At 39.9% G+C, this 139,044-nt stretch overlaps 3 protein-coding genes across 4 annotated transcripts; all 3 read right to left on the bottom strand.

The window, feature by feature from the left end:
- Positions 1 to 27,513: 27,513 nt before the first annotated feature.
- HSPA4L (heat shock protein family A (Hsp70) member 4 like) lies at positions 27,514 to 63,748 on the bottom strand. Its single transcript, XM_044429126.1, has 19 exons — positions 63,437 to 63,748; positions 52,101 to 52,158; positions 51,519 to 51,659; positions 50,584 to 50,706; positions 48,648 to 48,747; positions 47,846 to 47,979; positions 46,383 to 46,627; positions 46,221 to 46,297; positions 43,171 to 43,322; positions 42,759 to 42,865; positions 41,950 to 42,083; positions 40,700 to 40,899; positions 38,226 to 38,324; positions 37,554 to 37,691; positions 37,128 to 37,253; positions 34,960 to 35,067; positions 33,433 to 33,552; positions 32,362 to 32,523; positions 27,514 to 30,198 (listed from the first exon to the last, which is right to left on the bottom strand). The coding sequence occupies exons 1-19, from the start codon at positions 63,541 to 63,543 to the stop codon at positions 30,013 to 30,015; spliced, it is 2,517 nt and encodes an 838-aa protein (XP_044285061.1). The 5' UTR covers positions 63,544 to 63,748; the 3' UTR covers positions 27,514 to 30,012.
- A 5,904-nt stretch (positions 63,749 to 69,652) lies between these two features.
- Positions 69,653 to 80,162, bottom strand: SLC25A31 (solute carrier family 25 member 31). The gene is made up of 6 exons (XM_044429353.1): positions 79,946 to 80,162; positions 76,061 to 76,188; positions 73,995 to 74,112; positions 72,348 to 72,502; positions 71,123 to 71,248; positions 69,653 to 69,853 (listed from the first exon to the last, which is right to left on the bottom strand). The coding sequence occupies exons 1-6, from the start codon at positions 80,160 to 80,162 to the stop codon at positions 69,653 to 69,655; spliced, it is 945 nt and encodes a 314-aa protein (XP_044285288.1).
- Positions 80,163 to 83,391: 3,229 nt separating this feature from the next.
- On the bottom strand, positions 83,392 to 117,244 carry INTU (inturned planar cell polarity protein). 2 transcript variants are annotated; one of them, XM_044429350.1, is made up of 16 exons: positions 117,096 to 117,244; positions 112,526 to 113,112; positions 108,447 to 108,532; positions 104,969 to 105,172; positions 102,960 to 103,078; positions 102,433 to 102,522; positions 101,883 to 101,960; positions 100,609 to 100,798; positions 97,771 to 97,824; positions 96,312 to 96,374; positions 89,989 to 90,207; positions 89,173 to 89,637; positions 87,290 to 87,384; positions 86,312 to 86,498; positions 84,583 to 84,728; positions 83,392 to 84,183 (listed from the first exon to the last, which is right to left on the bottom strand). In XM_044429350.1, the coding sequence occupies exons 1-16, from the start codon at positions 117,224 to 117,226 to the stop codon at positions 84,072 to 84,074; spliced, it is 2,826 nt and encodes a 941-aa protein (XP_044285285.1). In that variant the 5' UTR covers positions 117,227 to 117,244; the 3' UTR covers positions 83,392 to 84,071. The 2 variants fall into 2 exon arrangements, with proteins under 2 accessions (XP_044285285.1, XP_044285286.1); XM_044429351.1 differs by having other exon boundaries at positions 89,545 to 89,637.
- Between the last annotated feature and the right edge of the window lie 21,800 nt (positions 117,245 to 139,044).

Below are 139,044 nucleotides of genomic sequence, written 5' to 3'. Positions count from 1 at the left end.
CCTGTAAAATAGCCATTAAGTTTGGAAGAAGTTATACACATATTCACATTTTCTAGTCAGACAAAGGCATGAGACTGTTCCTGGTTTCTTGGCATGACCAGACTAAGGTCCAAAAAAGACTTTTTATTTTATTTATTTATTAAAACATTTTTATGCCGCCCCATTCGCCGAAGCCTCGGGGCGGCTTACAACATAGATAAAACTTGGGGTTTTTGCTCATGTAAGTGTTGCATATGTGCCCATTGCACATGTCAAAGAGTTTTCTCTTTGCCTGTATACTTAGCTTGCCAATGGAGCAGTTGCTCTTTCTGATCCATAGGACTATATGGGACTGGGCATGTGTGGAATGTTTCTGCTATCTCATGCATTACCTTTTACTGACATGACAACTATTTCAGTCCTGACTCGTGTATATGTAAATAGCATTGACATTTATTCCTGGCAATTACCTGTGAACATTCCTGTGGGTTAAAGCTGTAACATGAACATGGGCCTCAAAGTAAGAATGGATCTCATATTTATTATATCGTTCAGTACTCATACAGCAGCTGTTATTCACGTAATTATTCATTGTTCAAACACTTGTTATTTATATCTGTTTAGCCTCTTTTCATATCCAGTGAGCTGGATCAGGGTTGCAAATCTTTTTTTCAGCCTGAGGGCCAACTCTTTTTTAGAGACACTTATGAGGACATATGGGGAATGCTTAGAGACACATTCCAGTTAAGGCAAAGAAGACAGCAACAAAAATACCAAAAACGTTGCTTAAAGCTCTTACTGCCTTAGGAGAGGTATTTCAACCGTTTCATATGGGAAAAATGACACAAAAGCTAGGGAACCATGAAATCTTCCATGGTTGGGGGAAACGCATGGGCCATCTGGAGAACCTTGAGGTCTAGATTGGGTTCCTGGATCTGCAGTTCTGCACCCTCGTCTTGGATCCTAAGGACTGTGAGCAGTATTTTCTTGTGGAATGAGGGTTCCTGCACCTTTATTCTGGCAGCTGCCTTGAATAGCCATTCCAGAGAGATGGGAGACTCTTCATGGTGGCTGTGACTGGAGTCAATAAAATAGCCCCCTATGCAAGCAGAAGTGCCTTGAAGGAGTGGAAGAGTTTTATTGGATCCAAGTACATGTATTTCAGTTTATATAACGCTTCTGATAATGTACTCTTTGGAGCCTAGGATGAAAATAAAAGCAAACTACAAAATAGGAGGATGAAGTGGGTTGCTGACTCCATTTTAATGCCTCATTACAACAAGTTAATTATTGGAACTTGGTAAGTATAACATTTCAGGGCTTGTTAGTATGATATGCATGCTACCATTGGAGAAGGTGTTGCAGAATACAAAATTATCACTTTATAACTCTTTTTTGTCTTTGCATAGCAAATACAGATGAGAAAATCTTGCTCATTTTTACTTGTACATTTTGCTTTCCAGTGGTTCTTACAAGGAAAATAATCTGACTCAAATCCAGCTGTAAATTACTACTGCAGAGTAGCTACACTAACTGCCCATGTAAACATATGTATTTGGAATATGTGGGCTGTGGATTTCCTTCTTAAACTTGAACTCCACAGTTATTTCACTACAAGAACTGCAAGTCATATTTTGGGGCTTCCATTTTGAATTTTCTTATTCATATAGTAGATTCTGAGGTGGCACAGGCCTTCTTATACTCTCTGGAGGCTGACCAATAATCTGTGCTATTTGTTTGTCAGCTGAAATCTTCCTTTTTCCAATGTGCTCCTTGCCCTGTGGACATTTATTATAGTACAGCTGATCTGTGTTTGCTTTCTGCTTTCGATCTGGACTGCATACAGTGCCTGTAAAATAGGTGAATGTGCAGTAACATGGTGCAAGACAGTACAACCCTAAAAGCCCTGGCTTGTAAAAAGATAAAATGTTGATGGTTTTCACTGTATTTACTGAGAAGAATAAGCCTTATATCAATACTACACCTTTAAGCATATTTATAATCAATTATTTTTTTCCACAGGGAACATTAGAATTGTAGTTCTGTGAGAATTTTGTGTTGAAGTATGTCTAACAGATGACTTTATTAATTTCCCTGAATGAGATTTCCCAGTTTTCTTTGAACAAAGCCATGACATTCCAACTGGTATAAAAATGGCCCATGCTTATAATTTGGATATGCTCCAAGCTGTATCCGATGTGTGGACATCTGTTTTCCACCCTCATTTTTAAAGATTCCCCATGAGCCCTGCCTTTGTCTTCCCTGACCATGAAATTGATATGAAATTGTCACTAGAACCCCTGGAATTCCTATATATATGGAGTTAGCAAAGATTGGTGTGTTACACATCAGAAATGGTTGACATGTCAAAAGGAAAAATAGCCATTGTGATTTTACCATCTTGGATGTTAATCTGAATTCATCTTAAATACAGGATGAATCTCAATGATTTAACTTGGTCTTCTGCAAGAATAATTACATTTTGTTTGTTTTTGGAAAAATGAATCAATGAAGAAGAACATTATGACAGATTAACATGTGAATGGTAATGGATTAATATGACTGGATGATTTGACCAAATTTCTAAAATTTATTTTTTCATTTCAGCATCTTCAAGGTTTCTAAGGGGTTTAATTAACATTGTGTTTACAGTGACAGAGAGATGCGTCTCTATGAGCTCTCCAACTTGGAACCATATTGCCAAATTATTGGCCTTGAAACAATGCCTCTTCATTTGGATTATAGGTAAAGTATGGACAAATTCCCAAAACCAAAGTAAACTTTGTTGCTGCTGATTTAACTTCCAGTGAAAGGAAACTCCTGTAGGGATAGGTAAGGAACTAGAAGGGACTAAAATTACAATTGAGAACAAGAGTATAGAACTTGAAGTATTTGATTATCTACAGTTTTTCAGACAAATTTTTGCATGGCAACTCTTCGTTGTTGTCATCAGCATATTGTTTCTTTTGTTTTCCCCCTGGTAAATGTGGCTGCTCTTAATCCTGTAATAGAGAAAGACGGTGCCCAAGCACAGAGGTAGCAGATTCTTTGTAAGCAGGAATCCCTGTTGCTTTTGCTCTTTCATTAAACAGCTCTCTACTTTGGTGGAATTATAAAGAATTATGAATTATTTTAGCTGTCCTGCAGGAAGAATCATAGTGGTTAGAAAAGCTACTGGAGTCATCTTTGCAACAAATATTGCTAAGAATTGTTTTGTTCACCAAGGACCTATTGAGCCGACTAACTATGGCTTATCTTGTTACGTGTACCAGCTGCACTAACAAGCCATGGCTTGTTAACCAGAAAAAATTCATGGAAGAATTTTTCCATGGTTTGTTTGGTTTGTTTTTGAGTTGAGAACTGTGGATTGGTAACCATGATTTGTTATCTTGACTGACTGCACAGAACATGATAACCTTTACTTCAACAAGAGTCCATGGTTCAACAAAACTCACACTCATCATGTTGTTTGAATCCAGACATAGAGGATTGTTTATAATTTTACTTATTTTTATGTATATAGTATTTTAATTTTGTGGAAATGACTGGTCAATGCACTACCAGTTTATATAATTATTTTTGTCCTTGTTTAAAGTGTTCGGGGAGAAGGTGAATGTGCAATATCATATGGTGATGAACAGGTATGTTACTGCCATTGTCCAGTATATTTTTATTCGGATACAAATTAAGACAGTGAGTGGGTGGGTTCACATGTAATAACAAGCCATTCTTTGCAATAGCAGAATACTGAAGTAGGATTGATTTTTCCCTGGACTGACCTGAAATATAGGGGGTTTTTTGTTTTGTTTTGTTTTGTTTTTTGCTCTTGGGCATTCAGTGGAGGAAATAAACCTTCCTCCTCTTTTTCCAACCAATAATTGAAGCCATGGAAGGAGTATTGTAATGTTATGCTTGTTCTGACTCTTAGGTTTGGAGGCTGATACACTGGCATTTTGTTTGATAGGGCTGTATTAATATCCTGTTGATCAATTCTGTGGCAGAAACTTTAAGGTATGTGACTATTTTGACAGCCCCAAGTGAATTATGGAGGTTGGTACCTATGATCCTATGTTCCAACATGTTTAGACATACTCACTTTGTAGTCCAGAATGAAGCTAAAGGGTTAAGAAGAAGCTCAAGCATTCATATGCACCCAGAATGTTGATGTTGTTTAGACCGACCAAGATGGGTCACTTAACCATCCTGTCCCTGCCTATGAGCCTGTCTCAGTTGACAACATGTTATCCTGAGTACATTTGATGAAACACTTTCATAAAGGTTCCTTAAAGCAAATATTTATGTTACATAACAATATATGCTTTTCAAAGTATGTCATAGATGTTGCTTAGAGAATACTGAATATATTCCTGGGAAACATCTTAGAGAATCTGGTGTTCTCTGGCCATGTTTTCATCCTAATAAGATTTCATGTTGATAGGAACTGGTCAAAATACCCATCTGTGGAAGAAATCCCGACAATCTCCATAAATACTATTAATGATAGTGGAAATATTAACTTCATTCGCTGGAAGGTGCACAATGACTGGGTGACAAAAGTAAGCACAGTCTAGACATTTCTGTCTTCTGCATGTTCACCATAACTATTCTTTTGCTTGCAGAGAAGGACTCAGGCAATCATGTTCCATTGGCAGATGCATGAAATGATAAACCCCATGATTGCTTGCATCAGGCTTGTGAGAAACACTGCCATATTGCTTGTTATAGTCCTGTCTGCACTACAATTTACCTCACTTCCTTTTGATTACAGTTCTACGGATCAGTATAAGGGTTATGCTATGCTATCCTGAGGATACTTTGAACTTCATGGGATTTTTCTTTTTTCATTTGCCATTGCAGATCAAATATATCCATTCCATGGAATCCATCATCTCTAGTTCAAATGATGACGCTAGTGCACTGGTTATAGGTAAGTGGGAATTCTCTAGCATAGCCTTCACTACCTCTGATTGCTGGACTGCAACTCCCATCATTCCTAGACAGTGTGTCTACTGCAGCATATCAGAGGGCACCCATTGTACCCACATCTGGAGGGCCCAACACATCTGGAGGGCATAGTCTGCATTCCCATGATATCTAGGAAAGATGGGTGCTGCAGTACCCCATACTGAAGTAGCACAGCACAAGCAGAACAAGCATGGCAGGATTAGAAGCTGAAGTAAGGCTGAAGTTTCTTACTTTTGAAAGAAAGGTCTTTATGTTTATGTATTACTTTGTTATCCAGCCTTTCCTTCAAGGAGTTTGGGGCAGCATGCACAATTTATTCTCTGCCATGCTCCTCTTTTATTTTTGCAAAGATCCTGTAATGTAGACTAGAATAAGATTCTTCCTCTGGTCTGCTCCAAGGCCTGTACCCGAGCAACTGGCTGACACTGCTTGTTGGCGCTAGGAACCTGGATATGGGCCCAGGTTCAGTGAATTGGTGGACAGAGCAGCTAAGGCCCCTGCCTAGCCAGGCAGAAAGAAAAGGCCTTCCCACTCCCCTCCTTTCCAACCAGTTTAATGAAACCACTGCCACTCAACCATCTCGGTAAGTGAGAAACATTGTTTAGATAGAATTGAGCTAAAATAGTTGGGCCAAAGGCAGGTTTATTTTTCCTTGTGTTCCAACCATGAAGGATCTGATAGGCAGCAGCTTCTGAAAAGGAGCTGCTCCTACTAGATGGCATCCCTGTCAGCAAAAGGATTTGGAGCAGGGTCTCTTGAGCTAAAATTAATAGAGGGGTGCTAGTGGTCCATCATCAGTGAACACCTTGCATTATTACTGCTTAACAGATATTTAGAAGAGTTTGCCAGGAACATGGGAACAACTCAGTCTTTACCACAAGGACTTTCAGTTTTTCTTCTTCCCTTATCATGCACCTCTTCCATTGTCCTATGACACAGGTTGTGTTAGTGGAACAAAAAATTTGAAGCATCGCTTGAAAACTCTAATGGGTCTAAGCACTGTCAACCAGAATAACTTCCCCATACAAACTGCTGCTTCTCCACCAAGACGCTTTCCCTGCGATGAATCCATTTTCAAAATACACAAAGGAGTCAAGACCTTTGACTTCTGCCCAGAAAGTAATATTCTTGTGACTGGTGGTTTGGACCGGAATGTTCGTCTATGGAATCCTTATGTCCCTGGGTAAAAACTAAAATAGGATAAAATCAACCTATTTCTTTTAATTTTCTGATGAATGGTTGGGGTTTTGCTGCTATGCACATGTCTTAAAACTAGCATTAAGATGCTTTAGTGCATACTTTATCTTCTCAGAAAAGTAAGATTATGAAGATGGTATTGTATATGAGTTCAAATATTTGTTGCCACACTCTGAAACTATTCTTGTCTGAAACAAATGTAAAATGAAAAATTGTCTTTCAGGTTTTTGTTTGTTTAGTACCATCTATGTGTGTGGTGCTTTGCATTGTACATGACGGCAAGTCTCTATTTGTAGGAACTTTCAATCTAAATATCAACACAGGTCAAATAATAGAAGAATGGAGTAAATGAAGGCAGGCAAACAGGAGGAAATCAACAGAAGGCAGGACTGAGTATGGGTTGTTGTTGAAGCACTGCTTATCTGCCTGTCTGAACTTGGTCAAACTACCAAACCATAGTTTGTTAGCTACAAACAACACATTAAGAAAACCCATGGTTTGTTGTTGGGATGTGAACTGTGTGTTGTTCATGGTTTGCAATGACAACCCACATTCAGTCCTTGAACAGTATTGTCAGAACCCTGACTATGTGATTGTTTCAGTTGTAGTTAAAAACTTCCTTGTGAATTCTGTGGCCAAGAGTTTTTAGTTTTCATTTAAATTTTTCTCCTCTTCAAATTCATGTGTGGCCAGCAGAAATGCAGTTTTAAATGAAATTGTGTCAGGTTTTAAATGGATAGATAGCTATGCATGAAGAGGCAATTACAACTGTATTTCACCCTTAGTGTTAACAGAAATGTTCTATTATGCTGAAGGAACTGGCAGCTGAAAAAAAATTTCTAATCCTAGATATTTTTGTCACTTCACTAGATGGGCACTTGGCATACTGCAAGGACATGTCTCTCCAGTTGGCTTTGTATGCATTGCTTTCAGAAGTACAAAGATTTTTTCAGTATCTCTGGATAGCTCTATCAAGGCAAGGATGTTAACTTTCTGAATTGCTGTGACCTGTACAATATTTGAAGTTCAAATATAGTCATCTGGTACATATAACCATATAGGCCAGTTGTAAGGTTTGTCCATGAAGTGATAAATTTGTTCTTAAGCACACAACATTTTCGTTTTTGGGACTACCAACTTTCAGGGTTTAAAAACCAGTTTTGTGTAGTGGTTAAGAGCATGGGAATGGGACTCAGGCGATCTAGGTTCTAGTCCCCGCTTGGCCATGGAGCCAACTGGGTGACTTTGGGCCTGTCACAGACTCTCAGCCCAACCTACCTCACAGGGTTGATGTTGTGGGGATAAGATGGAGGAGGAGAATGATGTAAGCTGTCTTGAGCCCTTTGTAGGAAAAAGGTAGGATATAAATCAGAAAAAATGTATTTATTAAATATCTTTTTAGCAAGTCTGATCTTTCAAGGTGTGATACTTTATAAAACATTACAATTCAGCATTAAGTTATATAAACACCTAACATTCAAGCCATTTAAAATAAAATATGAGGGGTGAGCAATAGTCATAGCTTGAAACCCCTGCACTGGTGGTACCTCTTTTTGGAGATTCAGTCACCTCCTTCCAGTGTGGCAATGTGATCCCCATTCCAATTGTTTGGAGGAAAACAAGAAATGGAAGCAGCCTAAAGTGTTTGGTGACTCCAAACACCCATAATTATCTTCACATATGTGGCTGAAAAACAACGGATTATTAGTTCTGAAGGAGAGCCAACATTTCCACTTTTCCTTGAAGTCTCACCTCCTCACAGAATTCAACATCTTGATGTCCAGTGTTGGATAAGAAGCAACAGAGGAAAATGGTGATAATCTTGAGACAAACTGTGGTATTGCAAATGTTGCAATGGAATATTTGTCATGTTTTCTTACTTATCAAAATAATGGATATATGAGTAATGACTTTTCTGAATCTCTTTCTCTCTCTCATCCATAGGTTTGGAATATTGAAGACCACTCCTGCCTCCTAACATTCATACCCAAAGTAAGTCAAATTAGAGGGGAAATGGAAACTTGCTACTTTTCACCAGACTTGCAGGCCCTCTACATTGCAGCTGAGAACTTTGGTCTCCTGAAGTTCCAGCACAGGTAGGCAAACATTCTGTTCATCTTCTGTTGGTACTGAATAAAGTACAGTAAATGCAGAGCCTCTTCTATGGGCAATCTCAAAACTCAAATGGGTGAACAATATGTTATATCTGGAAGAGGCATCAAATACACATGCCATAGTCAAGTGACAATTCAAATAATTATTTAAATCAAAGTTTATTTAACATTTGTTTAAATCAAAGTTTACCCCCGAACAAAAGATTTATGTAGCACTCAAAACTATCATTCATAAGAAAATAAGACGTTCTGATTAATATACGCTTCATTTGCATTTTGATGAAAGAAAGAGAAAGAGGGATCTTTACATGTAGTTATCTTAGCCATTGTCCCGGGTCAAACTCAGCTTTATGACCTGCTGTGGGAGTTGCAAGTCTGACAGCAAGTCAGCTTTTTGCAAGTCAGGCAAAAGATCAAGCACAGTTGTCCTGCAAGAGTACAGTTCAAAGCAGAAGTTGTATATAGGGAAAATTCAACAGCACAGCATTACCAGCTAAGAAGGAAAGTTCCAAGGGAAGTGAGCTTGGTCAGCAGCATAAGGGATCAGACACAAAGCAAGGGCAGGGAAACAGAGTTCAAAGCTCTTGAGCTGACAGATCTATGTTGTTCCAGCAGCCACTTGGTCTCAACTGAAAGCTGTTATAGCTTGAGTTCCCAGGGACCCACAGAGGGTTCATCTGCAACAGGACCTCTGGCAGAAGAGAGGAAAACCTTGCTTTTGAGAAGGCCTTTACTCTGAAGGAATCTTTTCTGCAACTGGGCACTCCTTCACCTGGCCATAGTGGTGGCTGGCAGCTGGCGGCACAGCAATTCCCTCCAACTCAGAAGTACAGTCAGGGGGGTAGCTGTGCAGCCATCTCTCCTGAGGGATCAGGATCTCCTTGAGCAGCCCCAGCAGCACCTGACAGAACTTGTTCTCTGAGAACCTCCGGTGCAGGTGGCTGTGAATCATTTGCTGATGAGGATTATTCTGGGGGTGAGCATGATAGCCAGAGCACTGAAAGGATGGTAAATGCATATCCTGCAACTATACTGAAACTATGACGTATTCGTACGTACAAGCCACATTTGGATGGTCGTGATGCCATAGGCATGTACCATAGCCATGCATTCTCCTCTTCTCCATTATGTTTGTACTCTGGCTTAAGGTGACTCTACAAACCAGGAAAATAAACCAGGTTGTGATCCTACCTTATTTTCTTGGTTTGTTAACCATAATTAATCCAAAGTTCTCCAGTTTGGATATAATTGGGAACCCTGATTTATTGTAAACCAGCTTCTTTCAACCAACGTGAAGAGTGCAGGGAAGGGGCAAGGAATGAGCACATGGGCAGAATTATTTTTTATGATCCCATGGACAATTTTCCATACTTGACTGTGGTCTGCTTCTCTTCCCAAGGTCTTCTTTTATTTTTCAGGGAGGGTCAGATACATGTTTCAGGCATGTCCCATAATGGGCCTGTCTTTTGCTGCCAGTATAACAAGCAATTACAGCATGTGGTTAGCTGCTCAGAAGACTCTGTAAGTAATACCAGGCCATAGTCTCAGTAAAGCATCCTTTATCACTCTCTGTTCCCTCTTCCCCTTGCTTCTGTTGTGTGCCAGCTTTAGAGCTTTGAGCCATGTCTGTTTAAACTGCTGCTCCCGTGTTTCTCCAAATGGGGAGCTGTGGTTTAATATCAGTTTGCTAATTAGCATTTTAAAGCAGGATCAGACTATGATATGAGATTCTGGTTAAAAAATGACTTTAAACTACAGCTCCCCATTTCAGGGGTAAAAGGGAGGTGCAGTTTCTAAACATACAGTTTCTAAACTAGAGTGATCTGGTTCACATGTAATAAGAAGCCTACATGAGTGAACTGTTTAATGGGACTTTTGTTGCAGTGGTCATTTTGAATATTTGAGCTGGGCATTATGTGTGGACCAGTAAAGTTGGGTTGTTGGGATGGTTGGCAAGCCATGGGCAGTTTAGCTTATCGGCCACTCCAGCAACCCGCCCTAGCCACATTTGCATGCAATAAGAAGCTGTGGTACACACAGCTGTAACACACAGCCTTGGGTCAAATATTTGAATTGGTGGTTGCCACCACAACAAGAAGCTCTGCTGGGAAATTCACCCATTGTGACTTCTTATTACCTGCAAACCAGGCCAATGATAAACATATGCAAATTTCAAGGCTCACTGGGGAGTGGGTAAAGGTAGACAAGTGCAGTCGACTGGGGACATTATACAGATTTCTTAGTAGCAAAGTGACCAGTGTGTCACTTCTTCACACTGGTTCTGGATGGAAAAATATAATTTAAAAATTGCAGACAGGTTTGGGATATTGTCTGCTGTCCTTTCTTCAAATTTTCTATGAAAAGCAATATTAGAAGTCCATTCTGAGAAGGGATGAGGAAAATGACCACAGCATTAGTAAGATTCTGAGGGTATCCACCATTCATGCCTTTCTCAGCAATTCATAACAAAATCATCCTGCCAGGCTTAGAAATCACAACAAACCGCCCTAAACAACTCTACTAGAAGACATGGATTGTCAGGGTGCCTTACTTACAAAAATAAATCTTCAACAATAAAAGCTGTTCTGGGTTTGGATGGCACCCTGAGTCACCTTGCCTCCACCTATGGTAACAACCCATTGTGGCGTAGTGTGATATGCAAACTAGGTCAGAAGCCAGTTCTCATGAACTCAGCATGATTAATGACTTGTTCCCCACCCTGCAGATGCTGGTGCATCCCAGCCTGATTTACATAATTACCCTGAAGCAGGCACAACCTATTGTAACACTGGAACTCAGTTGTTCTGGTTATGAAAGCATCTTAGAACCCAACAAAAACCCAACTAACCACCCTTGTCAGGTTTGGACATCATGACAAGCCATGCCTGACAAGAGTAATAATGATAGAAATTGAATGGTACATAACTAGCATCACAGTGGCTTATTAAGCAACCTGCAATTATTTGAACCAGATCAGAGAAAGAGATGTATCATGCACTGTAACACAATACTAGTTCAAGATATTACACATATGAAATGCTTGTGGCAATCACCTTCTGGGAATTCCTAGGACACCCAGGTGCAGCAGAAGAGATCATCTTGATGTGTTCCTAATAGCAGCTTCCCCAGTTAAGGAGGGGCTTTTGGATCCTTAATATTGAAGCTAATTTCAATCTGATTTTCTTCCTACCAGATAGTTAATAGGCATTTTTCCTTTTTGGTTTTCAGCTTCATCCTCTCTACCATACAATTTTATAAGCAAAACAGAAGGGAAAAGAGATCAGTTCTTGTTTTTCCTCTTTTCCTTCTAGGTTATAAAAGTATGGAATCTTAAAAATGGGCAGCTTGTTATTAAAGTACATGAAACTCATGGAGGAACTGCTATAACATGCATGGCCTTGGATGCAAATGGAAAGAGGTAGCCAATGCTGTTATAATTAGAACCCTCCCCCTCACACACACACGTCATATGATTAGAGATATACACCACATACATCCATTTCTATTTTTATTCTTTGTACATAACGATAGACCAATGTCATCTCCATCTAGAACTAATGTCTACATTTTGGACTACATATTTTTCCTTTAGTTATAATTTCTATAACAGTAGTACAAGTTCCATTTTGTAACTGAGAGAATAGTTTATCACAAGTGAATAGCCTCTTTATAGAGTGACATTAAATTTGTCAGTCAGGTTCATCAACCTCGCTCACTTATTTGGCATGCATATCCCTAGCTATTTGAGAGAACACATGTGAGAGCAGACGCCATACGAATGACTGCATGTGTCAGGATCCAGGGCTGGGACATGGGCGGACAGAGACTAGACAGAGGTGCCAGGACCAGGGCAATAGACTTTGAGGCAAGACAGAGTCCAAAGACCAAATGCAAGGTTTAACAGCAAGTCCAAGTCATTGTCATGGTACAGGGTGAGGTCAGGAAACAGGGCAACAAACAGAGGTGCAGGCACCCTGAGGCAGAATACATAGCAAGGGTCAGGCAAGAGGCAGGGTTGTTTGTGGTTAACAACCATGGTTATCTCAGCTGGATCCAGGCAACATAACAACCCATGATTCAAGAACAGTCCACAATCAACCCATACTTAACCTTTGAGTGGGGATTTCCTTGGCATCAGAACACTTGAATGAGTAACAGATAGCAAAGAAACATCAAGTGAAAGCAATTTGTCCAAAGTTACCTAATGCTTGGATCATATCCTTGATGTAAATTAAATAAACAGATCCAGTAAAGGGATCCAGCACCTCAAATCTATGGGCCAGGTCAGGCTCACCAGGGCTCCTCCAAGAACCCTGTATCCTTTCCCCTGACTGCAACTGTTTGGTAATTACTTGACTTTTAAGTATTTTTTTTTCTCATTCTAAATGTTTGAGTGGCCTCTCTTCAGACTTAATTACAGGTAGTAAGAACTGTAAGGTTGAATATGCTGTTATTTGAAATCTCTTGTTGGGTGGGAATCCATCAGTTTCCCAGACTGTGGTCTACTTTGTTGTGGCCATGAGGCCTAGTTCAAAGATGGGCCCAAATTCCTTGCTCTTTTGGGACCTTCCTTAGGGTGAGGCATTGGCAAGGAGCTGGCCCTAAAGACTGCCTGTGTCACTGTGGCAGAAGTGATCTCCAGGATCACTTCTTGCCAGTGTCTCTCTCTGTGGAAGGTTCCCCTCCCAGGGAGACATTGAGGGAGAGGCCTGGGGCATGCTCTGCCACCACTGCTGAGGTTGAAGTAAAGAGAAGGTGTGGTCACCTCTCCTGCCATCATCAGCAACAGGAAGGGAGGGGGCTGTCTGCCTGTCACTACTGGTACAGGGGTGAAGGGAGAGAGGGTGGCTGCAGGAGGTCTTGCATCAGCCCTGCTGGGTAGTCATTAGTTCCACCCCTTCCAGGACATCTGTCTGCTTACTTCTGAAGACAAAAATCTAGACCAGGTGACTTTTGCCTGAAACAGCAAGGCAAATCTTAGTTTCTTACAGAGCATTTCTCCATGTACCAATTCTGAAGGAAGATCTCTGCTGCTGGGCACTCTGGCTGGGTGGACGGACTGCAGAGAAGTACAGTACAGTGTGAGAAGTACAAAGTCGAAAGGTTGTCCAGGGAAATTGTTCACAATGGCTGATCTGATTTAAAGTGTTGTCTATTTTCCTTCTAACATAGTTTTTTCCCCCTTCTAGGCTGATCACTGGTGGCAGAGATGGCAATTTGAAAAGATGGGACTGCTGCACCCTTTCTTACTTGGATACTATTAAGCAGGGTAGGCATCTAAAGAGTAGCTTCTTAGGGCAAAATCCTATACATGTTTATACAGAAATCAGTCCTACAATTCCCACCTTGTGCAGGCTGGGACATTCTGGGAGTCATAGGATTTATTTTGTCTAAACATGCATAGAACGGTGTCCCTAAGTTTCTCCAATTCTTTTCCCAGAATAGCAACAAGATAATCATTTGCACTCTCTTTCAGCTACCAGTTCAGCTGATGAAGTCATTGCTTGCACATACACCAATATTTACAACAACAGGTACAAAGGATGGCAGGAAAATATACGTATAAATACTTATGAAACACGTAAATAGGGAAATGTCTTTATAGAGTGGCCTATGCGAGGTTCAACATTGATTGCAAAACCATACGTTATGTAAAGGTTGTTTAACTCTCACACAAGTCATTATTATGTGACACAGCAAGTTCATGGGGCACAATAAGTCAAGTAATTTCCTATCATACTTCGGATATTCAAAATGGCTTTTGGCACAATCCTCAGCTCCTGTGGCTGTAGTGATGGTGTGAACTTGATAAGAGAGTCATCATATTTCAGCCTTAACATTTTTTTAAATAGTATGTAGTCCTTATGCTTGTTGAAAAGATATTGTACGTTTGTGAAACTGGGCACCAGTAGATTCTGAATGACCGATCATGCTAGTGAGTGAGGAATGTGAACTGTGGATTCTGTGGGTGGACTCCTGTTTGGAAATAAGGGATGCTACACTGCTCATGTAGCTATTTGTTTTGGGGATTTAACACAACAAAAGTTGTGCTTGAATTGGACTTCTGTTTCCATTTTGAAAAGCTACATCATATCTGTTGGATGGGACAGGAAGATCCATGCTTTTCTGGTAAGTAGAAGTGAGCTCAGCCTTTCATTTGAGTTATCTTGGGCATCAGATTTCCTAGTGGCATAAGTTCTCAGAGCAGTAATGATCAACCAAGGTAGCTGAGAATTATGGGTGTTGCAGCCCAATGCCATGTTGAGGAAGGCTCTATCATACATGTGGCTTAGAGGAGGGCAGGACGTGCTCCAACAGAGCAAAGTTCAGGGAACCAAGGTTCAATTTAGATGCCAGGAAGTACTTCCTGACAGTTAGGACCCCAAGGGTATGGAATGGGCTTCCACGGGAGGTGGTTGAGGCCCCATCGTTGAGGGTGTTCAAGGATAGGCTAGACATGCACATGGTGGACATGTTGTGAGTGGAGCTGGCTGGAACCCGGGGTCAGACTAGATGGCCCGGGCGGCCCTTTCTGACTCGCTCTGTTTCCATGTTTTCTAGTATGCACTCACTGAAACGCACTTCTGATCCTGCAAGTGATTTGCTCACAAACATGGAAATCCAGTTGTCAGAACTTGGTGTTTTGTTTTCATTTGTTTTTAGTGTGCTTTTCAGATCCATTCCTGAGAAGGTGTAAACAATTATGCTTAGGGAATGGGGCATCCACGGTAAATGCATTGTGTAAAAAAGCCTTGTGTGGTCTTCCTAGATGTTTGTGCCTGACCATTGTGAGAAGCTTTAGGAAAAACTATAGTTCAGTGACAAAGCCTACCAAAAGCCATGGCATTTCAGGTAGGGTTGGGAAAGCCTCTGGTCTGAAACCCCAGAAAGCTACTGCCAGTCAGTAAACACCAGGGCTGGCCAACCTTTTCACCCCTGAAGCCCACATGTGGTGATGGATTGGGCACATCTTGGGCACATGTACTCTCAGTCAGGATCACTGGATTGAGGTTCTCCATACAGCCCTCCTCCCCAGTGATCCTCATCAAGGGCATGGTGATGAGGAGGATCTCTGGGGAACGAGTGGAGAGGCTGCCCAAGGGAGACTGATAACTCTAGAAGGAGCAAAGGCCTAGCATAGTAAAAACAACCATGGAGAGGGTTGTTAGACTAGATGGAACTTTGGTCATCTCCACTGGGCTCATCTTATGCCTGTATACTCTTAGCATGGCACACTACCAAATCTTGTCTCTACAGCTGATCTTGCCTGGGTCACTATTTGGAAAGAAAGATGCATGAGAAGCAAAGTTGCCCTTCACCATTTCCTATAGTTTCCTGTTTCAATGGAGATCTGGTTTTAGCACTGCTTTTCTCTACAGATATGAATGGTGCCAGACACTAATACATGCTTACATAAAAAAGCACCTTATTGCTCTATTTTAGAAGTATCTTGTTTCATGATTTCCTGGAGCCAGAAAAGCTGCTGACCTATTTTTGATTTCAGGATATTAATGATGAAGTGACTAAAGAATCAGGCTCACAAATGGACTGGATTGAAAATGTGGTAAGACATTGGACAAATGGTATGGTCAAGCACACATAAAATGTCAACAAATATGTACTCCCTGGGTGGTGGATGCAGCAGTGACTGCACAATAATGACCACTTTTGTCATCAATCATGCAGCAACATGGTCACAAGGAAGACATTTTATGTGTAGCTGCCTGTCCTCCACATTTCCTGGCTACTTCTAGCTTTGATGGGGAAATTCTCATATGGAACCTGGTATCAGGACATCTTTGCAGCCGTCTACATGCTACAAGCAATGCAGCAATGAAAGGGGAAGTGGGTAAGTAGAATTAGGCTAGATAAAATGGGTGGTTCTCTCTGTGTTGCATGGAACATACTTAATGGCTGGAAAAGATTGCATGGTGTTGAACCACTGTGTGAAAACAACTTACCATGCAGCAATCCCCAGATGGGAGCCGACTGAACTTCTCCTGTGCAGCAGTCACAGAGTAAAGCCCACATTAGCTCATGGAAGCATGGATATACTTTCCCCCCATTGCTGTTTCTGCACATTTTAGAAAGAAAAGAAAGTATCTATTATATTTCTATCCTGCCCTTTTCCTTTCAAGGAACTCAAGGCAGCTTACGTAATTCTCCTCTCAATCTTAACCTCACAAAAACAGCCCTGGGAGGTAGGTTGGGCTGTGACTGGCCCAAAGCCACCCTGTGAGCTTCATGGCCAAGTGGGGACTAGAACCTGGATCTCCCAGGCTCTCAGTCCAACACTAACCACTACACCACACTGGAAATATGGCTCTTTATATATGCAAGCTTTCTCCTTGATTGTGACAGGATGCATTTTGTACTTGGGTGACAATACCCAAATATAAAATGTTCAGTGAAGAGCTAACTCAGCCTTCTCCAGGTGTTTTGGACTTTAACCCTCATCTGTCTCAGCCAACATAGGCAATGCTCAGGAATGTTGAGAGTTGTAGTTCAGATATACAAGGGGCAGTAATTTGGAGAAGGCTGATCCAAAATCTACAACCCTTTGAGTTCTGCATTTGAAATCAAAGATACACTGCAATGATTGAGAAGCTGTATGAAAATCTTACACGCACCTTATATTTGAACAGAGCAGACACCTGAGCAAATAAATGTATTGTCCTACGATGTCTAGTTTGGCCTTGGAGCAGGATGGGGAACCTCAGGCCAAGGCCAAATCTGGCTCACCTGGTTCCCTGTCCAGCCCTCCATGGTCTGCCAGCTGGCTATTCCTGCTTGTGTGGTCACTCCTTTTTTTCCCCAGCCACTGATTGTTTGGCAGCTTCCCAGCTGTATGCCGTTTTTTCCCATTCTAAAAGTTCGAAATGCTTTCCTAATGCTTCAGCTACTGTGTGCTCCCATCTGCTGCAGATTTGGCACCTCCTGTTTTATCTTTGGCCTTGCCCGCCATTGGAATGTGGATGCTGGCAGCAGGGCCAGCCCAAGGCATTTTGTTGCGTGAGGCGGAAACAAAACAGCGCCATGTGCAAAAGCCTTTCTTCAAGACTGAGTGCCCTTCTCCAAGGACAAGGGGGCACCGCAGTGGAAGGCAGCAGACCGGCTTAGAGGGTGCAGAGGCCACGTGGCCCATACCTCTCTCCTCCAACTCCTTGTTGCTCCCTCTCCTCATTTGTCACCAGAAGCAATCACCGCACTTTGACTAATGGCAGAGCCGGCCAGAATGTAACTAGGCCTTCAGACCTTGGAGGTTCCCCACTACTGCACCAGATACATTCTGGGCTCTCCTTGAGTGCCTGGGCAAGCCGGATTTCATTCGGGAGGTCATGACTGTCAGCTGCACTGTGAAGCGATATCGGTGATGGCATGGGTTCGTTCGTGTAAGCTCTTGGAAATACTCACCTGTTTACTAGTTTATTTTTCTTTCCAGAGGACTTAGCCATCAATAAAATAATTTTCCTGGTATCAAGGCTAGAAAAGAAAAGAACAGCAGCAATACTGGTGGCCAGTGGACCCAGAGGTAAAGAAAGAGAAAGAAACTTCTCTTGCTTTCTAAGAGTCTTCCTCCTTCCCACATTTTTCATTCTCTGAAAAGCTGCTGTTGGAGGCTGAGTGGCTGAAATATTCCAGTTCAAATGGGCTGGAGCCAAAAGGGGAAATCTGGACCAAGCTAAGCACGGCACTGTTCAAATAATTTGTAATTGTGTGCATGATATTTAGGAAATAACGGGGATGTGCTGAGCCAAGCAAGCACATTTCCAAATGTTTTAAGAGCAGGGAAAATGGGGTATTATTTCTGAAAGTTGAAGAAAAGATAGTTTCCTATTTGTGTATTTGTGCTATTTCACTATAACATGGTGTCACCTAAAGGTTATGTAGCAAAAAACCAAACCAAAAGGACAGCTTGAATCTCAGTTCTGCAACAAAACCAACCTTTGATACAGTGGGCAGCAGCTGCATGTAAAAAGCTCTCAGTTTAAACAAGGCTTGATAGTTAGCAGCTACATGATAGTTCAGGAATGTCTACCATCTACAACGTTTTCTTTAACAAAATTCATATCAGTTGCTAAGGAGAAAACATTATGATTGGATCTCCTCAGCCCCACTCTACTTCCAAGACTGCAGAACTGTCCTGGAGATATGGCCGTGCCTTGATGCGGATTGATCCTAATGGACGAATGCTGGGTAGTGGAAAAACCCTTCATCTTTCAAGTTAGGGCTTCTCTACATGAGGCATTTATTGTGTGCCCATGATCCCTCCTGCCTGGACATTTGCTGAGTTTTTCCTGATGTCATTATCTCCCAGGGCTACTACCAAGTTCTCCAGTCATTTTCACAACTTCTTTTAAAGCAAGGGGAACCTAGTATTTTCTTGGTCAATGCCCTTGTTTGCTACGGAAGCCTAGTGCATTTTCATAGTTCCATTCTTAACCCCTGGGGCAGGGTGGCAGCAGCGAGGAAATGGGTGTAAAGGATGCTTTACTCCAAGTGCTGTAAAAGTTTCAGTCCATTGGTGATGATGCAGAATTTTCCTTCCAAGCTCGGACTCAGCAGTGGTAAGCATTCTCAGTGTCCATGGCTGTTTTCCATCTGTTAACCCCCATATCACCTTTAACCAGCTGCCAAGAGAAGTTGTGTGCTGTTCCACAGTAGATGCTGTGGAAGAAGCAACTGGACAATTATCTGTTTGGGATGGTGTAACTGGTGTCCTGCACTAGCAGGGGTTGGACTCAATGATCTTCTTGGCCCCTTCTGACCCAGCTTTTCTGTCAATCTGCGAATCTGTAATTTAAACATGGGCAGACATCCATTATTGTCTCACATTTTTCAAGAACAACATTTACATGAGCAACGACTTCCAACTAAATGGAAGCTGCGCCATGACATGCCCACATCAAATGCTTCAGCAAGGCACTGCTATCATTGCATTTCACTGCATTGCATCAGTCCCCCTTCTTCCCCACCCCAGTCTGCAGCATACAGGATGGTTATGGGGTGACCAATAGGTAATGTGAGTAAACAATGGAAAGCACTAAATGAATGGTTTAAGTACAGTATTTCATTATAATTAAGAGCAGGAACCTTCTGCACACTGGTCATTTATCCAAATCTGGCAATGCCTACTGAAATTAGTGCTGTGCTGTTGTAGCTGGCAACCAACTCCAATCAGTTCTCCCTCCTGAATTGTTTCCTCAGAACTTCCAACAGTGTCTGAAAACTTCTTACTCAAGCCTACAAAGTACAGATGGGTGGAGGGCTTTAGATGCCGCAAATCTATGTAGTTTGACAGTGCTAATTGAAAGACTTTTCTACACATGTCTTATTGTAAAGGCAAAATAAGCAAAAATATTAGCATGCCAAACTTCTTCATGGATGTCTGGGCAAGACTTGACTGTGTGGTCATTTCAGGTTGGAAAATGGACTTGTGAGACAGCCAAAATATTGTATGGTTTCAGTTTCTAACACATTATAGAATAGTACCTTCCCACACAAATTCAGGTATGGAGTATATATTGCTTGTATTAGCATTTTTTAAAAAAGAGGAAGTGTATTTTTCATTTGTGTTCTATATTTGATACTGTCACACTGATGCTATTTCCTAGGTTATATTACATTCTGGAATATATATGGCCGTGGGAAACAATTTGCTAATTTCTGTAGTGTAAGTATGAATCATTTGTTACATAAAAATATGCATTTCATATTGCTAATTTCTAGTAGATGTTCCTCTCTGTGGTTTTATTACTGTTGTAAGGCTGCTTAATACTTCAGTTTAAAACAATCAAACAAACAATGCACAGATTAAAGGATGTTTCCATCACAACTTTTATACTTGCAATCAGAAGTGGGTACTTTGCCACACAGTCCTTTTTTCCTCATTTTCAGTGCGAGGAGAGATCTACCATCAGTGACTTGGCAGTCAGTGATAATGACTCCCTCTTGTGCACAGGAGACCAGCAGGGCTGTCTTTGTATCTGGAACATGGTGGACTATGCCATGAATGGGCCAGAGGTCGATCCACCAGCTTGTAAGAAAAAGCATTTGTTATTCAAAAACAGAATGTTCCCCTTTGTTCCAGAGTATACATTCTTACTCCACTGTCTCCTCCTTAATTGTTTATAGTACTTCAGACCTGGAAAGCTCACAGCTGTTGTGTCACAAGGTAAGCCATACTACTGAATGCAAGGGCTAATCCGTCACTTTCAATTTTATGATTAGAGCAGCTTCTCTCAACTTGGGGAGCAAGTTGTTTCAGATGCTTCAAATGCTGTCTCTTAGCATTCCTGAACACTGACCCCGCTGGCTGGGGTGATGGGATTTGCCATCTGAGTGGGATGGTGTAAACTGGTGTCCTGCAACAGCAGAGGTTGGACCTGATGGCCTTCATGGCTCCTTCCAACTTGCTATGATTATATGATCCAAAATATCTGAAGGGCACCTGTTTGAGAAAGGCTAAAATATAAGGTATTTCTGTCGTGTCAGAGCCCTGTTGAATGTTGGAGGAAACTAGAGGGGATTGCAATACAGAATCAAGGGGTTTAACACTGGCTTTAGATTTGAATTGAAGGTGGCTAGCCTTGCCCAGGAACCCCTGGAAAGAAAGGCAAGGTTTTTTTGTTTTTGCCCCTCTCCCCACGCCATGATTTATGCCAAGGGAATCTGTAACAGATTCCTTGCACCCATGCTAGAGTTGCTCTCCTCTATTTGGAGTAAGTGATAATGCTTCATGGCAATAGTACCCCTGCAATGACCCATACATTATTGAAATGCTTTGTTGTCCATAAATAAACTACTTTGGGGGAATTGGTCTGGGTTTGCATGGTACAACCACCCAGTTTTGGTAGCAGCCATGATGGGCTGGCAGGACATATGGTGTCCGTTAGTGTGTATGAAATGGATCTTAATGTTCCAGTCTATTTCCTTTTAAGTAAATGCTACAGAAATTTTGGATAAGAACATAAAGTTGCATCAGACCATGGGTCCATCTCTTAAAGCATTCTCCTTCATATAAAGGCCCGTCAGCTCTCCTCTGGAACCCACAAGCAGGACATGAGTGCAGTAACACACTTTTGGCCATTTTTCCAGCTTCTGATGTACACAGGTGTACTGCCTGTGATACTGGAGGCAGTATATAGGTATCAGGACTAGTAGCCATTGAGTAGAATTCCCACTCTAAAGCCCAGGTTCTGCATATAGTATGAGGAAACAAATCCAAAATGATCAAGGAACAAGGTATAATTTCATTATCATTACAATGCTGGAAAGAATGCAAGAAACAAGATCTTTGAAAAAAAATAAGGACAGAAATTGAAAGGTATCTATTTTCAGACCAACTGTCATTATAATGGACCAACACCTTTGTCTTTCTTCAATGGGGTAGTGTAACCCTTGTGAGCGAAGATCAGCTTCTTCTAACATCATCTTTGGACAATAGTGTCAAGCTGTGGAGTCTAGAAGGGGAATACATAGGTAAGATTATGGCAAAGCAGATCTGTTATGCAGCCACCAAAACAGCAAATGCTACTTTGGGATGCATTAATAGAAGTATTACTTCCAAAACATGAGAAGTACTAATTCCCCTTTATTCCTCACTAATCAGACCCCATCTGGCATTATGTGTCCAGTTCTGGGCACCAAGATTTAAGAAAGATGCAGAAAAATTAGAAAGGGTCCAGAGGAGGGCAACAAGAATGATCCAGGGTTTGGAAACACTATGAGGAGAAACGGAGAGAACTGGGTATGTTCAGCCTTGAGAAGAGAAGGCTGAGGGAGGACATGATATTCCCCTGTAAGTACTACGAAGGCTATCACAAAGAGGAAGGTCAAGATTTCTTCTTGTTGATACCAGAGTGTAGGACATAGAATAATCAAGTCAAGTTGCAACAACCAAGGTTCAGGCCAGATATCAGGAAAAGTTTCCTCACTGTCAGAGCAATATGACAGTGGAACCAGTTGCCTAGATTGGCTGTGGCCTCTCCCACACTAGTGACATTCAAAAAGAAACTGGACAGCCATCTGAGTGGGATGGTGTAAATTGGTGTCCAGGGGGTTGGACCCAATGGCCTTCCTGGCCCCTTCCAACTCTATATTCTATTCTATGATACGTTTATTTACATTAACTAGTGGAAACTACCAGGTCTTTCTCCAACCTATTCCCTGAAGCATGTTTTTTGGCACATTGTGAATTGACTTTGGGCCCAATCCTGTGCATGTAGACAGGAAACAGTACAAACCATAAAGCAGTCAAAAATAGGTCATTTAGATAGCTTTGCTTTTATTTTTAAAGGTATGTTTGGTCAAAGAGAACCATGGAATATCAAGGAAAAGTCCTCTTGGAAACAATCAAAGTGTAATGTGAACTCAGAAAATGCATCCGAGTCTGATGTAAAGGGGACTACGGAAAACATTGCTGCACAGAGGGAATATTACTCTATGTTAAATGCTGAGGTAGGAACATATTTTATTACTATTGCTTCCTAGGAAAGAAATCTTCAGTTGAAAGTGGCTGGTAATAGGATTTGGGTGTTTGGGGTTCCCTGAAGCATAGAAATTGGCTTATTAAGGAATGTGGACTCACTGGCTCTACAGACAGCACTTTTTAGGCTGTCTGCTTGTTGTTTGGTGGACTGCACTGTGCAGGTTGATGCGAAAGGCTTCTGGGTGGCTAGTCCTCAACAGCAATAATACTCTTTTGGCCTCTTTCTATAGATCTTTTTTCCAAGAATTCTGGGTTGGTTTAATACTTGCTTGCAGTACTGATGAAATACCAAGCATCCATGGTATGGTTTCTAGAACTCTAATGAGGATATAAACATGGTGTTTTTTGGAATAGGGTTAGCTATATAAATGGCTATAGAAGACATAGGTAGTGCACAAATTCAGCAATGAGTTCAACAAATGGCCCTTTTCAATGCCTTAGTAAACACAATTCCCTAACAGGGCCATTTTGTAAAACTCTCAACTACTAAATTTGGAAGTCAGATCCTCATGCTTTCACTACAACTTGCTTCCAAACTAGTCATCTGCCTTTACAACCCAACAGCATAATCTCATTCATGTTCTTGAAAATTAGACCACTGAAGTTTGCTTAGGAATGCAGTCTAAGAATAAATTTGTAAGACATTAGGGATTCTTGGAATTTCCATCCTTTGTCAACTAATACAACTTTCTCGATGCATAAAAAAAACCTTTTTAAAAAGGGAGGCAGGATAGGCCCCAATTAGTATTCCACCTTAGAAAGTGCAAATTGGTCAATAAATCCAGCTTAGTATGAGTGGCACTGTAACTGGCTCATAGTGTCCAAAGCTGTGGATTACCTACAATAAGAACTATCAAGATTTAAAAACTACAGGATTGAATTTGTCCCCCTTTCCTGGTAGTATTTCTGATCTTAAAGGAAATCTGAGGAAATACATAATGCATTTCTACAAACACGGACTGGTCAACATCAGTGTTATAATAAATTACTAGAGTGGTTCCAAGGAAATGCATTGCTGTGATTATAGCAGCAATCTTCCTCTGAAAACACCTATCCCCTAATATTAGTTGGCAGATGCAGTATCTCATTTTGAATCAAGTATATATACACTAAGCAAGCAATTCTAATAATGCATTTGGTTGACTCTAGATGGTACAGGATACCAGCGCTTTGAAGATAGATGATGAAATTACTGAAGAATTGAAGCAAAGGCAGACAAGGAGATTGAAACACAGGTGTGTACAACTTACCTTAAAAGTGCTTGAATAAACTGTAGCACTTTATTAAAAGCATAGTAAAGGAACATTTTTTCTTGAGCAATGGGCTACACTCAAGCTTGAATTTTGCCACAGAGTTGAGTAACTGTTATGCATCCCAAACAAGAGTATGGGGTGGAACTTGAGTCATTTTTCCATGTGCTGTACTTTAGGAGCTTCCCAGATCATATTGGGAGTGGTCAGCACATTATCATAGAGATGACAATCCATCCTCCTGCCATACAGCTAAATGTCCTGAAGAGGCGTAGGGGACAGGAATGTACTTTCTTTCTGGACATGAAAAGTATGCTTTGTATTACTGATGAGAAAGAAAGCCAGTAGCTTCTCATTAAAAAAAGGATCCCCTTTTATGTTTCAGATCAAAGCAGTACCAAGTCACACCTTTTCAAGAACATGCAAGCAAAGTAATGAACTCATATCACTCTCTTCCATTGTGTGAGCTGGTCTGTGTGTCAACTGCCTTCCACAAACCAGATTTAGCAGCACAACTTGATGACCTGTTTTCAGATGGCAATTTAATAGTTTCTTGGTCAGATTGTGGCAGAACACCCAATATCAAATAACTTAAGGCACAATCCTATACACGTTTACACAATAAAAACTAGCCTTCTGTCATGAGCAGCTTTCTCTCTCTCTCCTGCTCTTTTCTTCTCCAGCACTCATAAGAAACTTTAGAAGCCGAGTCCTTTTGCTAAATCCTAACACCAACAATGCCCCAGTGAGCAGAGGTTCTAACAGTTTTAGGCCTTTTCACTGGGTAAATGTCCTCAGGCTTGTGCCCTTAAGACTGACTTTTAAACATGTATAATGTGTGGAGTTTCATAAGCCTTTGCATGGACACATTTTGACCATCTGAAGCACTCCAATGGCTTTTACAGGTCTGTCCAAATTTAATTGACATCAAAGCCCACCAGCAGCTAATCCTGTGAAGCAGTAGAAGCATTAAATCACAGTTGCAGACTGAGCTGAAGCCCAAGGGCAATAAAGAAGTCTCATGTGGCCATTCCTTATGGTCCAGGAAGTAGATTTCAATATTTATTACAAAGAGTTACACACACACTTTGCAGCATGTTGCCACTTAGAAATCAATTGACATATTCGTCAATCTGTCCATGTTACTGTGAAGGAATAGATCCATTTATATATACAGTAAGCATTTTGTATACTTTAAACACCACTGTAATGTGTTCAAGTTGTACACACATTTTCCTCTGCTCCACAAAGACAACAGAATACACTTGCTAAATATAAAATGTCCGTTGAACTGACCTCTTTGGCAATGGCAGCTGAGAGATTTGGCTTCAGCTCTGTGCTGATGCTGAATGCTTTTTCAGGTGCATTTTCATTCTGTATCTTGGGTTGTGTGTGTGTACGTGTACAACACAATCATCAGTGATTATCATGTTTAGGAACATTTTGTGAACTCTACTTTAGGCAGGCTGCAAACTTGATATAAGCATTGTTAGTTGCAGCAGTAATGCAATTAAGCTGTTCGCTGTACAAGTTTCTATTTAGCTACCCTGACCTAAAAATGAAAGCAGCACATGGTGTTTTGTTTGCTAACCATTGTACTTTAAGCAAGCTTCTTTCCTCCAATTTCCTACAATTTTATGTCCACAGTTATCCCTTCATTAAAGCAAACTGAGAAAATGTTTTCATTAAGAATGATCTTTGTGATTTCAGATTCCATATCCACCCACCTTTCACAGCATGATTTTATGTTAATCTGGCAGCTGGCAGGCTGGTGTAATCTTGCTGCTGTATAGAAAGATTTACTTAGCAAGCCTGGAAGTAAAACTCTCATGTTCTAAAGTGTGTATCCATGCAGAAGAAAGAAAAGAGCAAACTTTTGGTGAAAGCTTACTGAATAGTAAAATACAATACTAAGTTCACACAGAGGGCAATAAAACTTTTTTCAGGCACTTGTACTCTCATGAATTCAGATTTTGGGTTACAGTTCATTAATCAAATTATTTTTGTCAAGGACCTAGTTCCATTAAGGTAAAGAAGATGGTCAGAAGTCTCGTAAAAGTGCGAGGGCAAATGATAAAAGATTAGTGTTCAAATGTACAGTCCAACTCAAGTAAATGTGTGAGATAAGAGCCATGGAAGCAATAACCAAGCATTTAACAGGAATACACTCTACTAACGTGGAAGCTCTATTATAGGTAGACAATGGCATTCTGAAAACTAGTCTGCCAAACTCTTAGTGAATGTGAAGCAAACAATTTCTAAGAAAGAATAAAATTATAATCCAATCACAGTGAACTGCATGAGTGATCCAAAGTGGTGAAGATGTACAGGCAACCATTTTGTAGACTAAATCTCAATGTGAACAAGAAATCCATAAAATTAATACATCTTGAGATAGTCAATGAGTCATATGGTTTTACGAAAAAGTGCTGAAAAAAGCAGGCAGTACATTTTTTAACATATCCAGACATTGTCAAATATGTAAAAATCATTAGGGAGTGAGTTCAGGTAGCATAAATTACAGTTCTTCCTTTCACTCAGGTTCAACTAGATTAGGGGTGGTCCTGACTTAGATTACACACTTTTGTCTTAGTAGTTCTTCAGTTTTAAAAGCATGCTGGTATCTCCTTTCTCTTAGTAGCCATTACTGTTGTGATCACCCTAATTTTGCTTCAACTGACTTACCAGTTGGGATAAGAAATCATATGGGAATTACCTTTTGCATTTCTTTCCCCACTAGCCCCTTTTTCCCATTTTCACCTCTGTGTGCATATATACCTGCCAGCTAAGGATAACACTTGCTGCATTTCCTGAAGAGGACCATAATAAATCTGTAGTCTTTTGAAGTGCAACAAGACTGTTCATTTTTTTTCCTTGCAAGGTATCTCTTAATACTTGAGCAACTCTTCCTTACTTTTATGGGTATCATACTCATCATTAGATGGATGAGCTGTGTATTTCCAAATCTGTAATAAAACTTTCTTGGCTGTCATGTTTTTTATACATGTTAACATTCCAACTTGAGATTTTGTATACATATCTATTTAACCATTTTTCAATTTAGTGACCAGTTAATATTTAGAACAGAGGCAAAGAAACCTTTATCTGTGAAGGGTCACGCAAAAAGTCAGTTGGGAGCTGCACCCAATGGTGGGGACAGACAGAGCCCTAAGCTTATGGAATATGCCACAAAGCAGAACACATGAAATTAATTCAAGAGCTACAGGTTGCCCAACCCAGGTTTGGAATTAAATGGATTTATCACAGTGTACTGAATTCAGTATATGGTATGTTATTCATTCAGGCTGAAGTAGCTGGAAGACTGCATGGAATGGGCTCTTACCATAAAACACAGAAGTCAAAGGAATGTTGTAGCAATGCATAAATGTTTTACCCAACAGGTGCTTACCTTTGAATTATTCTCCTATGAACTATTTAGGATATACTTCTAAATATACCCCACAGCAACAAGATCATGCTTTCTTAGTGCACAGGCAGACACAGGAGTGGGTAAAATGGTTTATAGAGTTTTAATGTTGGCACTTTATTAAATTTTAATATTGTAGTTGATTTCATTTCATTCTTACCGTTTATGTATTGCTATTAGTATTGTAATTGTTCTAGTCTTTTACTGCTGTAAGCCACTTTGAGCACCAAGAATAGATGGAATATAAATAAATACGTTAACAACAATGTAACTAGAAATCCTCTCCAATGTTTCCAAATGTATGAAGATGAATACTAGCTTTATGCTACTCCTTTCATAAAATAACTGAAAATTATTCCATCCAAATAGGTGTCCCCTACTCACAAATCAACAAGTTGCAGCATTATATTTCCAATTGAGGGCCTAAGCCCAACCCCCACCCTACTCCCAAAGCGAATAGTAAGAACTCTGGCTATTGGGCAATATAGAAATGTAATACATTAAAATAGTGTGTCCCTCCTTCTTTGTCATCTTTAGAGGCAAATATGTATGTCTGTTGGTGCCTGGGATTTACAGTACCTTTGAAGATTTCTTAGCTGAAGCTCTATTTGCTCTTTTATTTTTCATCTTGACCATGGCTTGTTGTACTCTCTGGGTTCAGACAACACAACAGACCAGCTAGGGTTTTCTAAACCATAAAGAAGCTATGGCTTCTTAGTGCATCTTACAGCCCCCCCCCCCAAAACAGGAAGCACAGGGGATTCAGACAACACACTAAGCTACGCACGCAGTGGCTTAGCACGCAATGTGAACCCATGCACTATGTAGCTGCATGTCCTCCATTCTGCCCTGAAGAAAACTGGTTAAAAGACTGCAGGGTTAGAGTGCTATCGTCAGCCAGTGTGAAGGCACTTACTGAAGAAATGCCTGCCACTTATTGTTAAAAGCAGAGAAATGGGAGACTGCATGAGGGGGCCAAGCATATCAAAACATCTGCTTACCACATCATGTAGTGGAAGATAACACAATTGTTTCAGAGATCCCACCCCGCAGGCAACCTTATAGAAATATTACTATACATTGCACAATGAAGAAAAATTCTGCCCACTAAAGTCAATAACCTGTAAAACTGGAAATTCAGAGAACATACAAAATAGGCCAGAAAATCCCTTTGCATGCAGCTTGGTCTAGAATCACCAACAGTATACATACAGTTTGAAACAAGCTAAGTAAATTTGCATAGTTAGCAGTCAAGAAAATAGATAACCGAATCGCTTGTAGAGTTTTTCAAAGAGCAACATTCTGCTAACATAACAGTAACATTTCTCCCTAAGATTAGGTGATCTCAGTGAAAGTCACTGTTTCTTCCTAATGAGTGCTTTGCCATCTTTCAAGACAGCTGAGTTAGTACTTACTCAGGCTGGGACTCAGACTTAACAACTGTGTCTGTAGTACTCAATGCATTTGGAACATCAATAGCTTATTCATGTCTTTTGGCTTAGTATTTTATGCATGCCAAATAAAGTCAGCAAAGTATACTTGGAACCAGTAATAACAGATTTTGCTGCTACTTGTGCTTTTTTCCCCCAAGCACAGACTATAAAATGGAAAATCTTTTGCCAGAAAGAATGGCAGAAGTTTTTCAGTAAAGAATACTGACATAGACACGATCAATACCAATTTATGACCATTTTATGCCTGTATTTTCTGCTTTTAATTGTGAGGATGTATTTAAAAAACATGCACATGCAGCATTCAGAATGAAGCCAAACCAGTAAGGTTAGAAGCAGTTAAGAGAAATGAAAAATGTCTCCTAGTTATGGCCTTTAAAATTCCACTAGCATTTCATACTATTACAACTTTAACAGTGTCTCAGCATCAACAGAGAATATGATATACAGGACTGTGTGTACATGGAGACCATGAGCTTTATTTTGAGTCATGTTGCTAATTTTATGACAAAGAATGCTGCTGGTATGAGCTCCTTTCAAGCGTTAAGATGTTTTGTCTACAAAGTTCTTACATGTTTTCATGGTACATCAACAAGATGAACTAGTTTGCCAGCTAACCTCTATTTTAATATTTAAATTAGAACAGTACAACAACTAGAAAAAGGTCAGTGCTTCAAGTGGCAATGTTTAAGCCACATCAGATCCAATATCTTCCAAAATAAAGATGCAAAAATCTACACTTCAGCATCAATAGTGCAATACAGTGGCCTTTCCTGAATAAAGGAGCAGAGGCTTACCCACAATAAAAGCTTTAAATAAGGTAGATTGTTGTCATTTATATATATATATATGTATATATATGTATATATCAAATCTGCCTATTTGATATAAAATATATCAGGAAAGCTTAAATTGACTTTTACAATCTACATTCAACTAAAGCTCCACACAAGCGACATCAATGGAATGAACAATGGGAATGCACTCAATAGAAAAACACTTTCAAACCTACTGCAAAGAACAAAGGACAGAAAGTTGACTAAGTAACTGAACATTTGCAGTGTGAATCAGACATAAAAGAAAGATGGACCCTTAGATTACTTGCACTATTTTTAATGGACTGAAAGAAATGTAAAACCTAGTCCACATCCATTTCTTCAGATGAATTAGCCTGCTGGCAACTGTCCTCTGATTTTGCGTCAGCACCGCTTTGTCCGTTCACTGGTCCATTGTGTTCGTTATTAGATTTTGCTTGACCTTCAGACAGGGGCTCTGCCTTGGGCTTAGGTTTGTAAATAATAGGATTGCATATATTGTCCAGTTCCTGTAAGAATTAACAGAAAATAAGGAAGTTACGATGCATCACTGACAAATTAGAACACAACAGCACATGAAATTGGTTCTGGTGTAATTTTAGAAAATAAATTTGGGAACAATTTCAGCTGCCTACAATTTGCAAATTTGGTATTAAGCAGCTATTTACATATCAGCTTGAAGAGTCTTCTATGAAAACTAACTCAAATATTTTTGGCTAAATTATTGACAAAGCCTTGCAGTGAAGTATACAAAACAGTTTCTACTGTATTTAAAGATGCATAGGAAACTGTTCCTTGGTTATCTACAAAGGTAATGCCTATCCATTGTTTGGCTGGAATTTGTTTACTGTTTCTGACATTTTTCATTCAATTCTCCTATGTTCTCTGTGGAAGATTCTTGCAAATATGACATCCAACCAAGAGGTGTCCCTAAATTTCAGAAGGTTAGGTACAGTCTAAAAGGCAGCCTTTTGGGGCAATTTGTCTGAAAATGGCACACATGATAGAGGTGTTTCCAGGAAAGCCTGCAAAGTTGCAAAAGGCTAGATGCTGGGACTAAGGTGTTATGACAGAAATGTATGTTGTCTCCATTATTATCCACAATACTAGTTAATTCCCTGGTCTATTTATGCTTACTTTTCTATTAACACTAGTCTAGTAATACTGTTTCTCCTCCTCCTGGATGCAAACCTTAACGATGTAAGAGTGTTTAAGAGTGTCAAGAGAAGCCAAGAGCAATGCCACAAGGAAGCCAGACTTTCACACTAGGCTGGTCTCACCTATTCTAGGTGACTAGAACACAAAAGGAAGAAACAAATCAAAAACCAAACTTGTGGAAGAATTTGACTTATGGGTCAGAAATGAAGCAGAAAACTAATAGAATTCTGTGAAAACAACCATAGGTTTATTGTGAATAAACTGGTCAGATGAGTGTACTGGTCATCAAATGGCCAATAAGGGAATCAAATAGCCTATGCAGGAAATAGAGAACCTGTATTCTCACTGCTAAAGCAAGGCCAGATGCAAATTATAACCATGGTCTTTTAATATCACAAATTAGAGTAAAGCTGCAAAAGATTACTAACAGAAGCACAGCATTAAAACACAACTGAAATAACATTCCTGAGGAATGTTTAAATTCCACATAAAGAACAGATTTGCATTACTGAAATCAACTGAAGAACTGAGAAGTGAAACCAGAAACATTATTAGGGAAGAAGGAACTTTTCAGCAACTATCATGGAAAGACAAAAAGAACTATTACAACTGCCAGTGCCCAGGAATAGAGAAAAGGAAAAGACTTAATTGTCCTGATATATAACTTGTACCATGGACAAGAAATTACTGTTAAGACAGAATACAAAGAGACAGAGTGGTTTCCATTTTCATTCAATCGCATCAGACAAGAGTGCATTTTATCTATTTGTCCAATCTGTAAGTGGAAAATATAAAGAAATTTGGCTTAGGATCAGAGGAATTGAACAACTTGACTGTTAACAATGAATGTTAACAATGAAGAAACTGAAATTGTGAAATATTTTGTGTACCTTGGCACAGTCATCAATCACAATGGAGACTACAAGGATGACATCAGAAGACTGAGACTTGGAAGGATTGCAATGAAAGCACTAGAAAAGATCATCAAGTGTAGGGAGGTTTCACTAAAGATTAGCGACGAAGATCATTCACTCTATTGTGTTCCTGATCAAGATGGATGAATGGAAGTTGGGCACTGAAGAATGCCAACAAGAAAAAAATGATGCATTCAAAACATGGTGCTAGAGCAGAACTTTGTTCTCCTGGAATAAGAGAAAGATGGTCCATGAAATTTTTTAATCACAACAGCAGGTCCTAGGTCAAATCAAGGAAGAACTTTTCCTGCAAGCATAAATGTCAAAGCTGAAGCTGTCATACTTTGGATATGAGAAGGCAAAACTATCTGGAGAAGAAAATAAGGCCAGGCAATGTCAAGGCAGAAGACAAAATTTGACATGGACCAGTTCTAGAAAGGAAGTCACAGCCTTTTGTTTACTAGAGCTGAGCAGGGCTGTCAAGGACAGGACATTTTGGAAGGCATTCATATATAGGGTCACCTTTGGTCAGAAGTGTCTTGATGGCACATAAAAACAAATTAATGCAGTTTTACTCACAAAGTGCTTCAGATTATTTACCTTAGATTTTGCAATTATTTCTGCAACTTTCACCACAGGATCCTGTGTCAGACTCAGCCTGTTCTGTGCATTCATTTTTGAATTCAACCAATTCATAGCCTCAGTGGTACACTTTTCAACTTTTTCCATGTCAACAGGATCAATGTGACTGTATTTTTCATCCTGGAGAAAAAAAACTAAATTCAGAATTCAATAACATAATAAACACAATTACGACAATTACTAAGGAAGCCTAACTATGGTTTAGTGTGATGTCTGTACTGACAAACCATCGCTATTTGAAAACAAACTAGAAAATGAGAAAATCATAATTTGAAGTTCCTGAGGATAACTTCCTCCACTGAGGCAAATTCTGCATTCACAAGGTAAAGTTTCTGAAGTCATCTGCAACATCCCTGTTTATTTGCAACTCTTTCAAAATAGTCATATGCCTGATAATAATACAGATGAATTCACCTGTGAGAGGATGGAAACCAATACAAAAAACGAGCTCAAAGTAAAAGACACAAATTTGACTTCAAGTACTGCTCCACTTACTTAAGGAAAAAATCACATTCTTAAATCTGATCAGAAATGGTACATAAAGGTGTGCTTGCAGGAATGACAGATCAACAGACCTTGCAACAGAGGTGAATGTGTAGTGGAACTGGACAGTTTAAGATGTTCTATTGTGCTCCTGGTATAATTGGTTCACACACACAGACATCCATTTGATGACTAATGTCTAAGTGTACAAGCTATAGCCACTGAAAAAACATTCTTTGCACACTTGAAGTAACAACAACAACAACAACAAAATGCTGTTATCAAAACTACATCACACAAACAGAGAGTTATTAGCAGACCCAGGGTAACACTAAGGTTTCCAGGATGCAATTACTTTCAGAAAAGTTAAGTAATCCAACCTAAGCAGGGCAGTTAAAATGATCCTGTAAGTTACGGGCTTATGTTCCAGTAAATTAGCCTGAAAACCTATACACCTAGGAAAATCTAGGAAGAAGTCTACAGAAATCAATGGAGTTTACTTCTGAACAAGCATATATAGGATTGGCATGCAGTCTTGGGTTCTACCTTATTTTTGTATCCTTCTATGGCTTTCATAAGCAGCTGGAGTTTCTTTCCCAAATCATTTAATGCCTTTGGCCTTTCTTCATGTTCCATGTACCTATCCTGGATAGGAACACCAAATTTCTACAAACAAAAAACAGATATTGGCATATTATATGATTATTTGATATAAAATGGGAGAAAACCTGGATAAAGTTTCTATAAGCTGGATCAAGACTCATCAAACAACTGAAGTCTCATTGATTTCAGTAAGTCTACTCCATGTCAGACTAGTATTTCTATTATTTATTCAGTTTCTGAGATTTATTATTTAGTAATTATTTTATTTATTTATTTATTTATTTTATTTTATTTTGGCTTTATATCCTGCCTTTTTCCTACAAAGGGCTCAAGGCAGCTTACATCATTCTCCTCCTCCATCTTATCCCCACAACAACAATCCTGTGAGGTAGGTTGGGCTGAGAGTCTGTGACTGGCCCAAAGTCACCCAGTTGGCTCCATGGCTGAGCAAGGACTAGAACCCAGATCGCCTGAGTCCCAGTCCTATGCTCTTAACCACTACACCACACTGACTCTAATTAAACAGAACTGTTTTAAAACCTACTGACATAGAAGTACAACCACAGCAAATGAGAGAAGCAAAAGCACTAGTTACTGAGAAAGCCAGACAAGTAGATCACAACACTAGCAAGACTATATTTCATGTGTATTTAGAGTCACTGTCTGCAAGCCGCCCTGCAACTCTATCTAGTTAAACACCCCTTGACCAATGCAGGAAACCCAGAGCTAGAGTATCCCCAAGAAATGGCTGTTGGCTTCCACTAGCCTCAGTGTTGTTCTGATCTCCCCAGCAGAAAGATGGAATACAATTGTTATGAAAATAGCAAAGGACCGAATGATCAGATGTATTCATTTATAGGAGTAACTGGGGTAAAACAGAGTTAAGGGGAATAACAGGAAGGGTGGTGGTAAGAAATGCCTGTGATGCTCCAAGAGGACATGTCACAAACTGAAGGGCACTGAGTGTGAGTATGATTTACGGATTATTCTCCAGGCATGTCATTCTTATGGATATTCTAGGATCCATCCCTAGATCCCTGCTAATACTGGCTACTGGGGAACATGAACAGGAGGGTGCTATGGTATTAACGTCCTGCTTTTGTGTTTTCCATAGTCATACTAGAATACCCGTAAGGGTTGTAATGCATCAGGCTTATGCTTATGAGAAGCCAGATGAACATATGTATGGAGTGGGGGCTTAGCTTTATACTGGAAGAGGAACAACTTTATTGAAGGTTCTGATGTTTGTACTCAAGGCAGTGTAAAGTCCCAGTGTTTGTAGCTACTCCATTTAATCAACTTTAAGAACTAGTAAATTTATTTATGACATCTTGAACTTGCCATTTCTTGGCAGTTTTCATTGACTTTTGTTTAAGGACTGCAGTACCATGCCTCCAGGGAAAGGAGTTTACAATTAAGGACAATGGAGAGTCTATTCAATCATAACATTTCAAAGAGTCCAGGTCTTACTTTCATTTCCTGAAGTTTTTCCACGTATACATGTTTTGGTTGATCTTCTCCATCTTCATAAAGCCAGTTTTCTGTATCCTCCAACATTAAAGTTATCTTTCTTGAATCCTAGAAAATATAGTAGAAAATACTGTAGTACATCAAGTCTTGGCATGTTGAGTTACTGAAAACAGCAATATGTCTTCATCTATCTAACTTACAAATAACATGAAGAAATTACATGAATACACAAATATGTGTATTACAAGGAATCCTGAATTCTACAGTGGATCATAAGAAAGGAAAAACAAACAGCACAGGTAGGGATTGAACTGTCAGAAACGGCAGCAAGCTACCACCCATATGAAACTGTGAACTGGGGATTGCCAACTGTCTTGTGCACAAACAGATAGCAGGAATTGAGTTTTGTTTGTTACAAGAACTTCAAAAACACCTTTCTTATTTTAGTTACCTCCTACACTTTTTGAATCAAGGCTGGCATACTGTCTAACCCTGCTAGAACGAGGACAACAGAGCAAGGTATAAAGCTAAGTAAATTAAGTCTAATGGTTAATTAGTCAAGTAATGTAGGAAGCCCATAATTCCATGTAAGCTTCTGCCTCAGAAATACCTTGCTAATTCAGTTTAGTCTGTACTCAAGTGCTCTAATACAGTTAAAATTTAGTACACTTAAAGCTATACTTATGTAGATACAAACCAGTATTTTTTCTTTGCAAATACACATATGACATTACTGTGATACTGAAACTTACAGAAATTACTAAACTGACAGGGTCTTTGGCAAGGGGCAGCATAGAAATGTTTTAATAAATAAACAAAAATAATAAAATGGACATGATTGAGAGTTAAAGGTGCACAAATTTATGAGATTTGCAGTTCTGGTGTGGTTATGAAATGAAAAAGAAACTATTGAGGATGACCTTTCCTTCTAAAATGAATGACAATTTACTAATATCATGTTAATAGATGCCTTTTAGTATTTCAAAAAGCCAACTTTAAATTTTATTTATTAAAAGTATTTTAAACCCATCTTTCATGTAAATATCAGGGCAGTAAAAATGTAGCAACTAAATAAATATAATGAAAGGGCATACATAAAACAACATTACAATAAAAAAAATCACAGGCATAAAAGGTAACCCAAGTAAAGTTAAGAACATTATGCTTTAAAATGCCCAAGTAAATTAGTAAATTTTGATCTGACACTAAAATGATGGTAATGTCAGCAAAAGGGAAGCTTCAATGGAGAGAGCATTCCAGATAATGGGAGCCATTAAAAAACCTCCCTCTGCCTAGTTTCTACACATGATTTCCCTGGTACAGGAATTCATCATCAGAAGATTTGAAGAAACAGGTAAGTTGATCTGGCGGCTTATTTTATAATGTGTGTTTTAATTAAGATTATTTTATATGGATTTTAACTTATTGTTTTATCTATGTTGTAAGCCGCCCCGAGGCTTCGGCGAATGGGGCGGCATAAAAATGTTTTAATAAATAAATAAAAATAAAATCTGGGGAGATACACTCCTTCAGGTATGTAGGACCTGAGTCACAGAAGGCTTTAAAGGCAAGTATGAACACCTTGAATTGGGCTTGGAAGCAAACAGTAAGATATATTTGCTAACACACACACACAGCACTTCTATCCCACTCTTGACTCGCAAAGTGACTCATATCAATATGAAAAAAAGACAGAATATTAACTTATTTCACTGATTTCAGTGGCTTCATTTCAGCAGCTTCGGATCCCTTTCAGTCAGGATTTTGGATAAGCTCTTTAATGCCACATTCTAGTGCAGGGCAGAACAAAAGGTTAAAGCCAAAATACCAAGCTATTTTAGCTCAAAGCTCTTAATGTCAGTAACGAAGACACAGAAGAGTCGTTTTGAGCTTTCAGACCAGGAAAAAGCTGGCAAACCACTAAATGATTGTTCACTGAACAAAGGGGGAGGAATCAGGAGAAGGGTGGGGCAGTCTGAGAAATCCTGGAGTGTCAGATTGGGCCACCAGGTGGGCCAATTTTGGCCTGTAGGCCTGAGAGTCAATGCCCTTATGACAAAATCTGGAGCCAATCTACTGTACTGGTCTTATTCCAGCAGTGTTTTTTTAAATTTAACTATTCTTGCTAACTGAGCAGATTCCCCCTGTTATAAATGTACAGTTCTTACATCTTCAGTGATGAATTTGTCATAGACCCCACATAGCTTGTCCCTCAGATCATACACATATTCTTCAACAGCATTTTTGGCATCATTTTTTTCCTTCTCCAACTTATCTTGCATCATCATCTTCCCCTGTAAGAACACCAAATTAATAGGATGAGTTTAAACCTTGTATGTAGAATGAGGTTAAGTTTTCTGTTCGTGTTTTTGGAAATTTTCCAGTTTTTTGACCTGAACCCACAGCACTGTCATTTCCCCTAAACCTGACAGATAAACTTGCATTATATACATAAAACAGAACAATGTATTATATTCATTTGTAAGAAGATACATGATTCACAATGACAACTCTATTTCTTATCATTCCTTTATTTAACCCAGGATTGAGGCAACTAGAATCACAAACATGAAAACAAAAAAATTCTGTGTTACCTCATTTTCAATGTAGCAATTAATAAGGTCCTGCCCCACTTGTCGGTATAGGTTGACCTGGATAGGTAGATCAATACTCTTGATCTTCGCTTTAACTTTGCCAGATTGATTTGTATCAAGCTTGTCACCTGAAGCAGTCTGCAGAGTGAGAAATTGAAATACCTATTAACAATTTAGAATACTTGAGCCCAGTACCCTTAAATGTAGTGTCAACTCATGCAACACTATAATTTCTGCACATTCTATATCATTAATACTATCTGCAGTCACCATCTGTTCTTGGCTTCTTGTTAATTTTGAAATGAAAGAATGGAAAAAGAATAAAACTAATGGCTGCAGATGCTACAGGTCAAGCAAGGAAGCTACTTTCAAGCATTGCTTGCAAAGAAAATCCGCTCAGAGGTGCTTTAGATTAGCAGCCAAAGAATAGCCAGGACAACATTTTCTATAGGGGCTGTGCAAGAAAATCCTAATTCCTCATGTCATAGGATCAACAGGAAGCCTATTAGCCTTTGAATGCACATTTAATAAAAATTCCACAATATCAAAACACCTCCCTATATTTAAGTAAGTCATGGCAGAACACAACAAGAGTATTTTTCTAACATTTCTTAGCAATACCAGAAGACAGTGAACCATGTTCTATAATGTCTTTAGTTATTTCATACTGACCTTTCCTTCAGCTCCTATATGATCAACTTCTTCATCTGTTTGATTCTGTTCAGTTTGGTTCTTATGATTACCATCATCTTGATCAACCTGCATTTTAGCCTGTAAAAAACAACTCTCTCCATTAAACTTGACAGAAGGATTTCTTATTCTCGTCAACTATGCAGCAGCTTTCACAAACATCATTACTAAAAAATAAAAATAAAAAATCGAAACACTGTATCTAAATCAGGCCTGCAGAATCTCTGGACCAGGGTCTCTCAAAAGGCCATGGCCCTTCCATCTGTCTACATCTCTTTTGTCCCAGTCACAGATCATTTGCTGGCTTCCTAGCTTTTCAAAACCCTGACCCTCCCACCCTTTCTAGAAGGCTGAAATGCCTCTCCCAAGGCTCAGGCACCAGCATGAAGAGATTTATTCCAGAATGTACCAAGTGAGCTTTGGTCCGCTCATTTTGTATTGACCCTCCTGACCATTGGAATGTGGTTCCTGAAATTTCTAAAATGGAATCTGGCTCTATGAGTTTCTGCATTCCTGATCTAACTAGTGTTTGGACCTTAAGGCACACCAAACATTTTCCTTGTCTAGTCTATTTTAATTATGACAAGAATATGTGATAATATTTTTGAAGCATTCTTTCAACAAGGTAAGTAAAAAAAGAATATTCTTGATCACTAATTATCTAATGGAGGGAAAATAACACTGGAAATGAAATACTGAAATATTGGAAGATCGTATGGAAGAACTGGAAGACAGTATGCAACAGGATAAGGGGATTCAACCAAATAACCCAAATGAAGACAGACATTGGGTCAAGCATTCTTTTATATTATACCAGATTTAAATTTATAAATCTACAATTGTTATGACAGTTTAGAAATAACCTGATCACATCAACATAAAATGTTGCAACAATATTGAAGAACTACAAATACAATCCAGATAAACATAATATAAAAGTGAGAAAGATCTCCTCTATCATAGTTAAAAGAAAACATCGTGTTAAATAATGGCAATTTAAGATTATTTCCAGTGATAGGCAGGAGAAAGGCAGTAGAACAAATACCAGAAATAATCCATAGCATAGTTGAAACTAGATTCAGAAGCCAATCACCTTACAGTATAAAGATTCACACAGGAGTACAGAATTAGCACTCAGGATAGTGCAGCATTTATCCTGCACATAGAATTCTAGTACTCAATAATAAATTTAGACAAATATTTTTGAATGTTTTTAGTAGTTTTGCATGTGCACACTGGCACCAACAACATGCTTAGTGTAATACCTGGTTATAAACATTCAGCCAGCAACTGAATTAGAAGCAAGTTTTCTGGTAAAAATGTGCAGTATCAAATATATTTCAATACTCAACATGTCATAGCATGTTTGGATTCAACTTCATATTCCTAACCGGGATATTAAAAGATGAAAACACGTAAGAGTATTCTACTTCTAAAATGCTTAACTACTGCCAAGTTCTTAAAAATCTTCCTTTTCTGAAATTGTTACTTAGTTCTATCTTTTTTTGTTTACTCAGAAAAGGAACTGGGGTGAGGGGGGAAGCTTTGCTATCTTAAGCCTACTTAATACTATGCGTATAACAAACCTCATCCTCATTGTCGAGGGATTCATCCTCAATTATGAAAGGTAATTGCTAACAAGCACCATAGTAAAAATAGAAGATAATTAGTAGGTGTTCCATGGGAAACAGGTCTTAGGCATTAAAAAGCATCACTTTTGTACTGAATAAAGTATTCTTTATTCTTTGGTGTATTCTAGCCAGGACCATATCTTAAGTAACTTTTATAACTGCAGTAGCCTAAAAAACAAAATTCAGTCTCAGCTACTCAAGGTACTTCCATGCCTCAAAGAGAAACATGTCGGCATGAGTTGCTGAGCTTCATTATAATATGTTAAAATATATTCTATAAAACCTAACATTTATAGAAGGTCAAACATGCACTCAAGATGCACTCTACAAATGGAAATCTATTTGGGAAAATAAGTTAAATCCAAATAAAGTATAAATGTATATGACTTGAGGGTTTGTTTTTGAATCAGGGCATTTCTGCTTTACCAAGACAGTATTTCTTTGGGTAATGGAGTGAAAGAAACAGAAAAATGTTAGCACCCATGTAACAGTTACAAGCCATAGATTGAAGAGAAAGAAAAATCAAAAGAAGGATCACAGCAGAAATTCACTGACTAGCCAAAAAAGCTGAAGGGAGCAAAATGATGAAATTATACAACTCTGGAATAACAGTAAGGCTAAAAGGCTTATCAGAGTTTAAGTTCTATAACTGACCCATGTAGAATTGTCAGTACATCATAAAATAGTATTTTTAAAGACTATCTACCCCCACTAATGAAATTATTAAATAGCTGGACAGTGAGTTTCCATAGATAAATACTTAGCACTAACTGCAGGATAATATTTTTAATTGCAGTTTCAAAAGGAGCTTGGGGTTTTACATACCAGTTCATCTCTGCTTTGATTCTTACATGGCAGTTCTGTATCCATAGCTACATCGTTGGAATCACCATCTATACTTTGCTTCTCTATTACAGATGCATTAGCCACACTGAAGATTCCGTGGACATTAACACGTACTTTAACCTTCACTTTTGAATTGTCCCCATCATGTTGAGGCCCAACATTTTGAATAACAAAATGACCTATACAATATAAAAACACACAGAGGGCAGTGGTTTGTTTCCTTGTGCTAAGCATATCAGGAAAGGATTCATAGCTTCATTCCCAGTTACTGCATGACTGGCCATTTTTATAAACACATTAAAAGACACACATGGATGAACACTGGCATCTTTCAGATTAAATATGACTTGGAGAGATGTTGTGCGGCTGCTGACTTTTTATTTATATATTTAGTTTTGAATTTACATATCGGCAACTTTTAGCCCAATGTAGGGCTCTCTGGGCAGTGTACTTTTCTATTGCTGGTCAGCAATACCGGTTGTCTGTTTGCTTTCCTGTCAAAAAGCTACAGCTGGAAAGGAGGTGACATAGCAGCAATAGTGGCCGTGCCAGCAGGCCATTATCCTAAATTAGGTATTTTGACAAAAATTCCTTACCACAATTTATCTATCATGTATGTAAGAGTCATCATCCAATTAACTTAAAGCAGGATTATAAACATATATAGTTTCTAAATGAGACCAGTGGGTTCGGTTTTGTTTTTAAAAGTGTCAGGGAAATCACATGCAAAATCAATTGCTCATTTGTAACTGTAGTTCTTTTCACTGGAGATCTTGATAGTCTCCTATATGGTCTCTGAGCAATTGAATCAATTATCAGCTGAAAAACTAATGAAGCTGGAATCCAAGCGAAATGTCTGACTTTCTCTTGGATGGCAGACACCCTATACCGTATTACAAACTGGTTTTGAAAACTTCCCTAACTTTCTGAGTTTGAGATGATATTCTAGAACCTCTGTTCAAAAATATGCATACTTGCATAGGAAATAGCTTATCCAAGAATTTTTCAATGAATTCCCTATTGTTCCTCATGGGGAATTATTTCAGTTGCATATTATCTTATAATACTTTTAAATATTTAATCAAGACCATACTTCTGTCCCTGAATCCAGACCTACATATTTCAAGAGCTAAGTAACAAGTTCATCACTCTCAGAAAAACTTTGAACTTGTGTTTCTCTTTCAGACTTAGAACAGACTGTATTGTCATGCTCAAAGAAAATATTTTACCTATTCTTGTATCTGGATAAGGAACATCATGTGGATGAGTATAAAATGCTTCCAGCTCAAAGGGCTCCTTCTTGTGGAAAGTAATAACTTTTGAGAATGGAGCAGCATGATTTTTGCTGAAGACTTCACATTCACTACAGAAAATAAAAGGGACACAATTAAAACTGGAAGGGATTGCCAGGTAAATTGCTTTAAGTGTGAAAGCTTCCAGAGATGAGCCAAAAAAATCTTTATCAATTTTAGTTCTTCAGAGTGTTCTCTTCCTGGTTATGCCAAGTTTCAAAAAATACCCCAAGTAATGCTGATATCTAGCATGGTATTCTGCTTTCCCACTCCAAGGCTGGCCTACAAGCTCACAAGTAAAATGATGGGGTGACTTTTGTCTATGTCACAGGGTTTCAGCACTGTTTCTCTAGAGGAGAAAAGGAATGCTTCCTATGGTGATTATGGCAAATATATTTGTGACTCTGTTCTTGTCCTAATTTTCCTCCCTAAAAATGGGTAGAGTAAAACAATCCCTAGCTGTTTGGGTGAGAGTTTACATAATGTTTTCTGGAACACTGCAATATTACTCTTACTGTGAGAAGGAATTTTCACATGACTATGTCATTACACAAAATGGGAAGCGGAATTAAAGAAAATTTGTATATTAAAAACCTGCTGACTCACCCATTTATAAGTTATCCAATTAACATGCCTAGAAATGTGTTGCACTATAAATTACAAATCTAACCCACCAATTTACTGATATTTAGACACACTAACTGTCTACTTGGTGCTTTTATGCCCTTTACTCTGAAAACACTTACCCTGTTCCTTCCTCATAAGATGACTGCCACCTCAGAGTAACTGAGTAAGGAACAACATCTGTGATGGAAAATTCACGGACTTTAAATGCTGGAGAAAGAATTGCACACTGGAAAAGAGATCACGGGACACTGTTATATACCTGGTTCCCATTTATATGAAGTATTAACTACATTTCAATCTCTCATATGATGACACAGCTTACAAAAAGATCCTACTTGTTCAAAGAGAGCCTAGTTGTTCCACCTTAGAAATAATGCATGCCCTTTCCAGTAACAAAACACAAGCTTTATTTTTTACTATGAAGGCCTTGACCTCCGATGTGATTCTAGCATTCTTCTTTTTGTCAAACCATGACTCATATAACTCAAACTCTAATACTGCTGACTAATTAACACTGTTAAGTAAATTTACCTGTAATGCACAGCCCCTTGCAACAGCTTCATCTGCATTGAGTGTGGTACTTATCTCTTTACAGAAGAATTTACAGATATGCTCCTTCACAGCTGGGATTCGAGTTGCTCCACCTACTATTTCTATACTGTATATATCTTCACGCTGCAGTTCTAGGAAACAACAGGCACACAATTTACTTTCATAAGTGAAGGGAAAAATCCTGCAGATTACAGTATTGTGTGTGTGTGTGTGAGAGAGAGAGAGAGAGAGAGGGAGGAAAGAGGGATTCTCTCTTTCTCTTTGCAGAGGGGCTGGAAAGAATTGAAACAAAAACTGCCAAGATCATTATTTCCCTTATACAACTCTATAGTGCAACCATACTTAGAATACTGTGTACATTTCTGGTCACCATACACCAAAAATGGTATCATTGTGTTAGGAAAAGTGCAGAAATTATGAAAGGTGCAGAAAATGTGGAAGACATTATCCCCCTCTCTCATAATACTAGAACAAGAGTCATCCTATGAAGCTGTCTGGCAGGAGATCTGTGAGAAATAAAAGGAAATGCTGGGAAAGAAGATGAATAGTAGGGATATTTAATGAATGCACTCTACAATGTTCTGTCCTTTACACTCTTGTATACACAAGGATGTAGATTTCTTCATGGAGTCAATCCATCTCATATTTGTCCGTCTTCTTCTTCTGCCTTTGGCCTTCCCTAGCATTGTCTTCCACAGTGAGCCTTGCCTTTTTGTGATGTGCCCAAAGTACAAAGGAAAGCAAAATTTGATCCAGGGTCCTCTTACTCATCTTTCTGTCAGTTCAGGTATTCATAAAGCTTGCCCCCAACACCATCTGACTGTATAAAGTTATTGGGAAAACCTACCAGTAATAAAGCATACATCTCAGTGTTTACAAAGAAGGTCCAACATTTTCTAGGAGTTTATCCAGTCACCACAAGAGCTTTGTTCCAGCTCTACAATATCTCCTTTAGGGTGTAGTGAGCGGACTGTTCACAGTATTCCAAGAGTGATCACACCATGGATTGGTATAGGGACATTATGGGTTCAGGACTTGTCAGAACAACACTGCTGGCTGGTTGCACTGGCTTCCCAGTTTAATTCTGATCCAATTAAAGGTGATGACCCTTATATAAATGAGTACCTGTTCCTATACCAAACTGCCCCAGCACTGAGGTCATTAACAGACAACCATATTGTAACTAAAACGCCTCAACCACAGACCAGGTTTCTTCTATTTCTGATATTGACTGTAAGTTTTATTGCTTACTTAATCAAAACTAGACTTCTGAGGCACAAGAAGGCATGATGTGTGAAGGAAACCTGAAGGTCTGTGGAAATACAACAAGATGTTTAGAACATCTTTCAGATACCTCCTTAACTATGGAAGTACTTGAAAAACTGCCCAATGAGGACTTTGTGTACTCAGTAGCTATGGAACGCTGACTGATGTTGGGACGAGAGAACAGACTGGAGTGGCCAGAATCCTGAATTGCAGCATTTCACACTGTACACTTTGTTGCAGGTCTCACTTGTTTTGCTATATTCTTTTACAATAATGAACCATGATTAGGAAAAGCAATACAAGTCTTTCTAAACAAAAAAAGTTCTTATTAGATGCTAGCCAACATCCAGGTTATGCTTTAACTGCAGACAATGTCTAAAGAAGATTAATCGACAGCCACTGCTGAGCACTGTGGCTATTGGGAGACTAGGCAAAGAAGTATTTTATCCACATAGCATATAAATACCATAAACAAAAATTAATTTAAAGCAGTCTGCTGCACAAGTTGAAGGTGCTGTAAAAACTTAAAGGTGGCCCCATAATAGCTAGGGAAACGTCTTCATACTGGTTTGACATATTTGCCCTGCTCTCACAATGAACTAATGATCACTCTCATCCCAGCCCTGTTTTATTACTCCATTCCTCATCTCCATTCATATTCTCACTGAGCTGAAACACCTCTGGAATAAAACAAAATGTTGTGAGACTGTGGTCACTGTAAATTCACACTGCACTCCCTTTTCTTTTACTACTGAACTGAACTGCTTAAACACTACTTCACCTCCCCGATTCATACCAAATCCATACGTAGGAAGAGCCTCTTCTCTACCTTTAATACTTTTTTCTTTATAACCTGCAATCCCCCACTTTCCCTTTCTCACTCTCTGCTCATGATTTTGCCTCCATCAATGTTAAGAACAAATCTACCTGCCAATATTTATGGCTCTTCCTCCCTCTTCTTTTACCTCTCCTTCTAGCATCTCTTTCCTCGCATCTTTTCTTTTTCTCCTTTCACATAGAATGGGTTCACTTCCCTATTCTGATTAGCAGTATTTACCACTTCACATAGAAAAATCCCAAAGCAGTTTATGAAGGTTTGAAACACAGCTATACAATACCGAAGTTAGCAGATGTCAACACCTTAAACATGTCAGCAGGGAGGCCTGAGAGTTCATTCCACAGGGCATGAACTCTTGCCTCTCTGCCTTATTGGAACTAAGGCAATTCAGATGTATGTGATGGACTCCTTAAGTCTCTTGGTAAAGTGACGTATATAGATGGTGCATATAAAAGCATAGATATAAGGCTACTACAGGTGTTAATTTGCACAATAATACATATTTGAAATAAAATGTTATGGAACAGCCAGTTGCGCTGTCTTCCAAGATACTACATTCCAGTTTCTCTCCAACTTTTCCATTCACACTCTCATCCTCTCCAACAGTCAGCCAACATTCTATTACTGCTGGGCATACTATCCTCACTGGGCTGTTTCACTCTTTGTTTCTTCACTTAAGAATTTTTCCACTAAAGATATTATTCTACAGCTGCACATTTTGCAGATACTTTCCCTCTTGCATATGAATGCTGCTATTTTAGCTACGTAAGGATCTAAACAGCTACGAAACTCGTTCTTTGTATACACAAACCCCATAAAGGGCTATATAGGGAGGTACCAATGTGAGAATATTTAATTAGTTGCTTATGAACCCTAGATTGCAAACAGGCATCTAAGATGTTAAAATATAGGGATCCAAACTTACTAGCTTGTTCCATCACTGCTCTCAAAGGAGGTTCTACTCTGGCCAGAAGAGATGCACACAACTGTTCAAACTGAGCCCTATTTAAAGGAGGAAACTCTGTTAAATATCACAAGTAGAAATGGCTACCACTTGACTTAAGCTTTATATCACTGAATACAATACCTATTCATCTTGCTAGAGACATCAATGTCATTCATGAAACATTCTATGTTCATGGGAAGATCTGAAGCATTGGCACTCATGAGTTTCTTCAGTTTTTCACACTCCTGGTACAAACGCAGCAGTGCTCGAGGATTGTCCTTTACATTCAGTTTATACTTAGTCCTGAACTCTTCACAGAAGTGATCTACCAAAACCTCATCAAAGGTTCTACCACCCAAGAATGGGTCAAATGTAGTAGCCAGTACCTGAGAAAATGAAGATGCAGTACAACCATTATAAAGAAGGTCATACTATTAGAGATGTTCTTGTTGGTAGATATTTCAAGCACTCAGTCTATTGCAATTGTTTTACTATAAATATATTCTCCTATCAGCCCTCACACTGATAACTGCTTACGAGATGCCTGAATTTAAGGCTTTGTTATGTAACTTCTTAAACCAAGTATTTTATATACGTAAATAAAAACTCTCCAGCTATTATTAAATGTTGTTCCAAATTCAGTTGTATCCTTAAAAGCAGTCTTTAAAAAAATAGTCATCTCTATGAATATAAGACCTGTGACAAACAAAATCTCTGATGGCTTTTATGAGCTATAGGCTCTTCTCCTTTCTCTGGCCAAAAAGCTGCACTAATATAATTATTTTTAATAATCTTGCCCTCACTCTCCATGATCCTGATGCAAAGATCTCAAAAAGTAGGGTTAACTTCCCCACAGCTGACCTGCATCAAGAAATAACTCTTAATCTTCCCATTAAGTGGTTTCAAAACTAAAACTTGGTAGCCCCTGTTACAAATGGTGTTAAACAGCCCATTTGTATGTTGTGTGCTAGGTGCAAGCTGTTTCTGATCTGAATATGCAACCTATAATCAGCCCAACTGTAGGTAGTTTTCCAACATGCAAATCTGGATTCTACGGGTTACTTGTAGGTTAAATAATCCAATGTTAAACTTTGGTCTCTTAACCCATAATCAATCCATAGTGTCCAGGTTTGTATGTGATGAAGCTACTTATAATGGAGCCAATCAGAAATTGCCCATTCAAAATGTATTATTTTATTTGATTTGTATGGCACCCCATAGCCAGAGGCTCCCTGGACAGCTCACAGCATAATAAATATTTAACAATGATTAAAAGAATAACAGTGGCATTTAACTTGGCAAACTGTGAGTTAATTACATACAATTTGCTACTACTACTTACAAACTCTTACTTTATATCGTATCAAAAAATCCAGAAATGGTGACAGCATGAACTACCAGACAAAACTGCAAGTGTTAATACGTATTTTAGAGAAGAATACCTGAAGAGCTCTAAAGTAATGGTCACAAATAGCAAGCATTGCTGAGCAGCTAGAAATTACAGGTGTTCTGTCTAAACTGCAATAGCACATACTTTTTCTTGATAGTTCTGACAATTCCATATTCCATTATCTTTGTGAATTAGATGCTATTTAAGAACTTACCTTCAATTTCCCTTTGTTAAAAGCACAAACAGAAATTTGGTATGAAGAGTGTCCCATGTCTACAAAAACCACATTCCTTGGTCTCTCTTCCAGGGATGGAAGATCTTGTTTATAAATCCCATAGGCAAGTGCAACTGTAAGAGTGTAAATAGTATGTTTTATAAACATAAACTGCTTTAAGTAATAATATCACAAATCAGGAAAATTACAGTATGCTGTCTTCAGGTTCTTCCAAGGTGTTCTCTCATGCTGCTTTTGGCTCCCCACTCTCATATGTACTTGAACCAGATCTACATGTTAAAATCTCTTTGGTTGCATTCTGTCATTTAAAAGTGTGTGGGGTGGGGGAGTATCTAAGGCTTACAATTCAGCTAAAAGCTGTATGTTTAAACTATACAACTTGTGATGCTGCAGTGAACACATATCTCAAATTATGTACTAAGAATTACATTTGTTTTCCATTTCTTTAATGAAAGCATCCCAATGCAATAATAATTAAGTTTTAAATCAAAAAGACCTAGGCCTTAATATAAGTCTTGTCCATAAGATGCAATCCGATATGGATTTTCCTGGAGCTAAGCCCTAATGAAATTAAGGGCAATTTATTTCTGAGTAACCATGTGTAAGATTGTTCTAAGACTACAGAAACTCTATTATAGTTGTTGAGTAACCTACTCTATAACTAAGTCATGGCATAGGATATACTTTTAGAAGCTGTTCTGGTTACACCTTACTTCCATCTGTAAATATGATGCTAAATCAAGCTATATTTTATATAGTAATTATCAAGCCAAAAGTTTACCTGCTGTAGTTTCATTCATTAACCTCAGGCAGTTTAAACCTGCTACTTGGGCAGCTGCCATTACTGATCTTCTCTCAGCGTCCGTAAAAAAACTGGGGATCTGTTGAAAAGATATTATGCTGTTATGTAAGCTTTGCTGCATTCCTTTACTACATTCCTTTTGCTAATACATTTTATATGCAACAGGAAAATTCCATACACCTTATTATAAGAAGTTTAAGCAATTTACATAACTTACTATACTCCAATGTAATAGTCTTATTCACATTCTGATTAGGTAGCAATCTTCAAAGCACTATGATTAACTGCACTGATTTAATGTGCACTATTTCCATACTGCCTTCAGAATATATGGAATGTTACAAAGTTAAAAAAGTATCATTCAACACAAAGAAGACTAAGAACAGGGTGGAAATGGAGGTAAGGACAAACAGAAGAAGCATATGGATTTATTTCAGTTGCATGTATTTAGAATTAGGGTAGAGGGGCTAGTAATATGCACCAAATGCTTATGGAAAGATTAGTTTTGAGGGGACATTTGAAGAAAGGTAGCCTCATAGAGTGTTCTGGAAGGCTGTTTCATGGATAAGACGCAGAGGAGTATAGAAAAAGTTGTCTGAGCAATAACGAGCCCTTGGATAGCTGAGGCTGGAAGAAAGAGCACAGACAAGAAGTGCAAGAGTGGAGGAATTTGGTGGAAAGGGCAAGGTCAAGCCAGGCTGTGAAAGGTTTATTGTACAAACAGCAAGGTTTTAAGGAAGAATGTCACACAATCAGAAAGATAAGGGAACAACAGCACGGATATATAAATGCTTAAATATTTTTAATGTCAATTGTGCATTGTCATTGTTATTATTATATTGTAGTTTGGTTTTGTTATTTTGTTCTTAGTTATGCTTAGTTTCATTATTGTAAATCATCTTGAAGGCATTTGCCAGTTGGTTAACCTACAAATGCAACGAACAAATAAACAGACAAATGATCTTAGCAGAGTACTAGATAGAACCTCTTCAGTCATTTTGATGAAACCCAGAGCAGGGTTATGTCTTAAGGAGAAGACTCTGTTTAAGTTTCTTAAAAGGAACAACCATCTACTTTTATCCGTTTTCAGTTTTGACAGAGTAAAAACATCAAAAGACCAAAATAACTAGTTAAACTAAAGTATCTGTACTTTAAAAGTCTAGTAAAAATAAAATACAAGGTTACAAAAATGTTATCTGTCACTATTTGCAATGGACTATAATACCAGCAGTTCAAAAATACATATACAAAAACTGACTTTAAAGATTTTAACTCCCTATTTCTTCCTTTTTATTATTTTCTGCTTTGTAAGGTTATTGAATGCAAAATTAATTTAGTAAATAACCAGAAAATAGATACTATAGAATATTTTCTTCTTACCATTACCAATTTACAAACTAAATAAATGGTATTGCTTCCAGCAATGTGTCACACTGAAGAATTAACTGCTTTTGGATTATGTATTTTGCACACTATCTCCTTAAATATACAAGGAGACATTCCAACAAAGCTACAGAAGAGGGAAAAGAAGGAAAATGGAGCCAGTTCTTTAGTGCAGCTGAAAGCCATAAACTTTTGACTCTCCTTCTCTGCAACGATTTTCATCCAGGCTGATCACTGGAAGAACTGGTACCTAAGAACTAGTACCCAAGTCTGTTCATTTTCTCTGCCTTCCTCATCTTGCCAGTCACTGTTGGGAGTAATGGGCTAAATGAACTAATGTCCTGACTTTGTATAAAGTAGACCAAGATTGTTTGGGAAACCTCCTTTGCCACAGAAACCAAGGAAACTGTTATATCAAGTTGCACAATTTGTCTATGCAGTGCAGTGGGTTCAGAAACAGATGTAATTTTATCCTGCTCAGTAGTGTATAATACTGTTACCTCATAAGCAGATATAAATCCTGGCAACTTACTGAAATGACGCAGTCTGTTACAGGTTTTTTAAGTGCACTTTCTGATGTCTCCTTAAGCTTAACCAATAGCATTCCTGTAACCTGTTCAATTGCAAATGGTCTCTCTTCATCCAAGTACCGAACCTGTAAGATAAAAAATTAATGTAAACATGCACAATTGAAGCAACACAGCCTGATATATGGTGTGTTTCCAATATTTATGGCATGGTTTGGCAACTTGTGGGCCAAAACACTTGGAAGACCACCCAGATTTAAGGCAACCTCATAAAGTATTGTTAGAAAATGCCCCTTGAGTGCTATAACCTGGTAAGAGTGATCCATGGTCCTTACAGCCTCTTTTTCAACTGTACACCCAAAACATTTTCCACGCATACTTAATTCGTGTAGTATGAATTTGGCAAACATACACCATACACATATACTCATTAGAAAGATAGGATTGGTCATAGATTCCTGTTCAGTGTACATTCAATCACAAGCTAAGTTTTTCTGGGTCCCTCCCTCCCTCTCTCTTGTGTGTGTAATGTTAGCGTTATATACTTTGAGGCTCACATACAGTTAAAATATTATAAAAGCAGTGAAATATTATCATCAATAGAATACAAAACAAAACAACAAGTAAATTAGTAGTGTTAAATAGTCAGACAGGTGATTTTAAAACTTGGGAAAATAAAACCTGTTTGCCTGGTGCCAAAAGGAAACTAAAGTAGCCAGGGTAACACTCCATATCTGCCATTCTCCTCTTCCCTTTGGGGGGAGCCTCTACAGAGAATCTCATGGCACATGAACAGGGTCAATCCTGCCATTTTACCTTTCAGAAGTATGCAAAGTTTAATCAAAGCCTTGTTTTGAACCTTCTCATTTGCCAAGACAAACTGCTTTGTGCATCTGAACAGGTTAAGTGTAGATGTGAAAGCAGAGGTTGAAACACTCACCTTTACTCCTACACTCCCATTAGGCATCTTCTGAAGCTCATATGGCAGTTTAATTCGTTCCGCTTTTATAAAAGGATCATCAAATGCTCTCCCATGCAGTTTTTTAAATCCATGTAATGTATTCTTAATATTTGTGATAATCTGTTAAAGCAAAATATCACTATTAATTTCCAGCAATTGTTTTAAAGCTGTCTTAATTCAATGGGATTTACTTCTGAGCAGGCATATACAAATATGTGAAGCATCTTGGAAGTGGACTACAACTTCAATGGATAAAATCAAGAATACCAGCTACATTTTCAATTGAAAACTCTAGTTTCTGAGGCTAGCCATAAAATGTTACTATCACCACCACCACAGTGATTCAATTGTCAAACATACACTGTTTAAGCACTGAAGTTCATAGTAACCACTGGCAGTAGACCCTCTCAGCCAAAGTAGTGTGATGCCTGACAGGAGGAATTGGTATGCTGTAGTATGCTGTGTTTTTTTTAATTAACTGAAACATTCTGAGGAGAAATTAAGAACAGCTGCTTGATAATAAGGCATTATTCACTAAAGTAATTTTAAATTAATGCTTACCTGACTCTTTGCTGCATTTCCAATAGAACGGGCTTTAGATCCTAGTGATATACAAGCTCTGAAATACAAAAGAGATATTCAGTTTGAATATGAGTCAGAAAAAGATCAAACATATATGAATATGTCTACCTGGAACAAATGTTATTGTTACATCACAAACATGATAGGACCACAGTCCTGGCCTTGTGTTAATGGGGAGTAAGAGGAATCTCATCCACTATTAGAACAAGAACTTGGGGTAGGCAGCAAGGTAGTAGTTTCTGTGGCTGATTCTCAGAAATGGACTTGGAGGGTTATCTGAACACAGTGTAGGAGAGGTCTGTTTGAAGATGGTCTGCACCAACAGAGATACGAAGAACAAGAAATTATTTAAGACTGCCAAGTGACCACAGCAATTTCACAAGCATTGTCTGTTTTCTTTTCACAGACTTTGCGAATAGCTCATCAGTTTGGCCCTAGCATCAGGAAGCCATTTGGTGTGCCAGGCAGAGTGATGACCTAGTATGTGTTAGGCATCACAAGTAGCACAACATGTTTATAATGCTTTCTTTAAAATGAAATTTTCAGCGCCCTTTGCATGTTTTGAAAAGTCTGTGTCCAAGCATGTCCAGAGTAGTCCTGCAGAAGAGTGTCTAATATGAGAAAACGTCCCTGATTACTAGAGAAATAGAATAGTTTATAATGCTATCAGAGATCTGTTGTAATACAATTGTTCAGAATTTGATGGGAAAAGGGGTAATATTCTGTAGGGTTTCACATTATAAAAGTAATTTAGTAAAGTCCAAAATATTACTCAGCAATATGGATGACTGATACAAGAGGGTGGCTGAGATGTTAACAGGCTCAAAATATAAGCAATGAGGAGGTGCATGATTTAGGAGTTCATCTTTCTGACAATACTGCAAATATATATGGAAATAATCTTAAGCATATATTAGAAAGTCAGGCTGGATATGACCAAGTGGGCTAAATTTCCAGTTTCATCACCAATATGAGCTGACTGGTATAAAAATGAAATGGCTTCCAAAACTAATTTTGAGCCACTGTGATCATTTATATTTATTCAACTTATTTTCTGCTAAATTGGCCAGAGGGCCCTCTTAAGAGTGTCTGCCTGGGGACCTGGAAAAAACAAATACTGCTAGCAATATATAAAATAATATTTTAGGTAACTAAAGTGAACAATTCAGTACAACAAAATTGTGGAAGATAATTTAACATTAAGTTAGGAGTCCTAGTCTGGAGTATTATTTTGGGGATAGCTGTATCAAGGCAAATATTTTATAAGGTATAACTTATACATATGGTATAACTTATCAGTAGCTAAAATGTAAGCAAATGGAGCAGATCTATGCTGGAGATGTATTTGGTTTGTTCTGGGGTAAGAAGGAAATTTTGCTGACATTTAGTGGAAATGTGCTGTGATTGAAAAACACTGAATGGATACTGAGACTTCTGTTACCATCCCAAGACTTCTGTGAGAGGACGGGATAAAAGCTTTGAATAAATGAATGGATGAATGAATGAATGAAGTCTAGGGTATCAAAGACATTTGGGATTTGAGTAACCAATACATTCCAAAGTTGTGTTCTTGAAAACTACAGACGGACATGCTAGGGAATATCACATGGTATTGTTGTATGTAGGATAATGGAGATACAGACATTGTCAGCAAAAATGTAAAAAAAAAAGTTAATATACTGTTATTCTACTACTGGTCACCAGAAGGGGAAAATCGGAAATACTGATGAACATGATCACTGCATATAGACTGCTTTGGGAAGGAAGGGTGAACACAATGAAAACTTTTAGAGAAATTGGTTAGTTATCAACTTCTGGCATCAATAGAGAATGATCTAACAGTCACTGATATTTTAATAATGTTATGGAACTGAATGATCTGATATAACGGAAAGATTATATCTTTTTGTTTATATTTTGCTCTTATAATTTTTATTTATTAAGAAACTATATTTATAGTTACTGTGTACTGAAAGACAAATAAACTATATACATTAGGGCAAAAAAGAAAAGTTAAATTTCATCCTAAATGAATTACCAAAACACTATATGGAACAGATTTTCAGATCAGAGAGGGTACCTACTGGTAAAGTTTTAAGCCTCAGAAAGGAATGGTTTTGTTTTGCTTTTTAGGAAAGCTACACCATTTAAGAACAAAAAGCCTATCCTGTATTGTTTCTTGTACCTTCTCATTGCCCTTTATTAATTTATTAGTTTTATATCCCAACTCTTTTCTTTTTAAAGAACTCAAAGCAGCTTACATCATTCTTTGCCTCCTGCTCTCAGTCTTATCCACACAACAACAACCCTTTGAGATAGGCTGGACTGAGAGTCTTGTGACTGGCCCAAGTCATCCAGCTGGCTCCATGGTTAAGTGGAGACTCGAACCCAGATTGCCAGACCAACACTTTTAACCTTCCACAAGATGTGTTTCTTCCCCTATTAAGCCTGATTTTATGAAGAAGCTCAGGATTATAGAGGGAGTTGAGGAAGCTAAATAGTTACAACTTCCAACTGCATCAGTTCAGAATCTCTTCTATACACTGCCTTGCCTAATTGCTTAAAAGGCAAGATTGTTTATTTTGAGGTCAGTGATATGAAAGCTGCAGTATTATGGAAAGCAACTCTGCCCTAACACAATCCTTACATAAGGTTTACATTTAAGTCTAAATTTAATTGCATTTATAAGTTCTGTAACCTATGAAATTCGAATGTTGAATATTTCATGTGCTATGAAAAAATCCAGAAAACTCATAAAAGTAAAACCATTTTTTCTTTCTTTTATCGCTTTTATTCTTTTTGTATTATGGAGGTTAATAACTTAAAAGGATTTTTGTTTCCGTATTACAAAACTAACCAAAAATCCTCATGGAAGACATAAGGAGTAAGGAGGACTGCTTTATCTGTGGCTTACTTACAGTGAGCAGGGCTTTCAAGGTCCCTTCCAACTTTTATAACTTTTTGTGGCCAACTGGGTATTTGTAATATGGAGTGGTACCTTCAGTTGTGTAAGAACTTCAGTTACAAAGATTTTTGTGTGTATTCCATTGTGTGTCTATGACTCATGTCACCATTCTGTGACTAATAGTACCCAGATCCAATATCCATGTAGAGTGCATGTCCCAGCCTTTTGCTGCTTGAATGAACATGGAAAATCCTTAGTACAACTTGGTAAATCTAAAGATTTTTGTTAGTGGATTAAAGTTATGCTGCTAGCTAACAAAGTAACAACACCATGCATAAACAAGTGCATTTCTATAACAGTAATTATGCAGGCTGAATCTGCATCCATGTTTTTCATGCAAAAACAGCATGATCTGTATAGCACCTTGAGCAATGGTCCTGACACCTTCCACATGTCTACCAATTCAGCCAGCTTGCTTTATTTTATTTATTTAAAGTTTTTATATGCCGTCCCCATTGCTACACAGCTTCGGGACGGCTCACAAACAAATTCATTTATTCATTCACCCTTGAATTGCAGCCTTAGGATCCTCTCTCAGAAATTGATGTTCCAGTACATGAAGAAACCCATGCAATAAATTTGTTTAACAGGACAGTTACATTTAGATTTTTCACATATTTCCTTTTTATTTATTTGGGATATTTCTAACCCGTCCAATCACTATGCATCTCTGGACAGCTTACAAACAAATTCAATGACTACATCAGTATAAAAGATCATAAATACCCCAAACAATAATAAGACTAATAACCCACAACTGAAGTAAAACATAATTAAAATCTTTTAAACATTAAAATACTGGGTGAATAAAAAGGTCTTGACCTGGCACCGAAAAGCATACAATGTCGGCACTAGGCAGACCTCTCTAGGGAACATATTCCATAGCTGGTGCTCCACTGCAAAGAATGCCCTCCTCCAAGTATATTCTCCCCTAACCTCCTTCAAGGGGAGTTCCTGGAGCAGGGCCTCTGCTGCAGATCTTAAGGGGAGGAAGGGCAAGTAGGGAAAAAGATGTTCCTTTAGGTATCCTGGTCCCAAGCCATTTAGGATTTTATAGGTCATAAACAGCACCCTAAATTGGGCCCAATGGGAAGCCAGTGAAGCTGACAGAGGACCGGAGTTATATGAGAGTAACAACCAGTCCCTGACAGCAACCTGGCAGCTCTGTTTTGCACCATTTGAACCCTTTTTCCACCAGCCTCACTGATAAGTAGCACAAGACAAGGGAAATGTGGTTATATAGCCATCCTTTTTCAAAAGCAGTTTCCCAAATCCAAATCTTTTGTCGTGGGCACTCTCCAACAAACACAATTGCCCCACAATGTAGATTAACTCTATTGCAACATTTCTGGTCTTACATTAGATCCATTTTACCATAGTAGGGCACAGAAACAAATGTCTCTGATTATTATGAACTGCCTACAGATCTTTGTTTGAATAAATGGGGTTCTAATGTTATTATTCAAGTCCTATGCTCAAGCTGCCAGCATCATCAAGAAAGTAAAACAGCAGCTTTGGATGGCAGATTCCAGAAGTGATACTTATTTCAAGAGCAAAAGCCATAAGCCTAGTCATATCAACAATATATAGCAATCTAAAGTTCTTCAGAATTTTACCAACAAGCCTCTCTTTATATACTCTAAATTTAGTACATGAGAGATACTCTAAGTCTCTGGAGACTTGAATGTGAAAGCTTGTTTACAGTACAAATGTTTGATTCACTGGATGTACTATGTCTCTTACTAACAATTTCATTTTAGTAATCCCTGATTATTTATCCAAGTAATCATTCCATTTTATACTTTTCACATCCCCAAATGACAGTTAAGTTCTTTGGAGCAGATTTTTACAGGGCTACTTTTACAGAGCCACATTATGAGATTTGTGTGCCTTTTTTCTTTTGTGCAATTCCTGCTTGTTTATAAATACACATGGAGCACAGCAGGAACAGGGAGAAAAACAGACAGCAGAATCAGCAATATCCAGCCTGGGCTGCGTCATGTCAGCCAAATGTTCATATCCTACTTCTCAATGTGTATAAAGTCATAACTACCAACATCCAAAATCAACAATTTATTAAAAGGTCTGACATCACTTGGGATTTTCGGAAAACCATTTCAGAGCAGTTTGTGTACTAACTAGGCTAGTAATTAAAGCTAACATCCTGCTAGTATGGCGGGTCTGTCTCCTCTCCACTGTATCCCTCCATGTCACCAAAAAGTCTCCTTATAGGATTTTTTCACCTTGCAGAGCTGATTTTCATGGCATGAAAGAGAGGGGGAATATAAGGTTCATGTGTCGCATGAAGGTCACAAAATTATGCCGGTTAGATTAGCTTCTGAAACCCGTAGTTTGAAAGGATCAAACTATCAGAAGCTATCAATCTATCTATTGTCAATCTATCAGAATGAAAAGAAATCAAGATAATTCTGAAGTTCTGGATAATTCAGGTGGAGGGATAAGGACACTAACAACTAAGGGATACTAAAAACTAAGCTATATCCTTTAATTTTGTAAAGATTAAAACATTTTGGGCTACTCTGACTTCATAAAACTTGAAAAGGTTCAGAATAGAAGCCTTAACAGAATTTTCTGTAACTCTTAATGCATACTTCTCTAGCTCTCTTTCAAACAAATATGCTTCCCATAGCTATAGGATTCCATTTTTATATTATATATTTATTGAAATAGGATTTTAAGATGGAGACAGCCTATCAGGCAAGTAAAGTTTGCCTAACTTTATTTCCAGAAACAAGAAAGGTATAGGTAGGCAGAAGGTAGATCCAGAACTACCGGTACATCGTTGGGTGTTTCCCAGTATAACAGCAAGGATTGCTAATTACTTCACATTTATACCCAACCTTTCTGCCACTTGCAAAGAACCAAAGGCAAGTCACAAGGTTCTCCTCCTCTCCATTTTAACCTCACAACAATAACTAAGTATGTCCTCAGAAGACAAATGATCGATCTATCTATCTATCTATCTATCTATCTATCAGGTCAAGTTTGATCATGTTTTTATGAGAACTGTTTAAGAGATATACAAAAAAATCATAAGACTGCTCTACTTCTTAATGTTTCCAACAAATGCCCTTCCAGTTTTAGAAGTTGTTATGGGGATATTCAGTTTAAAGTCTGCATTTGAGGGGAGGAAATAGATGAGTTACCCTGGTATTTGTTGAGTTAAATTATTCTTATTGCATTTATACTCCAACCTTCTTCCACTTGAAATAACCCAACGTGGCTTACAAGCTTCTCCTTTTCTCAATTTTAACCTCACAACAACCATGGAGTCAGCGACAGGCCCAAAGTTAACCTATGAGCTTAACAGCAAGTGGGAACTAGAACCCTGCTCTCCTGAGACCCAGGCAAGCACTCTAACCACTATGCACACTGACTCTCTGTATACTGTTACTCAGTCTTTATAAGGAAGGACACCTACTTATTAGTCAAAACAATATTCCTGCTAGCCAACAACAATATCTGTGTAACTGAAAAGATAGCATTATAAGTCTTTACAGCAAAGAATGCCTGCCAAAAGTGACTACTCCATCTGTGCAAGTTGTGGATTATTTTAGTGATCAATAACTGCATATAGATTTTGGTATACTATAGTTGAAAATATGGCCTTTGTTATGACCGCATCAATACAGTGACTGTATTCATACATAATGACAAGCCATGGTAGGAATTGCTTGTTATGTGTGAACACAGCAAGTATGGTGAAATGTGGCACGGTTACTGTGAATCACCATGGAGAACCAATGGTTTGTTTTTGGGCTGCCATATTTCCACGCTGCTTCTTGTTAGGTATGATGCCAGTTACAGTGTTTTTCTGCAGTTTCTCCATTTCAGTTTGGCAGCAAGAGAGAGGCATCTCTCTCTTGCATGCACCTTGCAAGACTGGCATCTTGGTGAGAGGCAAAATGGGCATGATGGTTGAGAACATGCCCAGGGAAGCATACAGGTCAACAGAGGAGAGGTAGGTGGGGCAGGCAAAAGCAGTGCATGCTGGGACTGATTCCCACTCACAGGGGCTGATGGGATACATGCTGCCAACTGGAGGGATAATGGAGGTGTGCAGGAACTACTCATGAGTAGTTATTTCATGAAATGTGTGAGTACAGGACACAAGGTAAGATTGGTAACTTCATCATATGTGTGAACACAGCCATTATATTTTGATTTAGAGAAGCATTTAGAATCTTGTGTCAAAGAAACAAGTTCTAATTGGTTGCCTGCATTTTTAAAGATACTCTTTTCTGGAGGATTAATTAGAAATCAAGCTTGATGCTGTCAAAGCTATTTCAGTATTAAGGGAGAGGGGAAGGGTTGCTTAAATATAAACACAATAAAACTCACCTCTGTAGATTAGTTCTCATAGAGTTTGCTAATATGTACTGTACATTTTCACACTGAAATCTTTCTAGTAATTGTTTAACAAATTGATTGAAAACTGAAGTTAAGACTTAATCTTTATTATTATTATTTATTACTTTAGTCTACCTCATCTGTAATTAAGTCTAAGAATGCCTCAGTATGGCCGGATTACTGAATCACAGTTTGGCACTATGGAAATGAATCTTGGCAAGCTCTGGACTAACATACTTCCTCCTGCAATAAAAGTGGAGGGAGGAGAACAGAATCATTCACTTCCATTTTAAAACTTAAATAATTTGTTATTCCATCCAACAAGGAAAACTGTTCAAATTTGTGAAACTGTTATGTGGCCACAGCACCATCTTAAAATTCTACACCATGCCTGTGGCTGGTTGTGTGGCCTGAACCTGGTAGGGATGACTTGTGTGAGGGTTAAACAACTCTCTTAAAATTCTGAAGAAGAAGATGAATTCTGTAACTGTAATTTCTCCCTTGCACCACTTGCTCCTGTTGGTTTTAGACAAGTCAAGACGCAGTTTACATTTTATGGACACATCTGTTGCAGCTCACCATGCCTTAAATAAACTATAGTGGGCTGTTTGATCATCAGAAGAGCTCACTATGGCTAGTTCAAACTATGTTTTATTGAGACTGGCTTAACAAACCAGCTTAACAAACCAGTGGTGGGAAACTGCGTTCAGCTTGAGAGTTGAATTCTATTTAGAAAACACTCTCAGGGGCCACATTTCAGTGGTAGGCAAGGCCAAAGGAAAAAAGAGGGGGCCAAAATACTAGTATACTGGAGTTTACAGTTTTTACTGGTACTAACTAAGGCTTAAGAGAGCAATTTCAATGGGGGAAACTGCACAAAAGCCAGGAGACCACCAAATACTTTTGTGCTTGAGGAAAAAGGAGTGGGGTCAGGGACAAGGCCATCTGGGGAATCCAGGCTGGGACCCCAAGGGCAAAATTTGGCTCCCAGGCCTGAGTTTTCCCAACCCGATTTCAGCTGACCTGAGTTCCAATCTTAGACTGAAGAAGAAACTCCTGCTAGTTTAAACTAGGAAGTGGATGCTTCCAATCTCATTCTCATGACAGCACCGAAGATGAAGAGGGAAAGGTTCATCAAAGCTTGTTAACATAGCACTGAACTATAGTTTAGCATTATCTCCTAATCAGGCCACAGTATAACTGCATTTGGTCTTATCCAACCCTTACAACTTTGCTTTCCCATGACTCAAATTTCATCCTAGCTTATATATGTGGAGGCACTGAGAAAAGGGTTGCCCACTTCATTCTTATCTAGGTCCCTTCTCTGGGTTTTCTGGGGGGGTTAAGGTTGTTCAGCTCTAGCCTTTTTCCTTATAGAGAATGCTGTGTACAGAAAAACATGCAGGCCCTACTCTACTTAATTGCTCCTTCAGAGGGTACTGAGTCCCTATGTTTCTGTGATTAGGCCAACCAGTACCAGATGATGGTTTTTTTGAGTGGTGACCAACCATTTTTGTGCTGTCAGGTGTTACCCATGTACACATTTTTAAAAAATTGAAACTGAATAACAAACTCACTGAATGACAAAATCAAGGATGTGGAAGGAGAAAAGGAGATTTGACTAGCATTATTAAGGCTTTCTAAGGAAGAATAGGCATGGCTTCTGCAAAGGTAAGGTTCAGCTCACCAATGTTTTAAAGTTGTAGGGATGAAGGTAGGATTAGCAGGGTTCCCCATGGGGTTTTGTATTCAGTCTAGTCTATGTAACATATTCATAAATGGTCTCTGTGATAATGAGTTAGCAAAATCTGCAGATGATCATTTGAGGTGATGAAATCCAGAGCAATAGGTTCACCTCTTACTAAGGAATATTTCTCACACATAAAGCATGATTAATGGCATGGTTCTGGGCATGTCCACAAAGAGTTCAGTCCCACTTTGTGCAATTATAAATTATTTAACACTGAAGCCTAACTTATGGAATTCACTATTACTAGATGTTACTAGTTTAGAACAGATAGTAAATGCTATTAACCACAATACATAATAAACAAAACCTTCAGGTTAAAAAGGCAACATGTTAAGAACAAATAGGGAAAGCCTTCATTTTCAAGACCTGGTTCAAGGCAACCAAATACCCTGATTGAGTAAAAATGTTCATGTATATGCACACTGACCTTTCTAAACCAATGTATGTTTTCATATTCCCATTGTATCACCATTTTGGGAGCAAGAAACTTGTTTTCAAAGTGAACAAAGAGTCAATTACAGTATGTGTTTTTCATTACTTGGATCCCTAATTTCTTCTAGACCTACAAAGATAGTGCTCACTTACAACTCCTGACTGTAACCCATGGAAACAAGGAAGAATGAGGAATATCCACCTACTCCTGTGTACTCTGTTATTATCCATGCAGCTTGCCAAATCTTCCCTTACATCAGCCTCATGCCTGACAGTCAGGTGAGACAGCGGAACAAGCACTAACAGGTTAGAAAGAAGTAGGAGCAAGAAGATAGATCAGAAGATGCAAAGCTGTGCCAACTTTTAAAATCCCTTTTCCTTTCCATCCATACCAATTCCAGCATGATGATTTCAGACCATGGGCCTGTAAAAGCATTACACATCACTGTGACCTGAATTGCTCTCAACTGAAATATTTTTTTTTGAAGAGAAGCATTATAGTTACCTTGAACTTCTAGAAATGCTTCAATAGCCAAATCTTCAGGCTATTTTCTTTCACCCCAGCAAACCTGTGCACCTGGTATTATTGTGAAGGGCTGGATGTCTGGAGGAAAGTTCAGTGTGCTAAGTAAAGGAGGAAATAATTGCCTCCGGATTAATAGGTGGCACAACCAGCACAACAGGGGTTTCCAACTAATGGGTTCTGACCTACAAATGGGTTGCACCCCAACCAGAAGGACTCAAATCTTTGGGGGGATTGAACACAATTTCTAATAAGGAGCTACCTAAAGAAGGGAAAACACACTAAGGGGGGGGGAGAAGAAAATCATCAGTAGTATCAGAACAGTTGCATATGAGTAAAAAGAGAAAAAGAAGTGGGTCTCTCCCACTGCAGGTCATGGTTAATGGTGAGTTTGAAGGGTGGAAAGGCTGACTACCATTGCTAATAGAGATGGAGGCCTTTAATTATCTAGGCCATTAAGAGAAAGATTGTCAACTCTGGAGGAAAAAGATCAAGTTGTAGAGAGGGACTGGAAAGGCCACCACAACTGAGTGGCAGCACACTTGCCATTAATACAGGATCCAGGCTGTTTTCCAAGCATCTCCAAGCAGGGCTGGGAAAGGGTCCTACCTGAAAGCCTAGCAAGCCATTGCCAGACAGAACATACATAACTAAGCTGGATGGACCAATGGTCTGAAACAGTATAAAGTACCATCCTATGTTGTGGGGGGAAAAAACAGGTTGTGAGAAATGGGGGAAGGGTCAATTCAAGAGAGGTAAGAGAAGTTCATCACTATGTGGGGTGGGCGGAGAATGCGTGCTTCGAAGGAGCCTTCGAGAAAATTGAGTAAAAAGGAAGAACGAGAAATGTACGTGCCGGCGGATGCGAGGAGGGAGGCCCCTCTGCGCTAGCAGACCACCCGAGGGATGGAGGACTGAAAGGGGGAAAGGGGGGGGGGGGGTCCGGGCACCTGCGCTCAGCAGAGGCAACCATTTCGAGGTGCTGTCATGTCTTCCCCATCCTGGCGCCCTCCAGACACCTTGGACGAAAGGCTCTCATCAATCCGAAGCACTGATCTGGGGCTGATAGGAATCGTGGTCCAAAACATTTGGGAGTCTGCAGGCGAGGGGAGGCTAGGACAGGGGGCCGATCGTTCTGGGAGGAGGTGGGGAGCGAGACCGCGCGTGAACGCCAGGAAGGGCAGTTGGAGGGGGCGGTTGTCTGCCGGGCGAAAAGGGCCTGCGAACGGCCCGGCAGCGCCTGCCCCAGTGTCGCTTGGGAGGCCAACACTTACGGGGTGCAGCGGTCGCTGTACTCGTTGGCGATGGTCTCGATGCCGCCGCTCCGCGCCACCGCGATGTAGCAGTTCTGGAAGCCCAGATCGATGCCCACCACAGACATGGCTGCGCCGGGTGCGGTCTGCCTTCTTCCTCGCCTTGTCCGCTCGCTCGCCCGCCCGCCCGCTGCTGCTGCTGCTGCTGCGTCGGCGGCGACGACGACGACGACGACGACGACGGTGGTCCCTGCCTCGGGCGAGCGCTCGGGGCTGCGTGCGGTTGCGACGGGGTTCCTTGCGCGGCTCGCTCGTTCTCTCACTGCGGAGCAACAGCCACCAACCGGCACTTGCTCTCCTCTGCGCAGGCGCGTCCGCCGCCAGGCAGAGGCACCGAGAAACTCTGGATGCGCCAATCGGCACTTTCCGCTCTGACTCGGGCGCAGCTTGCCCGAATTCGAGAAAGATCTGGAAAAGCAGGCAAGGTGAGAAGCGTGGGAGGTCTTGGCCGCCCTCTCGTGGCAAGAGGTCGGTACTGCGTTACAAGTTAACGTCCTTGGACAGGATCGCTCCTGGAAAAGTACAGAAGAGGATGGCCTTAAAATAAACAGAGGCTGATCCAGCTGTAGCAACAACAAATACTGCTCTTTTGCAATCGATTAACTTAATTGTGAAGAACTCACAAATACATTTTAAATTATCTGGATGAATAATTATTCCGCTAGTCGCCAAAGTGTCCTTCTAACAAATATTAATATTCCGTTGGAACAAAAGAGAAACGCGAAACAGAGATATGTCAAAACCATTGAGTGGAGGAAGAGAGATGAAAAAGTAAATGGGTAGTTTACTTATCCCAAAATATTTCTATATACAGAATAGTAATAGGACTTTTTTTTCAACTCGAGACATTTTGAGTATCGCTCTATGGGGCAGGGAGCAGAAATGATGCAGCTGGTGCCCCACTATCCAGGAGGGTCCCACAAGCCCAGCCAGTGGGCAGCAAGTGATGGGCGCAGTGGCGAACAAGCTGACATCAGCCTATGGTTCAGCTCTGAGAGCTCTCCCAGGCTGCAGCAGCTTGTCACAGAAGTCTTCCTTCAGATTCCTTCTTCCTGTTCTCCTGCCGAAGGTTGAACTTCTCATCAAGGCTAAGCAACTTTTAGATAAAGGTTTCTCTGAGTAATGCTACTGTATTGGCACTCTCCCATTCTGTAAGGTTTTTCAGTTAAGAACTTTTCCCTACACTTCTTTTCCCATTTATTTGTCCTTGTGTAAGCAGCGGCAACATTTTACATTTCATTTTTCATTATATGACCAAACTAGTTTTCTGGGTCTTATGGTTTTTATAATTTCCTAATTATGCTTAATATTTCTTTGTTGGTCAACCTTTCATCTCATGAGACATTATATCATCTGAAATGCTTCTGTCTTTGGGATGCTCCAAATACCTCTGTATTTTTATGGTAGTCTCTGTTAAAGTCAATAATTTCATACCACAGTGTAGAAGAGAAAATACATAAAACTGTACAATGCATATTTTCAAGGCTGATGTTACATTTTTCTTACATATAAATTTTATTTTTTTTTAAATCCCAATCTTGGGAAGGCTAATCTGGGCATGTTACATGGTTACAGATTTAATTTCCTCCTCCTCCTGCTGCTCATCATCATCATATTTTTAACAACCTTAACAGTATATTGTCCTTTTATACAACAAAATGGTGTTTATTCTGAAGTGAAAGTGGTTAGATACACAGGCAGCAGTATAGCTAGCATCCTGTAGTCGAGATTGTGTTGTGATTTAAGCCAGTTTAAAATGCAAAATTGCAGAAGATTCTTGCTTTCTGTCTTCTTTTATAATCAGGGTTGGCAAACTATTGCCATCTGTGTTAACACATAAGACATGTAGATGCAAGGGATGGTGGGTGCTGGCAAAGAAAATTTACTGCTTCATAGCTAAAATAGTACTTATACCTGTCCAAAAGGCACCCATAAGACTACCACATGCACAAACTTATGCACATTTAGAGAGAACAGTATATAAAAGTTTTAAATAAATAATTAAATCCTACCCTTCCAGTATCCCCTGCCATCATGCATGAGTGAACTGCCTTTGCTGAAGCTTTCAAAATACAGGGAGTCAGTGATGCTGCTAGACATAAAGTTCAGATTCACATTAAGGTTATGATTTGAGTTTGGATTTGGAAAAGATCAGTCCCTCTTGAAGGGCTTGCAAATGGTTCAGTTGAGGCAGAAATACTGAGATCCCCAGAGGAACCCACAAGTGTGCTGAAGCTATCAGTACACTTAGAGAGTTGAGGGCATTGTTAGAGGTAAAGATTCAACTTCAGCTTAGGGTTAATGTTTGGAAATTATCACTGCCCATGTGAATGTGAAAGCCTGAAAGTAACTCAGAAGAGGCAGGAAGAAAAAAAACCCAACTAGCTGCCAACAAGTCCCTTGGGTGCACTGCCTTTGCTGAAGGCGGCAAATACATGGGGAGTCAATGACACTGCTACATTTAGAGTTAAGATTCACATTAGGGTTTGGGTTAGGGTTCGGAAAAGATCAGTCCCTGCGCATGTTGAAGGGCCTGGAACTGGCCAAAGTGAGACAGAAGGGAGCTGCCACCCTTTTCCCAGTCCTAACCCCAACTTGAACCTGAATGCTCAACATCACCCTAGCAGTTTCCAAGACTTGCCATGATTTGGCAAGCTTCATGAAAGGCTGTACACTCAAGGTTTCCTTTAGGATCTTTCATCTCCTGCTTCATCTAAGCAAGTTCCAGGAACTTAGATATGCACAGGGAACGATATATTCTAACCCCCACATTTTTTCACAAGTCATTACATACAGATCTAGAACAGTATTCCCTAATCGGTTACTTTTGAGATGTGTTTGGTCTACTGCTGTCTTCATTCCTGGGTAGCAGGGTCATTGGCAAAACACTGCAGGGGCCAGAAATACCAATATTACAAATTTAGTTATGCATATGTCTGCACATGCAAGCTTTTTAAACAGCAAGTTTTAAAAAAGTGAAATTAAGCTCTCAAACATTTTTAGTAAATGTTTCAGTTTCAGCAAAGTGGGAAAATATACACAGTTGGTGAGAAAAGGTTCTTCAGGCCATCTGGAAACCATGTAGAATTTCCTCAACAAAGTTTAAATTAAAAACAAATGCATCTATCTCATTGAACAGGGTTGTGAAAAATGTGGCCTTATATTGAGAGGTAAAGTTCCTGTCTGGGGACTTGAAGTGAAGATCTGATGTTACTTGTGTCTCCCCTTGAAGAAAGGTTACAACAGGCTGGGATTTTTAGCTTAGAAAAAAGGCATCTAAGGGGAGACATGAAAGAGTTGTACAGAATTATGCATGGTGTGGAGAAAGTAAAGAATGAGACATATTTCTTTCTCTCTCATAACACTATAAATTGATTCAGGACTTGGGAAAACAAGCACTGCTTCACACAGTTCAGAGCTAAACTGTGGAATTCACTTCCACAAGCTCTATTGATAATCACGCATTGGGGTGGCTTTAAAAGGGAACTGGACACATTCATGGAGGATTAAGCTATCAACAGCTATAGTCCTGATGGCTACATGCAACCTCCAGATCAGAGGAAATACACTTATGTACACCAGCTGTGGGGAAACCTGGGCAGGAGGGCACTGTAGCACTCATGTTCTGCTTATGGGTTCCCTGTGAGCAGCCTGTTGGGCACTGTGTGAACAGAATGCTGGACAGATGGCCCCTGGATCTGATCCCGCTTGGCTCTTCTTACGATCTTGCAAGCCTTTTTAAACAGAAACCATTCCTATTACAAACCTCCCTCTGCAGCAGGCTGTAAATCAATTTTCCAGCATATTCAGTTTCAAACATTATGCCTCCCTGAAGAGCAACAACCGAGTAGCACTGCTTATGAAAAATAAACCACTGAACGTAACACCTTGTGTACCCATAAAAAATGCATTTCCAAGCAAAACAAGCTTTGACTTTTCTGTGTTGCTGTGGTAACCACAATGAATTTCTGGACCTTTCTGCCCTTATTGCTTGTCAAGCAATTGCATCAACATATTTTTGTCTCTAAGGTCCTATAATTGTTGTCAGTGAACTGTGTGAATGATGTTTTATGTGAGAAGAAAAATGTAAACAAGTCTTTGAAGGCCCAAAAGAATGGAGAACTTTTCAGAGGACACAGAGTGGATGGGAATTGGGTGATTTTTCCACTAGATTCCCCCAGAGATTTTAACCTTGTTTCTTCTGAGGGAATCTTACAAATTTCCAGGTTGCAGAACAGGAAATAATGGCCTGGATCTCCGGGAGAAATGAGAACACCATCAGTTTAAGCCCCCATCACCTGAAACCTCTCTTTGGCTTTCCTGAAAGTTGGCATATGGAAACATGCAATACTGAATGACTCGGGAGGTCTGTTCTTTCTCAAAGCGGTCTTTCACGGTACAGCCAACACATCATCTGTTATCACCGCAGGTGTTTACTCTGCAAGAATGAAAGGGATGCATGATGGGAAAAATGCACTTAACAGCAAGCTTGTTGGCTAGTATAGTAAAACTTTTCATACTCCCACCATCTGTTGAATGACAAGCAGATATATTTTCCTCCCTTTGTTTTCTATTCTGGGATAGTGGTGGGTTTGAGAACAGCCATTCAACTTACTGTACGTCACTTTTCACCTTTAACTTCTAAAACCACTCAACTTCACTGAGCACAGCATGTAAGGTACATTCTTCTTTATCTTATGTTGGGCTTTTATGTTATTTGATTTGTACTTTTTTTTCTTTATCAGTGACTTCACAACGAGCAAGCAAGCAAAGCCATGGGGCAGAAATTATTTGGATCCAGCCAATTAAATCAATGACATTTTCTAAGGTGTGAGTAAATAATGTTAACTTTCAACACTCTCAAATGCTTCAAGGAGAGTTCTCTAAGCTGTTCTCTGGCCAGTTAAGTACAGTTCAGGTTATAATCACATAATGCATTGGACATCGGGTTGGGGCCACCTCTGAAAAACATCTGGAATGGCTAGACTATTGAGATGAATCCTTATTTTCACTTGCTGCTATGTTGTTTATGGGCTTTATTCAAAGTGCTGTTTTTGGTCTCTAAACTCCTAAATGGCTGGGGTTCCTAAATAATCACTTTTTCTCATATGGCTATAAGAATCACTTCCTAAAGAATCACTTTTTCTCATATTCAGTTAACAACGTCATCAGAAGCCCCTCATCTGCAGTCCTTGCCACCAGACATCATACAGGTGGCAACTGCACCTGCAGGCTTCTTAGTGGCACTACCCAAATTATCCAGCTCCTTGCCTATGTAGTATATACATAAAGAAAGGCAGAGAAGGAAAAGACAATCCTGAAAAACGTGTTACAAAAATTTTAATTCCACAAATGATCCAGAAGCAGAACCAATGGTAAAGTGGAAGCTTAAAAGCCTCAAGTAAAAAAACCCCTGTGGGTTATACCAAGTAATTTTTCCTTATAACAGTTACCTCTTAAAGACGGCCTGCTTAGACTCCCAACTGAATAACTGGTTTCTACAAGAGAATGTTTCAATGTTTTTCTTTTTAGTTTACCCTTCCCCAGTACTGGAAGTTTAAACAAAACAAAATCTGAGTAGAGAATCTTGTTAGTATACTATGTTGCAGGAAACAAGGCACCACACTCCCCCTTAAAAGTGGGAACAAGATATTATACTATCAGACTGAACACAGCTTTAACTACAAAAGGTTTTGTGTATGTATGATATTGTCTTGTCCAGAAATGCACCCCCTCCATTCTCATTGTGTTCAGCTTGGCTCTGGGGAGTCTGGATTCCAATCCCAACTCAGAAACACACTTTAGTAGAGGAAGGGCTTTGGCCACATTATCAGTTGTCTATCTCAATCATCCATCTGTGAATGAAGCAACAATATTTTTGGTTTTCAACTTGGTAATGGAATTGAGGAACATAAGGGATACACTTTAATACAAAAAAGCAGTTATTTGAAAACAATTAGCAAGTAATAAAACAAACAACCATAACTTTTATGAAAGGAAACAAATCATGTTTTAGTTTTTTAAAATAATCAAAGTACATACAGAATTAGCAGATCCATATGGAACTGGTGACTGTTATTACAACACTTGTGGCATGGTATGATACTGAATAAACCTATTTTCAAAACAAAACAAATATGTTTGTGATGCAGGTAAAGTTGATTCTCATCACTGACTTTAGTCAGATGATCGGCCTAATGAAGGATCAATATTAAGAAACTCTTTAATTTTGTCATATAGGACCAGCACCAAAGCACCTCCTGTCCCACGAAGAACGTTTGAGAAGGCTCCTCGAAAAAAGGCATTTATTCCTTCCTGGCCATATATCTTGATAAAGCAGTCAATAGTTCCTTTGTACTGACGTTCAGCCTCTCCGCTCTGCATTCAAAGAATTTTAGACATAGGATTAATGGAAAATGTACTTGCTTGATCTGTGGCAAACATTTGCTTTGTAGCATTAGGCATATTTATAATATATCCAGGAATCTCTCTCTCTAGTTTTGCCTCTGTTTCCACATAAGAACCTTAATGAGTAAATGCTTCCCTGATGTAGCTCTCTGTGGCTAAATTTAGCAATGCAAAGATCTTCATGTGATGTTTCTTTTAAGCTACAGAGTTAAACAAGGTCACTTCTTTCCTCAGGGGGCTGGTGCATGAGGATTCTTGGATTATGTCTGCAGCATGTTTTGGAAGATTGTTCTGTGAACTGTCACTGAACACAACATTCCTCCTGCCACTGCCCCCACCATCAATGATTACCAATCTGAAAAAAATGATTCATCTTTTTAAAATGCTGGGTATATGGCTTCTTCAAGTTTCTGCATCTTTAAAAACGTGTTTGCATCAAATAAAATAAGCAAATATAACTTTTAATGAGAGGAAACATCATGTTTTACTGACTTGTTTACTGAGAAGGTTGAGTAAATTCAAATTGGAGAGATTTTAGATTTACTAAACACTAGGGTTTTGCGAAAGAAAAAGGGAGGGAAAATGCTTTAAAAACCATTTTTCTATCAGCATATGAGAGAATACATGAAAAACCACAGTTATTTCCATTTTAGCAATCTTAGTGGTAGATCATAAGCTTGACATGCAGAAGGTTCCTTGGCATATTCAAGTAAGACTCTTGTATGAAACCCCAGGAGAGCAGCTGCCAGTCAGAATAAGAAATATTGAGCTAGATGGACCAATGGCCTGTGTTCTTAGCCACATATTTTCTGGTAGAAGTCCTATATATGCTATAGCAATAATACAGTCTATTTGTTTTGAGAATATCAAGAGAGAGCTCTGACTGAACAAGCAGCATCAAGACTACCAGCCAGTTTGTGCCTGGCTAATTTACATGCAATTAGCCATCACTATGTATGTAGCTGTGGTTTTTCATGTCTTCTGAACCAAGTTTTTATTGAGGGTTAAACAACCCTCACATAATCCAGGTTTGTTTTAGAGTTATGCAAAGGTTGTTCAACCCTCAAAGATCCCCTCTGACTGGGTTTGGAGAAAATGACAAACCGCACCAACTCCCAGCCCCTCCAACTCCTAGCATATTAATTATGGCAGATGGCACACACCACAGAGCCCTGACGATTCCCTAACCCATGATGGGCTGTTTCATTAGTAACAGGTCAATAAATGGCAGTTGCTTACCTGCATCATCATGCGTCTTCTGACTGTGTCAAAGGGGTATGACAGTATCCCAGAAAATACAGTCACTGCTTGAGCAATTGCAAAGGCCACAACAAATGGTGTCTCTTTGGGATTTGGTAGCAATCCCTAAGAATATAAAACACAAAGCACAAGTAATTGTGTTGCTTTAGAAATGTAAATTCAACAACCGGATAGTATGAAATCAACATATTGCTCCAGCATTTCATATGTTTGCAGTATTTTAAAGGCTGGATTATTTCATATTTTCAATGTACTAAAAAAAATAACCATCATTCAAATCTATGCTCCAAGAACAGATGCTGAAGAAGAAATAGGGAATGTTTATGCAAGTATCCCAGAGGAAATTGATAACACATGAAAACAAGATATGCTGATTATCATAGGTGACTGGAAAGCCAAAGTAGGAAACAAAATAGAATCAAATATTGTGGGAGAATGTGACCCAGGGATCCAAAATGAAGCAGGAGAATGTCTCATAGAATTCTTTGGAGTCAAAATTTGCATACAGCAAATACATACTTCAGGCAACCAATCAGTAACACTAGATGACCAATACAGATATTGACCAGACTATGGAACTGGAAGTAGAAGATATAAAATCTATATTCTCATTGCCAAAACAAGACTAGGAGCAGACTGCTCTGATACTCTTTAATATCGAAAATCAGAGTAAGGCTGAAAAAAGTTCACTACCAAAAACATAGTGACAAAAAACAAATAACTTTCCTGAGAAATTTAAAATCCACATAAGGAACAGATTTTCAATACTGAACTCAATAGAATGCGAACTGAATAACTGTCGACTGAAAAGAATAATATTATTAGGGAAGAATGCATTGTCTGGATGTCTGGATCACAAGAAGGTATGGATACTACTGCAGTAGCAACTTAACCCGCTCAATTGGGGCTACCGCTGTCTTGGAAATGGCTGCCACCACACCACCTATCATGGGGTCCTTCCCAAAGGAGACAGGATCAAAAAGCTGCTTTCCCTCTGTGGCCTGCATGCTGTTGATCACGTAGCGAGGGACCTCTGGGTGGAACTAGAACCTCCAGTTCTCAATTTGGAAACAGCAGTAATAATATCACAGATTGTGGGAATGTTCTCATAATAAATCAGTCAAATATTCTACATACATAGTAAAAGTGACATTAAAAAGATGCAGTTTTGATTGAAAAGTGTGAGTTTGACCACAAAACTTACTTTTATGGTGTCATAACATCCAAAATAGGACGCTCGATATACAATAATTCCCTGTACTGAAACACCAAATCCTTGGTATAGGCCAGTAACACCATCTTTTTTTGCAATTTTAGCAATACAATCAGCAAGGCCTGTGAACTGTCGCTCTGAAGCACCTAAATGAAATGGTGAGGGGAATAAAATTTATCCAGAACAACTAGACAGCACTGGCATTTTGATATATTTAAAGAGGCAACATACCGGTTTACTTCAAACCTTTACTGTACAAAAATTCCTAACACATTTGTTTTGGAACCATCAAACTAATTTGTGCCATTTTCTATAGCATTTATAATCACAAAAACAGAAACACAAAAACAAACCTAGTTACAAAGTGTAGTCAACTTACAAAATAGGCATATTTTATTTTCTTCATTACACTTAGTTAAAAAGGGCCTTAGCAGACAATTGAATCATAGAACCACATTTGTTTTACACAGCAAAACCATATACAAAAAATAGTAACTGTACAAATATATACATAGATTCGGGAACATATCCCATTGAGTTCAATGGGGCTTTCTCCCAGGTAAGTTGGCATACAATAGCAAACCCAAGAGAAAGCTAGGGACACAATCCTATGGCCACTACACACTGTCTAGGAAGCCTCAGAAGAAGCTGATGCCCCAGCTGTGATCTCAGAAACATGCTCCGAGGTCAGAGGTGGGATTCTGAAGTTCAGTCATTATCTTCCAATCCTCCCAACATGAAAGAACCACACTGGCTACCCTGAGATTACAGGAGTGACTTTGGAAATGAAGTTTTATTGGTGCTCCAGTGGGCAGGGAGGAGAAAGGAGTCACCAGCATGGATAGTATCCTGGAGATGCTTTCGTTTCTTCACCTTGAACTCCATGGCAAAATGGTTACATGGCTGATTGTGCGGGGCAGAAGTGCAGTGCTCTTCTCCTCCATAGGATGTCCAAATTTTGTCCATAGGATTTTCCAAATTTGGAGCATTGCAGGCAGCTTCACTGGTTTGTGCTGTCCACAAACTACACAACTTTGCTACCAGACATATACAAGAACTCAACAAACACCTGGAAGTTCACAGATGCTTGTCAGGCTATCTTTAGATTGCAAATGTGTAAATTAATGTACCAAAAAAAATCAGCACATCATGGAGTTTGCTCAGGTACCCCCCCCCAGTGTGTGTGTGTGTGTGTGTTTGTGTGTGTGTGTGTGTGTGTGAGAGAGAGAGAGAGAGAGAGAGAGAGAGAGAGAGAGAGAGAGAGAGAGAGGGAGGGAGAGAGAGAGATCCAAAGTGACTAGCATCTGGCCACACAACTATACCATTAGAGTGGCAGCTTTGTGATACTTTCAGATTCAAAGCAGCATTCTACAGAAAATCAGTTGTTGAAGAGCTACAAAAAACAACAGGCCACACTAGTGAACTCTGCAAAGGCAACTGGTCACCACTGTAAGAAAGAGAATGCTGGACAGATGGAATTTTGGCCTGATTCAGCAGGATTCCTATGTTGTGAACACTCTCCCCCCTTTCCAAATAACACAGTGTGAATCTTGCCTTTTCCTTATGTATCAATAACAACAGGAAAATATCTGTCAGTCTGGGCACACCTTTAAAATACTGCTGAAATGAAGTCCTTACCTTTTCCAATGTCAGCACCTAATCGAGTCCTTGCAAAGTCTAATGGATACACTACACACAATGAAGTTGCCCCAGCTGCTCCACCAGAAGCCAAATTTGAAATAAACCACCTCCCAAACTGTAATGGAAAAACATAATATGTTCAAACACAGAGTTCAGTACCATGGTTTCATTTTTTCCTGATAAATATCTGTGAAGGGCTATGATGAAACAGGTTTCAAATAGTCTGAATTTCCTACATTCCACAGGATCAAATGTAAATATTAGCAAATGTCCAATGTCTTGTAAAATGATGGCAACACTCAAATTTGGGGATTCTAGGCTTGACTCTCTTCTTACCCATTCTCCCAATACCCCCTCTGTTTTTTTGTTTTTGTTTCTGTTTTTGCAAAAACTACACTAGAACAAGTGATAGCGTCACATATGAAATCATTTTTAGGCCAGTCTTCTTCAACTTGGTACACCCCAGGACTTCAGTTTACATCTGCCAACCAGCACGGACAAGTCAGAAATTCTGGGAGTTGTGCTCTAAAATGTCTGGAGGGTACTAGGTTGGAGAAGACCATCTAAAACTGGTTTTACACAGCATCCTAAAACTTGGGCAATGCTATTTTAGGCTTAAGCTGCTACTTGATTTCTTTCACAAATACCCATTCTGAAAATAACTTGAATACATGACTAACTTTTGCAAGTGGTGTGCCAAAACAAAGGAGCCCAGCCCCATGCAATGACTCAAGACAGAAAAGCAAACCTTTAACAATTGCCAGATGATCATGCTGCTTTATTGTTTTCTATGCCCTACATGCAGTTCTTATAGATTCTGAAGCAATTTAGCATGCACTACTCTTAGTCCTGAAACATTCAGGAAAGATAGAGGCAATACAAGTATAAAGATTGCAGAAGCAGGCCATAACTATGGAAGCAGTCATTTAGATCACATTCCAATTGAAATTTTTACCAGCCTCAAAACTTAGATGCTGACAATCATCCAGTGCAGAGTGTAAGGACTGGTAGAGGCTATTTTGATTACTTCACCCCTCCCACCCTGCATTTTTACTAGATGGCTGTTTTTGGTCATCCAGCTGGGGCACTTGGAAGAAGCAGCAACGGAGGCTGCAAGGGACACAAAACAGGATTGCTCCTGACTACAAAGGTACCATTCATCTAAAGCTTGGGTATAAAAGAGCCACAAAATTACTGCCGCAGTGCCTTTATTTTGAAATAAAGTTTAAAATACATTAATGCTCTTACACAACCACAAAGAAAGCAATAATTCTTATTTTATATTTCCTTATTCATATTTTATATTCCCTGATTTTCTTATTTTATATTTCCCACATATATTCAGCACTCTATGTCAGTATCAGATGAAACAGAAGGTAAGTGAATTCCAAAACATTTTTTTTAATATAATGACAAGGTTTTGAATCACTCCTTTTAAAAGCAAACTCAGTTGTTGAGTCTCCACACAGATGAAGCCAAACAGAACCACTGAGAAACAAAAGGATGTTATTGGCATGTGTGGGGAAATTCAGTGTTTGTAGAAGTGCAAAATATCTTTAGTAAATAAACCCTGAAGAACAGAAACCAGGGCAGTGGTCGTGATGGTGATAGAGTCTGCGTGCATGCTGGCAGATTCTGCAATAGCAGGAGAGAAAATCTTTATAAAATCCATGGCAAGAGATGTAGCCGTTCATTCTCACCCTAGGGAGAGGAGCTGATGCACTGCTCACCTAGGTGCTTGGCATTACTGTGCACCCCTACTGTAACACTGATTTCAATAAATAACGTATCAATCTCTGACACAGGTGGTTTGTTTCTTCCTAAGTATCCTCAAATCTAAAGTGAGGTGCCTTGACTGGACCTCACTTCAAGCCCTGGGGTTAAAACAAGAGGAAATATGCTATCTCCAAGGCCAGAGTATGTATTGTATGGGTCACTGTCTCTTCTATGAACTGCTTATTGAAACTTGCATGAGTAGACACTTCTGTATAATTAAACAAACCAAATGATTTGGGACACATGTGTACTTCCCCCACATAAACCAAATATTAGACCCCATTTACCTGCTTTTCTTTATCCACTCCAGACATGAATATCTGTTTGTATTTGTCCTTAAAAGCAAAGTTTAGAGCCTGAGTTGGGAAATATCGGATGACATTGGCAAGATTGCCACGCCAGAAACTCAGAAATCCTACAGATAGAAGATTCTAAAATGAACAGTTTGTATTCATTAGTTTTTACTGCATGACATTTTTATTATTTCAAATTGTTCAAGTTATTTCAATACATAATAGACTAAAGGGGGATCTGACCACAAAACCCAGTCCTTTGAGCACACTGTTCACTCAGCATTCAGGATCACCCCACAAACTCTACTCACTTAGTATCCAGTATTACTTTCCTTCTTACAGCACCCCTCCTGCAAACATGCTAGCTCTCCTCCCACATGCAAATCCCTTCCCTGTTATCTCTTCCTGCTACCACCTACTCTGGATCACACCACAGCCTTTCCTAAACCTTCCCATTGCTTCTCACAGTACAACCCAGCTGTGAACTGCCAGCTTCTTTCTGGGGTCAGCCTCTCTGCCATAGCTCCCCTCTCCCTTCTCCGACTCAATTTGATTACCTGCAGTCCCACTACAGCAGGAGACTGAGCAGCAGGGAAGGGCAGCACACACGATCCTCCCCCCCCCCCGCCAACTGTATGATTCTGTTAGCCTGATAGTGCCCAAGCCACCAGAAAGGCTCAAATTAGCGGAGAAAGTATTACAAAAGGGACAAAAATATAGAACGCTGTAACTGGCAGAGAACCAGTGTGGTGCAGCGGTTAAGAGCTGGGACTGGGACTCAGACGATCTGGGTTCTAGTCTCCGCTCAGCCATGGAGCTAACTGGGTGACTTTGGGCCAGTCACAGACTCTCAGCCCAACCTACCTCACACGGTTGTTGTTGTGGGGATAAGATGGAGGAGGAGATGTAAGCTTCCTTGAGCCCTTTGTAGGAAAAAGGCAGGATAGAAATTGAAAAATAAATAAATAAATAAAATGTTCTTACATAAGTCTGCATGTCCACCTTGAGAGGAATTTCTGAATACCTCATGAAAAAAATTAGGATAATAGCCAAGAAGAGCAAGAAAGCTACGCATGAGACAAAGTACACCTTTTTTCCATGGGACAAAAAGCTAAAAAGGCTCCATTGGTTGAAGTGAACCCTAGATAATCGAGCCCATGTACTTTGGAGTGTTGGAGAACATCTAGAGCAGATATGAAAGGGATGCAGGGGGGCAGGTGTAGTGGTGGGAAGAGTTTTGCCAGTGAATGTTAGATGGAACTCATGGCCAAGAAAAATAGTAGCAACAATTTTGTAATACATCTCAGAGTTTGATGCATCTGTAAAAATGGTTAAAAACACCTGAACAAATCCAGCATAAGTTCACAGATTGTAACAAAAAATTGAGGAAGAAAGCTCAGGTCATCCATTATGGTATGTTGGGTGTTAGTAATGCTGTAAAGAACCAACTCAGGAGGGAAAAAGGTAGGAAATGGAGCTCTGTTGGCTGACTGTGATGCATGCTGAAGCATGTGTATCTGTCAGAGAGAAAACCTAGCCTCAGTGAGCTGCTGCCTTCACACCATTAAGCTGCTTTCAGGTTCTTACATTTGAACCACCAGAGGGGGGTGCCAAGACACTTCCAATAAGGCTCAGAAGCTTTGCAGTCATATTTGATGGATCTATGCAGCAAGTTTTTAATAATCATATCCTCTAAGCACTGTATAATTGCTTTAGACATCTTGATAATTGAGTTGTTAAGGATAACATTGTGTGGTGCCTTACTAAGTGGAAACTAAATCATAAAAGGGGACTAGAATACAGAGATAGTGGAGGTGATAGACGGCTTAAGTAAAACATAGATGTTGAAGAAAGATTTAAAGGGGCTGTGCAATATGAAACAGATCTGGATTTAAATTCCAGCATAGCTCAAAAGAGAATTTCAAATAAAAAAGAAATCACAGGAGAAGAATGAAAGGACAACTGGAGATGCTTGAAGCCCTGAGAAGTAGTAGTCTCATTACAGGAATGTAACAAGAGTTGGAATATAGTGCCAGAATAAGCAGTATGGATCCTTGTGGGAGAGTTCATGGAAAGGGAAAAGTAAGAAAAAAACTACTTAAAAGCTTGGTATAATCAAGGAGGCAATATATGCATTATTATTTTATGGACTGAATTTAGAACAGTGAGAAGGGGGCCAACACAAGGAAGAGACAAAAGACAGCTAAAGCTACAACAACCATAATTTTGGCAAGAACAAAGAAGAAAATAGCAGTAAATGAATGATCTGTATTTTGTGATGGCTAATGGAACTTCCGAACATTAATTTCCGTCAACCGTGAACATTATATTTGACCACAGAAGTTCATAACAAGATTTTAATACAAACTGGCTTATCAGGTGGTTCCAATGTATTGAATAACTAAGCACTTAAACTGAGGGTCTATGTGATGTTGTAAACAACACTATGTGATGTTGTTTACAGGGCTTGCTGATGCCTGGTTTTTCTTTAGCAGATACCTAGTACATAAGTGGGGGAATCCTTTGGCCCTGCCATGGCTACAGTTTGAACCAGCACTTCACCTTCATGTCTGTTATTAGCAAAGGGAGGTAGACTCCCAGACTCTGACTGGCATCAATAGGAGCCTTCCACCCATCACAAAAGTGGATGTGCCCCCCTTTTGAGGAACTACACCAGGAGCTAGGAGTTTGAGCCCTGTACCCCTAGAAAAAGAAGAAAAAGAAAACTCAGCCCTACACTAATAAACCATGTGTAGTTTGCCCTTATGGTGATAGGAAAGTATGGGTTCTAAATGGTTGCCATGTGGATACAGCTGTATGAAAGATCAGGTGGTCACTAAAATTCAAAGGTGGCTCAGCTTCCCCACTCCTAGGTCAGAATCAGAGGAAAATTGTCAAGTGTGGAATCCACAACTATTATTCCAGGAGGAGCAAAATACAATTTCAACAGTCAAGCACTAGAGATGGGAAGTAAAAACAGGTTAAGATTGCAATCTTATGTACTTGATATTAAGTCACACTTAAGTTAATAGGAGTTATATCCAAGAAGACTTGTACAGGATCATGCTGTGGGCATGGAACAGTGGGCTTTATTTCTGCTAGCTAAACTGTAAGTCACTACAAATACATTTTAAACAACATCTGCTGGTATCTATTTATTCAATATGCATTCTTATTCAATAAAGTCTGAGAAAAGTTTCAGTAAAACATATTCTCCAATAAGTGTGGCCAGTATTGCAGCTTATGCACTCAGAATCAGCAAAAACTGAGAGAGCACAAATAATCATGTGGTCCTTTCCAGAGAGGATGGATACCCTGCAGGGAAAATCCCTGCTTTGGTGCATGGGGTATCTGTTTTAGTTGAAGTATTAAGAACATATCTAAAGGAAGGTTTTTTTTAAGAAATCAATATTTATCCAGTTTATACATTTAGATGGGCAGCATGAATTCAGCAGTCAGAGAAAGTGGGACTATACAACATGCCAGGGTCACAGAAAAAATCAGGAGTGGTTGAAAATGGTGACACCATGGGCAAAATACGAATGGGAACATTCCCATAATGAAGATAATGCCTTCAAAAGAGAAGGAAAAAAATGGAAATGTCTGAAAAAGTAGGGAGACTGCAAAAGCACTTGGGCACACCTTTATTTGGGATAATGCATAAGTGTTTATACAGGGCTGAATGTTCAAAGAACACACAATCAGCTTTAGGGCAACCCCCAAAGGTAGTTCAGTGTGATTATTTTCATCAGGAGGCAGGCAAACGGAGGCTAACCCAAGAGATTGCTGACCATTCACGGAATAGGTGAGATTTAAGCCAGGCCTTCCTCCACAACACAGCAACTCTCCAAGGAGGGCTAGTCTTTAGGAAAGACATACCTTGTTCCCGAGGGATGCGCACAAAGCAGTCTATCATGCCTTTGTACTGCTGATCCGCACGGATCTGTTTGGACGAGGCCTGGACCTGCAGCAGCAACTTAACCCGCTCAATTGGGGCTACCGCTGTCTTGGAAATGGCTGCCGCCACACCACCTATCATGAGGTCCTTCCCAAAGGAGGCAGGATCAAAAAGCTGCTTTCCCTCTGCGGCCTGCATGGTGTCGATCACGTAGAGAGGGAGCTCTGGGTGGAACTAGAACCTCCAAGCTGCATCACCTAGCACCGAGCAACACTTCCAACTGCCGCTGCTCAGAAGGAGCCAGTGGATTCCCCTCCCCCGCCAGGTCAGATGCAGGGCTTCCCAAGCCACATGATCAAGCAATGCCCAATCACAGCCCCCCCCCCCCCCCCGCTCACAGCATCCCCTTCCAAGGAAATCCCTGGGCCATCTGGAGATGGAGGTAGAGGTCTTGGCTTAGCAACCAAGTCTTAGCTAAGGCCTGGAAAACTGGGGCAAGTTTCTTCAAGCTGCCCCTGCTAAACTTTAACAAGTGCTCAAGCGTCAATTCCTGATCCTTAAAAGGATAAATTTGGCTGGCAAGACATCACTTGAGGATTTGGGAAGAAAATCCTCAGGCTTGCCAATGGGAAGCTGCAACGCTCTCTATTCCTGCTAAATTCAGCGCTTCTACTTGATTTTATTTTATGGAAGAGCCATTAGCAAGGTTTTGGTTTGAGTAAAATCGTGAAGATAGTTTAGTCTATGAGTAATGCAGAATAATGTATGAATTTGGTGATTTATTTGTATGTTTAAAAGAAATTTAGCTGTTGGATTTACATTACTGCCTAAAACATGTTTCAATAGTAAGATGAAATTGCAAGTATGAATGTGTGTAATACCTGGATATTAAAAATCAGTTCTTCTAAGAGCATGGTGACAATTTTAAAAACAGAAGGTGAGAAGGAATTTGAGACCATTCCAAAGATCCAGTGTGTCTCAATATGAAAAGAAAAATGTAGTAAATCAGGGGTGTCAAACTCAACTTACCTGGGGACCGCTGGAAGTAGAGTCTGGGTGAGGCTGGGCCTCATCAAGTATTCCACCACCGCGGTGGTGGTGGGCCGCTCATCCGGAGGCCGGCCCAGGTGCCGCCTTCGCTTTGAAGGCTCTAGGGCCCCTCCCCCATGCCCTACCTGTCCCGGCAATTGGCCCGCGGGCCACGAGTTTGAGACCCCTGTAGTAAATGGTTAATTGTAAGGTTTAACTATATTGGTTGGGTGCTAAAGACTCCACCACTCAAGAATATGCTTGTGTTTTACTCCAGTGTTCTTATTCAATGCAGTTTGTTTTATTCTTCAGTGAACATGTTGTGATTTAGGCCTACAAAAGGGAGTAGAATTAGACTTCCTTTAAAAGTCAAGTTCTTAACCAAATAAGTGAATGTCTTTAACAAAGGCAACACACTGTGAAAAACACGTAAGAGGGTTGTTGTACTGACCCTCCCCATTCCAAAATGATTGATTAAAAGCACCAGGAATACTGGCTTTGCATTCATGTTTTGTGTGCTGATATAGGGGGAATAAGATTGACACTTTACCCTGGCACCATTGAGAATGTATTGGTAACTCTGAGTACAGAATCATAATTTGTATCTAGAGAGCTGTTGTGGAATGAGATTAGTTTCCTTGCACTCAGCAACCTAATATTAATTTACAAATGAGAACATTACTATTGCTCCTTTGTGATGTCTTAAATGATCAGTCGTGCGTAGACTACACAGTAAATGTTTGTCAAAAACTCTAGTATTTACAGTGCATTGGATGTCTAGAATCTTAATTAAAACACAATATACAAGTCTATATTGTTTCCTTCTGTATTATTACATTATGTTTATACATTGCTTTTCCCCCTCTTGTAAAGAACTCAAGGCTGCATATATGAGCCTCTTTCTTTCAGTTTTATCCTTACAACCTGGATAAAAGGTGGGTTAGGCTGAAAGTCAGTAACTGGCCCAAAGTCATCCAGTCAGAAACTAGAACTTAGATTTCACATCTCTTAAACCAGCGCTCTAATTACTACATTGCACTGACTCTCAAAACTCTGGAGAGTTCACAAAATGCTTTAGGTCATGACTAACTTGACTGCATTGATTTCACAGGGTCTACTCTGAGTACAACTTATGGCTGGTTCCAACCCAATAAACTGACATCAAATTCTCTAGGTTTAATTTTTAAAATACCGTTACATATATGCAAGGGATTTTATGCAGTAGGTATATTTTTACAGTCACTGAAGTGTTGAAGATAACATGCCTTCTAATGACCTCAAAGAGTTTTATACAATTATCCTTTGGCAGATAGGAACATTTGGCATGACCACAGTTAAATTTCAGATGGAAGAATTTAAAAATATCTAATGATAACTTTAATGGAAAAAAGGCACTAAAAGTGCCCCATAAGGTTAATGGGGCTATTTCTTCTGATGATTTGAGGTTCAGCACTACAGCATCTGCTTCTAAGTTTTATGTTAAAACACTGACATTTCCATTCCCTTGTGAAACCAGGCCTGAAAAGCCCCCTTTTCTGAGGACAAAACTAGACAGACCACATTCACATGATTAGCAGTAGACAAAAATCAGGATCTCGCTTCTTAAATTGGGCAAGCTTGTTTTGTTTTGGGTTTTTTGTGTTTTTTCTTTTTGCAGTTTGCCCCCTGCTCTGGTCATCTCAGGCATTGGGAACCTATTAATTGTACTGGAATAAAAATTCCGGCTTAGGAAGGAGGCAGAGGAGTCTGCATTGGGATTGCACTGAGTCAGAAAGGGTTACAGCCCCATATGGTGGGAGGGATAATTGGTTTTTATTGTATGATATTTATCGTATTAATTGGGTTGATATGTTTTTATTATATGTGCTTTATTCTTTTATATGATTTTTCAATATGCAAACCACCCTCTAAGCTGACGGATAATGAAGAAATGTAATAATAAATATATTTGGATCAAGCTCCCTGGACCTATTTACTAAAAAAAACAAAAAAAGGCATTCATGAAATGGTTGATTAGGCGAATGTCTTGTTTCATGTGGCCCATAAAACCTGGAGAGCCACTGCTAGTTAAAATTGACACTATTTGGCTCCCTGGAAGTGGTTTGATAGTATCATGCAAATCAATATATCTAATGAAAAACTGCTTTATAACTCCAATAAATGACTTTATAACTTAAACAAGTTCATGATGGGATTCCTAAACATTTTTGCTCTCATACTTATATGTTTAAAACTACTTTTTTACCTACAAAGAGTAACATGTCAAGTGATATTAAACAGTGCCAAAAAGTATGAAAGAATGTAAAAATACAAGGGGTACATTGTTGATTTGCAAATGTATTTACTGTTAAAAAAAATACAAAAATAGTTTATACAACATTTTTGAAACCATTAAGTTCCTTCTTATGCTTGCTTGCAAAAGAATCTACAAAATATTTTTACTTTGTAACAAGTAATTTACAACAATTTTTAAAAATTTATATTATATCTAACATCACTTTGTGTTACAAAATATTATAGCCCTTTAAAGTAAAGTTGTCCTCCCTCCTTTATTCTGCAAGTAAAAAAAATGCAATGTTTTTGCTATCTGTGAATGTTTATTGCCAGAATTTTAAACATGCCACAGAGTGAATTGTATACAATATAGTACATATTTAACAAAACAATATCCATTGCGTAAATTCAGAAGAGCACATGTGGGTCTGTGTTCTCTTTATTTTCTGGAGGTGCTTGAGGAAAGTTTGAGAGATTTTTGAATTTTCCAAGAAAGAAACAGCTCTGGGAAAATATAGATGAACATATGCTTGACCTTACATAAACTGATGTGTATAAAGTTTGTCACTATGTATAAATAATCACAACTCACAATACACTTTAAACAAGTTTGAAAAGTCAGTCTTCTTAGAGGAATCACTGTTGTTATAAATGTTTGAAAAGTTATTCCATCAATGAGGGTGTTCTAGCAGAACACTTCAAATAGTGCCCAGGAGAAAATAATAATTTAATTCATATTTGTGTGCCTTAAATGCCTTGGGAAGTTTACAGCTCTGCTCATGATAGCTGTATAGCCAAATACAGCTATAGCGCTAAGCCAAAGGATAGCTTAAAAGCCATTTCAACAGCAATCTCTGTGACTGAGTCATGAAAACAGACATAAAACTCCCGGGGCTTTGGATCTAGGAAGAGTCTCCTGCAGAAGAAACAAATGTCAGTGTCAGAGGGAGGTCTTTAGACTATTCTAAAACATTTTCTATTTTTTAGAGGCTTACTAAAGAGGTAAAGGTGGGACAAGCATCCATCAGAACTAATGAAATAATTCCAAAAGCACCCATTAAGATTTTATAAATACTTTTTTCTAGGTATAAATATGCACATTAGATCCAATCTTTATTACATTTCCTGTACTATGTAGTACAAATGTTAGCACAAAATAGACATGCTGGGGAAGAAGCCAAGACAACTCATGTGAATGCTGTATGTGCTGAATTACAAGGCTTTCACATGAGATTGCATCAAGATGGTTTTGGAGATTTGGTCAGTGTATAAAAACATGTTTGCAGGAAAACAGCCAGGTAGTATATTCACTTACCCCACAACCCAGTACATTATAGTTGGTGGGGGTTTCTTTTGGTCAGTCCAATTGTCAGGAGAACATTCAAACAACACTCCATGTTCTTTCACTTGATGTGTGCCAGGATTTGCTTTTTTGGATTCTGAACTCCCCGTCCTTTTACTCTTCAATAAAAATCAATATATAGATGATTAATGAAATCTGAATTTATACTATGGACAAAGAATAGGAAAATGACATTTACTGGCTGTTATTATCCATAAAATTAGCAAATCAGCAATGTAGTTTTTATATCTGGAAATTTAATCTTGATAAATAGCTACCCAGTCAACTACAGCAGGACTTTGAGAAAGTTTCAAACCCAGAGGTAGAATGTATTTCTGGTGATTTCTTAACTGAATGTTTACTTCCAGACATAAACGTCAAGCTAGGAATGTTGCCACAGCTGTGATATAAATGTTGAAGAGCTATGAAAAAAAAATGAGCATTGAATATATTTATTGGTTGGCTTTCTGACTAAAATTAACAGTTGAAATGCTTTGCTTGAACCACATTTCACCCACTTTGTTCAGCTCTTAGCTTATTCCAAAAAAGTTTATATTTGTGTTATTTTAAAACATCATATAAGCACATGTCTATTTTTGACATAACTACATGCAACAAACTTGAGATAAAATTATATATAGTAAAAGTGGTTTCAGTTCTTAGGCAACGGTACTGGGCTGAAGTCCTAAAACTAGGGACCAAGTCTTTTTGGTGTATCCAGCATAAATTTTTAACATGTCCCCCTTCTATACATTTACCACAATCCCAGGCCACACTAGAATCCCATAAATCAGGAAATGTTTGTTTTAAATTCTGAAACTGCATTTTCCTCATTTCTGAAATTACATCAGGGCCATTTCTGGTGATGGCAGTATAGTGTGTGTATTTGTCCATACATGCTTGGACCTGGCTAAGAGGAAGAGTTCCAATAAAGGGAAGTACAGCAGCATGGGTCAGATGTAAGCAGGCCACAACAACCATATCTTTTCTTGACTTCATGATGGTAAAATTAGTTCTTCCAGAGAGATACATTTCTGTGTCTCAACTCATAGTAGCCTGGTTCAAAGAGAATAAACCATGGCTGCTTCTTACAAGAACAAGTACACAGAAAACCTTAGGTTCACATATTCCTGCTCTCCTGTTTCCTTCCTGCCCAAGAAAAGATGACTAGAAATTTTAGCCTTTGGATAAAATGTAATCTCTAGCATGGAAATGATGTGCCTGTACAAGCCTGGTACCTGTGGCTTATACTTAGCAAGCAATAGTTTTGCTGTATCTGACCAAGGGCAGTGTATGTTAAGATACAACATAGAATTTGAACTGTGTGCAAAAACTAGCTCTACCATCACTGAAATCAAGACATTTACTCAATAGGCATTTATTTTACTAATACAATGCACTCACTGGCAAATGACAATGTAAGATGTCCAAGTTATGTGGTAACTTTGTCTTCAGAGTGCAATCAGCTTTCTCTACATGCTGTCTTAAATTTTTGAGTCAGACATATCAAATAACAGCCTCTATGTGTTGTAAACTGTCCAGAGAGCTTAGGATATTGGGTGGTATAGAAAAACATAAATAAAATCAATTTCTCCCTTTCTAACGTGAAAAGACATGCACTAATTCTCAAACTCAAAGGACTTACTTCCAAGTAGACATGTTTAGGATTACACTGTTAGTAAGAAAATAATTAAATTCATACTTTTCTCATAGTTTGCTGGAAAATGGAGCGGATTGAAAGACAGCAGCGGTGAAAGTTCTTAATAAGTTGAGGATGGATCGTTCCACAGAGCTGTGTTACTTCAGCATGTGTTGGAGTGATAAAAATTCCATGCATTGTTTCTAGAGAAATATAGTGGAAGAGGGTGTTCTCAGGACCAGATGTCAGCCTTCAAGAACAAAAGAAAACAGCTACTTGACCACATCCACATTAAAATGAGAAATACTACTATGCAAAGCAAACCTGCCACAAGATATAGAAAAACAATGACTACTAAGGACTGTCTTGTAATTGGGTCACATCAAACATTACATATGCAAATGCCAGCTTACACAAGTGTCCTTTCCCTCCTTCCCTTTCATTCTCCTCGGACTTGTGCCAGAGTGTCCCCTAGTCCACTGCAGAAATTTGAAGAATGAATGGGAAAAGGGAATCTGTTCCTCTAGCTGTGTCCATTTTGCTGGCAAGAAACTTCCACTAATAATTATTAACAAACTTTCAGCTATTTTGTACAAAAGCAATGAAATTAAATTCTTAACTGTAATGAATTACAACAATCCTTTACAAATATATAAAAACGTAAGTGACACTGCATATTTTTACACCAAAATCCCAGGGAAACTAGCATAAAATTGCTCCTACACCCACAAAGCTTAACTGGAAAGGCAAAAAAAAAAAGGAGGGGGACTTCCTATATACATGATACAAGACAACTGTTTGCAACTGATAAGTAGATGTACAAATGACACCAGTTAGTAACAGCTCAATTCAACTATAAAGATGGACAGCAACCTACACAAATGCATTGAGGAATCAATCACACTCAAAGAATTCCTAACTGGCTAGCATTCTAACCTTATTTTTATCTACTTGTACTCATCCTCACCAAACAACTCCAAAAATATTTAAATAAAAAACCTAATGGAAAATGTGGCGTTAGCAAAACACAGAACTACTTACTTCATAATGTTATACAGTTCACTTTCCTTATCTGAAAGATTCTTTTTCAAGGTTCCTAAATTAAATGGATTTGGAAGAATATTCTTTTTAGTGATCTGAAAAAGAAGCAGACAGACATGTAAAAGTACACCATAAGAGTATGAGTACCCAAAGACTCATTTAAATTCTAAAGTATAGAGGCGCCCCACCCCGCAAAAAATTAAGCTGCCTCAGCAATTTGTGCCCTTTGTACAATGTACATTTATACCCTGAACTGGAAGTATTAAATGATGAACCATTAGACATTGCTGTTGTGCCTGGTTGTTGTCCTATGGTTGTTGTTAGATTGCTTGTTTTATAGTATTTTATAAGTGCATTGTTTTATATTGTTCTTATGAGTAACTTATGAATTGTGTTTATGATCTTAATATTTGTAAACCACCCACAGAGCCCATGGGGTGGTATATAAAAGTAATAATAAAATCTGAAACACTATCTTTTTATTATTTATTTATTTTTATTTTATTTAAAGTTTTTATATGCCATGTCATTACTAAAAGTCTCTGGACAGCGTACAAAGAACAAAAAACCAAAGAACAGAACAAACCAGAACAACAACACACTGCATGATTTTATGATGATAAAACCATTCTTAAGTCTAAAACCTTTCAGGAGTTGAAGAACCAACTTCAATAAAGCTTTTATCACAAACTGATCTGATTGATAACTGCTTATCAGATAGGGATAGCAGCATAAAGTCATATTCTATACTTTTAATAAGCTATGTTGATTGGATTTAATGTTTATATGTGCTTCCAGTTATTCAGTTTTTAATCAGAAGTATGGATTTTACCACAAGTTATTGCAGTGTGGAAGTCCTTGTAGGAAAGAAGCTGGGAGAAGAAATAGGTAGTTCAACCATGGGGCTGCCTCAGCATGTCACTGGCCCAACACATGAAAGGATCGTACTCTGGACCTTTTCTTTTTAAGGGAGGGATTTGACATTAACCCCTTTGTCATGGTCATATTGCCTTCTCATGAGGTTTAAACCTGGGACCAGCTTTCCCCTCTGTAAGGGTGTGGACCCTATTAAAAGGATCTTATGGATCCTGATGGATTCCTGAGGGCTCTTGGGGAATTTCTGGTTGATAGGACTGATGTTCCTGTCAACACCCTAGTTGATTTGTGGAATGGGGAAATGACCAGGCTGACTGACACAATTGCTCCTAAGTGTCCTCTCCTGCCATGCAGAGCCCATGCAGCGCCTTGGTACATGCCTGAGCTGCAGGCAATGAAGCAGGCTGGGAGACAACTGGAGTGTAGGTGGAGCAAATCCCAGGCCGAATATGGCCAAACACTTCTTAAAGCTCATTATTGAGCCTATGCTGTGGCAGTGAGGGCAGTGAATGTGTATCTCAGTCCAGGAAGTTGCCAACGCCTCTCTGAGGGATGGTCAGCCCCCTGCCCCATTGAAGAAGGTGGTATCAGGCCCATCCTGAAGAGGGCAAATCTGGACCCAGAGATGGCCACCAAATATAGACCCATGTTGCAGAATTTTTTTGGGGGGAGTAAGTCTTGCTTGTTTATGTGGTAGGAAATGGTTTCAAGCAGCCTTCCCCAACCTTGTGCCTTCCAGACACATTTGGACTGCAACAGTGGGCCATTGACTAGGAATGTTGGGAGTTGTGGCCCAAATGCCTCTGAAGGCCACCAGGTTCCAGAAGGCTGGCTTAGAGGTTTCCTGAAAGGGAGTAAGACTGGAGATGTGCAACCTAAGTATGCATCACTTCCTCTCCTTCCATTCAGGAAATACGTGTACTTCTAAAATTTTGTTAAGCTTTTGGGCAATACAATGGTAAACATAATTTTAAGGTGCTTTTTTTGGTAAAGAAAAAGAGTAGTACCTTAAAGGGACTATTGCTTCCATCAAATCCACCAGGAACTTTGGATTGTGTAGAATTTAGATTAAAGTTTCCACTTCCTCCTTCAAGACCATCACAACCAGCCTCAGAACCCCCACTATTCCTTGAAGGACTACATCTGCGTGTTTTTAAGGCAGAGTCATTGAAAGATTTTTTTTTGCTTGCTAGAGAAGTTATGGTGTTTGGTGCATGACGTAGTTTGTTGAACAGAGGCAAATTAGCCAAGCTCTCAAATTTGTCACGTGATGAAGGGAGGAACCAGTCTACACATGTCACTAACGGAGTAGAAGGAGATTCTAATTTCTCATCTATATGGATATCAATTCCATCTAACTGAAGGATAGTTGCTTTGACCTGATCCACATATATGTAGTCTGGTCCTGGATTTCCAATGGCTTTGGAAGAACAACCTCCTGCTTCCAGCAAAACACTCAACATAAAATGTTTCTGTAAGCAACAAGAAATGAAAAATATTTTTTCCAGTGATTTTAAACATGTATAACTCATTTTTCTATTTTTCAGTTCCTAACCCATGTATGCAAATATCCTAAAATATCAGAACTAATTTAGGAAGCACTGCAACTAACAGACAACAGTCATCAAAAATGTTTGAGACACAGGAAAAGTTTTAATTTGTTCTCTAAAAGAAAATAAACCACCTCTGTTGACAGACATTTCAAATGGTATGAATAGAAAATAAATGGTCATAAATGTGGAACTCCTAGAACATGCTCATTTCAGCACCCATTTTAATCAGTTAACAACATAAAAACAAAGTTGTATTCATGCCAAACTTACCAAACCAACTATGAGCAAAAAGTATCTTGCTTTGGGTTCACTGTATCCTTCGTAAGATGTTTTACATGCCTGAAGATGATGATGTGGAAAGACTTCTCGCCATATTACTAACTGACCAATTCGCTGTTCTGCTGCCAAGGGCAAAAGGCAATAATGCCTGCTATATAGTGCAATGTCAATGAGATCCTCCTTTGGCAAATGACTACTAATTAAATATCCCTGCATTAAAAACAAAGAGACAGCATAGGCTTAAAATATTGTACACTAAGTAATGCCTAACACCCCAATAACAAAATCTGTTTACTTTGAGCGAAATCAATGTAATAGCAACAGGATCATTCAATACAAGAGTAGAGTTAAACTTTTCCTAATTGGCCATCAGGAAAAGAAATACTTAATACTGTTGTCTTAATTAGCATCATTTAATTTTGTTAGAAGAGAGTAGCTCTCCTGCATGACGACTGCTTACATCATGCACATCTTGATTAGTACAGAAAACATTGCTACATGTAGTGAACAGATATTTTTATCAAAATGTTAATGAAATAACCTTTATACAAGTCCAAACTTCTATAAGAACACATAAAGAAGTGTGCCAGATTGGATCAAGACCCATCTAGTTCAGCATTATGTTGGCACACTGTCTAAACAGATACTTATGGGAAATCCACAATGAGGCTATGAACGCAACACTATTATCTCTCTCATGCTCCCCAGCAACTGCTATGAAGCATACTGCCTCTAATAATTGAGGTAGTATATAGTTACCATGACTAGCAGCTACTGATAAGCCTAATCTTTCATTCATTTGTCTAATTAATGAAAGCCATTAATTCAAAGCCATCTAAGCTGGCAGCCATTCTTACAATATTATGGTGGTGAACTACACACTTTACTAAAGTGCTATTTGAACTAGCACTCCTTTTGTCTGTCTTCAGCTTTATTGGATGACCTTTGGTTCTATTTTCTCCATACCGTGATTTATGCATGGCTATCACATGCCCCCTTATTTGCATTTTGTAAGATAAAGAGTCTTACATCTTATCAACTTTTCTCACAGGTGAACTGTTCCAATCTGTTGATCATTTTGATTGCCCTTTTCTGTGCGGCATATGGTTTCTGGGGTGTGGCAATTGGAACAGAACACATCATTCTAAGTGAGCACCAATGATTTGTATAAAGGTATCACATTAGTACTTTTAATTTGCAGCATAATCCAATGGGATAATCTATTCCATATTCAAGAGGCCTAGTAGTCTAAAAAGTAAATGAATGCATGGGAGCGAGTGGGAGAATAACTTCTACTGCCTTTTTTCTATTTTTTCATAGTACTAAACATATTTATTTATTTAGAAAATTTTATTTTATTTAAACAATATTTTAAAAACTTTTAACATCATCTATAGGTTTTAATTTGCAGCCAGGGTGAATCTGGATTTTATTTGCACTATTTGTATTATGTTTATTTATTTCATGTAAGCCGTCCCGAGGCTCAGGCGATGGGACGGCATACAAAAATTCTAAATAAATAAATAAACTGGGTTAGGGTTAGAAAAACGTGGTGTCCTGGCATGATTTTGATGGTTGGAATGTTTTTAGAATTGGCAGAAATGATTAGCAGTACAGAAAAAGCTACTCAAGGAGGGCTTTTTCTGAATCACCCTCTTTCTATGGAACTTTACCCCATATTAGTATTAGGGGTGTGCACCAGGGCAGGGTTAGGGTTACAAAAACATGGTGTCCTGGCATGATTTTGATGGCTGGAATTTGTTTAGAATGGGCAGAAATGATTAGCAGTGCAGAAAAAGCTACTCAAGGGAGGCTTTTTCAAAATCACCCTCTTTTCTATGGGCCCACCTCCATCCGCGCTGCCCGGAGCCCGCCGCTGCTCCACCACCCACTGCTGCCTGCTGCTGCTGCCCTGCTGGAGAGGCCAGGACCACCGGCCCAGGGCCCTGCTCTGGCCTGCTTTTCCCGGCGTGAGAGACACGCCGGGAAGGGGTGGGGCACAGGGAGGGGCCCTGTGGGCCACAAAGTGCTGGCTGCGGCCTCGGGCAACAGCCTAAGGGTGGTCACCATTTGGGGGGCCGAACGGGGGGCTGGGCTGGCCAGGGGCTCTGGCCATGGTTTGGTTTTATTTATTTGTGGGCTAGTGGTGGTCTAGGTGGAGGACAGTAAGATGTTTTAATGGTTTTAATTGTTGGTTTTAGATTGTTTTTAATTGGTGCATCTTGTGCTTTATTATGATGTTGCCTGGGGAGCATGGGGCTGCCACCATCGGGGTGGTGACGGGCAATAAGCGTTATGGCGTTGGGGGTCTAACGGGTCAGCATAGAAGGAGGGACAGATGATTAACACCTGTCCCTCTTTCTGGTTATTCCCCCAGCCGGCGGGTTCCAGGTAGACTTGTCAACTGCTCTCCGGCCTGTCGGTGCTGCTACTTAATGCGAGGTCGGTCCAAAATAAGGCAACACTCATCCATGATTTGATAATGGATGAGAGGGCCGACCTGGTGTGCATCACAGAGACCTGGGCGGGTGAGGGGGAGGATGTTTCCCTCTCACAATTGTGCCCACCCGGGTACCTGGTCCAGCACCGACCACGCCTGGAGGGGAGGGGGGGTCGCTCTGGTTTATCGAGCTTCTATTTCCCTTGTAGGGCTTCCTGTCCTCTTGAGGCCAGGGCTGGAGTGCCTCCACCTGGTGTTGGGCAACTGAGACAGATTGGGGATTCTGTTGGTGTACCATGCACCCTTCTGCCCAACAGACTCCCTGCCTGAGCTGACGCAGATTGTCTCGGACCTGGTGTTGAAGACTCCCAGGATGTTGGTCCTGGGGGACTTCAATCTCTATGCCGAGACGGTTCTAACCGGGGTGGCTCAAGACTTCATGGCCTCCATGGCGGCCATGGGGCTGTCTCAACATGTCATTGGCCCGACCCATGAACGTGGACACACTCTGGGCCTGGTTTTCTCGTCGGGGCAGGAAGAGGGTGACCTGAGGGTGAGGAATTTAAGCTTGACGCCCTTGTCATGGTCAGATCACTTCCTCATAAGGTTTGAGCTTGAGCGCAGCCTTTCCCTCTGTAAGGGTGCGGAGCCGATTGTATTGGTCCACCCTCGGAGCCGGATGGATCCTGATGGATTCCTGGAAGCTCTGGGGGATTTTCCGGTTGACAAGGCTGGTGATCCTGTCGATGCCCTGGTTGAACTGTGGAATGAGGAGATGACCAGGGCTATTGACACGATCGCTCCCAAGCATCCTCTCCCACCTGGCAGAGCCCGTTCATCTCCTTGGTAAACACCTGAATTATGGGCGATGAAGCAGGTTGGGAGACGTCTAGAGCGTAGGTGGAGGAAATCATGGGGTGATTCTGACCGAACGCACTTAAGAGCCCATTATGGGGCCTATGCTGCGGCGGTGAGGATGACGAAGAAATTCTTCTCCGTTTCCATTGCCTCCTCACCATGCTGTCCGGCGGAGCTTTTTTGGGTGGTGCAGGGACTGATACATCCAGGCCCGAAGAAAGATCTTGTGCCACCCTCGAAGGCCTGCTGTGACAACTTTGCCAAGCATTTCAGGGAGAAAATCGCTCAGATTCGCCACGAGCTTGACTCTGCTATTGAATCAGATTCTACTGGGGAGACGCCATCGATGCTGTCCAGTCCACAATTAATGGATGAATTTCAGTTGTTGCGGCCTGATGATGTGGACAAGGTGCTTGGACAAGTATGTCCTACCACCTGCTTACTAGATCCTTGTCCATCTTGGCTACTTAAGAAAGCCAAGGACGGGATTGGCACCTGGATCCTGGAGGTGGTCAAAGCCTCTTTAAGAGACGGCCGGGTACCTGCCCCTTTAAGGGAGGTGGTAGTCCGGCCAGTCCTAAAGAAGGCATCCCTGGATCCAGAGGTGGCAGCCAATTATAGACCAGTGGCCAACTTTCCGTTCCTGGGCAAGGTGCTAGAGCAGGTGGTGGCGGGACAAATCCAGGCACTCTTGGATGAAACTGATTATCTGGACCCATTTCAGTCTGGCTTCAGACCAGGGTATGGCACTGAATCTGCCTTGGTCGCCCTGTACGATGACCTGTGCAGGGAGAGAGACAGGGGGAGTGCATCCCTGTTAGTTCTCCTGGACCTCTCAGCGGCTTTCGATACCATCAACCATGGTATCCTACTGAATGCGCTAGCAGGATTGGGAGTTGGCGGCACCACGTGGCGGTGGTTCCGCTCCTATCTCAATCGTCGATTCCAGAAGGTGGTGCTGGGGGACTATGGCTCTGTGCCATGGCAGTTATGCCATGGAGTTCCGCAGGGGTCCATTTTCTCCCCTTCGCTATTTAACATCTACATGAAACCGCTGGGAGAGGTCATCAGGAGGTGTGGGCTGCGGAATCATCAGTACGCTGATGATACCCAGCTCTACCTCTCGTTTTCCACCAATCCAGGTGAGGCAGTGGCTGTGCTGAACCGGTGCTTGGCCGAGGTAATGGGCTGGATGAGGGCTAATAAACTGAAGCTCAATCCAGACAAGACGGAGGTCCTGTTGGTGGGTGGCTCGGGCCTCGGGATGGGGGACTTGGGCCTTGTCCTAAATGGGGTTGCACTCCCTCTGAGGGACAGGGTTCGCAGCTTAGGAGTGCTCCTCGACCTTGTGCTGTCTCTAGAAGCTCAGGTGATGGCGGTGGCGAGGAGCGCCTTCCTTCAGCTTCGGCTGATACATCAGCTGCGTCCCTATCTGGAGAACGACTGCCTGGCGACAGTGACACATGCGCTGGTAACTTCCCGATTAGACTTCTGTAACGCGCTCTACATGGGGCTACCCTTGAAGATGGTCTGGATACTTCAATTGGTGCAGAATAGAGTTGCCAGGTTGCTGACGGGGACTGGGCGTTGTTCTCATATAACCCCAGTTCTCCGTCAGCTCCACTGGCTCCTGATTAAAGTCCGGACCCAATTCAAGGTGTTGGTTATGACCTATAAAGCCCTAAACGGCTTGGGACCTGGATATCTAAAGGAACACTTGCGCCCATATATGCCCTCCTGCCCCTTGAGATCAGCAACAGATGCCCTTCTCCGGGAACCCTCTGTGAATGACATAAGGAGGGTGAGTTCCCGGAGGAGGGCTTTCTCTGCGGTGGCACCCCATCTATGGAATGCACTCCCCAGAGAGGTCCGCCTGGCGCCGTTGTTATTTGTTTTTTGGTGCCAGGCTAAGACCTTTTTATTTAAAATTATTTTAATTGCTAAATTATTGTATTAATTAGGATTTTAAAATTTTTAGCCAAGAATGCACCTGGGGTTTATAAATGTTGTTGTTGTTGTTTTCTTCTTTTAATTGCTATATTATTATTATTTATGTATGTTTTATGTATTCTTTGTGAGCCGCCCTGAGGCTTTGTTGCAATGGGGGCGACATAGAAATGTTTTAAATAAATAAATGTTACCCCATATTAGGGTTAGGGCTGTGCACCAGGGCAGGGTTAGGGTTACAAAAATGTGGTGTCCTGGCATGATTTTGATGGTTGGAATGTGTTTAGAATGGGCAGAAATGATGAGTTGCGCAGAAAAAGCTATGCAAGGAGGGCTTTTTTCAAAATCACCCTCTTTTCAATAGAATTTTCACCCTCTATTAGGGTTAGGGGTGTGCACCAGAGCAGGGTTAGGATTACTAAAATGAGGTGTCCTGGCTTGATGTTGATGGTTGAATTGTGTTTAGAATAAGCAGAAATGATGAGCTGTGCAGAAAAAGCTACTCAAGGAAGGCTTTTTCAAAATCACCCTCTTTTCAATGGAACTTTAGCCCTATATTAAGGTTAGGGGAGTGCACCAGGTTAGGGTCAGGGCAGTGGTGGCGAACCTATGGCACATGTGCCACACCGGGTATGCAGAGCCCTCTCTGTCAGTACACGAGCCAAGTCACCCCAGCATCGTCCCAGCAGCTGAGCATCGGATAACAGTGCACATACAGGCCGTGCACATGCTCAGAAAGGAGTAGCAGCGCCAGGTGATGGCATCATGAGCTACAACTCATTAGCTGTGACTTGTCCGAGCTTCTGCATGGCTCGTCAGTGCACAGCCAAGGACACACACACACAGAGACACATATATTATAATATTTAGTATATATTATACATATATATGTATATATTTATTTGCTTGTACTAGCTGTGAGGTTTTTTTTCTAAATTAAAACCTCAGTTTTCAGATTTTATTGTAGTGTTGACACTTTGTAATAAATAAGTGGGTTTTGGGTTGCAGTTTGGGCACTCCATCTCTAAAAGGTAAGCCATCACTGCCATAGCATTTTCAAAAGTCTTACCTTATAGAAGAGACATGAGCCCAAAATTGTATACTGCCGTCTCATGTCATAGTAATCTTCAGCCTGCAAAAAACACACACACACTCCCTAAAATCACTGTTTGGGATCTTATAAAATATACAAGTGTAGTCTTAAAAAGGAGAGTTTTACAAAACACTTCAATTGTGCAGGAAGCCTTCTTTACTTGGCTAACATCTGTCTTTCAGTAGTGATCCATATACATTTCTGATGTTAAAAATTAATTCTGAATTTTCACTATTGCCACAGAATTACCAAATGTTTGGTTAAGATGGTATAACTCATATTATGAATAAACATTTTAGGCTTTAAAAGTGATGTGGTTTCATGAAACGGAACAGTATTTTCGGTTTCAAATGTGGAAAAAATACTCCTAATATAAGGACTGCTCTCATCATCACTGGGACTTGTTACGTCATGTATAAAATCATATATATATAATCTTTCATCTTTATACCATTTTAAAAACTTATGAATAGAAATAATTTAACAGTAAGAAATAATAAAATTTCTGAAATATAACGAAATTATGTACTTGCTTACCTCAGTACATATAATATATCCACCTATGTATTAATTTACTAAGGCAACAGCAACAAGAATTTTGCGAGGGATATTTATAATATTCTTCTATTTTTAAATTATATTTATCTTCTTCTTGCTGTACCAATTGGGAGGGAACTTGGTACCAAACCAGGTTCAAGGGTTCTGAGACTGTCATAAAGAGCCCCAACCTAACCCTATCTATGTCAAGAAGATATTTCTGGCCAAGTTCAACAGCTGAACTTGCAATTTTTATGGAGACCAAATAACTTCCACTGAATGTCCTTGTGGTGAATGGCATAGCTGCAAGAAGAAATTCAAGTGCAAATAAACTATTTGCCAATATTGTGACAGCAAAATAAGCACTTTATTTTCAGCAGAAACAACATGAATCAATGCTGGCTGCGTGATTTGGAGTGGGAGGGCTTAAAGAAGACTCCCTCAATGACCAAACTTCTTCTCCATCCCACTATATACTCTGTTGCCCTCTGGATTCAATTCTTATAGCCATCCAGAATGAACATCCCTTTCCTTCTCTTGGAAGGAAGAAAAAGGCAGTGTCACCAAGGAGAACCAACAACCATGGCTTGCTTGACTTTTTGTTATAGTGAAATTAAAATTTGGGTGTGGGAAGAGCAGGAGGCAGCTGGCACTCTTTCACTACATTTCTGTCATGATTCTGTCCTCCTTTCCCTTGGAGCCAGGAGAGCAGCAAGAGCAAAGAGAAGGAGCAACAGGAATAAACAAGAATGGAAGGCATGGTACTTGATGGGCTCTCAGTACCTGCTTCTGCCCTAGCATGAGCAATTCTTACATCACTTTGAAATAAGCAAGTATGAAAGAGTTAGACTATACCAGTTAGTGAGCTCTGAATGTGTAATAAGAATTGGTTTCTTACTAGTTCTCCAAAATCTGCTGCCTCCAAGTCACTAAGAACTGAATCAATTTCTACCTGTAATACAAAAGTGGTAAATGAATACAACATATATTGCCACAAAATTTATTATTCTCAGTAATAACAAAGCTTTTCATGCATATTTCAACACTGAAACAATGCCTAATGCCCCAGAATGCATAGAGTTAAGTTGCATGGGTTATTTCAGAATTACAGCATCATTGCAGATCACTATAAGCAAGGTCAAAAGAAAAGCATCCAGTAGTTGCATACTTCACTCTTCAGAAATGAAAGAAAAATATTCTACTTCTCAGCCTCTAATCCCACTGCTTCATATAAAAGCTACATCAATCTTAACTTTTTTTCCTCCATGGATTAAAACAAAGCCTGAGTTCCCTTGAAGGCTTGCAAAGCTTGAGTATCCAACTGAGTTATTAGAAAATTCTTTTTCACTCTGGCTTTAGTCTTTGTCTCTATGGAAATTTTCTAAAACATTCTCACACATTACCTTTACTCCACCTAAGAAGTGTTAAACTTACACACTTCAGCATCTAGCTGGTTACAGTAAGTTTTATAAGAAGTAACTTTTATTTATAGATCCAAATAAACAATCCAGAAGGTACAAGCCAAAAATATGCTCCACACTGAAAGGAACTTAATTGTAAGAAGACTGGAGCATTCCCTGAAGAATATGTAAACGAGATGTCTTGGTGAGAAACACTAGTTTTTAACCAATGCTGCCAGAACTGCCAGCCACCCAGTTGGTGTTCAAGTCACTGGGTTTCTCTGTTCTCCCTTGTCTCTGATTGAAAACACATGTCTATTCCACATTATAGCAATACAATTTTCTGTTTTTATTATGGATAAATGCCAGTCTTCTACCTAATAACAGGTTATCCACTTTTTGGCACATACTACATTTAAATCAATCCATCAAAAATTTGCACCACAATAGAATCACTCTGAAAAATACTGGAGGTGTGTGTGTGTGTGTGTGTGTGTGTGTAAAATTCAACTAGCATTTTAAGCTGTCCCAATCTGAATAGAATTAGCCCAAAACATGGGAATTTCAAAGCAAGGACATTCTAATATATTAAACTGCTTATTAGTTTGAAGCATGTTATGGGAACTCAGCAGTGTACGGAAGGCAACAGAAGATTGCAAATCATACAACAATTCTGATAAGGAAGTAAGGAACACAAAAGCAAGTAAATCCCAACAAGGCAAAAAACAACTAGATAATTCAGTAATATCAAACCAATAAATAAATTTAACAAAGACAGGTACATATAACATCTTTTATAGCCCCAGAATTAAAAGTAAGCAACATGGTTGCTTTTTTGTTTGTCTATTACATAAATTCAACTCCGCAAGAGGAGTGGGGAATGATTCAACCCATACCACTACAGAGAGCTCATTTACTTTTCCTCTGACAAAGAGCAAGGGAAAAATAAGCTGGGAGGATTAACATTTTTATTTTAAATACATCATTTCAAATAAGCAGAGGCAGTTCCAATCAGAGGGCGATCTAGGTGCCTCTCTTCCACTACTTCCCCATGTCCCCTGCCCACTGTTGCTTTAAAACTGAAGTTTTTCAATTCACTGCATCTGGCACTATTGCAGGAGTTCCTCCAGGCAGTTCAGCATCTTCAGAATCACAATAAGCAAGTGCAAACTTCCACACATGCTTTAAATGTAACTTCTAATCCAGGGCTTTTTCTGAAAGTGAAAGGCTTCTGAGTCTGCCTTGCACCCAATTCCAGGTGGTGCTCACACCCATCTTTAAAGCAGTCCAACAAAATATTGGCTCAGCTTAAGCTGTTAGCCCAAGTGCGCCAATCAGAGGAATATTGCATAATATGTAAATTACCTGTGACAATTCATTTATCTTAAGTATATTAACTCAAGTGCTTAAAATTAAGTGGTGCCCATCTTTCCAAGTCAAGAGTTAAGTATTTCCACCGGTAATGCACTTATTTGCAATTTAACCATTTACAAAATAAATCCAGACACCAATATACAGCATCACTTTTGGGCATCAACACAAATGACCATTAGTAATCACTCTGGGTAACTTGAAACTACCTACAGGCATTGATTCAGGTTCTGTCCAACTGAGAGTATAATCTGAAACTGTACTGAAAAGTTCAATTGATTTTATCACTGCATTTAAAACTTCAGGAGCCTATAGTATATACAGATAGTGATTTATATTTTTCTAATATGTTCTGGATAATTGAAAAATGCAAGTTTTAAAGGGCCCTTTTGGCAACCATTTCTTGCAGCTAATTCTATGAGAACTGGAAGATGTATTGCACACAGTAACCTTTCTTTGGGCTTAATTACACATGCAGCCAATTCACATGATCAAACAGTCCACTATTGGCTGTTTCAAGCCCCAGTGCGCCATGGAATATTCAACTGTTAAATATTAAACTTGCAACTGTTGTACTGTCTGAACCTGTCACTGTGGGTTATTACTGCACTGTTTGATCATGACAACCAGGTCATTTTAAATCTATATTTGAAAAAGAGTGTTTCTTACTGCTACTTTTATTTGGAAAAAGTTAGGACATTCACTGCTGGCTAGCTAAGGATAAATGCTATCTGAATTATGAATTCTTTAGCGTTGCCCTTAAAATCCCTCTGACCCATTACGTTTTGCAGCTAGAATTTACTGCTGTAATCCATACATACCCTAAACTGGCAAAGTGAGGGCAGTATGAGTAAGAGTTGAGCCACAATCATATAAATATTTCTGAAATGTACCTTGGAAATGTAAACCACTCAAGTTTCCTCACTTGTGCTAATATTTCTCTAGACAGCCTTAGGCACAATTACCTTAATTTCTCGTGGCAGTGACAACCACCGAACCCCTGGAAAGTTGTATAAAAACAATGCACAGCAGTTATCATAGTGGTGAGAACTAGGGCAGGCACTTGAGTTGAACCTGGGTAGCTGAAGGGCTTGCTGGAAGAACAGGCTGAAAAAGTGATCCAACCGAGAAATGTTTCCAGTCTGACAAAAAGCACTAAACAAACATAAGCCAGAAGTTAAAGAAAGAAATGTACTTGTGTACATAGCACAAGATAACTTTACAGCATAATAGTATTATCAGGCCTAAGCTTCCAGAAGGAAGAAGAAAAAAAGGGGATGGTGGGAATTGGAACATGATGTTCAAACAGTTTGAGATGGAAAGGAATAAAATAACATTTCAATTATATCAGTATTATTCAGCATTTCTTGCAAGCTATTTTTTAATGTAGATTCCTTTTAGCTATTCTTAAATTACCATTAACTTGGCATAAGCACAATCTACGTATCTCTCTGTCTATTATAATTGTTCTTAGCATAAGAGAAATGCATTGTTCTCAAAAAATTTCTTTCAATCTCATTGCAAAACACATTTTATATTTAAATTTTAGCCAGAATCCAAAGAATCATACAATCAGTCCTGGACAGCAGTGACATCTGTTTAGGTCTGGAGAGTGTCGGCCCGTGATCCAAAGACAAGTTTAAGGTGTTCATGGGCTAAACCCTTTGTCTACCACATGTTGCACCAGCACACACTGGGATTGTTAAGAGTAGCTCCCTAGGCTATCTGTTAAAACATTTCTGAAACTGAGAGGACTTTCAAAACCAGTTTGAAATATGGTCTGGGAAGCTGCTGTTCAAAGAAAGTTACAAATGTGATTTTGTACATGCAAGCCCTTGAATAAGCTTAAATTATCTTTCTAAGTCTCATGTTAGTATTATGCAGCTTTAGAAGTATAACAGGAATATGTTCATTATGATGGTCAGAGCACAAAATCCATTTTGCTGTTTGGAAGAGAGGTAGGTTAATCTTTAGTAAATTATAGCAAAGAAACAAATCAGCTGCACATTACTGACTGGAGCTATCCAGCCAATCTGTACACTGAAAATAAATTTGCAGTGGATTTTCTCAAACAAGCACCTGCTTGGCAAACCAGTTTTGAAAATGAAGGAACTTTCAGTAGCAGTATGTTCTCCTTTCCAAAGGAAAGTCTTTCTGAATCCAGACTTCAAGCAATAGCATACTGTAGTGAAACCCCAAATTTGTAGTAGGAAGACACAGTATCTTTGGGAAAGCTTACCTGTCCAGAGAGCCAAACATGAATGTCAAGGTCTGAACAACATCTGCAATCATGTTTCTTAGCTGAGAGAGAGGTACACTAGAAAAGCAAAATATCCCCTGAGAATTGCACCACAATGATGGAGATTAAAAAATCTGTCCATATTAATATGCACAATCTAAGAAAAATTAGTAGCCATTAAGGGTGGAATCCTAGGGGGGTGCTAGCAACCCTCTGAACTTAGAGGATTATGGGCATCCTATGCAAAGGGGAAGGAACACTGAGGTGAAGGTATCTTGACAGTTGCTCCATGCACAAATCCCCAGCTCTGAGGTCAAAGCAATTTTCCAAACTTGGACCTAAACAATCCTATGATGCGGTCTAGCAGCCATAGGACTATTCTGCAAATGTCACCAAAATGGCACTTGAAATAGATTTGTTGATATGTATTTAGGATTTCCAGCCAACAAAATTTAATTTTAGGCTCTAGTTATTAATAAAGCTTGACACAGTCATTTTGAAAATATTTATCCAGTAAACAAGTTTGATAAGATAAGCCTTGCAAGTCTACCTTTCAGCTGGGAGGCCAATTACAAGGAGTTTGTCAGATTCCTTCCGGTAAGCCACATGGATCAGTTTTCCACATGAAAACATTGATGAACTATAAAAAGTCAACAAACACAAGGGAATATTATGATAGCATCTCATACATGTGATCATACATATGATCTAGTAGCTTTCCCAGTAGTGGTTGCATACTCAATTGTTAATTCTGTAATTTTGAGCTAGAGGGAAAAATCCTATCAGCACTGATAAAGTCTCCTTTTTTCTTATTTGCAGTTCTGCCTTTTTGGCTATAAAGTTATCTGTTATAATGTTTGAATTAGCTTTTTATTAATCTCTTACAGGCAAATTTCAGAAGCGACCAGCCGCACTTATGTGAGGCAGGAAAACATTACTGATGTCCAATTAGTGTATCTGTAGAATGTGTACCTAACAAGCATGTAATTTACTTCATGTTTAAACTGGGTATGTAAAGTTATGATGTCAGAATAGAAAGCAAAATGACCAGAAATAAAAACAGAAGTATTCTCTTACCTGATGATATGTGCTCCTGTCATGTTTTCCAGTATGTCACACAGTGTAAGAAATATTCCTCTTACACTCTTCATTTTTTGGGAAGCTTCTGATATGGGGTATTGGTAAAGAATTTCTTGCTGTCAAAAATGCCCATTTGTTCATGAGTTAAGAAAATTACTGAATAATTATTTTCCTTGAAATGATAAATGCTTGATTTTAAATAGCATTCAACAGTTTCTCCCAAAATGGTAAATCACATACTTGAGAAATTGCAAAGAATATTTTTATTACTATTGCTAGAAATACACAGAGGAGGGGTAGAAGTATAATAAATAAATGTCCTAGGGTACTTGACAAAATCATTCACACATTTGTTACCTCAATATTATAAGATATTTGCTATTTGTTATAAATGAAACAGTCTTACACTTTGGGAAGGGAATATTTTGCTACCTTAGTATTTATTTATGGAACATGATGTCCCATCTTTGAAAAAGTTCCATACTCAGAACTTTATGTTTTAGCTTCCTGAAAAAACAAGATAATCTATATGAAATTGCATCACTATCTAAATATTTAATTCACAAAATTCAAAACTAGGACATGCCAGACATGCAGCTCAATGCTATGCCTGTTTAAGTGGAAGCAAATCCCATTGTGTCCAATGGGGCTTACACTCAGTAAATGTCTTTAGGATTACAGTTTTAATTCCTGAATCTTGCCACTCATTTTAATTCCAGGCAATGCCAAGACCCTGCCAAGGAAATTCTCTTTTCAAATAGAACTGTGAATCTCACTGTTGAGAACTGGCAAGACTGTGCCACCTTTATCCAGTTTAATTATCTATTTTTAAAATGTCCCACTAACAAGGATTCTATGCATCAATCTGTCACATCAAGATGAAAAAAATAGGTCTTTTCTAATTACAACACTATTTACAATGGGGGAAAAGAGATCTTATTCCATTTTATGAACAAAAGAACATTTACAATGCTAATTTGTGAAATATACACACACACTCTTTCCCAGGGAAAGAAAAGAAAAACACAACAAATAGCTTAGCAGCGACCCCTGAACAGTAATGTGTTGGTAAGGTCGAATGTTTATCAATGTGCGAGATTAGCTGTCTTCAAAGCAAACTGAAAGATGTCATGGGGTCGAATGGGAACAAGGGCCAGGGATAATGAATTTAATGAGTGAAAAGAAATGGTAGTTGTAAAAACAGTGTTTTCTGGAAGAGTATATGGCTCTATTAGCTGGTTTCACAGTGAATAAATTATATTTTCATTTTGATTATCTTCATTTCTAATGTAATAAACTTTGCAAAAGATGTTTCCGCCAATCAGCAAAGCCTTGGCACTGAGAGCACACTGAACAGAATTCTTAACATGAGCAACTGAAAGAGTCTAAGAACTGGACTCTAACAAAGGATGCTTTCTTGAAGAGTGAATTTTCACAGTGAAAGGAGATAATAGTTTCCTGCTCTGCAGTAAACAAGAAACAATTACCTCTATGCTAATTAATGGCATTCAACTGGGGCTATATTATTAAAACTTCAGAATTTATGTACTGGAAAGTGCCTCTGAAAATAACAAGGTCTCCCAAATCTTGCTTTAAATAAGAATTGTAATTCTACTGTTATTGACAGCACTTGCTGTGTTAAAGCACACATTAAAAGATGAGAAAATCTCAAGTACATTAAGTTGTATGAATGCCTTGAAACATTGTTATTAAAAATGCAAGACATTCCTGCAGTAATTAAACCAGTTGCATAAATGACTTTATATTAGATTAATTTCCTTCAGCAGCTCCTCTGACTTCTGGGATACCAACACATTTTCAACATATTTTTGCAACAGTAAGGACTCGAAAGTTGCTTTAACAATAATGAAACAGATACTGCAGTGCACTCACAGTCTGGAATGTTCTAAATCACAGTCTTTTTCTACTAGCTCCTGTTAGTGATCAATAGCTGTTTGGGGATTAGGATGTGCATCTTTCACCTTATTTTAGGAGTGCATACCTACCTCATCCTTAGAACTATCAGAATCCAATTTGAGTGACAGGTACATAACAATATGTGGTATACTCTGGAGAGAGAATTGTGGATCATTGTCATAGTCTTTCCATAGCAGTTTTAGCAGGTTATTCATAGAAGATTCTGTCTGCTTACACCTTGGTTGTGATGTTTCTGTTTGTTCAAACACTGTTGTTTCAAACGTGAGCTTCACCTATTGGAAGAGAAAGAACTCAATGTGCACAATATATGCAAATCAACAAAAATCCATCAGTGTGAAGTAAGTTATTATGCAATGAGCTGGTTTGGAGATTACAGCAAGCTATGAATTATCATTACAGGAATAAGTTGCAGCATGGTACTTGAATACTCCTTCATACTCCTGAGATTAATTGTGATGAAATTAGGAGCTTTTGCTTACTTTGGATTAATCACAATTTATTATTATGCCTGCCCCCTAAACCGTAATTAATCTTAACCCTATCATGTGAGCAGCAGGCCAACTTCAAAACTTCAACAGATAACAGTCAAGATTAACCACAGTTTGTCCAGTTTGGAATAAGTGACAAGCTGTGATTGATCAACAACAGAAGCAGAGTTTTTGATTTTCCTGTAACTAAATTAGGAAGACCGCAGAGTGCACAATCCCAAGATCCACACCTGCTTTCTTCTGTCATGATAAGCAATCACTTATTGTAACTTCCGAGCATGTCCTGTATGTTCAAAGCCATCTCTTAAATGTTTAAATGGATGATCTTCAGTCTTTGCAGACTCAGGATCCACCACAGACTTCTTCCATCCAGAACCATAGTTTCTCACTCTTTTCCCACTCTGTTTTCCCAAACTGCTGCTCAATCTAGACAATGCCAGGCTACATGGACCAAGCAGCTTCTTTTGTTCCACACACAGACACACACACACACACACAAATTTACAATTTGTTAAATGTAATAATTAGGCCAAGAGCAATACTTTAAACTGCTCTTAAATTAATTCCAAAGTGTTAGAACATATCTTGACATGGAAAGGAATGGAGCTGCACTTGTTTCCATGAATCCTGGTTCAAACAGGCAATTTCAGAACAATATGCATTTTATTACTGAAGAATTTTCTAATGCACTTCAGCAACAGCATAACATTTTCAGTTGACACTATTCAAGTTAAAATTGTCTAGAGATTTACTTTCAGTGATATAGTTTCCACTCTAGCTCTGCTTGTTTGCCACAAGAGAAATATGTGAAACTTAATAAAACATTGCAGGTTATATTGATTGATTACTATCTGATGAAGTTAGTAAAGATGGAAGTGTTTAATTCACATTAATAGCAGCTGCTATGAAATATTTTTATTTGGAATGTTTGAGCAACACAAGTAAAGTTTTTAATTATAAATTGACTGGGAATTAGCTAAGCAACACTGCCTATTCCTCTTTATGTGCCAGCATAGTACAGAAACGACAGTAACTACAGCAACTCTGTGTGTGGCTAAAAGCAGGCTGTGAACAAGGTTCTCACTGGATATCTTCCAATATGTATGCACAGTTTTACAAACAAGCTCATAGGGCCAATGCTAGTTCTGTTATCCATGGTTAAAACACTGTAAGTAGAATCAGATGCTTCCTTTCCTGCAGCTCCTTCTCTCTCCCGTTCCTCAAATCCTTTACTGTATTTTTTATTTTATTTATTACATTTATATACTGCTCCATAGCCCATGAGGTTGCTATTTAAGCACTGACTGTTCTTCACAAGGGTTCTAACCAGATCTAAATTGAACTACAGTTTGTGGCTACTTGATAAAATCTACTTACTTAACAATTTTTCTCCTCCTCTTCGGTTAAAAATAACACTTAAGACAACAGCATAAAATCAAACAAGGATGTCCAAACCATGTCATAAAGCAACAACAATTACCAAATTAAAAAGCAGAAGAAACAGAATTAACTGCAAAATAAAAATAAAAATCAAATTATATTTTAAAAGGTCTGGGAAAATGTAAAAGCCTTGTCTAGTGCAAAAAAGTGGAGTGGTGCCAAGTGAGATGTGCTACAGAGAACATTAAAAAAGCATCACTCCACAATAAAAATATCCATCTCACTAGTAATCACCCACCTCAATTCAGAAGGTGGAAGCACCTGGAGAAAGACCTCTGACAAGATCCTATATAAATGGGGAGACACATTTGTAAAAAATGGTATTTCATGTATTCAGGTCACAAATGATGTAGGGTTTTAAAAGTTCGATAGCTTTGATTTGTGGTTCAAATACTGTCAGTCAGTGAAGCTATTTCAGATTTAGTAAGATGTGCCGCATGCTGCTCAAACCAGTTCACAGCAATATAATAAACTGACTGGTTAAGAGAAAATCTGGTCAGCAATTATTATGGTTAAACACAGATCCACAGTTCAGGAAGGCAGGCAGGCACATGAAGAAATTAATATGGGGCAGTTTTTTTATGTCACAGCAATAAACCGAGAGTTGTTTCCTGAATAACCCATGGTGTACCCAAAAGACTGTGGGTTGTCCACCACTTCTTTCCCCTCAGTACTCCCACATTGCAGAATCCATCTTATCTCCTTTCTCCACTTCAATAGTGACCACTTTTGTAGTTTCTGCAACTTTTTTTCCAGAGATCGTGTTATCACATTAGTGATAGGCAGTGACAGTCCTCCAAAGTACCTACCTGGAACACTGGAGCAGTAACCACTGGTTTGCCACCTTTTTTCCCTTTCCTTTCCTATTTCAAACTGCATGCAAATGTTTGCATTATTTTTCCCTTTGATAAGTAACTTAGAGTTGTGCCACTTGGACACATGCTGGAGTGGTGGTCATTGATGGTAGCCAACCAGTTCACTCCTACAACCCATAACAGAGTCAATGGCCCAAGTTGTGACAACTTATTCTGGGTTCAACAATCCCTGAAACAAGCCATAAGTCATCACGATGCTTTTGGGAAAAAGGAAGCCATGCTGCAGGAAGCAATCCACGATTGCATGACTAATCCCTGTGCATTTTTATTGCCTATTTCCCCAAACTGCTAACACTTTTTCAGTCCCCTGCTTCAAATCTTGCTGTATGGTGCTGGTATTTTCATTACCTCCAGTATTAAATGTTGTTGCTGTTTTATTTCAATCCACCTATAGTTAGGGCAAACTGTACACATGGATCCATTTGAACATCTCTTGAATTACCACATAAATAGGTGGCATCTGCATTCAGATGCACAAACCTCTCCACATGCCACCCTAACTAAGAGGATGTCTGCACTGAGGTCAGAAAATATCAACCTCATTGTCTCAGCAAAGGAAGCATGTTCTTATTCTTCCTAGCACCTGCCCTGATGCAAACAACCTTGCCCCTTTTTGCAAAGGGGTACAAAGAAACCTGCCCAAAGGAGGGATGGATTTCAAAGTTCTTGTATAAAACTCATTGTAAAGCTCATACATATGTTTGAATGCTGGCCTTCAAACTTTAAACAAGAAAGTACTATACCTGCATTGGACCTGGAATGCAAGATAAAACCCTTTCTATATTTTCAGAACTCACATCAACATCATTTACTGCAACCAGGACATCTCCTGAAAGCAGAAGCAAAAAAGATATTAAAGAACGTAGGTATAATACATGGGATGACAACGACCCCTGCTCAAAAAATGATTAAGCTGTTGCTAAACACAGGTTAACTGATGTCTTGATATTTCACCCTCATCATATGATGGTTAAGCAGTGGATACTCAAGCAGGTCAATAAAGTAAAAAAAATCCACAAAGTGGACTTTCTTTCTTTGGCTACCTCCAAACTGGACAAAAAACACAAGGCAACCACTACTCAAATAGGAAGGGAATCTCTTAACAACTAGAGATAAAATATAGAAATACAATTTCTAAATGCTCACAAATAATAATGTTTGAGAATCCGTTCTTAATTTTGTGCATACTGCTTTTTTTCATTATGGTTGGCCAGAAAGGGACTACTTAAAATCTAACCACTCAGTTATCACAGTTACTACTTTGCCATCTCTGTTCATTGGCCACATTTCATACATGGAATGGTGGAAATCTATACTGGACAGCAAGTAGTAAATGAGAAGTGAAGAAATGATTACATTTCCCTGACATGTTTTAAAGAAAAAGCCAGAAAATAAGATTGCACTAAGATACAGTTTTTATAAACATAGCTGGGCAAGTAAAAATGGTCACCCACCATATACTTTAATAATCACATAAGGCACAGGAATATGCTTCAAAATATAGTATACAAAATAAATATGCCATGGAAATTTCAGACTTCACAATCTTAAGGACTTGGTTATTCAAATATTATTTCCATTAGAAAAGAACAGTTAAATACTGGTTGATCTGTGAATTCTATTATTTCATTTTTAACAAAAGTTTATTAATGTTGATATTTAAAAATATAAAGTAGTTACCAATTTATCTCACTAAACTTCACTCTAGCAAAAATGCAAGACTCCATTTGATTGCTGTAAATGCACTAGTATGGCACAGTGCATAGGACACAGTTTGGATGGAAATGTCATGAAGTTCACTAGGTAGTCTTTGGAAAGTCTCTGCCCTAAATCCACTTTCAGAAGGTATGTGGAGACAGCAAATGAGAAGAATGCAAGCCAGCCTTCCTGAAACTGGTGTTCTCCACATTGTTTTGGATTTCAATTCCCATCAGTGTAAGGTGAATTTGATTTCCAGGCTTGAGAAGGCTGGCAAATTGTTAACTCAGGAACAGACAAAATGCTGGAAATACCAGGTGCCAGCCTTGAGGCATCCAAGGCCTTTGGGAGGAGGGAGGTGAGGATTCTCAATTGGCCTCAAGGATGCAGGAGATAACCAGCCATGACTGGTTAATGGCAGGCACCTGGAGTTAATGAGTGGCCCTTGGAGACTGGAAGTTAGGGCTATCACCCCGCAGTCAACTGACCTAGGCTGTGGGGGTGGAATAAAGCCTAAGGATTGAGCAGCATTTTGTTCTTCTCTTTGGCAAGGTCTGTTCTTTTGTTGATTCTCTGTACTGACTGCTCAGGCATCCTGTGTTTGCTGTGCTGTTAGAAGGTAGAGTTACTGTATCTAGGCTAAGATAGATGTTGCTTGTTTACTCAATGTCCAAGTGTGTCAACAAGGCTCTGGAGTTGGGTAACTGGTTGGCTGTAAGTCCTTTGTTGCTGCTGTCCAATTCCCCTTTCCTCCTCCTCTCTCACTCTTCCCTGATTTATTCTTTTAGTATTGTATGTTTTAGTCACCCTCACCCCTCTTTTTAACCTTTTAATAAAGTTGTTTGTTTCCTCAAGCTTGGGTTTGTTGTGTGCTGAATCTGGTGGCTGGCTCAGGGTTACTGACCAGGACTTCTGGGCAGGAGTTCACCCAATTGGCCAAGGGAGTGGGGAATCCCAGCTGACTTTCCATTAAAATCAGCCCTTGCCAACATAATCAATAGCCAGAAATGCTAGGAGATGTGGTTCAGAACAGCTGGGGAACATCATGTGGGGAAGGCTGATGAAAGCCCTGATCTAGTTTTGTTGTGATACACAGCCCCAAGAAACTTTAGCTGCAATTAAGCCAGATGACAAATTACAATCCACCCTTCAGATAAACAAGAATTATGAAGCATCAAAGAGCTATTTAACTTACAAATGTTCAATATAAGTTGCCAGAACACTAAAATAGCAAGTTATGGTTGGAAAATTTAGCTTGAATGCTCATCATTATATTAGTCCCTTAAAATTAAACCCAAGTATTTATTTTTAAAGCAATATGCAGCAAAAGAAAAACGAGGGGGTTCTAGATCAAACCAAACCAAACCTTCTCCTAGAAGTAAAAATGACAAAACAGAGAATGTGATACTTTGGACACATTATGAGAAGGCAAAACTCTCTGGAGAAAACAATTATGCCAGTGAAAGCAGAAGGCAGAAGAAGAAAAGGAAGACCAAATATGAGATGGATTGACTCCATAAAGGAAGTCACAGGCTTGAATTTACAAGAACTAAACAAGGCTCTTATGGAGAAGGCATTTTGAAGAGCTTTCATACATTGGGCCACCATAAGTTAGAGATGACATGATGACAACAACAAACAGCTTGCTAAAACTTCTCTTTCTGTTCTCAATACGCTACGCTAAGATATCTTTTATTTTTGACCCAATAGCAAAATCTGTTTGAGGTATTTAAACAAAAAGAGATGCATCTGGGCTTAATTATAAGTTATTTCTGCCAACTGCAATGAAACCATGACTTTTATATAACACATACATTTTGCTGCATGCCACATTTAGATAGAAAAGTACCCAGTGTTCAGTACACATATATAATTTTAAAAGTATTTTACAAAGAAATTATATACTATTATATGAGCTGGCAGAAGATGTAGTTCATTTACCGGTTCAAAGTCATAGGACTAAATTATAATAGAAGTAAAAACACACTGAAATATAAAATAGTAGTTGATGGCTTAGAAGAAGATATATCTTTCAAGCTGCTAATTTGCTTTTGAACAAACATTAGTTTGAATTCTCAACCACCCATTTTCCAGATTACCTTATGCCTAAACTAACTTTCCATAAAAGCAGAACTTATAGTCAATTCAGTATGTTTCTTTCATGGATCAGTGGTCTTTGGAATGGACTTCATTCTTGTTAACATTCAGGAGTGTTTGGTATCAGAATAACAAGCAGGAAAAGTACCATTTCTAGAATGGCACAAGGAATACAGAAATTATGTGCATAAAAGGAATTGTGTGATTAGTTTAAAATGTCCTTTTAAAATATTAATATTCTATTAATATGCATGCCAAAATACAGACATCCTTACTGAGCAGAATGTAGAGCAATAATGTACTACTCATTAATATTATTTAGGGATGCAGTTGAGAGATTTCCTATGGTAATCTCCTGCTCTAACCCAACCTGTTCAGATGTTTCTCAATTACATTTGCTCATCCATTTGTCCCTAACTGTAAAGGACAGGTACACTGAAATTCACTTTCTTCCTTCTATGCTTCTTTCAGTACATTTAAGTTTTGCAATATATGCAACATGTATATATTGGTGTACTGCCTATGTAAAAATAAAAAGCCATTTCTGTGCATCCTACCCATCCTTTTAGCATCTTTTATGAAGTCACAGCATAATGTATCAACTAAGCATAATGTGATTCCTAAAAATAAGAACAGCAATAGATTCCAGAAGTTTTGTCTACAAAAAATAGCCAAAAATCTTCCTTGATTATCATGATTGCAAGACTGAATGCTTTGTAATACTATCATAGTTAACATTCGGTGTGTACAGCAACCATATTACTAGGGTTGGAGAACTACCACCAAACATTTACTCAGGAAGAAAATCACTAGGAGCCCAGAAAGATACTGGGAACATCTCATGTTAAAATTAGGAAAAAATATTCATAATTGAATTGACTTTGTAGTGTTGAATTGACTTTCTGTGGCAAAGTCTATTATCTAAATAGGGCTCAGACTCCACAATCCAAGGCAGAGCCATATGGATGGCATCCAGCTAGAAAACCATCACCTGGAGTACTAGAATTACATAAATTATAGCACTTACCAATCAATATCTGACCGGATTTTATTGCTGAGCTGCCTGGAATCAACCCATGTACTACAAGTTTTTCTTCATCAGTGCTTAGAGACTCAATACTGTGTCTATGTTTTTCGGCTTTTCTCCATGGAGATTGATGAACAATCCCTATTAATGACTCTAAAAGCTTAAGTTGCTCCCCTGTCTCAACATTTGATAGCTTCTTTGGATTTACATAAATGCGTACATCTTTGTACCAATGCTGGATTACATTTTCCATCTTCTGAATTGAAGGTTGTTTCAGTATGGATGCTGGACCAGAGGCATGGACATCCCATTTACTACTTGCTTTCTTCTTACCACGATACTTTGATAAAAGACTTTTATTTTTTAATATTTTAGTGAACCTTTCCAGTCTGCGCTCACTTTTTTGACCTTTTTGAGATCTTTCATGAATAACCTCAGGTTCATTTTCACAAAACCTGACATGGTTCACCACAGGCACATTCAAGGATCTGTCCTGAAGAATGGTTTTTTCTTCATCTTCACTCAATTCTAGATAGAATAACTCTCCATTTTTCTGTACACTATCCAACCATTCAGGTTCAAGGTCACTGTGAAAGAAAGGGCAGAATTAGAATGGTAGGCATGGTAGGCATGTCATGAGCAGAGCTGGCTGCAGCCCCCTTCTGACTTGGTCTGCTCTATGTTCTATGTTTCTAGAATAATGAAGAGTGAAAAGGCTGAAAGTGCCCTTAGATTGCAGCCCTCTGGACCCAATTTATAATGATCTGAAAATATGTACGAGGAGGAGCATGGAATGGAAAGCTCAAAATAGCTGTCTTAATATTAGGTATGTGAAAAGTCATCAAAGAAGTGAACATATCTGAAGTATTCTTTTCACGTCCATGCCTCAGAAGCAATTGTATCCATATGGATGAGAGGTTTTCTTCTGATGAGATGCACCAGAGGCAGCTCATTTACCTGATGTTCAGTCCTTCAAATGGAGAAAATTATTTGCATTATGAACATGCAAATAAAATCTATATAGCTGGTTATATGGGGTTTTATTTATTAGCACAATATATGAAACTATTCTTCATTTGACATTGTAAGGAGGTACACGCCAAATGAGAAAATATGTCTTATTTTAAATTAATCTTGTTGGATTAATTAAGCAATTCAGATTAGAAAAAACACAGTTTCTCTGTAACATAGCAAAATAGGTAGGGAACTAGCAAGACAATCCTAGGGTGCAGTATCATCATCGTTTGAATTACAGTGTATGGGGGAAGAGTATATGCTACTCTTCTGACCCTCAACTGTTCCAAGTCTGTGACTGCCACAGAAATAAAGAACTGCCTCCCTTGCAGAACTGCCAGGGAAACCAAACAATCAACTCTGAAGAAAACAGAAGAGTCAGAAAGTGCTACTGGACATGGCTTAGACAATTAGACCAGAAGGCTATATATCGAAAATACAGAAACAAATCAATGTCAAAGTGTAAGTGATAAATACATCAGTTCCAAAAGGTGAGAATTCGAATGATCTTCAACTTTTTCATTAGTAATTTGTATTATGCAGTGTTACATGAATTCAAGAACTGCAAACGATGAACTAACAACAGGGGTAAATACAAGAAGCAACAGAATTAGAAGTGAGGAACAATGAATTCAATATTCAATTTCGGTTTTGTGCCTAAAATGCTGAAGAGACTAATCATTTTTTTCTTGAAAGAGTTTAAATTCTGAAGTCTAGAAGAATGGATTCCTTAGTTTTGTTTCATGGTCTAATTGTTCCTGCTGCTTAGGTTCCCTAGACTTTGATGCAACATTATGGAGGACTAAACCATGGATGGCATAGAGATCTGTGAACAGAGGACACATGATTATTTTTTAAAAGCTTGCACATGTGTTGGAGGTGTAGCAGGTGAGATTCAAACCAAGACTGTGACACATAGAGAGAAAAATAATCATTTCTTCAATTGAAAATTCCCAAAGCTACTATCTGCCCCATGGTGTGAAACATATCTTCACTGGAGGTATTTAAGCAGAGGCTGCAGGAATCTTGTAGCCATACCCTGAAAAGCAGAGCCTGCACCCTGCAGGGGGCTATACTAGGTGGTGTGCAGGATGCCTTCCAACTCTATGTTTCAAGAATTCTATCAAGTTTAGCTCTTCATATTATTGCAAAAGTTATCCATTTTCTAATGTCTTTAAGGGTCTCTTTGTGATCAAACTTGAGTTAATGTCTCAGAAGTGTTTCTGATTCACTTCAGGCCAAACTTTTTTTTTAATGTGTACTTGCAAATTGGGAATTTACAAGGCATACTTGCATACATATTTAGGAAATTAAATCAAAATCTACCCCAGCTGGCTTCCATAACAGTTCTGTTGGTCGCTACATAACAGGCCATACAACAGGCATATATTTTTGTCAGAGCATTGTGATCTAATAATAGCATTGTGATCAGTAAAAGCTTACATCTTGAATACTAAAGTAGTCAGTGGGATATGGTATTGATCCAAGATCAAGTCCCATGTTTGCCTGAAACCTAACATCTTATTACATTCTGTTACCACTAATGTGTTTTTATTCAAAGTCAGCAAGAAAAACATCTGAACAAATTATGTGGCAACACATTACCAGTAAAGCCATATTGGAATTTAAGAACATATAATCTTTGTTCTGTTACTAAAGCCATAGAACATTGCAAATGCATTAGAGTGTTGCATCATTTTAAAAGCAGAACATGACAGATAACATCAGGAAAAAGTATGCGATGACTGGCAATTAAAATCCTGCTGTGAGTGAGACAAACCCAAAACTTTCTTATATGAAAGGAAGAATTGGTTGGAAGGTAGAAGCTGTACCCATTGTTAATAAGAAAGCCCAATGTTAAAGAACTTCTCTGTGCATCCTCAAAGCTAGGATTTAAGACTACTTCTGGATGAGTGGTATGCATTAGTACTTGATAAGGGAAAGGCAGATAAAAGGGGACACAAAGATTAAATAAACTGCAACGGCCAGTAAAGTTGTATAGTGAAGAAAGGGCTGCACCACAGATTTAAAAAGAAGTAGATGGAGCCCTTTTACTCTTTCCTATTCTTTCTCCATCTCAGGCTCTTTATACAACACCAGCAATGCCTATGACCCATTGTTCCTTTTGTTCAACTTTAGGGAAGTTGTAAATGCACCACAATGTCCTAACGCAGGAGAAGCTACTAATCTTGTGGGAATTACTAATATGTCTAAATGAGATATAAGAAATGCTTTATGGGATAAGATCAGCATATCTCCTTTTGAAAGATGACCCCGAATGCTCACAAACAATGCATTATGGTGATGGTCATCTCCAATTGTTTACCAGATCTGATTTTCAAAGATAGATTGTCTCAGGCTTCATCTTCAGGAATGTCACTGATTCTTTCTAATGGCAATCTAAACAAGTCACATCTCCTCTGACGGTAACAAATTATTCTTAAAGTAAATTATCAGGCTCAACTGTGTGAATGAAAACTATTTCCTTTGGTTTAACCTAAAACTGTCAGTTAACCTAACTAGAGAGAAATTACAATATTATAGGAAAATACAAAAACATTATGGACTTACACCATGTAGAAGGCCCATTGCTTCCATTATGGGATTATTAATATTTTACGGAACTCCTGCATGCTGCAGTGAGTTCTCATACACAATTTACAAATTTCTCTATTTATTCTGGCATAAAATTTCCTGAAGTGCAAGAATATGACCCACTGGAACAATGGGGAGTGGGGGGAGAAAGGGGGTTAGAAAAGCAAGCTGGGATCATCAAGGAGTTACCTGGAGGTAGACATGAACATGTGTTTCTTATAAGGTGAAGTAATGGAGTGCATCTCCCCGAAGATCACTGGGGATGCGGTATAGGGTGTGTATTTTGTATTTGGGAAGAATAGTCTGGGTAGAATAGATCTTCTTATTTAATAAAAATAATCTGAGGGCAATTCATTTTAGAATAATTTATTGAGAGGTGATTTGGTGAGACTGACTTGCCGTTCTGTGAAAAAGTCATTTTGTTACAGAAGAAAACTGAAGATTCAAAGGAGTGTGTCTATCTTCTAGAGTCACCAGTGTCCCTTTCTATGAAATGCGTATTTTTTTGCAGTAGTAAATTTTATGACTGCCCATATCCTATCACACCCATTTTGTAAAACTGCCCCCCCCCCACAGACAAGCTATTTTGTGATAGCGGAGACTACAACACTTTCTCAAATATCCAAATATGCTCAGGGACTCCCAAAATGTTAGAAGCGCCTAGAGGAATCACGTCGATTCAGTCTGGGAAGATCCAATTTCATGTAACAGTGGGGAGGGAGAAGCCGTTAGCAGGTCCACAGACAGGACGTTCTCTCTTTTAAAAGTAACACAAAATAATACATTTTTACAACACTCCAAATGATCACTTATCCAGTAAACCCCAGGATGCAGAAACAAAAAACAGAAAAGGCACGAGCCCCGAATTGCACAAGCGACCAGAAAAGAGGCCAGTCCCTCTTGCATCTCGCCCTCTTCATCCAACATAACCCAGCTGCCGCCACCGCCGCCACCTCCTTACTCGGAGCTGCCCGACAGAGAGGCAGAGCACGAGCCGCCGCTCCCCGTCGAGGTGCCGCCCTCAGATTCGTTACACTCCTCGGGCGGCGGCTCTTGAGAAACCTCGGAAAGCGCCAACGACCTTTTCTCCATGGCAGGGAAAGTTCAGCTTCCTTGGAGAGACATGGCCTCCACCGCCGCCATGACACCAAAATCCGGAAGCTGGAGGGGCAGCACGTGATCCCCCGATAGCTCTCCCATTGGCACAGGCTGAGGAAGCCATGGCAACGGGAGAAGCTCTGGGTGGAAATACTGGGCGCGGGTATAAGACTTTATTCCTAGTTGAAACTCTTCCCACAGGGGAAATTGCTTTTACTGCAGTATAATCTCGTCCCGTTTAGCGCTGCCATCTACTTGTATGCTTAAGCAGAAGCAAGCTCCACGCCGCTTAATGAGTCTTACTCCTAGGTAAAGCGTGCATAAGACTGCAGTCTTAAAAACAAAATCCAGAAGTGTTCACGCAAATGTAAATTGCATTGGGGTTGTATCCAGGCACAAACTAGTCTGACTGCAAGCACAGCAAAATTCTGTCATTCATGGCTAATTTGTCCCATTGGTTTATTCTACTCTAAACATGCCTAAATTTGGCTCCAACCCAGTGGGGAAAAGGTGTTAGAGTGCTGGACTCAGGCTTCAGAGATCTGGGCTCTAGTCTCCGGTCTGTCATGAAGCTCATTGGGTGGCTTTGGCCCTGTGACTGACTCTCAGGCTAACCTACCTCTCAGGTATGTTGAGAAGATCAAATGGAAAGAAGGGCCATCATGTAAACTATGCTGGGTTCCTTGGAGAGGAAGAAAGGTGGGGTATAAACAAATAAACCTCATTGCATTCTCTGGGCTTCTAGTTAAAGTGTGATCAGCTTTGCTACTGTGTGCATGTATTTACTTAAATGCAAATACAGTTGCACTTATACAGGCTTGCTGCCCAATTAGTATGCTTTGTGTGCTTACTACAGTGTTAAACTGCAAGTATTGAAAGCCTTGTCCTTTGAATTCTGATCCCAAGTACTCCACAGCCCAATTCGGAAAAGTATTCCTACTTCCCCAACTCAGCTCTCCAGAACCCAGGTGTCCAGCCAGAAAGTAGAGGAAGAGCCTTTCCTGCCCTCACTAAATAGGGACTTCTAGTGGGGTCAGTCTAAGGAGATCTTTGGATCCTCCTGTATTTGCATGATTTTGACATGGGATTTTCCCCAAAGCAACTTCAAATTGAAATTTATATTGGTGTCTACGAATCCTCAGTAAAACATCTCAATATGAGCTTATCAGGACTGGAACTAAAGGTGCAGATCCTTTTGGATCTTCAAAAGTTTAACAGGGTGACAATCAAACCACCACCAAATCACAACAGACATACATAAAGAGGTGAGTTATTGCTTGTTGGAAGTTTTGGAAGGAAGGATCCTTTGTAAAAATTACATCCTGGTTGTGTCAGGATGCTGCTGAGAAGAAGTTAATCTGTTATCTTTATGACCATGTGATAAATGCTGGGGCAGGGGGATCATGTGTGAAAAAAATAATAATGATAAACTATTTTCCTGAAACCAACATTTGTGTCAGTGTATATGCATGCCTCCTCACTCCTTGTGCTCCCTCCTCTGACACCCCATTGTCCCTTTAACAACAGATGCCTCTCTTCTCTCTCCAGCTCCTCCCTCCCTCTCCCCCTCTCCCTCTGGTCCCTGCTCCAACTTACTTTCTCCCCACTTCTTGCTACCCCCCTGCTTGTTCCTTTCGAATTTTTGTTTCTTTAAATGCTAAATAGAGTATGTACTCAACACGCTCCTTGATAAATGTCAAGTGTAATGTTGATTGTGACTTACTGTTTGAGCAAATGGAAACATGATATAAACATTTAAGAAGTATTTTTTGCTTTATTTGTTGAGCCATAGAAGTAGTATACAGAATTGCTCCCTGTATAAGTCATATTATGTTTTCTGCTACATAAAGTCTACTCCTCAACAGTATGACCAGCACTAGGGTATATAAATTAAACTATATGAAAACAACAAGAAAGACTTCCCTTATTGCACAGTTGGTAAGAAAAGCTCAATGGAGATTTCCAGTAGCATATCTGAGTCTTTGTGTGTTGCTGGATCACTGTGTATGTGTTTGTGTACATGTGCATGGATACATGTATGTGTGTAAGGGAGAGTATGCTCTGAAAGTATCCATGGAAGTGATTCCCTTTAGATAGTTATTTTATTGTGGATATAGCAATATTAGACTTCCATTTCCAGAGTAAAGTGTGAAGGATGGATGCCTGTCCTTAAACAGCCATGTACAGGGAAGCTCCAGCCAATCAGGACTCCTCAGTGTGCATCTAAGTGCATGTTTTCTGCAGCAAGCACCACAGTAACACTGCTGTTGGTGCAGCAAACAGTTACTGCAGAAAGCTTGACCCTATTCTTAGAAAGTTTCTAAGAGTACTTCCAGTCGAGAGATCCTAACGCTAACAACCACACTGTCTTTTCTATGCAATTGATTTTCTGCAGTACGGAAAAAAGGAGTGGAATTACCAGAAGGATTACAAGAAGACATTGTTGTGATCTGGACTTCCCATAAAATTCTGTGAATGAGGCAGGACAATTTGCCATGAAGCCGATATGGAATTACCCTAGGTCAGGGGATCAACAACTTGTGAACCTCAGTATGTTGTTGGCCTATAATTCCCATCATCCCCCACCAGTGACTATGCTGGCTAGGGCTGAAGGGGGATGAAGTTTGGGGGGAGCATACACAACCTAGTACCCTCCAGATATGTTGGAGCAAAACTCCCATGATTCCCCAGGTAGCACAGCACCAAGCTGGGAGTGACTGTTGTAGGGAATGCTGGATCAGCTGATTCTTGCTAATCTAAACAGGGCAAGCAAAAAGAGAGGCTTTTGGATTAAATCTGCACATTAACTGATACTTTCTTCTTTTAGTATCAGCTTTCTCCCCACCTCTCACTAGTAATATGGCACTAACCAATGATGAGAAAGCTTTGCTCTGAACATGCACCTGGCTGTAGTAGAGAGGGCAACAAAGAAATGGGAACTGTGGCAAAATTACTCGCTGGTAGGTCACTTGAAGAGTAGACTTTGGCCCAGTCCCTTTTCGGAGTGATCCTTCAGCAAAACGTATTGCTGACTAAATTGCTGTGTTCTCCATCAACTTGCTTCTGCTTTCTACATTCTGCCTCACAGGTGCCACTAGCTCTGTCTGACCTTCTTAGCACGCTTTGCAACGTGCAGAGATTCTCTAAACTGCAGGAATCCCATGTAGAAATGGCAGTGAAAATTCGACAGCCACCATACTAACCACAAGTTTGTGGGCTGGCTGGGTGAAGGAAGTGTTCTTCATATAGCTAGTATGAAGAGAAAAGGAGAGATGTGCAAATCACCCCCTTGCATATTAGGAAGAACACACACTTGGAGAAGGCCCTGCTCCACAAAAGTTCACACTGACCTGTGCAGCAGGATGCTCTGAACCGAATCGAGATCCTCCAAATTCCTGGTGACAGGTGTGGGGATGCTCGGCTTTCTGGGGCGGAACATCTCGTGAAGAAGTCACCATCACCACCTTCTCTTCCTCTTCATTACCCGGGTACAAAGCCGTGCCTGCAGAATCCATCAGGTTTCATGCAAAGTCTTGCGGATCGCCCAGATTGCGTCTCCAGGCAATAGTCACAAGGAAGAAAGGTGAGAAGTGGACGCGGAGAAACTGAATGGCCGCTTCCTCGGGAAAGCCGGGGAATCGGTTACTCCTCGTTACGGTCGGTGCCCGGCAATCTTAACCTCCTCCGAAGATCTCCGTTTCCCAACTGTTTTCCAAGATCGGAGCCGCGGATCACAGGCCATCTGCAAATGAGAGAGGGAGAGCGAGGGAGAGCGCCCCGACCGCTACGAACTGTTTGGCGGAAGAAACTTTGCAGACTGCTCTACTGGCAAAGCAGGTGGGAGCCTCTCCGCTCTCCCTCCTCCTAAACTATTCTCCTGGGTCTTAAAGTCTCCTTGTATCCTGACAACTAGGTAGGGACTTGGGATCAACGAAGTGCCATTCCTGTAGAATTTAGTGGCACTTAGAAGCACGCTTAATAACAGGACGCCAAAGCAATTATGAGCTTTTTGAGGTCCAGAGCGGGCATTACTCGACATCTATGTCTAGCGGGTCCGTCCTTGTTTGTCTTCCCTTCGACTGTAGCGTAGATGCAAGGGCCCCAATCCAGATTAGCGAACAGGGCAGTGTTCAAGAGATGGATAGGGGCCGTGCAGCTATTCTAGAGCAAAACTGACACCAACAAGCGGAAACGCGTGGCTGCTAGCACAGATTTAAAGCGATCTTTATTTTGGACTTAAGTGAGCTATTTGTTTTTATTATTATTATTATTTTGGGGATTTTAGGGTGCACACCTCAACTCTGATCAATTCATTTATTTTAAATATTTCTAGTCTGCCTTTCAGACTGAGGGCCCATCGAAGGTGGCTTGCACCGTTAGACCCCATATGGTAAAAAACATACAGTGTTCAACTTGCAAAAAATAATGAAAATCAACAGAATTGATATAAGCAAAATCTAATTTCAGTATCACGTTTGAACATACACCTAGATAATTTTATTGTAATTTCGCATGTGTGTTGTGCATCTGAGTTTGTTATGGACCATACCTTAAATAAAAGCCCACAGCAAAAGCCACCTTACTGATGAGATACTGAGGCAACAAGTGTCTGTCTGTAGTAAGAACTTGTTCCATGCCATGCCTTCTGACAACTCCTATTTTCTGGTATCTGTAATCATACTTCTTATTTTTTTTGGAAAGCTGCAATACATTTTAATTTTATTGTTAGTGTGCAGTCTCTGAATAAGACTTCTTTGGATTTTAACCTCTACCCTGTCCTTTCTAAATGTAATCTCCATGGCGTGTGCTTGCATGTATTATTATTATTATTATTATTATTATTATTATTATTATTACATTGCATTTATATCTCACCATTTTTTTTCTTGCAAAAAACCCCAGGTAACCTGCATAGCTCTATTTTATCCCCACAACAACCACCTTGCAGGCTATGTTGAGTTGAAAGTCCATGACTGGTCCAGTGTAGGGGGATATATATTTCCTTCTATTTGTAATATGCAGTGCTGTTGCTTGTATAGCAAAATGGCACCACCCACGCATGGGAAAGAGCTCTTGGTAGGCTTGAGGAAACAACAGATTATGCAGAATCACAACAATCTTTAACGATGTGTGTGTGTGTGTGTGACGGGGGTGGATGGGCAGGGAGGAGATAGAGCAAGCGAGTGAGCAGGAGAAGTCTTAAGGGAACTGAAGGGTGTCAATGGTCACAGAATGCTGACCTGCCCTTGTGGGAGGAGAAGGGAAAAAAGCTGCACTCCTGAGCAGGCAGTACTGCAATATTTTGTTGCAAGTCCTGCTTGTCTTGATTTCCCTGCACACCAGTGTGAATACCTGTGCCTGGACACAATTGGTGTACTTCTTTCTCCTATGATTCCCCCCCCCCCACCCAACTGCCTATATAGATTGCCAATCCTGCTTTAGAAGCCATTTCAGGACTAGCTATTGCCAGGTAAATGAAACAGCAGAAGCAAGAAGCCTTCAGAAATAAACAGTGATGTGTAGCAATGGGATCTCAGATAGTGATCCTGTTGTGTAAGCAGGAGTATTACAACTACACAAAAGTGTTTCTCATCTCCTCTGTGAACAAAGCCTTCTCAATCTGGCTTTATGCATTCAGCTGTGTACATAACCATCTTACATGCTGCTCACAGTCTGCTAGGAATAAGAGCTCAGGAGACATTTCATCCTAGTATCCTTTGATACTGTTTGAGAGGTTGTTTGAAGAGGCTTTTTTTGCCTTGCTTCATCTGGCGGGACAAGCATGGGGCCTTCCAGCTCCAGCTGAAATGCGGGAGAAGGTTCAGCACTTGATTGCCTTGTGGGTGCTGTTTTATTATTATTATTTCTATATCACTCATAGTTGAAGCCCTCCAGGTGGTTTACAACAAAATGCCTGTTTAGATATAAACTAAACAGGATAGAATCTGATTAGGCAAACTAAAATTAGCACCGTGCAGTGGGAATTGGGACCATTCATCAGGCATATATATATATATATATATACCCAGTCCAAGTGTTGCATACCTGAAAGAATTATGTTATCCTTTTAGGGACAGCTGTTTTGACGAATAGACAGGAATTTAGAAGAGTCAAAATTGTGTTTGTTAAAAAAATATGTCAAAAGAAGGATTCTTTGATTTCCTACAGGATCAGGAAAGTTATTGTATTGCATTTATGCAGTACGTCATTTGTTTGTTGGGATGGAGGTCTCATTCTTGAAAGGAAAAGGGAGAGAACCATATGGAGTTAGCATTGCTCAATGCCTTGCAACTGACTGTGAAACAGTTGAATTCTATTGATATAAGTCTTAGGGGAGTGTGTGTGAGCTGAGTATTAAGGCTCTGCTCACATGAAAATCCAAGAGTGCCTCGGGTGCTTTTGGAAGCAACTAAGAAACTACCAAAAACAACCCCCCCCCCCATATACTTAGCAAGTTATCCTCAGATTTAGGAAAGTTTTAGTATGATGGTTGGAGGTTTGAGAAAGCATCATGGAACTACACTTGGTCTGCAGGTCTAGTGAAGAAAATTGCCATAAAATAACATACAGTTCATACTCAGTTCCGTATAGATGGAATAAAAGGAGCTCCCTTAAGATTTATTTTGGCTGAAGTAATAGGATTGATGCTTATGTTCTTCAGTAGAAATGCATGCTAGGATCTTCCTTTCAGAAATCTGTTGCACGAGCTCCAGCAGGACTGTTTGGTTCAGTGGCAATTATTCCAAGCAGTAAAGGAACAGTGGCTTCAAGCTTCCCATTCTCCAATCTTTTTAGCTCCATAGAGTGGCTCATTTCTTATCTTTACAAAATACCTTAGAATGTCATACACTCATTTATGACCAATGATGCAGTCAACACTTGCAGACAGATTTCATCACTGCACACTTTCCAAGTGAAAGAGTGAGGGAAATGTATAACCAGGCTCAGCTCCAGGTTTGGGGGCAGCCCTGGGCAAGCTGTCCTGACAGCATCATGGAGCCTTCTGAGAACACCTGCTCCCCACTGCAGGCCAGGCTGAGGCCCCAAGTGGGCCGCCTGCCAAGCAAAATGCATGACAGGCATATATGCTTGTGCATTCACTAACACAGCATTGCCATGACATTAGTACCGCCCTAGATATAAATATATATCTCAGAAATGTATATATCTGTTGTGTATAAACTGTAAATTCAGCTCTTAAAATACAACATGATGCAATACAATAGAGTACAATACAATACCTTCAGATGTTTAAAACAGAATACAACTGAAGTAAAAGCAGCTTGGGGAAAGAGAAAGATCCTCATCTGGCACTAAAAAGAGAACAAGTGGGTACCAGGTGAGCCTTTCTGGGGAGACAAGCCAAAATGCTCCTTAGTGGGGACCTGCATCTGGGCACCCTGAGGAGGGCCTCTGAAGATGATCCTGAAGTTCAAGTAGGTGTATTGGGGAAGAGACCATTTTTCAGGTAACCTGACCCTCAGTTGTTTATGGCTTTAAAAGTTAATGACAGCACTTTGAATTATGTCCAGAAAGGAACTGGAGGACAGTGTGGATCTCAGAGCACTGACATTATATGATCCAATTGACCAGTTTGCATTAGCAATCTTGCTGCCCTGTGTTGAAACCAATCTGTTTTCAAAGGCAGTGCCACCATGTATAGCATACTGCAGTAATGCAAATAAGAGGGTACTGTTTACTACCATGTAAATAACTGTAGTCAGGCTTTTTCTGTCCAAATAGTGTTACAGCAGCCTAAGCTAAGCTAAGGTTTTCTGCATCACTCAAGCCTCCTTCAAGAGCACCCACAAACCATGAATCCGTTCCTCTCCAGGACAAGTTGGGTCTGCTTGGTGGTGCCATTGGCAGCCAGTGATTCCTCATGGGCATATACTTCTGCTTGCTGCTACCACCAAGCCACACTTTGTCCCCATTCCCTACCGGCTGGCCAGTAGGGACTGGGCAGGGACAACACTCCAGCACTGATGCTGAGTGTAGCCAGGAAGTCACCAAATGGTTGGCTTTCTGGGGAAAGGGGGTATGGCCATCTGCGAAATCCCAGAAGGGCCAGTATTGGAGAGAGGGGGCCCAGCTTTCACACAGTCTGCTCCAATAGAGTAATTCAATTTGGAGGAGGAGGTGGAGGGGCAGAAGTGGGCAGAGGGCCTGGCAGTTTCAAGGTTGCTGACTGAAGATGCTCAGACAGAGCATGAGAACCAGCCCGATTTGGAAAGGAGGGAGATATTTTGGAACTGGGGAGATTGCAGGGAGTTCCTTGACCCTGTAAGGAAAGGAGAGATAAAGGAGACATAAAGTCCGATGCTCCTGCCATCCACCCTCATACAGCAGGCACCACCCTAATGGTAGAGTCAGAATTTCCAAAAGGGAGGGAAGGGGGGATGTTTCACTTTGTATTCACCTCTCCATCTGGGCAGATGCTTCTCCCACACCTCAAAGAGAAGGTTACTTTGATTTATGCTGTTTTGTAACTTGTTAAACTCTAATAAACAACCATGCTTCCAAGGCCTTATCGAAGTCTGCTGGAGAGGGATAATAGGGGCAGGGGAGACCTGCGCATGACTTGTTCGGGGACCTTGGGTGGGCCGTTTCTGTCATATAGCAATTGTAATCATATTCTTTGAATGTTGATCCTTATTTAGTCAGCTCAGACTTGTCAGTGCATATGGCAGAGCTATCTGTAAGCTTGGAGAAATCCCAAACTTTGCAAAAGACCCCAAATGGTCCACTGAGGTCTGAGCATATGCGTAGTAGACATGATCTGTTGACTGGCTGTTTGGGCAACCTCCATCAAGAAAAAGGATGGATAAAATGAAGTATCCTGGAAGAGAGCATAGCTGGCAAACTGGCACTTTTAGTAGGAACACCACACTTTGTAGCCTTTGGCTTCAGTCTTGTACACACTGATGCTTGCTTATAAGAGCATCTTATAAAAAGCAAGCAGATTTACTCCTGAGTAGACATACCTGGGCTTGCAAGCATGGATGATAAAACATGTAATAAATAATGTTGTAATGGTGCAATCTGGTGCCTGTTTAGGCATTAAAATGTCTACAACTCCCAATATGGCTTTGTAGGATTTTCTTTTTCTATTAAACAAGCATCAGATTGTGCCTTTAGTTAGTCAATATTGCTCTAAGCCAAACTACCATCTGTGTGTCTATTCCCCCCTGCAGTGCTTAAAATCTCCATCAGCCACTATTTCACTAGGAACGCTTGGCGGCTGCATTCCTACTGTGTATGAGCCTCAGGGAGTTGCAGAAGTAATAAACAGTCCCGCTGCATTCCTGGCTGGGATCTTAAAATACTATTAGTACATTCAAAGCCATAGCTTTGCATCAGGACTTCTATCTAGTGTGCTGAGAAATAATTGAGTAAACGATCAGGACTGATGCAAACCATTTTGCTGCTTGGAGCAGAGGACGAGATGGCACTTCTTCACCCACCCATGCCATGCACTGAAGCAAGTTGGACCAGCAGGGCAGGCCCCAGCACCTCACCGCCACTTCCCCACTGCATTCTGCCTAACTTTAGGGGACTTGTTCCTGAGAGTTTTTGCAGATGTGTGTACAGGTACATGTGTGTGGATATCAACATCTACGTATATACATATAAATTGAATGAATGTAAGTCTTACAATGTAAGAGCTGTAAATGGCTGGGGAAAAGAAAGCAGCCTCTTTTTCCTCTCCCCTGCAGAGGAAGGCAGGACGCGCTCCAACGGAGCAAAGCTCAGGCAGCCAAGGTTCCATTTAGATGCCAGGAAGCACCTCCTGACAGTCAGGACCCCGAGGGTGTGGAATGGGCTTCCACGAGAGGTGGTTGGGGCCCCATCGGTGCGGGTGTTCAAGGATAGGCTGGACGTCCACATGGTGGGCATGTCGTGAACGAAGCCGGCTGGTGCCGGAGGTCAGACTAGATGGCCCGGGAGGCCCCTTCTGACTCACTCTGTTTCTATGCATGTCTACTCAGAAGTAAATCCATTTGGTAGGGCACCTTGCCCAATAAGTGAGGACAGGATTGCAGTCAAAAAAAGCAAGTAAGGGCACAAGACGAGGGCCAGCTCCAAACTTGGAGTCTCATGTTCATCCACTGCATTCTGATCACTTGTTGCCTGCTTTCTGCAGTCTGCATTTTCACTAGATAGCCATAAAGACCTTTTTATTTAAACATCATTTCAATTGTTAAAACATATGATCTGGCCTGGGCAACTTCTTCTTCCTTCTCTTTCTCCTCCTATATTTTTATTTTATACTGATAATTTTAATTTTGTATTTGTAAATCAATGTATTTTTTGTATTGTTATATTTAATGGTAATTTATTATGTACTATTGTATTTCAATGTATTTTATCATGTTGTAAGCCGCCCCGAGGTTTCGGCAAGGGGCGGCATAGAAATGCTATAATAATAATAATAATAATAATAATAATAATAATAATAATAATAATAGTTGACTGTTTAACGATGGCATTCCAGAGGAGAAGGGAAAGAGGCAGGAATGGTTTCACGATGCCTCCTATCTCTGCCCTGTCCCCTGAACCACCCCCCTGAACCATCTCCAAGGTTGTTTTCCTGGCCCTGGAGAGCAGCCAGCACCCCTACAAGGCAGTAAGGGAGTGCTAGTTCCCAGTTTGTATGCTGGGGTGCTGCCTCCAACCTTGAACTGGGAATTCAAACTTCTGTGGTGTCTCAGACAATGTCTCTTTAATTGACTGACTGATTGATTATGTAATTAATTACTTTTATTCAGCTCAATAGCCAAACCTCTCTAGGATCATTCTCTCCATCATTAATTCACTAACCAATGTATAGATCAGTGGTGGCGAACACAGTGGGCACGCAGAGCCCTCTCTGTTGGCATGTGAGCCAAGTTGCGCCAGCATCGCCCCAGCAGCCAAGCATTGGATAACAGCGCACATAAGGGCCGTGCACATACTCGGAAAGGAGCAGCGGCGCCAGGTGATGACATCACAAGCCGCGACTCATTAGCCACGACTCATCCGAGCTTTCACATGGCCGGTAGTATGCTGCCAAGCCATTTGCTTGGACTGGCTGTGAGTTGTTTTGTCTAAACTAAAACTGCAGTTTTCAGGTTTTATTGTGTTTAGAATGGGCAGAAATGATGAGCTGTGCAGACAAAGCTACTCAAGGAAGGCCTTTTCAAAATTGCCCTCTTCTCAATGGTATTTTAGCCCTATATTAGGGTTAGGGGTGTGCACCAGGGTAGGATTAGGGTTAGAAAAATGAGGTGTCCTGGCATGGTTTTGATGGTTGGAATATGTTTGGAATGGACAGAAATGTTGAACTGTGCAGAAAAAGCAACTCAATGATGGCCTTTTCAAAATCACCCTCTTTTCTATCGAACTTTTGCCCTGTATTAGGGTTAGGGGTGTGCACCAGGGTAGGGTTAGGAAAATGAGGTGTCCTGGCATGATTTGGATGGTTGGAATGTGTTTAGAATGGGCAGAAATGATAAGCTGTGCTGTAAAAGCTGCTCAAGGAAGGCTTTTTCAAAATCGCCCCTTTGAATAGTAATTTACCCTTATATTACGGCTAGGGGATTGCACCAGGGTAGGGTTAGGGCAGTGGTGGTGAACCTATGGCATGCTTGCTACAGTGGGCATGCGAGCCAAGTCACGCCAGCATTACCCTAGCAGCCAAGCATTGGGTCACAATGCACATAGGGGCCATGGCCATGCTTAGAATGGGGTAGTGGTGCCAGGTAATGATGTCACGAGCCATGACTTATTAGCCGTGACTCGTCCATGCTTTCGTATGGCCGGTTAGTCCGCTGCCAAGGGTGTGTGTGTGTGTGTGTGTCTATATATGCTTGGACTGACTGTGAGGTTTTTTTTCTAAACTGAAACAGCAGTTTTCTGCTTTTATTGCAGTGTTGGCACTTTGCGATAAATAAATGTGTTTTGGGTTGCAGTTTGGGCACTCGGTCTCTAAAAGGTTCGCCATCACTGGTATAGATGAACAAGTGCTCACTCCAAGTTCAAACAACAAGCCTGAATGATAAAACATCTGTGTGTGCATATCAGACTCATCACTGATACTATTTACTACAACAAATGTGAAATTGATATATAGAAGGCAAACTTTCACTGATTATTCCTCCCCTATGTCTTATAGATCCATATGTAGAACTGATAAAATTCAGAAAAGAAAGATCCAAAATGACATAATAAAGGAGAAAAAGGGATCTTTCCTTTATGTGTTTATACTAGTATATTCTAAGTTGCAGAAAAGTTTCTTAGAATTAAGGAGAAAGCTTTAAGAAAGTGAAAACTAACCATTGCATACATTTCCTGAAAATCTTTTAAGCTTTGACAAAGGCAAGAATTATTTTGTTGAGTCTTGAGCATGTTGGCTTAGGGTCATGAAGTCATAGAATTAGCCCTGGGGTGCTATTTTAATATATTCTGCAGGTTAGAACAGCATTCCTCAAAGTATAAAGGAAAGCTGCAAGAGCACCGGACCTGAGGATGGATTGTTCACCTTGAATGCAAGAAGCCTGAATTTAATTCGTGCTGATAGTCTTCTTTGAATGTTACAAAGTTCCTACACAGAAAGCCTTTCCATGTAGGAACAGTGTGTAATTTCCTAGGTGTCAAGGGGCAGGGGTAGAGAGGTCTGCGCAAACAGTTGCCTGAGGGTCCCTCTGGCTGCACAAAATGTGCTGATGGACCTCACGTGGCCTGCTGGTCTTCTGTTCTTCACTCCTGACCTAGTCCTGAAACCCTCTTCAAGGGTTCTGCCCAGAGCCCCTCTTGCCAAATGAAGTGGCTGATTAATAGTAGGGAGAGGGGAGTACAGCCTTTGTAGAGAGTTTTGCCTGATCCCATCTTTAAGGTCTTTTGGGAGCATTTTTGTTCACTTTTTATTCACTCAGAGCTTTTAAAGAATGTATAGTTTGGGTTTTTGTGAGCTAGCCAGAAAATGAGTGTTAGGGGCCACTATTTAAATTTAGTAAACAAAGTCCAAAAATCTCAGCAACTAATAGACACTAGCTGATACAGCAGAAATTTACAAAAAACACATAATGGTATCATGTAGGGCTTGCCTTATTCCTGGTAAGACCCAGCAGTAGGAGAAGGTGAGGTGAGTGGTCTATACTACAGCACAAACTAGGCAGGCACTGCATGATGCTTTATTTGTTGTGGTAATCTTTCAACAAAGAAGGAGGAGGAGGAGGAGGAAGAGATGGTGGAAAATGAATATTCTGTGGATGGATCAATGAATTTTTTAGTCTGCTCCTATTGTTGAGTATCCTGCTGTGCTTTAATCATTCTAGCATCTCATCACCACCAGGAATCATCCCCAAACAACCAAGCTATTAAGTGCTTTGGAAAAATGCAGTACATCTTTCTTTGGCCTGGATCTCTGAGAAGAACAAAATTCCATCACTGAGGGCAGCTCCCAAGAATGTCTCTAGCCCTCAATCAGTCATGTTTTCCAACATGAATCCGCCTTTACACTGAGATCATTACTGGTATAACATGAATAAATACCCAGTAGAGCAGAAGTTAAGAACGTCATCATAACCAGGGCAAAGCTTTTTCTGGTTCCTGTGCATAAGGAACAACTACTGACAATCAGAAGGCAGGGTGAAAGGGAAGGAAAACAACTGCTTTTCCCCTGAGGAACTATGTCAAAACAATAAACCAGCGCTTTAGGAACACCCCATATTCCTAAACCATAACAGACTTGCTTCACAATACAACAATGGGTTGGTCTTCACTGGTTATTCTAACATTTGGATGTTGGTGGCTGACTTTATATTACATACTGGCAATCTGACAGTGAAGCAAAATACAGCAAACCCTTTTGTACAGATCAACTTTCAGAGGTCAATTTACACTGTAACCTGATAAATTAAACAAACTACAATAAATAAAATAGCCTATGCAGAGGTTCTCAAGTTAGAATCCGCACAATGACACAGAGAGTGTTCAAATAAAGACACACACACACACACACACACACACAGAGTCAGAGTCTCATTCAAGACAAAAATGAATTCACAAAAGGTATTTCTGGCAATAAAGACCGTCTCCTACAGGACAGCGGATACTAAAGTCCCCTTTCAGCAATCTATTTACAGTGGAATCTGGCCTGCAAGCAATCACTGTGTTTAAGAAGGTGTCATCACATTTTTCCTCCTATCCCTTTCCTGCAGATAGGCAAAATGTTTCTAAAATATAATTCGTTATTCAGATAGGCTGGCCAGTTGGGGCTCACTTCATAGTACATACTAAGTAATAAGTTGTTAACAAGTAGCATCTATCTAGTGATCTCTCTGATTGGGGTAGTGAGTGCTTGCCAATGTCAGGAACTGATTCCAAACTGAATCCCTTTCCTAACCAAAAGGGGCTGACTCAGGGAGGTTCATGCTGCTTGTGGATCAGACAGTGCGAATGCTGGGCATCACTCACATTGGTCCACTCACTTGCCTTGATGTTGAACTGCTGGGCTGATGAACTCACACCCTTCCCCGCAAGCCAGAGGTAGTCTGCTTCTCACCAGCTGTTTGGCTAATCTTGCTAGCTAACCTTGGCATTGCAGTGGTGCATTCCAACCCCATTTCTTCGTCTAGCTCACCTTCAGGGTCTAAACTTTCTAGCTCGGAGTGCAGTATTTTGAAAGAAACAGGCCCAATCCCTAGAGAAGATGTCTCAGTCCTGCTTTTTTCAGTTGAAGCTTTAATGTGGGTAATGCACCTGGACCTCCCTTCTCTGGAATCTTCCTCTTGCTCAGTTCTCATAAACCCAGACTATAAATCAGAGGCTCTCTCAAGGCTGCATCTTGCAGCTGAGGCTGTTAGGAAGCGTCATCTTTATCCTGCAATCATTTGGGACGCTAAGCAGGACTCCCAGGCCCCGGATTTCACATAATAAGACTGGGTACTAGAACACTGAATCAGACTCTGGCTCCAAAGCCATTGGCTCACCGTGGCACTTGTGCTATGCCTGACAAGTGGTGATGGGGAAAGGGGGCTTCTTAGTGATGGGGTCTTACTGATTATGCTCTCCTCAGGGAGGCTCACTGGGTGGCTCAGATTGTTTCCAATACCAGGTGAAGGCCTTTCTATTTTTCTGGACCGCTGACCTACCATCCGTTTTCTGCTTCTTGTACTCCTTCCCAGTTATTGGTGATTTTCTTTGTAATTTATGTAATATCCAATATCAGGTCTATATAGAGTAAACCTATTGAATAAATGGACTTCAATTAGCCTTAAGGCATTAAGATTTATTTCAATGGGTCTACTCTTTATCATGTTATTTTGATTGTACTCCTGAGCCTCCCTGGGAGCATTTGATATTTAAGGGTGCCATACGGAGTTTAGAACTGAAAGTAAGTGAAATGTTAACCTTAATGTCAGTTGCTTGGAAGCAAGGGCTTGAATCTTGAGTATCTAGCCCAGGCTTCCTTCTATCTGGCCTATGGAGTTTTCCCATCCAGCTTTTGGACCCTTCATGGATTTCCCCAAGCCCTGCTCTTGCTTGCTTGCTTGCTTGCTTGCTTGCTTGCTTGCTTTCTTAATTAATTAATTAATTAATTAATTAAAACATTTCTATGCCGCCCCATTCGCCGAAGCCTCGGGGCGGCTCACAACATGAGGTAAAATACAAAAATAACAATATAAAAATAACAATATAAAATAAATAACAATATAAATTGTCTTTGAAACATTCCTTATGTCCTCTCTGATCAGAGATGACCGTGTGGGGAGTTGATGTGGGGATTTGTCATGTTTGGGGAACTGGTTTAGGAACCAGATAAAAGGAAACATTTCTTCACACAGCATATAGTAAAACTGTAATTTGTTGCTATGAGAAGTCGTGAGGGTCACCAATCTAGATGGGTTTAAAAAGGGATCGGACAGATTCATGAGGGAGGAGGCTGTCAGTGGCTCTTAGCCTTGCTGGCTGAGTGGTACCTCAATTATCTGGGTGGCATGCCTGCATACACAACGTGCTGGGGAGCTGGGCAGGAGGAGGTGTGGCATCCATCCTGCGTGAGGGATCCTGTGGGCAGCTGGTTTGCCACTGTGCGTATGAAGTGCTGGACCAGATGGACCCTTGCTCTGATCCAGCATGGCTCTTTTATGTTCTTATGTCCTTCCAGTGCCAGCCAAGACTGGGAGTCCTGATTGGAGGATGCCGCATGTTGGTGCCTTGGCCAGCACCTCTTCTTCTTAGTGCTGGCAGAATCTGGAAGTGGGGGTGGTTTTGATGCATGCTGGCCTCTCCTATTAGGGGACTTCCAATAAGCAGTGAAACAGGGTCCCAGCTAATGCACTGGCTGAGAACCAATTGATGTTCATGCAGGGCTGCACCCCTGACATAAAATGGCCCAGAGAGGATTGGATGGGTAGAACATTTTGCCTATGGAGGCCTGGGAGTCATCTTCTTCCTCCCCTGCCCCCCATATCTACATTCACACAGTAATGACTTGAGAGAAAATAACATGCATGTTTTCGGAAAGGTAGGCAGCAGCTGGAAGATGGCCTGAGAAGCAATGGAATCAGAGAGGGTAGAGAGGAAGTTTGATCTTTTTCTACCTGCTGCAGCCTCACTCCGAATCACCCTATTATTTCCATTGGAAAGGAAGCCTCCATGAATATTTATTTATTTATTTATTTGAAACATTTCTATGCTGCCCCCATCACAACAAAGCCTCGGGACAGCTTACAACATCCATAAAAAGGCAATATACCACAATCAATAATTTAAAAATTGATACCATCTCGGCTATATATTAAAATCTGTAAATACAATAATAAATTAACCATCATTATTTGCTTTTCGGCACCAGGCGAAGACATTTTTATTTAAAAGTTATTTTAATAAAAATGTCTTCGCCTGGTGCCAAAAAGCAAATAATGACGGTGCCAGGCGGACCTCTCTGGGGAGCGCATTCCATAGGTGGGATGCCACCACAGAAAAGGCCCTCCTCCGGGTACTCACCCTCCTAATATCCTTCCCGGAGGGTTCCCGGAGAAGGGCATCCACTGCCGATCGTAGGGGGTGGGCGGGCATATATGGATGCAGACGTTCCTTTAGATAACCAGGTCCCAAGCCATTAAGGGCTTTATAGGTCATAACCAACACCTTGAATTGGGCCTGGACTTCAACAGGGAGCCAGTGAAGCTGACGGAGAACTGGGGTTATATGAGAACAACGCCCAGTCCCCATCAGCAACCTGGCAGCTCTATTTTGCACCAATTGAAGTATCTGGACCGTCTTCAAGGGTAGCCCCACGTAGAGCGCGTTACAGAAATCTAGTCGGGAAGCTACCAACACGTGGGTCACTGTCGCCAGGCAGTCATTCTCCAGATAGGGATGTAGCTGATGGATCAGCCGGAGCTGAAGGAAGGCGCTCCTCGCCACCGCTGTCATCTGAGCTTCTAACAACAGCTCAGGTTCGAGGAGCACTCCCAAGCTGTGAACCCTGTCCCTCAGAGGGAGTGCAACCCCATTTAGGACAAGGCCCAAGTCCCCCACCCTGAAGCCCGAACCACCCACCAACAGGACCTCTGTCTTGTCTGGATTGAGCTTCAGTTTATTGGCCCTCATCCAGCCCATTACCTTGGCCAGGCACCGGTTCAGTACAGCCACTGCCTCACCTGGATTGGTGGAGAACGAGAGGTAGAGCTGGGTATCATCAGTGTACTGATGACTCTACAGCCCACACCTCCTGATGACCTCTCCCAGCGGTTTCATGTAGATGTTAAATAGCAAGGGGGAGAAAATGGACCCCTGCAGAACTCTATGGCATAACTGCCATGGCACAGAGCCATAGTCCCCCAGCACCACCTTCTGGAATCGACCATTGAGATAGGAGCGGAACCACCGCAATCCTGCTAGCCTATCCAGAAGGATACCATAGTTGATGGTATTGAAAGCTGCTGAGAGGTCCAGGAGAACCAACAGGGACGCACTCCCCCTGTCTCTCTCCCTGCACAGGTCATCGTACAGGGCGACCAAGGCAGATTCAGTGCCATACCCAGGTCTGAAGCCAGACTGAAATGGGTCCAGATAATCAGTTTCTTCCAAGAGTGCCTGGATTTGTCCCGCCACCACCTGCTCTAGCACCTGCCCAGGAACGTAATGTGGCCACCGGTCTATAATTGGCGACCACCCCTGGATCCAGGGATGCCTTCTTTAGGACTGGCCGGATTACCGCCTCCTTTAAAGGGGCAGGTACCCGGCCGTCTCTGAAAGAGGCGTTGACCACCTCCAGGATCCAGGTCAAATCCCGTCCTTGGCATTCTTGAGAAGCCAAGATGAGCAAGGATCTAGTAAGCAGGTGGTAGGACGTACTTGTCCAAGCACCTTGTCCACATCATCAGGCCGCAGCAACTGAAATTCATCCAACAACTGAGGACTCGACGGCATCATTGGCACCTCCCCAATAGAGTCTGATTCAATAGTAGAGTCCAGCTCGTGACGAATCTGAGTGATTTTCTCCCTAAAATGCTTGGCAAAGTCATCACAGCGGGCCTTTGAGGGTGGCACCAGATCTTTCTTTGGGCCCGGATTTACTAGCCCCTGCACCACCCAAAATAGCTCCGCTGGACGGCATTGTGAGGAGGCAATGGAAGCAGAGAAGAATTTCTTCTTCGCCGCCCTCACCACCACAGCATAGGCTCAATAGTGGGATATCAACTTGACTTTTGTACAGAATGGATGATTGCAAAAACCAGCCTGCTTTTCTGCCCTAGCTGAATAAACACCCTAGCTTTAATCCCTGTTTCTTCTGCCTGGACACAATTCGCTGGCAGGGAGGTGATTGCTTAAAGCTCTGGAGCAAAGTGAGGCAAAGCAAGGGGAGTGCCTTTGTGCCTCCATGCATTCCATTGTGTATAAAGAACAGAGTCATCATTTTATATATGAACGGGGCAAACAAATACTAAAATACATGCAGGTGCCTTGCACTTCTCACCTAGTTCCTATCTGAACTTTGTTTTTACGTACAATTGACCTCTTTGCAATAATGTCTGTTTTTAAATAAAGGTCATTTTAATTGAACTTGGCTCATCACTGATATCTCCTTCATATATCATGATTCATACTGTAGCCTGTGTTGGCATAGGATTTCCAGATAAAGTGAGATTTTAGCTTGGTGAAGCAGTGACAAAAGTAATTTCATCCATGACCTTTTTATATGACTTGCTCCAAATAAGCAATATTTTTGTGCTTGCTGCTTGTTTATCTGCAAGCCAAACCAGCAAGAGATGGAGCAATCCTATGGCCCTTAGAGAGTATCTGAGGAGCCATAGGATATTTTGCATTACCAGATATGAGAGTGCTTCAGTCTCGGATGGTGAGATCTAGGATCTGTCTCCCATTCCCTGCAGCTGACAGGGACAGAACCAAGTTGGCTCCCTCTACCGGTGGGGAATGTAAACTTAGAGAGGGGAATGGGTGGGGATGTTTCAGTGGTTGGGAAGGAAAGCAGACTGCAGAGGTCAGGATATCCTGGGGCCTTTCCAGCTTCCTTCCTTCGCCCTCTGAATTTTCAAAAAAAAGCCCATCGAATGAAAGTCCAGTGTGTGTGGATGGGAAGGTGAAGATCACCTGTACCTTTCCTTCTGCCCTGCTGCAGATGACTAGAAGCCTCCAAGTCTGAGGGCTTATGCATAGTCATACTCAAAACTCTGCAAAACTTGTACACACTTTCTTGGGAGTATAACTTTGTATAACTCTGATGATAGTGTTGTAAGGTGAGTCAAAAGCAAATGCGACCAACTCCATTTCATTCAGTTTTACTGTCATTGAAATGCTTTTACCATCAGCTTCATTGAGTGTGTTTTAAAGGTAAGCCAGCACCACCTGGTGTCCAGCAGAAGAATAAAACTGCCCCATAACATTTTGCAGGTTTTTAATATATATTGCATTTCATGTAGTACAACCTGCATTGCCATCTCAGTGAGCTTTCTTATGATGCTATAATCACCTTGGAAGAGATAATGGACTATGCATATCTTTAATACAGAATGACAAAGAAGTTTGAAACAAGCATTTCAGAGCTAGTGGCTACTTAAAAATATATTGCATGAAGATCCAGTCACATGAAATTTCTATAATTGCAATTACTGTCTTTTCCTCAGTTGCAAAGAAAGAGCAAGAGGAAATGGCTAATAACTAACAAATAAATTATACAATGAAAGTGAATACCATGTTGTTCAGATTTGTATTGCGGTGTGTTTGTGGGTCTGTGATTTACTGAATCATGCTACTCTTGTCTGGCTTTGCTGTTTTTCATTCAGGGATTTTATCTTCTGAAGATTGCTATAATTATAATTTATTATAATGAATATAACCTTGATAAAATTTATTTATTTTATTTCTAAAATCTCATTCAGTAGTACCCAGCAGGACTCTCTGGGCAGTGATAAAATGTTTGATAAGATGATAGCATGGTTGAAATTTACAGTATAAACATATGTTTAAATAGATGTCTGCAACGCTGTATTTAAGACCACCATTACCATGTGCAGAAGGGGTGCAAAAAGCTCCTAACTTCTTCCATGCATACATCTACAATGTGTCCATGTTCATCTATCCAGTCACTTCCATGAACATAAAATTGTTTTTTGAAGGATTACAGCTATTACAACCTATTATAACCTTTCCTCAATCTGAGGATTGCTGTGGACAGGTTAGCCACCTGCCAACATTTTAGAATTCTTATATATTTATTTATTTAAAACTTTTATATACAATTCTATAGTAAAATCTCTTAGAATGGTGTACCATCAGTCCAAACATTTAAAGCAAAGCATAACATATCAACAAGAATCAAAAAGTACAAATATAATCAACAACAATTAAACAAGTTCATAATGATAATATATAACAATATAACAACCAATCCACAGCACCAATCATCACATGAATAAAAACTAGTATAAAAGAAGAACATCCTATTCAACAATTAAAATAATGGGAGAATAAAAAGGTTTTAACCTGATGCCGAAACATATAAAGGGGTGGTGCCAGGTGCACCTCCCCGAGTAGCTGGTTCCGTATCAGGGTGCCGCAGCCAACAACACCCTTCACCTTGTAGCCTCCTTCCTTCTTTCAAAGGTGGCTCCTGGAGAAGGACCTCCATAGATGATTGTAGGGTCCATGTAGGTGTATATGAGGGCAGATGTTCCTTTTAGATACCCAGGCCCTAAGCCTTTCAGGGCTTTATAGTTCAGTGTGAGAATCTTAAAGTGGACCCAGACTTCAATTGGTAACTAATGCAGGTGATATCAAAAAGGGCTTAGAGTTCCCTGTCAACAGTTGGGCTCTCCTATTTTTTACCAACTGATGTTTCTGGACTGTTTTCAAGTCCTAGGTAAAGCCCATGATAGTGGTCCAAATGTGAGGTTACAAGCAAGAGAAGGTCTTGATGTCCTGGTACAGTCTACAGGAATCTTCTGCAGTCTTTAGACTAAAGTTGGTTCTGCTGTTCTCAATTCATTTTCAGTTAGAGGGTTGATGATATGGAAGAATTCCATAAAATTTAGTATTATTCCTCTATCAAATGGGTTGAAAAACTTCCCTTGATTGTTCAGAAGATAGGTATACTTTGTGGGGTTGAGACACTCGGTGGTAGTTAAGTTGACCGCTACCATATAGACCTTTAAAAGAAGAACATTTTATATTTAAATTATATATAATCTGTTTGCATTGCCGTTATGATTACCATAAAAATCACACTGCTGCAAATAAGTCGTAATTCTAAACATGCCTGATTTGTAGATAACTGCTACCCCTGTACTGAAGAATCCAAG

Source organism: Varanus komodoensis, unplaced genomic scaffold, assembly GCF_004798865.1.
Source record: "Varanus komodoensis strain SLA01 unplaced genomic scaffold, ASM479886v1 scaffold2, whole genome shotgun sequence".
In the NCBI taxonomy this organism is placed as follows: Eukaryota; Metazoa; Chordata; class Lepidosauria; order Squamata; family Varanidae; genus Varanus; species Varanus komodoensis.
The sequence above is the reverse complement of the archived record's forward strand: the minus strand, read 5'-3'. Positions and strand labels throughout refer to the sequence as shown.

Excerpts from the sequence above, each read along its gene's own strand:
- HSPA4L (XM_044429126.1), bottom strand. The coding sequence starts at position 63,543 with ATGTCTGTGGTGGGCATCGATCTGGGCTTCCAGAACTGCTACATCGCG. Across the intron at positions 47,980-48,647 it reads AATGAATGAAACTACAGCAG|TTGCACTTGCCTATGGGATT; the intron begins GTAAACTTTTGG and ends ACACTCTTACAG. Across the intron at positions 40,900-41,949 it reads TTATCCAGATACAAGAATAG|GTCATTTTGTTATTCAAAAT; the intron begins GTAAAATATTTT and ends TATATTGTATAG.
- SLC25A31 (XM_044429353.1), bottom strand. The coding sequence starts at position 80,162 with ATGCAGGCCGCAGAGGGAAAGCAGCTTTTTGATCCTGCCTCCTTTGGG. Across the intron at positions 74,113-76,060 it reads GAGTGGATAAAGAAAAGCAG|TTTGGGAGGTGGTTTATTTC; the intron begins GTAAATGGGGTC and ends TTTCCATTACAG. Across the intron at positions 71,249-72,347 it reads GATGTTATGACACCATAAAA|GGATTGCTACCAAATCCCAA; the intron begins GTAAGTTTTGTG and ends TTATATTCTTAG.
- INTU (XM_044429350.1), bottom strand. The coding sequence starts at position 117,226 with ATGGAGAAAAGGTCGTTGGCGCTTTCCGAGGTTTCTCAAGAGCCGCCG. Across the intron at positions 103,079-104,968 it reads CTGATAGTTCTAAGGATGAG|CAAGAAATTCTTTACCAATA; the intron begins GTAGGTATGCAC and ends CATTTTTGACAG. Across the intron at positions 96,375-97,770 it reads CAGCAGATTTTGGAGAACTA|GCTGAAGATTACTATGACAT; the intron begins GTAAGAAACCAA and ends TGTTTTTTGCAG.